Consider the following 144,179-nt stretch of genomic DNA (forward strand, 5'->3'; position numbering starts at 1 on the left):
CTCACTTTACATTATTCTGTAGCTAGTAACATCATGAGATGCTTTTAAAAGTCAGAAATATTGTACTATTTAGAAATACTCTGAATAGGAAAGAAATTAGCTGTAAATTTTATTCTCAAAATTGATCAATAAAGAGGAAAATACTAGTTAAGCAGACAAAAATGTACCAAAAACAGGGTATTGCTCATATATACAGAAGATATGAACAGTATGTCATCCATTCACAAATGAGTCAAAGGCATTAGGACCTTAACACTTGGTACCACTTGAAGTTGTGAACTACTCTCCTACAGTGGTTGGTTTTCATCTCGTCCAAGGATTGTTACAGTTGCTGAACTAGATGAAGTAGGGTGGCTGAGGCTGTCTGCAGACTTAGGTGTAGTTTTATAGTCACTGCTGGCTTTATCTGTTGCCTGAGACTTCTGCTTGCAGGCTGTACATCTAGTCGCCACTCAAGGCTGTGATAACTGGGAAGGCTGGGTGCCAATTCACCCAGAATAGTCCTGATCTCTTTTCTGTTGTCCAGGTAAAGCTGAAGCAATAATTTGTTCAGTTCTTCAGAGAATCCCAGAACAAAAACAGAGTCTTGGAAACCCACTTCAGAAATCATGAGCTTGGAGCTCTCAGTGAGCAGGTAGGTCAACCCTTCCACACCATGCTGGACAGTGTTACTGCTCATGTTGAGCTTCCTGGCGGCACCCTCATAGACCTTGGGGATGGTCCCTTGCCTCAGGAACTCCACCCTGATCCACCCAAACTCCACCACCACTTTGGCAGGAAGGCCAGGTGCTCCTTATGCTCTTCCGACAAGTCCAGCAGCATATTTGCTGGGCACCCTTTTCCACCCAGCAGCACCCTGGTCTTCCTGTTTAAGACATCTTTGGACATACAGATGTCTTTAATTTTTTAAAAAAATATTTTTAGTTATAGTTGGACACAATACTTTTATTTTATTTATTTATTTTTATATGGTACTGAGAATCAAACCCAGCACCTTGCACATGGTAGGCAAGCACTCCACCGCTGAGCTCCAGCCCTAGCCCCAGATGTTTTTAATTTTATGTGCTCAAATTATTAATCTTTTCTCATGTGATCATATGTTTTTATGTGTGCATTCTTAGGAAATATTTTATAAGATCAAGTTTTAAAAGCTACCCACAATATTTTCCACTAATCATTTTAAAATTTCCTTTTAAAATATTAACATGGTTAATATATCTAGAGTTGACAATACATATGGAATGATGTGGGAATGCAAGTGTGTATTTTATTTGTGGAATGTCAGTTCTCCAGTCCCTTTTGTTAAGTAATTCTCTTTTTTCCTACTTCTCTATGATGCCATCTCCATCATGAATCCAAGTTGTCCATGTGGACAGTTCTGTTTCTGGGATTCTTAAGAATGTGTTGATAAACTTGTGTTTTTATTGTATTGATACATGATTCTTGCTACATCGGTTGAGAATGTTTCCTTCCACTACAGAGTAAAAAGAAAAAATATAATCATAAGACATCCACTTGTATAGAAGGGTAATAATAGTAATCTGTGTGATATAGCTTTCCTTGGGAAGAATATATTTTGGACATAATTTTTTTTTAATGAAAGAGTATCAGAACACTGCTTATAGAACCCACTCAACACTAAGTAGCCACGAAGCAGAGACCTGTCCCCTACCAATGGACAGCTCTCTTTCTTTCATGACATCTATTCTTACCATATGAAAAGTCTTCCATGTAAAATAATTGCCACTTACTCAGTATTGTAGAGAGAGTTGTGAGAGACTCTGTGTCTAATAGAAGAAAAAATAGGCCTTAATCTTATTATGTGGGATTAGGCCCCAATTTCCTTAATAAGACTCTTACTGTACAGGAATTAAAACCAAGAATCAGTAAAAGGGATGGAATCAAACTAAAAAGTTTCTTTTCAGTAAAAGAAACAATCTGTGAGGTGAACAGAGAGCCTACATCCTGGGAGCAAATCTTTACACCTCACATATCAGATAGTGCACAAATCTCTAGGGTACATAAAGAACTCAAAAAGCTAAACACCAAAAAAACAAATAACCCAATCAACAAATGGGCTAAGGACCTGAACAGACACTTCTCAGAAGAGGATATACAATCAATCAATAAATATAAGAAAAATGCTCATCATCTCTAGCAATCAGAGAAATGCAAATCAAAACCACTCTAAGTTATCATCTCACTCCAGTCAGAATGGCAGCTATTATGAAGACAAACAACAGTAAGTGTTTGTGAGGATGTGGGGGAAAAGGTACACTCATAACTTGCTGGTGGGACTGGAAATTGGTGCAGCCAATATAGAAAACAGTATGGAGGTATGGAACCACCATTTGACCCAGCTATTCCTGTCCTCGGACTATATCCAAAGGACTTAAAAACAGCATACTACAGGGACACAACTACATCAATGTTTATAGCAGCACAATTCACAATAGCTAAAGGAGGGAAATGCAGGGATGTGGGGATAAGAAATATAGTAGAATGAAATAGATGTGAGTCAACCTAGATGTCCTTCAGTGGATGAATGGATAAAAAAACGTGGCATATATACACAATGGAATTTTACTCAGTATTAAAAAAGAACAAACCATGGCATTTGCATGTAAATGGATGGCACTGGAGAAGATAATACTAAGTGAAGTTAGTCAATCCCCCAGAAACAAATACTGAATGTTTCCTCTGATAAAATAAGGTTGACTCATGGTGGGGTTGGGAGGGAGAGCATGGGGGAAACAGGGTAAAGGGGTGAGAGAGAAAGGGAGGGGGCAGGGGATTAGCAAGGATGGTGAAATGTGATGTATGAAGACTTGAATTGGGTGTCAACATACTTTATATACAAAAAGAAATACAAAAATTGTGGTATATATGTGTATTAAGAATTGTAATTCTACAAAAAAAATATAGCATTACCTTAGGTAGAGGGAAGTGAAAGGAGGGGAAGGCAGGGGATATGGGGATAAGAAAGATAGTAGAATGAAACAGACATTATTACTTTATATATATGTGACTGTATGACCAATGTGAATCTACAATATGTACACTTAGAAAAAGAGAAATTGTATCCCATCTACGTATGATATATCAAAAGTATAAAAGTGCATTCTACTGTCATGTATAACTAATTAAAACAAATTAAAAATTAAAAAAGAGAGAATTGTGGCTTTGACCAATAGCGTTGCCCCTGCATCTCCCAAAAGAGCAAGAGTGCATGGCTCTCAGAAAACTCCCTCTGCTGAGAAGCCTTGCTTCCCTTCAGTCTGGTCCTCACAACTAACCTCTTACACTGTTACCAAGAAAGCCTAATGTGTGCATGGGAGTGGGTATGTCATGAGGAATAGAACATTCCAACATTTAGATTGTATATTGCTTCCACTCTGCATTCTTCTTGCTCACTACCCTAGTGTGTAATTTTGCAATGAATTTCCTTTCATTTTACTGAACATTTTTAAATTCTTCAAAGACTCTGTGATTCTAGAATGCTGTGTTGTTTTGTGAGCCTCTGTGTTTTCATGCAAAATGGAATGTCTAATTGATAGGAGGTTGCTGTTACATCAAAGTAAAGTTTTGCACTTAATGTAATTTCTACATCTGCACCAGCATTTTACTATTTTAATCAGAACAACTTTATAATGACAATAGCTTAATTTATAATATAATAGCTTAATAGTTAATTGATAGGCCAGAACCACTCCAGGTTCCTCTTTAGATTTCATGGTGTTTTAGCCTCCAAAATACTTTTTTTTTGGCAGGGAGGATGTACTGGGGATTGAATTTAGGGGCACTCTACCATGGAGCCACACATCCCCAGCCCTATTTTGTATTTTATTTCAGAGACACAGTCTCACTGAATTGCTTAGTGCCTGTTTTTGCTGAGGCTAGCTTTGAACTCATGATCCTCCTGTCTCTGCCTCCTGAGCTGCTGTCATTACATGTGTGTGCCACTGCACCTGGATACCGTAAAAATACTTTAAACAATGACCTAGACAAAGTCTTATGTTGACAAATGTAGTATATGCCTTTATGTATTTATGTTCTTTTGCACATCCCCTAATAAAATTTTATAATTTGTCTACAGAAGTCTTAAGTCTATTATTTGATTATTTAGGCAATTTCAGTCTCTGATACTATTGTAAATAGTATATCCTGTTCAATCACGATTTCTAATCATTTGCCACTGGAATATAAAACTTTAATTTTGCTTTTATATCTCAAGCTTTTATTCAGGAACCTTGACAATTTCTATTTAAAAAATAAACAATATATTAAAAAAATCGTCATCATTTGAAAATAATGCAAGTTTAAGCTTTCTATATTTTAGTATTCCATTCTTCTACTTTCTTTTATTCTCATTATATTTTACTCATGAGGATCTCCAATACAAATTTGATTAAACATGGTGATACTGGGTATGATTATTCTGATTTTAAATAAACATTTCTAGGGAGGAGAGATGCTAGCAAGAAGTCTGACTAGAAGTCCTACCATCCTTTCTCCCATAAAGACAACTCCCAAAATAAGCAATGCATTTTGGTGAGGGTAAGTGAAGAGAGCCCCAGAGCACATCTAAGGATCACCAGAAGCCAGATAGAGCATGGGATCCTGGGATGTTCACACAGAGTATAGGACACACTTAGTTTCTGACACGCCATCAACAGCCAGGAGCAGCTCAGAACAAGGGAGCTTCCTCCCTGTGTGGACTAATCAAGCAAGAGGACCCCAGCAGCTCCCACCCAAACCTTGGACACCTTCCATACTCACTACTAGGACTCTTGTATTCTCATGCCACTCAGCTCTCCTGAAGGGACTGCCTGGAGTCCACACATCTGAGCTCCCAGAAGAGAAGGTGGTGACGGTGTACCCCACTCCTGTGGCCAGCACAGCTATTAGACCATGACACCTGGGGACTGGAAATACTGCTGGATTGTGTCTTGCTCAGGTGACAAACAGCCATGGCACCCCACCTTCCCTGAGACTTAGCACTGCTAAACCACCCACACTTGGTGGCCTGCCACTCCTGAGCTCAGCCCCTGTCATAGCCTACCCCATGGGGCCAGCCTGCAGTGAAGCCACACATCAGTGCTCCCAGACTCTGGTGCATCCTGCCCCTAAGGGCCTGGACTGGGACTGTAGGCTGCCTCCTGGAAGAGGCATCTGAGTGCCCACAGCAGTCATAACCTACATCTGACTGAAGTTTCACATCACTTCTTGGTACCTAGCAGAGCAGCCAGACTTGCAAGGACTGAGATGAATGTAGTGTCGTGGGTTCAGAAAACAGCACTGGCTGAGCTGCATCCTCACCTACAGGTCAGAAAACCCTACAACCCTGGGTAAGACCAAGGACCCTGCAATGCTGGAACTGTGTGATCTTCCTAGACCTTCCACTCCTAGAACTGGATAGGCCTCTGTGGGGGGCTGTTGCATTTTCCTTCCCTGATTGGTTGCAGCTCTGTCAGTCACTTGCAGTGATCTGGCCACATTCAAAGTGGCCCTACATGGCTGCCCTGATCCTGGAAGTAGCAGAATGTGTCTTCATGCTTAGGCATGCCTTCCTATAACCCAGGGGTCAAATTACCTTACTTGTCCTTGTAACCCTGCCCCTCTTGACCTTATTTGGATGAAATTTTCTAAAGAATGAGGGTCTCCCTGGTAAAAGTCGACTCTTGGACATGCTCACTCTCACCAGCCCCTTGTGACATTCCTTGCTCTCCCATTTGGAGAGCTTGAGGCAGAGGAGCTGTCCTGGGTGTTTTATTTGGTATCCTAGGAAATTCACTGGAGTAACCTTTAGTTTGGATGCCTGTGCTGCTGGGGGCGGCAGGCCTCCCAAGATTCTGCAGTCCTGGAACTGGATAAAAATCCTAGACCCTACAATGGAGTGATCTCCCAGAACCCTGCAGTTCTGGAACTGGGTGAGTTTTCTGGACCCACCCCCATTCCTGGAACTGGGTGACCCCCAAGCTGCTGAGCTGCTGAGCCACTCTGCTCCCTAGAGAGGAGTCATTATATATTTTTGTTTCCCTTCCCTTCAAAGTGCAGCACTGTGGGAGTCCATCCTTGAACTGACTGAGTTTACTCCCTGGCTAGGTGTGAGGTGCTCAGACACTTTTAATGTGGCAGAGCTCTCCCCACCCTTTTTGGGTTTGAGAGCTTTTCCGTGTGATGTGGAGGCATGTCTCACCACTGCCTCAAAGACCCAATCATCGCACCTGACCTTGCCACATTGCCCCCCGCTTGACCTTCATTGGATAAAATTTTCCCCAGAATTTTTTGTTCCCCAATAAAAGCCCTATCCCTAGTGTTCTCTCTCTCTCTCTCTCTCTCTCTCTCTCTCTCTCTCTCTCTCTCTCACTCTGTCTCTCCTCTTCAGTTAAACCTCACTGCCTCCCTGGGGGGCTTGAGGCTGAGGGTTCAAGAAGCCATCCCAGAGCTGGTTTAAAGGTAAAATGGTGTCTGTATCTTTAATTTAAACTCCCTGAGGATTTTCCCACGTGACCAAACTGTTCACACCATCTGCACTGGCCCTGGACTAAATAGCACCACAAACTCTTCTTGCAATCATAGAATGAGAAAGGGCCGACTCTTATGTAGATCAACTAGGAGTTCCTTTGAGTTTGTTGAGATGAAAAGTGCTTAGAACAGTAACTCACCTAATAAATTCTCAGTACACTTCACCATCACCTGGTTAAGATCAACATTTCTTATTGTGTACTATATATCCTTAGATAGTGGAACTGTGTGCCTTGCCAGTGGTCTGATGGCTTTCCAATGGCCCTGTTCATAGCCCATGGTCCTCATCCCTGCCACCTGCTCCTTCTCCCACATCCTTGGGCAGTGGTTTGCAGACAGGTGCACACCAGGATCATTTGCAGGTCATCATCTCATCTGACCTCCTTCTTCACCTGAGGCTGCTGGCCTCTCTTTCCTGGTTCCCAGGCACTGCTCATGTGATTTGCTGTCCTGGGCCCTTCTCCACATTGATAGAAGGGAGCTGAGCCATTGTGGTTGGATGGTAAACACCAGAACATATTTACAGTCCTGCAGAACTTCTAGCACCATGAAGAGTGCAGGCTCTGCAGCCAGGTGCCTGGGTGCTGGCTCAGCTCCTGCTTAGTTCTTCCCTGGACAAGTCCATTGCACTAGCCCTACCTGCCTTCCTCTGTGAAGACTGACTCCTATGTGGAGATATGTTGGCATGTGGTCTTAATGATCTACTAAGGAAGAGGCTTAGAATTACTTGGTATGTAATAAGCAGTCAAAATTAAAAATTTTAACTTATCTTTTCTTAATATTCCTCATTAGAAGCTCTAGATCTTGGGATAGTAAAATTAATGGAAGCTAGCTGGGTTCAAATTCTGACTGAAGGACTCATTGGGAGCACAATTTGGAGCACATTATTAAACTAAGATCAGCCTGTTAGGCTATAGGATTAATACTACCTACTTCTTAACACACAGTTATTTCAGAAGTAAATAAAATAAATGGAATTAAGCACTTTGTATAATGCCTAGCATGTAATAAATAGGAATTACTAAACTTCAGTGCAGTGGTTTTTAGACTTTATGATTACTGATACCAGATTTAAGATCAAAGATATCATATAGGACCCTCTTTTTATATGTCAATTGGAATTTAGCTCTACTAGTATCTAGAATTGCAGTAGCAAGAAGTAGTTTTTGAAATCAGTGTGTATGAACTCTTACAACAAAAATATACTAGAAAAAAATTGAGTGAAATATAGTTTTAAAAAAGTATATTCACATATGTATATTCACTAAAGGCAGACCACAGTCAAAAGAGTTAGAAAATTCCTTATGAATTTCAAAAGTCTAGTTTGACCCCTGTTGAGCAGTTAGTCAAGAAAGAACTTTCACTATGTTAACACACCCCTCAGTGGCTTTGTTTCATGGAAGAATTTCCAGTCTGTTATTTTAGTGCTGTGCTATTATGCATTAGATGAACTAGTTTTCCTGGTTGGTTTTCTATTTGGAACATTCAATTGATAATCAACCCAGATTTGTATACAAGATTTGGGACTTTTAAACTCATTATGATGCTTTTTTGTATATACACAGCAAAGAGGCTATTTTCCAAATGATGTTATTTTGCCAACATCATGAATGAGATGCTGCCAATATGACTGGTTTGTTAAGAAGGTCCTCTTTTTTTTAGTTTCAGGATTTCCTCTTCTAGGTCACAATTTGCTAAGTGTTTTTTTTTTTTTTAAACATGTATGGTGTTTAATTTTATTGAATATTCTTTAACACATCCACAATACCAGTATCTTGATGTGATGCTTCCTCTTTATCAGTGTTGTCCAATAGACCTTTCTGCCATGACAGAAATGTACAGTATCTGCACTGCACTGTCAGGTATAATAGCCACCAGCCCATGAGCCCATGTGGTTACTGAGTTCTTGAAATAAGTGGTGGGACTGAGATAGTGAAATTTGATTTTGTAGAATTTTAATTAATTTAAATAGTCATACAAGGGCTTTGGTTCCTGTATTGAATGACTAATATGTAGGTTAGCAGAAGACCTTTTAATTGGTGTTCATTATAATTTTCTTTTCCTGATCTTTTTCGTTGCCTGCCTTCCTTTCTTTGTTCCTTCCTTCCTTCCATTCCTTTTTCCTCCCTCTCTCCCTCACTTTTCCCTTTTCTCCTTTCTCTCCTTCCCCCATTCCTTCCTTCCTTCCTTCCTTCCTTCCTTCCTTCCTTCCTTCCTTCCTTCCTTCCTTCCTTCCTTCTTTCCTTCCTTCTCTCTAGCACTGGAGCTCAATCCCAGGGCCTCAGCATGCAAGGAAAGTGCTTTACCACTGAAACACATCCCAGCCTTCAGGAGAGTTTTCAATTAAAGTCTCCTGAAAGAAAACTGGGTGTACAAATATAATAATTACAATTTTAGAAATGGGAGGTCCATCCATGCTTTTAATTCCAGTGGCTTGGGAGTGTGAGGCAGGAGGATCATTAGCTCAAAGCCAGTCTCAATAAATTAGTGAGATCCTGTCTCAAAAAATAAGATCTCTGAATGTGACTCAGCGGTTAAGCTCCCCAGGGTTCACTCTGCAGTTCCAAGGGGAAGATAAGAATTTTACAAATGGGAAATAATGTTTTTGAAATAGACAAGTTACATATTTTAGCTTCAATTTAAAAGTTTAGTCCTATTCTCAGACTTTATTTACAGGACATTCTGCTATTTTTTTTACTTGAAAACATGGTACTTAAACAAATCTGACTTTTTCAAATGTGAAAATAGAATCCACTGAGAGTTAGCTGCCAATTCCTGATAGTATTTAGTTGTAAGTTCCACAAATACAGAAAGGTTTTTTGTTTGTTTTTAGTACTGGAAATTGAACGCAGAGCCTTGCACATGTTAGGCAAGCACTTAACTGAGCTTTGTTCCAGCCCAGAAAGTGTTTTTAAAGATTGTCTTGTCTCTGTTATCTAGCATGGTGATGGTGTATAGTAAATTGTCATTCAATGTTTGTTTAATTATTGTCATTAAATATCAACAACCTAAAGCTTTAAACTACACAACAGTCCTTAAATCCTACAATCCAATAGTGACATCAGTTCATGTTAGTAGCAAGATGGAGATGGGAACCAGGGCCACAGTGCAGTGATCCCTGGCTGGTAGCTGAAACCTCAGGATGCAAGCTGCATCAGCACAGGGCACTGCCATGTATGGACACATATTTGGAAACAGCCCACTAGAATCAAGGTCTATTTACCCTACAGTCTTAGGTTCAGAGTTAGAAAGGACTTTCCACATGATTTAAACCAACATTCTTTCCCCAGAAGGATTTGTCTTTACAGTGTATTAAACATGGTTGCTATGGTCTGAATACGTTCTTCCCAAATGTATATGTTGTGACAATCACTATTGTGACAGCAGCAAAAGGGAAAATGAGACTTACTATGCTCTCAAAATCAACTTAAATAAATTATGTCTCAATTCTAATGACATATACGTTTTCACTGGTTGATAGTACAGGTAGAAAAAGTATGTAATGTGATTTATAAGTCAAAACGTGTGATTAGGTCATGGAGCTCTATATTTTTTAACAGAATGAATGCCCTTATATAAGAGGCTTCACACATCATTCACATCCCTTTCCCCCCTTCTGCTTTCTGTCAACTGATGATGCAGCAATACACGCCACCTTGGACAATGTGAATATACTTAGTGTTACTTAACTGTACACTTCAAAATGGTCTAAATGGCAAATTGTAAGTGTATTTTACAATAAAAACATCAAAAGATGCATTTTCTATTGTTCAGTGTTTCCTGCTATTATTTAGTAATCACATTCATCAAGAGTACTAAGCAGCCAGGCACAGTGGCTCATGCCTGTAATCCCACTGGGAGGCTGAGGCAGGAGAATTGCAAGTTCAAAGCCAGCCTCAGCAAAAGCAAAAGCAAGGTGCTAAGAAATTCAGTGAGACCCTACTCTAAATAAAAAACAAAATAGGGTTGTGGATGTGGCTCTCTGGTACCCCCCCCCCAAAAAAAGCACTAATCAAAATTTCACAACCCTCTATCTGAGATTCAATTCTGCTTGCTGCATCTCTGAAAACTAAAAGCATGTCACTTAGCTAAGCCTCAGTTTCCTCATCTGTAACACAGGAATTATAAAATGCTTACTTACCCATTAGAAGTTGCTGTGAAATTTCAACTTGGTAAACTCTAAATACACAAAGCTCAATAAATGTTAACTCTGATTTTATTTTTAAGTTTTCAAACCAATATGATTCTTGTAGTTTGTATAAAGAAGGCTAAAAACTGGCTTTAGCATTAAAAAGTCCATTTGTTCATTTTTCCTTAGTCCTTAATGTTATGGAGAACTATAATAAGATTACATGCCCTAAAACACATTTTATATTATAGTCAAGTGGTGAGCCCATGTGTTGACCACTGAGTCAATAGTTAATAATCTTTTTTTTTTCAGAGTATTGCAACACTTTATTAGAATATTGGCTTTCAATTAGTAGCTGAAATAACAATCACATGAAGCCAGATTAGGTGGACTGCAGAATACTCATACTCGATTTATTGACATTACTTAGCAATTTATTGGACAGAGGTCAAACTCTTTGTTTTTTATTAAGCACATTCCACAGTACAAAGCTGTCATGAATAATATCTGTACAATTTGTTTCAATAGCTGTTCAGACACAAATTTATTTCCAACAGATAATTGGCAAACAAGTTAATAATCTTAAAGTATCATACTCCAAGAGGCAAAAATTTCAGAGAATCCACAATAACTTATTGTACTTGAAATAATTTACATATAATAATGTGTGTATAAACCTATACATATAATTTTTATCAAGTATAATATGATCATACAAAAACATTGACTCACAATATAGTTCACACATACCAAGAATGCTATTTTATTTTTGTCCCCTTTACATCATATTTTAGGCATATGATGAAACCCAGAAAATAACAGGAATGGACTAGTTTATAAAAACTGGGTATTTTATAAGTGAAACACATTCAGTCATCTACATCTCTGAAATTACAAACAATGTGACTTACTATACTCTCAAAATAAACTTAAATAAATTATTGCTCAATTCTAATGACATATACATTTTCACTAGTTGATAGTCCAGGTAGAAAAAGTATGTAAAGTGATTTATAAGTCAAAACATTTCATACAAAAGGATTTTGGGGGGTGGGTACTGGAAATTGAACTAAGGGACACTCAATCATTGAGCCACATCCCCACTCTTTTTATGAACTTTATTTAAAGACAGGATTGCTAAGAGTTTTGCCATTGTTAAGGCTGACTTTCTACTTGAGATCCCACCTGTCTCAGCCTCCCAAGCTACTGGGATTGCAGGCATACATCCAAAGGAATGGTTTTAACCAAACCCTCATAATGTCAGAAGAAAATGCATTGAAATTAAAAATATCTGAAGCACGCATTTTTTAAGACCATTATAAAAAATACAAAAAAGGTTAAAAATGTCATAAAATAAAAATTTATACAGATAAAGTTAAGGGGTTAAAAACTATCAAATGTATTAAAATCATGGCTTTCCAGCCATTCAATCTTTTCCTCTACAGCTTTTTCCATGGTCTCCTTATTTTCAGAGGAAAGTTTGCCTCCCAACTTTTCTTTATCTCCAATCTGATACTTTAGAGAGTAGGCATAGCTTTCCATGTCATTCCTAGTATCAAGGCACTCCTTGCATCTTTTGTCTTCCTCAGCAAACTTCTCAACATCATTAACCATCTTTTCAATTTCTTCAGGTGTCAGGCAATTTTGGTCATTGGTAATTGTAATCTTATTTTTGTTCTCTTTACCTTTGTCTTCAGCTGTCGCCCCCCAAAATAACATTCACATCTATCTCAAAAGTGACTTCAATCTGGGGGACCCCACAGGAGGAATTCCAGTGAGATCAAATGTACCCAGAAGGTGGTTGTCTTTTTTCAGGGGTCCTTTACCTTCATAGACCTTGATTGCAACAGTAGGTTGATTATCAGAAGCTGCAGAAAAGATCTGAGACTTCTTGGTGGGTACCACAGTGTTCTGAGCTGATTCTTGACTGTATCGAGGATCAGATGTTCTTCTTCAGGGGTGAAGGCCACATAATAAGGCCTGATGCACTTTCCCAGATCATTGGAGATGATCTCCACTGGCCATTCTTGAACGCCCTGAAGCAGGAGTAAGTGGTCCCCAGGCCGATGACGACCATGGTACCCATGTCCTTTTCTTGTCATCCTGCTCAGCCATGCTGCGCAGAGCAGCAGCAGAACCACAGCCACCAGAGAGAGCTTTATCTTGCCCTAGCTGTTGGCCACTTGCTCTCGTCAGCAGACAGCCAGAAGTCGCAGGCAATCTAGCAATAGGCTGAAGCTGACAGCAGTGAGGTTACAGGTCTCTTAAACTCAAGATGCCTCAACTCTGTTTGTCTGTGTTGTCTCTGCCAATGTCTCAAACTTTTTAGTATTGAAGTGCATTTTCTTTCTACGATTGTATTAATTACCATATGTAAAAATTGACAAGTAGAATTCTAGTAAACACAGATTCACAAGCTTTTAGGTCACTATGTAAATATTTAAAAAGTTAAGTGAATTGCCAATGATTCCACACATGCTATAAAAACACAAGTGGTCAAAGATGCACTAGAACATTATGTGGGAAAAACATATATTCATACCCAATCAAGATTTTTCAGGCACTTGCATTCAGAAGCATTTTATGAGTCAGCACCAGGTTTGCTCCAAAATAAAGCTCATTTTTTCCTACTGCCCCTCTTTGTTGAGAACAATATTATACATTAAAGATGCATTTACATGAATCATTTTATAGAGAATATTATTTTAAGTTTTAAATTATAGTACTTATTTTATGCAAAACTTCAAAAACACAGAATTTAAAGACAATACCAGTGAGGCACTATCATTCTATATGACTAAAACACTATCATTCTATATGACTAGCAAACACAATACAAGGCCAAAAGGCAAAATATAAACTTTGAAAATCCTATACAAAAGTGGTTCTGTTACAACATTCTTTCATAAATTAAACACAATAATAAAACGAAACAAGAAAAAGAAAAACTGAATTTTGACAACCTACACAAACTGTGGCATTTCAAATTCAAGGTCTTGTACCTCTTCCATTTGTTTTAGCCTGAGTCCCTGGCACATTGGATTCATGTCAGGCAGGCCAACCTCCTCACAGTTCTCTTTAGGCTCAGCAGCTGGTTTCAAAGCATAAGCTGATGTGCTGTCTGCCTCTGGAACAGATTTCTCCACATGACTCAGGGGAGTAAGAGCTGTGCTAGGAGGCACTGTTGCTGAAGGTGAAGCTGGTCTCTCCTCAGTCCCCCTGACTTTGCTGGTCAGGATAGGTGGTTTGTAAAATGTTGTCCCGAGATGGGGCTGCAGTATTCTGGGTGCTCTTGCAGGAGCAAGACGGTGAGAATGAGAAGACAGTCTCACTGGTGCCTCTCTTGCTGAACTGGCTGGTGTGTTGGGCTGTGTGGCACCGTTGGAATGATCACCACTATCATTGATGCTCATTGTCACTTTTTCCTGGAGTACACTTGGCACAATCACTGCACTCATGCCAGTTAAGTTCTTTAGTTCACATTGTTGTTCCTGAGTTTTTTCTGAAATCTGCTGATCAAAACCATTAATTTGGGAGCCAACAGTAGTAGAGGTATCTTTTATATTAAGTCCTTCAAAGGTAAGATTCTGGCAAAACTTGTCTGAATTGACATTTCCCACATTTCTGCTGTTTTTCTCATTAGGAGAGCTTGCAAGATGGAACCTATCTACAGGCAAACAGCAACATCTGATCTTGGTGCTTGGCATAGGCCTCTGTATATCATTTGTTGTCACATCAGATTTCAGACTAAGTGGTTTCGTGGTTTTACACATATTGTCCATCTTTTGTGATGATGATTCAAGTTCTTTGTGATCTGAAAAAGAAGAGATTTTTTTTTAACTTCATGAAGCTTGGTTAATAAGGAAGTGTGGTTATTATGAATGGGCATTCTCTCAAACAACAGAGACTTACATATTTTTTCAACAGTATTTTCTCAGTCATCTATGCAGAGGAATTAAAAATCCATACAATATTAAAGGCACATTTTTAATTAAAGCATTACTTTTTAAAATTTATCTTAATAGTATAAATAGTCACAAAGCACATAAAATTAAAAAAAAACCCTTCCTGTAGTAACTTGTTTTAATATACTACCCATGAATGAATATTTTCTGTGTTAAGACTTTCCTGATTTCAACAGGCAGACAATGGTGACTCTAGAACAGTAACACTATTCTGTACACCAACAAACTCCATGACCTGAATCCCAAGGACTTTGCCTGTCACTTAATCTGCTTTCCAGCTACATTCTGTCCATACTGAGGGCAACACACCAGAGAGGACTTGGATGCTTTCCCAGCTGATCCACTAATACATGGCAACATCCTCTACACAAAGGAAGGTTGAAGAGCTGTTAGAATTGCCATTGTGCTACTGGTTCTGGAGACTCCAGACTTACCTCCTTCTCTTTGTCCTCTAGTCTGGTCCCAAGGTCCCTGTTTTCTCACCTACAACCCTAGCATCTCCCACTCTGTCTTTGCTGCATGTGCCTTAGAAGCTCCTGTTACTAGAAAGGTGCAGCCCTCTGGCCATGATCCTCTTCTCCCTGCTGAGAAACATCAGACAATTGTGTGCCTTGCCACTGGTCTGATGGCTTTCCAACAGCCCTGTTCATAGCCCACAGTCCTCATCCCTGCCACCTGGTCCTTCTCCCACATCCTTGGGCAGTGGTTTGAAGACAGGTGCACAGCAGCATCACTTGATGATGATCGCAGGTCATCATCTCATCTGACCTCCTTCCTCACCTGAGGCTGCTGGCCTCTCTTCCCTGGTTCTCAGGCAGTGCTCATGTGATTTGCTGTCCTGGGCCCTTCTCCACATTGATAGAAGGGAGCTGAGCCATTGTGGTTGGATGGCAACCACCAAAACATATTTACAGTCCTGCAGAACTTCTAGCACCACTTCTAGCTGCCTGGGTGCTGTCTCAGCTCCTGCTCCAGTTCTGCCCTGGGCAAGCCTAATGCACTAGCCCTACCTGCCTTCTTCTGTCAAGACAAACTCCTATGTGGAGATATGTTGGCATGCGTTGTTAATGATCTTCTAAATAAAAGGTTCAGAATTACCTGGTATGTAATGAAAATTTCAAATATTTTAAAATTATTTATTGTTATTACTATACCTAGCTGGGAATCCAATTTCATTGGACAGCAAAACAAGGTTACATTTAGGAATGAGACAGGATGAGGTTCAAATCCTGAATCAACAATAATTTAAGGACATGACCCTTGGCATTATTTACCTTCCTGAGACTGTTAACTATGGCTTAAATGAGGCCAAGGTTCATAGCACAGAAGTGCTGATAAGATCAAATCAGATAAATGGAATCAGTGAGTCCAGTGTTTTTCTTTGCAGAGAGGAAATGGACTCTTTGTTTTCAGACTTTTTCAGGCTACACTTATTGATATTTCATTAATTTTATATATCAAATTTAACATTTATGACTATATATTGAAAAATTCAGATTAAGCTCTACTAGAGCAGTAAGGAATGGAAGGTTTTCAACCCCCTTACCAGAAATGATACACTGAAATAAAACGATTAAAAACAGTGAACAAAAAGACTGGAGCCAAGAAAATGGAAGACATGTGTGCTTAATGTGCTAAAGTTAGGCCACAGGTAAAGGGACATCAAAAAACTTTAGGAGTCTTTTTTTTTTTTTTTTGAGTTTCAGGAGTCCAGCTTTTTTCTGTTTTGACTTTAATTGATGACAAAGAAGTGAAGGTGAAAACAAATCTCAGAAAGAGAACAAAAATAATTTATGAATTTCAAGATATCTTTTTACAAGAGAGAAACAAAGCATGATATTCATTTAAATGACATTCACTAAACTTTCTCAATGGCTAGAAAAGTTAACTAATAAAACCTTGAAGTTTGAACTTACCTCAACTTAATACCCCTTGTTTTTTTTTTTAAAGGATGAGTATTGTAGATGGACACAATATTTTTATCTTTATTTATTTGTTTTATATGGTACTGAGGATCCAACTCATGGCCGCACACATGCCGAGGCAAGCGTTTTACCACTGAGCTACAAGCCCAGCCCTCACCTTGGTTTTTAATCACGACTTCTTGGCAAGGTTTGAAATATGCAAGGATATATGTTACATGACCACTCACCAATGAGACATGCATCCCATTTTTCCAATGCATTTTGCTTGCGTTCTGATTCCTCAAATGATGTAGCCAATTCATAATTTTTAATTTCAATATCTGCAGTGTGAATATCCTATTGAAACAAGAAAAGTTTTAAACTAAAAGCAAAACACATCTCAAAACAAACAGTTCAAAGACTATTAACTTGTTAACATAAACATCACAAATTTAATGCAATTCTGTAATGGTCAAAACTCACTTGCTTCATAGAAAAATATTGTGACTTTGTGGAATGTTCTGTTGATATTACGGGTTTGCAAGGAGGGCTTTTATCCACCCGAGGTGCAACAACGTCAGTACTAGATGAAACATTTTGTGGCTCTAGGGACCCATCAAAGATCATCTCTGCATTGGTAATGAGGAATTCTACCAACAGGGCCTGATTGGCATATGCAACAAGAGAGGAGGAGATGGTACCAGGAGTGGTTGTAGGCCTGGGCCTCATGACACAGGGTCCAAATACCACCCCCAAGTTTTTTGAGTTCATCAGGTTTTCTTCAGAATGGTCTGCAACCCTGAAAAGAAGAACACATAAAGTGTATGAGATTTGCCTAATAGATGTCTTTAATGTTAGTTTACTATGACTTGAGAAGGTTGGAGAAAACTCGGGCTATAGATGACTACAAAACGTTTGTCAAGGGTCAAGTTTGGTGGGTCCAGGGAAAGAATCCTTTGTTTCATTATGATACTTACCACACACCAAACTGAGTTTCAGAGTACTATATTAGGATAAAATGCATGTAAGTAGAAGGAACTACTGAACTCAGTAGCAGAAGGAAGAAAAACACCTCTAAAAATTGCTCCATCATTGTATGTGGGATATACTCCCCGTTCCAGTATAAGAACTGGAAACTGAAACAGCACTGTCAATTTCTCTCTCACTGCCCAGTTAGTTTTCTTTTTTAAAAAAATAATTTTTACCTAGAGATGGACACAATACCTTTATTTTATTTATTTATTTTTATGCAGTGCTGAGTATCAAACCCAGTGTCTCACATGTGCTAGGCAAGTGTTCTATCACTAGCCACACTCCCAGCTGCCCACAGCTAGTTTTCTAGCCTGGATGGTTCTCTCTCCTGAACACCTCTCTGTTCTATTGCCACTATCAATGTTCTGGTTTTACTTCAAACACTCTCAGCTTGATATTTCTATGACTATCCAAAGAAATCTGTCTCTGCCTGGTTTAGCTATCAGGATGATACTAGATTCATCTATGGGTAAAGAAGCTGTGATTCATATATATATATATATATATATATATATATATATATATATATATATATATACATATATATATAGTGAATGGGGTAGCTTTGCTATTTGTCTTTCAGAGGATTCACCACTGATGTATAGAAATGCATTTGATTTATGGGTATTAATTTTATATCCTGCTACTTTGCCAAATTCATTTATTATTTTAGAAGTTTTCTGGTGGAGTTTTTTGGATCCTCCAAGTATAAAATATGTCGTTGGCAAAAATGGTAATTTAAGTTCTTCTTTTCCTATTTGTATTCCCTTGAATTTCTTTCACCTAATTGCTCTGGCTAGAGTGGCAAGGATTATGTTGAACAATTTTTAGATGGAATGCTTCCAATTTTTCTTCATTTAGAATGATGTTAGCCTTAGGTTTAAAATAGAGAGCTTTTACTATGTTGAGGTATATTCCTACTACCCCTAGTTTTTCTAATAGTTTGAACATGAAAAGGTACTGTATTTTGTCAAATGCTTTCTCTGCATCAATTGATATAATCATAGGTTTCTTCTCTTTAGGTTTATTGATGTGATGAATTACATTTATTGATTTCTGTATGTTGAACCAACCTTGCATCCCTGGAATACACAACTTGATCATGGTGCATTGTTTTTTTTTTTTTTCATATGTTTTTGTATGTGATTTGCCAGAATTTTATTGAGAATTTTTGCATCTATGTTCATCGTGTAGTTATGGGTCTGAAATTTTCTTTCCTTGATGTGTCTCTGGCTGGTTTGGGTATCAGGATGATACTAGCTTCACAGAATGAGTTTGGAAGGGTTTCCTCCTTTTCTATTTCATGGAATAATTTGAAGCCCTTCAAGATATGAATAGTTAAAAAAACTGTGGTATATATACACAATGGACTATTACTCAGCATTACAAGGGAATAAAATAATGGCATTTATAGGTAAATGGATGGAGTTGGTGAATATCATGAAGTAAGCCAATCCCCCAAAATCAAAGGCCAAAATTCTCTCTGATAAATAAATGTTGATACATAATTGGGTTCCTGGGGATGGAGGAACATTGATTGGGCTCAGGAGAGGGAAGGAAGAGGAGGGGTATGGGGTAGGAAAGATGGTGGAATGAGACAAACATCATTACCCTAAGTACATGTATGACGGCACATGTGGTATGACTCTACATCATGTACAGAGAAATGAAAATTTGTGCTCCATTTGTGTACAATGGATTGAAAAGCATTCTGCTGTCATGTATAACTGATTTGAACTAATAAATTTTTTTAAATTTTTATTTTATTTATTTATTTGTATGTGGGACTGAGGTTCGAACCCAGGGCCTTGCACAATCTCTACTGCTGAGCCACAATTCCAGCCACAAAAAATAAATTTAAAAAAAATTAAAAAAGGAGATCTTAATTACCGTCAGAAAGGTCTAGCAGGCAAATCTGAATATGTGAAATTCCTGATTCCAAGTTCTTTAGTGGGCATAGAAACACCTTGGTCAACTAATCTGCCAGGTAGGTAAGATTTTTTATCAAGTCTCTAGGAAGGGTAGCACAGTTCCTGCTACTGCTTGCTATATTGTAGCCTAATGAAATCAAATTTTCTAAATGCAAAATGCTTTCTTGTGTCTCCATGTCATTTCTCTCTGCCTCATATGCTCTTCTGCACATTCAATACCAAATCACCACTCAGTTCTTAAAATCAGACACAAGGCCTTTTGCCTCTTCTGCTCTATTCCTGCCCCCAAAACTTCCTCTGCATGCCTACAAGCTGTGCACAGCTACTAGAAAAAGGATGATGGTGAACTGTGGTTATATACAGACCTGTACCCCAAGAGGATAAGCCCACAAATAGCAGAAACCCTATATTTCCACCCTAGTTTCCCCAGCCAGAGCCTGGCACACAGGAAGCATCTGAGGGAACCATGTTTGCTGCATGAACATGTATTCAATGTCTCCCTTTCCCAACACATAATAAAAACATCCTAAAAATCATTTTGAAAATCATAACAATATAAATGTACTGAATACTATTGCCCTGTTGAATTAAAAATGGCTAAGATGGTATAAAAATTCTTACCTCTTAAGATGGATGATAAGGTAATGTAGAGTGTTAAAATTGAACGGTGGCAATTTTCTTACAAGGTCCTTGGTTTTGAGAAAAATTTGGTTGATATCTGTACACATATTTGGAGATGTGTTGTCTTCAGAGTTGTCCCTTTTGGTGTCCTGTTCTTGGCTAATTTGTTGGATGACATTTGCAAGCTGCATAAATTCCTGGTACCATTGGAATAAAACCAATGGTTCTGGTAGCTAAAGAACCAAAATTATATTAAAAATACCTTTGGGCTGAGGTTGTGGCTCAGAGGTAGAGTGTTTGCCTAGCACATGCAGGGGCCTGGGTTTGATCCTCAGCACTACATAAAAAATAATAAATAAAATAAAGGTATTGCATCCCGCTACAACCAAAAAAATAAATATTTTGAAAAAATCTTCTGCCTGTTTTCTTTGTTAAATTCAACTATAAGTGAGACTCAAATAATTTAGCATGTCCCCTTTAGATTAACAAAATTTTCTAAAGTCAATCTGTATTTATTGATATCATTTTCAGTATTGGGGATTGAACCTAGGACCTCAAGCATGCTATGCAAGCACTCTAGTCCTGAGCTTCATCCCTGCCCATAAAATATAATATATATGTTTGGTAGAGAAGTGACTTAGAAAGCAAATCAAAATCTTGACTATAAATTATATTTATGTTAATAACAAATTAATGGATAATGAGTGAAATTCTAAACTTTAAATGAAGTTTAAGCTTTAAGCTTCATTATGGGATTTTAAAACTCTTCTATTCACATCTGCCCCCCAAATATATAATCTTCAGCTGTTTTACTGGAACAAACATAGAATAGTGAACAGAATCTATAAAATGAATCAGAAAACCATGGATTTTATGAGTAAGGGGTAAAAATATCAAAGTGCTAAAGGGCACAGATTTTACTTAGGCAAGAATGAAGATCAGCACAAGATAATAGACCCACAAAAACATACTGTCAACATCTCATGAAACTTTCAAACAGGCTGATTTGTCATGAATAGGTCAAAAGAAGTTCTTACAACAAATATCCACTGCCAAAATGAATTTTAATGTTTCTACTGACCTACAATAAAAAATTCAGTGAATCGTTGGCTACCTGATGTCCTATAATATCTGTGGGAAGTTAAGGTGTTGCCCTGTGATCAGTTTCTATCTTCAACCACTCTGGGATCTGAAGCAAGTCACATCACCTGTTGGAGCTTTAGGTCAATGAGTCAGATAAAGGCTACTGTCTAACACTATTGCAAGAATTGAGCACACTTTGCCAAATGAAAGTCTTAGACATATAAAATTCCTCAACAGAATGCAAGTTTATTGTATTGGACCCAATTCATCTCCTTTCCCTGACTGACTAAACAAGGTTAAGGATGACACATTATGAGACTTCCAGTCATTCAAAGGTATCAACCTCCATTTCTCAGTTGAGGAATCTGTAGAATGTGATTAAAGGGTTATCAATGCTTTCCTGGGCTAACATTGTAGACCCAGCAATTTATACTTAATTTCTTTCCCTCCTGCAATTCCACTAAAATACAGTAGGCTCATAAGGACTAGGAAAATAGAGAAAACAAAAAGCAACAATTCACAAGTAGAAGAGCAGATGAATAAGTCCTGATGCAGCATTTCCAAGAGAACTGACTCTTTGTCACTCAACATGATTTTCAGAATCCTAAAGGGATGTGGACAATCACTACCAGGTCCTCTGATCTTGGCTTAGGTTGCAGGTGGGCCAGCTGAGAAAGCTTAGCTCTCTATAGAATCCTGTCTCCACTCCATGTACTAGGGCAATCTCCTTTCTAAAACTCTGGAAAATTTTTCTCTGGGCAATGGGATACAGAGGCTCTCTGAATCGAGGCAATGCCAAACATAAGGAACAGAGAGGTAACTGTTTTCAAACGGGGATATGTTGGCTATATGCACACTGAAAGCCCAGATCCTACAGTCTTAGTAACCCTGGCTTCCACAGTATTGGTACTGCATCTCTAGGCAAGGAAAAAACCCTTTCCTGGGGGACTGGGGTTGTGCCTCATGGTAGGGCACTCATCTGGCATGTGTGAGGCACTAGGTTGGATCCTCAGCACCACATAAAAATAAATAAATTAATTAAAAGTATTGTGTTCATCTACAATTAGAAAAAATGAGTTCCCAGGAGGATCACACCAGTGCCAGAACAGGGAACTAGAGACATGTAGTTAGGCATATACCAAACAGTCCACCTAGACCACTTTATAGTAAAGTTCAAAGTTTTTAAAAAGCCTTGATGTGTTCAAGTGCTTCCAAAGTGATTTCAAGTCCAAACTCATGTAACTAGACACCAGGAAAGACAAAAATCAAAATGGGTGGAAAAAGAACAAAATGAAGTGCCAGCATCTAAAATGATGCTGTCAATATGCTGGCAACTAGTCAGATATGGTGAAAGAGTACTGGAAATGCAACTGATCTAAATTGAGATGTGTTCTAAATGAAAAATAGATACCAGATTTCAAAGAAAAAGAGCTGCAATACAAATACATAAATAAACAAAATACCTCATAATTTGAAAAACTAGATATTCAAAATGTTAAATGATATGTTAAAATTCACTTCACTTTATTTTTAATTTTTATGTTGCTATAGAAAATTTAATGTTATATATGAGGGTCACATTGTATTTCTACAGAGGTTAGAGGCCAAATAGAGAAAAGAACCCTTAATGAGAAAAATCTATGAACATCCACAATAAAAGAGCATCATATAATCATTTAAAAAATGTGATCAAAAGAATAGAAAATCAGACTTCTTGAATATTAAAACATGATCTCACAAATGGAGTAATTTACTTATTCAAGAAGAAAAAGACAAGGAAATGTCTTAGAAAGTTTTTGAAGAAAAAAAGAACAATAAAGAAAAGGTAAGGGAACTGGAGAACAAGTATACTTGCCAAGCAAGTGCAAGACCCTGAATTTTTAATCCCCACGAGTACAAATAACAAATTTATAAATATTTATATGTGTGTTTGTGTATGGTACACACACACATCTCCAAAGAAGAGCTTCAAGTACAAGGGTGGGAGAATGGCAATAAAAATCAAGAAAAGTTCCAAGAACTAAAGTGCTCACAACTGACGGAGCTCATGGAGTGGCCAGAATACTGGATGGAAATATATCCACATCAAAGTACATCATTATAAAATCTTAGAATAATGAGGGGGGTGATGACATAGTCTATACCAATGAAAAATATTCAATATAAAATATTTTTGCTCTTTGCATTTGATGGTAGGTTTAGAATAAAACTTTAACCTTTTGTAAGTAAAATTTCAACACTTCACAGATATCGTGTGAAGAAAATTCGGACAGATCTACTAAATGCCTTCCACTTTCCAGAGCTCGACACAGGATTGCGATTTTTGCCTTGTTGCCACTGACTCTATAGATTCCCTTGAAGAGAAAAGAAAAACAGAATGCAATATTTCACTTTAGTACAAAGGGCTAAATGCAGACATCTAGACAGAGTTGATGTATCTACTTCAATTTTTATTAGTATTTAAAAAATACAAGTTGAAGTCAAATAAATTAACATTTTCCAAATAAATGTGAATAAATTTAGTTATTACAAATGGAGAGTGCTGATTTTCTTAAAATCTCTTTTTCATTAAATCAAATCACAAAGGCATTTATGTTTTTAGAGTTTTAAGAGTAAACAACATACTTGTAAACTCAAGGCAGTCCTTTCGATTTCTGAAGTACACATTTTGATTATGAAAGGAATGCCATCTGGCTCCTTTTTGGCAACACAGGACAATTCTGCTCCAAATAGGTGTATTTTCCCCCGAAGTTTACGATGTCCACAAACGATGGTTAAGTTTGCCATGCATTTTTTATGGCAGATAAGAAGACACTATAAGAAAATGATATTTGAAAACTGATTGACTCACCTTAAAATTATTCACAACTAAGCAAAATACAGGCCGACTAATAACGACAAAAATAAGTGAAAAAGTACTATTTGTGGTTTGTGAATTACATTTAACAGGAAAACAAATAAGAAAACTACAAAAATAAACTGTGGGACTTTATTAAACATGTACTGGCAAGCTAGGTGTGATGGCATATGCCCATGATTCCAGCTACTTGAGGGGTTGAAACAGGAATTTCACAAGTTAAAGGCCAGACCAATCTAGCAAGAGCCCATTTCAAAGCACAATTTTAAGAAAAAGTGTATGGGCTGGGGATGTGGCTCAAGTGGTAATGCACTCCCCTGGTGTGCGCAGGGTGCTGGGTTGGATCCTCAGCACTACAGAAAAATAAAATTTAAAAAAAGATATTGTGTCCACCGAAAACTGAAAAATAAATATTAAAAATCTCTCTCTCTCTCTCTCTCTCTCTCTCTCTCTCTCTCTGTGTGTGTGTGTGTGTCTCTCTCTCTCTCCCTCTCTCTTTCTCTTTTCTCTCTCTAAAAATATGGCATGTGCAAGACCCTAAATTTAGTTCCCAGGAGTACAAACAACAAATTTATATATATTTAAATGTGTGTTTGTGTGTGGACACACACATCTCTAAATAAGTAAAATCATAACAAAAAAGTATATAGCAAAAGAAAAAATTGTGATTCCAAAAAGATCTTACCTCTTGGCATTTAAGACCTTGAAATATGACAATGTGTTCACAGTATCTACATCTTGCTGGATATCTCCATTTTCTGAATTTATGGGTGGCAGCTGCTTTTGCCATTAATGATTGCTGAAATGTTCCAAGGGAGCTGGGTCCTTACAACAGAAATGTTAGTATGTAAGAAGGGTAAAATGACAAAAACATATACCACATGATATTGTACATGGAATAATTTTTAGACTTTGAGATTACTTATATATTACAAAAAGCTATTATTTTGAATTTCTAACATAAAAAAGCATCTCATTTTTTGATCTCTTATAAAACACACATTTTTTTTCTTTTTTTATTTACTTATGACAGTGGAATGTATTACAATTCATATTACACATGTAGAGCACAATAGTTCACATCTCTGGTCATATGCAAAGTATATTCATACCAATTCGTGTCTTCATACATGTATTTGGCATAATGATGACCTTCTCATTCCACCATCATTTCTAACCCCATGTTCTCTCCCTTCCCCTCGCATCCCTCTGTTTCAGAGTCCTCCCTTGTTCCCCCTCCCTACCCCACTATGAGTCAGCCTCCTTATATCAGAGAGAACATTTGGCATTTGTTTCTTTGGGCTTGCCTAGATTCACAGAGCATTATCTTCTCCCACACCATGCGTTTATCTGAAAATGCCATGATTTTATTCTCTTTTATTGCTGAGTACATAGGATTTTGGAAGAACCCTGCATGTTTTTATACAGAAATTAACAAGTTGATTCTAAAGTTTATATGAAAATGTTAAAGATATTGGAGAGCCAAAGAAATTTTAGAGAATCTAGACTGCTTGACTTTACAACTCACTGTAGAGCTACAGGATTCAAGCCAGTGTGCTTTTGGCCTAGGAAGAGACATGCAAATCAACAGAATAAAATAGAATCCAAAGTAGACTCTCTTGTATTTAGTGAAGCTATTTCTTTTTTCAAAATTCATTTAATTTTTTTAAATACATGACAACACTGGAATGCATTTCAATTCTTATTACACATACAGAGCACAATTTCTTTTATCTCTGGATATAAAGTATGTTCACTTCAGTTTATGCCAGTATATATGTTCTATTTTCTGCATTACAAATCTTTTTCTGTCACTTTTTCTGCTGTTTCTAATTATTCTTCTAATGATGCATTGTCTTCAATTGTTTGTGGTATTTTCTTCCCTTGTCTTTTCATGTTGCTGCTATTTCATTCCTGCTCTGTGGGACTGGTGTGTTATTCTTTTTACCCTATAGATTTGTAGTGCTCTTGTATATTCCAAGATCCCTTCTTTGTGGGGAGAGACAATGTTGACATTCCCAAAATAAACAATACATCACCTATGTGTAAATTACTGCTATTAAGACATTCATAGTTAGTTTCAATGTCTAGTAATTCTAGATTCAATTACAATTTAAAATATAATCAGTAGTTTCATAGAAGATGTACACTTTCTTCTGGTGGTGGACAGAGAACTAGAGGTCAGGTATCTGACTTTATGTTAAGGGCAAAAGATGTGAGGGCAATGGATTAATAAAACTTAGGAAATTTGGAGGAGAACTCTAATCAAGAGAGTTAGTAGCAGGGGAATAGACAGGAGGTAATTTAGGGGAGACAAGTATGTGGGAGGACAGTAGAATGCATAAAAACAAACACGTATATGTGTTTAGAAAATTACAAGAAGTAAAAATAGTAAAAATTAGGAGGTTGAAAGAGAAAGAGAGGGAGGAAGAAAAATAAAAAGAAGTAAAAAAGAGAAAAGAGAGAGAGAGAAGTAAAAAAAAGAGGGGTGGCTTATGCAATTCCTTTATATTATATTATTCTGGTGACTCAGTTCTATTTCATGCAAAGTTCTTGGTTATATGTTGGGGTTGTGAGGACCAGAGGAGGAGGGGTAGAGGAGAAAGAAAGAGGATAATATGGAAGAGAAGAAAACAAAAAACAAAACAAACAAACAAACAACAAAATACTCTCAGAGTTCCCTTTTCTTCTCTTTTAGTAGGTAGAGTTGTCTATTCCAAGCTTGGTTCTCTGCCCTCAGTGTGGTGTAGGTAACCAGTGTGAGAAGACTAAAGCTCTCCCTCTCTTGTCTGGGCTTCCCTAATCTTGGTCTCTCTGAGTTGCTCCTAGGTTTTAGCCCCCTCCCCTCTCTTGCTTATCAGGTCTCATCTGGGGGACCTCACGCCCTCCAACTTAGGATTGCACCAAGTGGGCAGTGTCCTGGTGGCACTGCACTCCTGTTCAACTGAGAGCTGATTTTGTGCTGATAGTTTCTATACCGAGTTATTACAGCTGGGGGAGTGGATTTGGAACCCAGGTACCTGTTCAGTCACAGATCCAGCTGGTAACCACACCCACCAAAGATGGTGAGAAAGGTCAAGTCAGTCCTTTTCCCAGTCGGGGTGTCTGGTGAGGTCGGGGGAGCTGGGATGTCCTTGTGCTGTGCCTAGAACGTGGTCTGGGGACCTGCGTGGGAGCAGAGCATCCCCTGGAGTTCTGCCACTCCACCGAGGTGCTTAGTTGGTGTCTCTGCTCCCCCACTTGAGAGTCGCGCCTGTGCTCAAACTGTGGGCTTTGGGACTGAAGCCTGGAGTCTCACCTGAACACAGAGGCTCTGAGTTCTGCTTGGTGTTCGCAGCTCTGGTGGATTCTGTGAAAATCCGCTGGATGGGGTCCTGTCACATGAACTGAGATGTTGTGTTCCCTCAAGGCAAGACCCCGAGCAGGAGAAGCCACCTGATAGCTTTCTCTGATTCAGGCACAGAGCAGCTTGAAGCAGGATCTCCTCTACTCTGCCACCTTGGATCCCAGTCAACCGATTTCTGTCAGAGATGCCAAAGTAATTCCGTGGTCTTTCAATAAATGGTGCTGAAATAACAGATATCCATAATGCGAGGGATGAACATCAAACCTTATTTCAGTCAACTCTAAAATGAACAGAAACCACACACCTAAACATACAACCTAACACTATCCGTCTTTGAATTCAGGGTTATGAAGGGCAGCTGTCTATTTTTATCAATAAAGGATGTTTTGGGAACACAGCCATGTTGATGTATTGTGTATAATTGCTTTTAAGGATTATTAAATATAATGGTAGTAGAGATAAATGACTGTTCAGGTGTTGATAATTTTTGAAACTGAGGTTGTATTCACAGAGTATATACTGTTTGGCCTACTTTGATGCCTGCTTGAAATTTCCCATTATGAAAACTTGTTTTTGTTTTTTTAGTCTACCTTCAGATCTACTCTGGGCTATCTCAAGATCATCCCCATAAGCTCCATCACTCTCCTTCCCATTTCTCTCCAGCAAGGCTCAACCAATCCTAAAGTCCCCTGAATGTCCTGTGGAAGCCAGCCATTCATTCTAACATGCTAAGCACAAATGTGACATCATGGTGGTACTCAATGAATATTAGAAAATATATATTATAAGTAAAATTATGGAAGGTTCTGTCTGCATACACCCTGAAGTTGAAACTGAACTTGCCCTTCCCTAACACTTGTATAAACATGTTAATTAGCTCCGACCTCTTCCTTTCAAAGGAAGACTATGGGGCTAGAGTGTAGTTCAGTGGTAGAGTGCTTGCCTAGCGTGCCTGAAGCCCTGGTTCAATATGTAACACCACAACAAATAAAATAAAAAGGAAGACTGTGACATTTGAAAACTTTCTCAGCAATACACTCTGAAACTTTCTTCAAGAAAAATAAAACTCTTATCAAGGGAGGCATTATTGCCGAAAATCTGCTCTATGAACAAGGTGGCTCAATTCCTTATCATGTAATCATAAAGACAATTAATAAAATATGCTCCCAACCTTTATCAATCCCCTGTATTCTTTACACATATGAATTATTTTTGTGTGTGCGTCTCATCACCATGATGAAAATGAATGGGAAATTTAAAAGAAACAGCAAACCAACTACTCTTCAAATCTTCAAAGCAGAGCTATTGTCTGTGACTTGTTGTCTCAGATCAAGTGGTTCTGGCTTGATTTGAGAACCTGCACATACTGGCAACCTACAGAGCTCTCTTTCAGATTTCTCAGTGTCTCTGAGCAAATGGCTGCACTGTCAAAGCAGTGAGATCCTGGTAGACATTAGAGATGACCAGCAATTCTGTGCAGGAAGACCCCCCCCCCCACTTTGTGCTTATTAAAATTACCCTTTACTTTCAAGCTCACACAAAAATACCACTTCATTCCCTCCATTGAAAATAATCATTCCTTTGGCTCTAGTTTTTGGTTATTGTATTCTGCCACTCATTAAATGGAAAGGTTCTACAGGGAGTCTGTCTAGCATAAAGTGAGATTCTGATTAATTTTCAGAATCTGAATAAATTAAAATACATAGGAATCCAAATCCTTCCAGAATCCCTTCTGGGAATCATCTTTGTTCAATGGTAGTACTAACTCCCTGGGACAAAGAGCAGTTGTAAATGCCCACATTCCTAGGTCAAGGGCTTTTACAGGTGGGAGGTGAAGGGGATGATAACTGAGAGGTTGTTCTATTTGGGGGAGGTGGAGTGGTCTGGTGTTACCCTACATTCACTGAATATAGTGATTCTTCAACTCAGCCAAGCTTCAATATCCTGCCAACTTGGGGGCTGAAACTTTTCTACCTGGGCCCATTGGGCTTTCTTCAAATTCAGTCTGCATGAGACCAGATCTATAGGTATTGTCAACCTAATGAGGCTTAAGTGTCACTATTCCTCACTTTCACAAGTCTTACAATAGGTTAGCATTTCTATGTAGGCATTTCTGGCAAACTGATTAAAGAACTCACTGCAGGGAAAAGGATCTAAATTTCAAAGACACACATGTATATATGTATAATGTGCTGTGATTTATTTACTCATCCTAAATACTCACCTCCACATCTAATTTTGAATTCTTTTCCATGAAGAGGGAGACCCCTACACCCAAACTCAATAAGGAGGTGAAGTGAACCCAAAGAGGAAAAGAACAAAACTGATTTAGAACAAAAAGCTGCCTGCTGTTTAGAAATGGCCTTGGAATATTCACAAAACACCTAACACTCCTCCCTTCCCCCAAAAGATCCAAAGGACTCAGTGTGGAACCCTCCCCATGGTCTCTAAGACAGGGACAGTAGTGAAAAAGTGAAATAAACCAGCACCTGTCTGACTCAAAGAAAAGGACAGTCCTGGTCCACTGGTTTCCTCAGAAGGGGGGCCACCTCTGGAACACCAGATTTTTATCACCGACAGGGTCTTGGGGAATCCTAGACACATACTCACAGGGACATACCCTCCTTGTAGCAGTTGGGATCTCCCAGCTTATCAATTCCAATTTAGACCCTAACTTTCTGTGCTGAGGTCATGGTTGAAAAAAGGTGAATGGAAACAGAAGGGACAGTAATAAGGGAAGGACAGAAAAGAGATAGGATAGAGATACAGTCAGAAAGAAAGGCAAAGAGGGTGTCCCTGCACCTTTAGGCCCCCTTCCCTGCTCAAAGTAGTCATCAACAAAGGCCTAGATGAGGTGAAGTGTGTAAAGAAAAAGTAAAAAGGGAACAGCACTTGTTAGTTTCTTTACCTAGGTACTCATCAGAATGAAATTTCAGGAAATGTACCCACACTTACAAAAAGATCCCAGTGGGAAAGACGATTGTGAAGACCCGAAAAGCAAGAAGGAAAAGTCAAGTTAACCCCTGAGTATCGCTGTGGTCCTCAGCTGCCTCAGCGTCGTTATCCTGCTCCAACTGCTAACTGATCACCAAGGACCACAGTGTTCCGGTTCCCATAGTGCCCACTCCTGACGTCTACCTCTCGTGGGCGCCCATCTCAATGTTCCATCCTCGCGGGAGACCCCGCCCCGCCTGCAGCTGCCTCCCCTCCAGGACCACCGCATGCCACTGTGGCCGCTCTGACCCTGGATGGCAATTGGTCAGCAGCCATCCCTGCAGTCCCCAGCCCAGTGCAGCGCCAGAGCGACCACCTCCATCCCACACTCATCCCCGTGCTTCCTCCAGTGTCCAGGACTCAGACCCCCGCCAAATGCTTGGCAAGAGAGGGCCAGAGCTCGCTGCCTCCATCCCCGACGCATTGCCCTTGGTTGCCCTATCAAGCCACCTCCACGAAAACCCTGGCCACAGAAGCCCCTCCCCGCCATGCACTGCCAAGTCCCCCAGAAACCAGGCACTGTGCAGCGCTCATGGGGGTGTAACCAGGGTCAGCAGCAGATGAGGGCGGTTGATGATCACAGGCTGTCAGCTGTGAAGCACTCTGATTCAGGCCCCGCCCCGCCCGCAGCTGCCACACCTCCCGGACCACCGCGCCACGCCAGAGTGACCACCTCCATCCCACACTCATCCCCGTGATTCCTCCAGTGTCCAGGACTCAGACTCCAGCCAAATGCATGGCAAGAGAGGGCCAGAGCTCCCTGCCTCCATCCCCCACGCATTGCCCTTGGTTGCCCTATCAAGCCACCTCCACGAAAACCCTGGCCACAGAAGCCCCTCCCCGCCATGGACTGCCAAGTCCCCCCATACCAGGCACTGTGCAGCGCTCATGTGGGTGGAACCAGGGCCAGCAGCAGATGAGGGCGGTTGTGGATCACTGGCTGTCAGCTGTGAAGCACTCTGATTCAGGCCCCGCCCCGTCCGCAGCTGCCACACCTCCCGGACCACCGCGCTATGCTGTGGCTGCTCTGACCCTGGATGGCAATTGGTCAGCAGCCATCTCTGCAGTCCCCAGCCCAGTGCAGCGCCAGAGCGACCACCTCCATCCCACACTCATCCCCCTGCTTCCTCCAGTGTCCAGGACTCAGACTCCCGCTAAATGCATGGCAAGAGAGGGCCAGAGCTCGCTGCCTCCATCCCCCACGCATTGCCCTTGGTTGCCCTATCAAGCCACCTCCAAAAAAACCCTGGCCACAGAAGCGGCTCCCCACCATGCACTGCCAAGTCCCCCAGAGACCAGGCACTGTGCAGCGCACATGAGGGTGGAACCAGGACCAGCAGCAGATGAGGGCGGTTGATGATCACAGGCTGTCAGCTGTGAAGCACTCTGATTCAGGCCCCGCCCCGCCCGCAGCTGCCACACCTCCCGGACCACCTCGCCACGCCAGAGCGACCACCTCCATCCCACAGTCATCCCCGTGCTTCCTCCAGTGTCCAGGACTCAGACTCCCGCCAAATGCTTGGCAAGAGAGGGCCAGAGCTCGCTGCCTCCATCCCCCACTCATTGCCCTTCGTTGCCCTATCAAGCCACGTCCAGGAAAACCCTGGCCACAGAAGCCCCTCCCCGCCATGCACTGCCAAGTCCCCCAGAAACCAGGCACTGTGCAGCGCTCATGGGGGTGGAACCAGGGCCAGCAGCAGATGAAGGCAGATGTGGATCACTGGCTGTCAGCTGTGAAGCACTCTGATTCAGGCCCCGCCCCGTCCGCAGCTGCCACACCTCCCAAACCACCATGCGACCCTGTTGCTGTTCTGACCCTGGATGGCAATTGGTCAGCAGCCATCTCTGCAGTCCCCAGCCCAGTGCAGCACCAGAGCGACCACCGCCATCCATCACTCATCCCCATGCTTCCACCAGGGTCCAGGACTCAGACTCCCGCCAAATGCATGGCAAGAGAGGGCCAGAGCTCGCTGCCTCCATCACCCACGCATTGCCCTTGGTTGCCCTATCAAGCCACGTCCAGGAAAACCCTGGCCACAGAAGCCCCTCCCCGCCATGCACTGCCAAGTCCCCCAGAGACCAGGCACTGTGCAGCGCTCATGGGGGTGGAACCAGGGCCAGCAGCAGATGAGGGCAGTTGTGGATCACAGGCTGTCAGCTGTGAAGCACTCTGATTCAGGCCCCGCCCAGCCCGCAGCTGCCACACCTCCTGGACCAAGGCGAGATGCTGTGGCTCCTCTGACCCTGGATGGCAATTGGTCTGCAGCCATCCCTGCAGTCCCCAGCCCAGTGCAGCACCAGAGCGACCACCTCCATCCCACACTCATCCCCGTGCTTTCTCCAGTGTCCAGGGCTCAGACTCCTGCCAAATGCATGGCAAGAGAGGGCCAGAGCTCCCTGCCTCCATCACCCACGCATTGCCCTTGGTTGCCCTATCAAGCCACGTCCAGGAAAACCCTGGCCACAGAAGCCCCTCCCCGCCATGCACTGCCAAGTCCCCCAGAAACCAGGCACTGTGCAGCGCTCATGGGGGTGGAACCAGGGCCAGCAGCAGATGAGGGCGGTTGTGGATCACTGGCTGTCAGCTGTGAAGCACTCTGATTCAGGCCCCGCCCCGTCCGCAGCTGCCACACCTCCCGGACCACCGCGCAACTCCAGAGCGACCACCTCCATCCCACACTCATCCCCGTGCTTCCTCCAGTGTCCAGGACTCAGACTCCCGCCAAATGCTTGGCAAGAGAGGGCCAGAGCTCGCTGCCCCCATCCCCCACGCACTGCCCTTGGTTGCCCTATCAAGCCACCTCCACGAAAATCCTGGCCACAGAAGCCCCTCCCCGCCATGCACTGCCAAGTCCCCCAGAAACCAGGCACTGTGCAGCGCTCATGGGGGTGTAACCAGGGCCAGAAGCAGATGAGGGCGGTTGTGGATCACTGGCTGTCAGCTGTGAAGCACTCTGATTCAGGCCCCGCCCCGTCCGCAGCTGCCACACCACCTGGACCACCGTGCTATGCTGTGGCCACTCTGACCCTGGATGGCAATTGGTCAGCAGCCATCTCTGCAGTCCCCAGCCCAGTGCAGCATCAGAGCGACCACCTCCATCCCACACTGATCCTTGTGCTTCCTCCAGTGTCCAGGACTCAGACTCCCGCCAAATGCATGGCAAGAGAGGGCCAGAGCTCCCTGACTCCATCCCTCACGCATTGCCCTTGGTTGCCCTATGAAGCCACCTCCAAGAAAACCCTGGCCACAGAAGCCCCTCCCCGCCATGCACTGCCAATTCCCCCAGAAACCAGGCACTCTGCAGTGCTCATGGGGGTGGAACCAGGGCCAGCAGCAGATGAGGGCGGTTTTGGATCACAGGCTGTCAGCTGTGAAGCACTGTGATTCAGGCCCCGCCCCGTCCGCAGCTGCCACACCTCCCAGACCACCACGCGACCCTGTTGCTGCTGTGACCCTGGATGGCAATTGGTCAGCAGCCATCTCTGCAGTCCCCGGCCCAGTGCAGCACCAGAGCGACCACCGCCATCCGTCACTCAGCCCCATGCTTCCTCCAGGGTCCAGGACTCAGACTCCCGCCAAATGCATGGCAAGAGAGGGCCAGAGCTCGCTGCCTCCATCACCCACGCATTGCCCTTGGTTGCCCTATCAAGCCACGTCCAGGAAAACCCTGGCCACAGAAGCCCCTCCCCGCCATGCACTGCCAAGTCCCCCAGAGACCAGGCACTGTGCAGCGCTCATGGGGGTGGAACCAGGGCCAGCAGCAGATGAGGGCAGTTGTGGATCACAGGCTGTCAGCTGTGAAGCACTCTGATTCAGGCCCCGCCCAGCCCGCAGCTGCCACACCTCCTGGACCAAGGCGAGATGCTGTGGCTCCTCTGACCCTGGATGGCAATTGGTCTGCAGCCATCCCTGCAGTCCCCAGCCCAGTGCAGCACCAGAGCGACCACCTCCATCCCACACTCATCCCCGTGCTTTCTCCAGTGTCCAGGGCTCAGACTCCTGCCAAATGCATGGCAAGAGAGGGCCAGAGCTCCCTGCCTCCATCACCCACGCATTGCCCTTGGTTGCCCTATCAAGCCACGTCCAGGAAAACCCTGGCCACAGAAGCCCCTCCCCGCCATGCACTGCCAAGTCCCCCAGAAACCAGGCACTGTGCAGCGCTCATGGGGGTGGAACCAGGGCCAGCAGCAGATGAGGGCGGTTGTGGATCACTGGCTGTCAGCTGTGAAGCACTCTGATTCAGGCCCCGCCCCGTCCGCAGCTGCCACACCTCCCGGACCACCGCGCAACTCCAGAGCGACCACCTCCATCCCACACTCATCCCCGTGCTTCCTCCAGTGTCCAGGACTCAGACTCCCGCCAAATGCTTGGCAAGAGAGGGCCAGAGCTCGCTGCCCCCATCCCCCACGCACTGCCCTTGGTTGCCCTATCAAGCCACCTCCACGAAAATCCTGGCCACAGAAGCCCCTCCCCGCCATGCACTGCCAAGTCCCCCAGAAACCAGGCACTGTGCAGCGCTCATGGGGGTGTAACCAGGGCCAGAAGCAGATGAGGGCGGTTGTGGATCACTGGCTGTCAGCTGTGAAGCACTCTGATTCAGGCCCCGCCCCGTCCGCAGCTGCCACACCACCTGGACCACCGTGCTATGCTGTGGCCACTCTGACCCTGGATGGCAATTGGTCAGCAGCCATCTCTGCAGTCCCCAGCCCAGTGCAGCATCAGAGCGACCACCTCCATCCCACACTGATCCTTGTGCTTCCTCCAGTGTCCAGGACTCAGACTCCCGCCAAATGCATGGCAAGAGAGGGCCAGAGCTCCCTGACTCCATCCCTCACGCATTGCCCTTGGTTGCCCTATGAAGCCACCTCCAAGAAAACCCTGGCCACAGAAGCCCCTCCCCGCCATGCACTGCCAATTCCCCCAGAAACCAGGCACTCTGCAGTGCTCATGGGGGTGGAACCAGGGCCAGCAGCAGATGAGGGCGGTTTTGGATCACAGGCTGTCAGCTGTGAAGCACTGTGATTCAGGCCCCGCCCCGTCCGCAGCTGCCACACCTCCCAGACCACCACGCGACCCTGTTGCTGCTGTGACCCTGGATGGCAATTGGTCAGCAGCCATCTCTGCAGTCCCCGGCCCAGTGCAGCACCAGAGCGACCACCGCCATCCGTCACTCAGCCCCATGCTTCCTCCAGGGTCCAGGACTCAGACTCCCGCCAAATGCATGGCAAGAGAGGGCCAGAGCTCGCTGCCTCCATCCCCCACACATTGCCCTTGATTGCCCTATCAAGCCACCTTTAAGAAAACCCTGGCCACAGAAGCCCCTCCCCGCCATGCACTGCCAAGTCCCCCAGAGACCAGGCACTGTGCAGTGCTCATGGGGGTGAAACCAGGGCCAGAAGCAGATGAGGGCAGTTGTGGATCACAGGCTGTCAGCTGTGAAGCACTCTGATTCAGGCCCCGCCCCCCCCCCCCCGCAGCTGCCACACCTCCTGGACCAAGGCGTGATGCTGTGGCTGCTCTGACCCTGGATGGCAATTGGTCAGCAGCCATCCCTGCAGTCCCCACCCCAGTGCAGCGCCAGAGCGAACACCTCCATCCCACACTCATCCCCGTGCTTTCTCCAGTGTGCAGGACTCAGACTCCTGCCAAATGCATGGCAAGAGATGGCCAGAGCTCCCTGCCTCCATCACCCACGCATTGCCCTTGGTTGCCCTATCAAGCCACCTCCAAGAAAACCCTGGCCACAGAAGCCCCTCCCCGCCATGCACAGCCAAGTCCCCCTGAGACCAGGCACTGTGCAGTGCTCATGGGGGTGGAACCAGTGCCAGCAGCAGATGAGGGTTGTTGTGGATCACAGGCTGTCAGCTGTGAAGCACTCTGATTCAGACCCCGCCCAGCCCGCAGCTGCTACCCCTCCCAGACCACTGGGTGATGCTGTGGCCGCTCTGACCCTGGATGGCAATTGGTCAGCAGCCATCTCTGCAGTCCCCAGCCCAGTGCAGCGTCAGAGCGAACACCTCCATCCCACACTCATCCCTGTGCTTCCTCCAGTTTCCAGGACTCAGACTCCTGCCGAATGCATGGCAAGAGAGGGCCAGAGCTCGCTGCCTCCATCCCCCACTCACTGCCCTTGGTTGCCCTATCAAGCCACCTCCAAGAAAACCCTGGCCACAGAAGCCCCTCCCCGCCATGCACTGCCAAGTCCCCCAGAGACCAGGAACTGTGCAGCGCTCATGGGGGTGGAACCAGGGCCAGTGGCAGATGAGGGTGGTTGTGGATCATGGGCTGTCAGCTCTGAATTTCCTCTCAGTTTTGCTGAGAGGAAGCTCCAGAGGCGCAACAGCTGTGAAACCAAGTCCAGTACCAGCAGCTCCCAGAAGACCACACCAGATGCATGGGAAAGCTGCCCAGCCCCTCTGACACTGTGGAAGAAGAAAGAGCAGAGCCCAGGTAGGCACAGCTGGGATCCTGCCAGCCTCCTGGCATCTGAGCTGGTGCAGCTGCACATGACGCTGGAGGAGAAGCACAGGGCCATAGAGACCCAGAAGAAGAGGATGGAGGCACTGTCTGCATGGCAGCGCCTGAAGCTGGGCAAGGCCGCCTTCCTGCATGTGAAGAGGGGGAAGGCTGATGGCGCCCCACACCCACTGACGCTCAAGCATTTTGCAAAGGAGTATGCTCAGCACAATGGCAGGGACTCTTGTCCTGCTTCTTTCCAACCCAATTGACTGTGCAATCTTAGGTAAAAGGCAACTTCTTTGCTATTTTCCTAACCTCCTAAGTCAGTTTGCCTTGGGGCTCAATTCTTGAGCTCCCTGTGTAGATCTTTCCCTGAGGCATTGTTCAGTCTCCTGACCTTGGAAGCCATGTCTAAAACAATAACTCCACCTCTAGGTTCTTTTTCTAGCCCTGTTTTTCCTTTCAGTGTTTCTTTTATGGAGCATTTTACATCCTCGGATCATGACAGAAAATCTTCAATAGGAAATATCACAATCGCCTTATTTTGTAGATGAGGAAACTGAGGCACAGAGAGTAAGAAAGCTGAGTGTGAAGTCAAGTGAGAGCCCCAGGCTGTATTCTTAACTAATGTACCAATCCACCCAATATGGCCAGTGAATGTCTTAGGAGAGGCAGTGATTCATTCTTTTTAGTTGCTGGGAAGTGATTTTTCTCTCCTCTGCACCACCACCCATTTGTTGGCTTTGTCCATTCAGGAAATAATTAATCAACGTTCATGTGTGTTTTGTGGAGCTTGCATTTGGACTGCACTTTTTAGTTTCCAGGATGAACTTTTTTTTTTTCAGGGAAATTATTATAATTATTTATTTTATTTTATTTTATTTTATTATTATTAATCTCCTTTTTAGCTTCTCATTTTTTTAAATTTATTTTTATTGACTTTTTAAAAAATAAATGACAGTGGAATGCATTACAATTCTTATTATACATATACAGCATAATTTTTCATATCTCTGGTTGTATATAAAGCATGTTGACACCAATTCATGTCTTCATACATGTACTTTGGGTAATGATGTCCATCACATTCCCCATCCTTGTTAATCCCTTGCCCCTTCCCTTTCCCTCCCACCCCTCTGCCCTATCTAGAATTCATCTCTTCCCAGTAAAAACTGATCTTACTGCATTTTTCCAACAGATCCTAAGCTAGGTAGGGCAGGAATTGTGAGTTTTTCTGTCATTTCCATTCTAGGAGGTGTCAGAACCAGCTTGGTATTCCTTAACCCTATCAGGAGCTGCAGGTATCTAAGGAGAGGCCTGGGCACTCTGCTTCCCTAGGAAGGCCTCACACTTCTCCGCTTCTCATTGTGGTCCACCCCTCTGTACTATAAACCCTCACCAAAGACCCTCAGATCACCTCTTGTTTTGCATTCTCCATGCCAGCCCCAGGACAACCAGAACTTTGGAAGGTCCCATTCCAGCTCATGGGCAGATCTCTTCCTGAGAAGTTGTCTCCATCAACCTCTCTCACTCTGATATGTGTCCTCTCTGCCTCCAAGAAACAGAATATAACAGCAAATGATGCACACACTCACCACTGACAGGCAGAGTTGGGGCTAGAGGCTGGGTCGATTGAGAGTCCTTGGGGGCGTTTCCAGGAAGGTCTCCTGGAGCAACGTCCCTGAGCTGTGCCAATGGCAGATGTTACTTTACCATGCAAGACATGGCTTGCAGCCTTCTTGCTTAGGTAGCTGGATTATTCTTCCATTTTTATTTTTAGAGCCAGAGTAGAGATGATCAATGTAATTTCAATGCTCTGATCATAAACCTCCATGTTAATATTTCCCCTTTAAATTGAGTATTTATGAGTCCTTTAAGAACCACCTGGATATTCTACCTTGAGGTCCCAAAGTCATTTAGCTATAAATTATTGAACATTCTCTTAGACCTTTTTCCTTGGTCTGGACTTGATTATTTCTAATGATCATAAATGCCGCTCTAACATTCCAGACATGCACTGTTAAAGTCATGCCATCAGCCAGAATTGAAGCAGGGTACCCAGTCACCCATGTGTCCCCAGCCCAGTGCTGAGAGGTGTAATGACCTTCACACCTTTTATTATACAGGAGAGAGGGTGAGGAGGATGCTGTGTGAGGGGTCGGACCTCATTGGGTATCTCTGTCTTACCTTCTGGAAACATGTGCTGGCCTCTCACCGAACTCCGTGAGCAGTGCCTGGTGATAACTCTGAAGCCAGTTCCTTATAAACATATTTAAAAGTGGTATGTAGCATGGTCCCAAAAGCAATGTGGGCTCCTCCTTACCTTCAGAGGTCAGGACAGTTGAGTTTTGCCAGGCTGCCATGCAGCCGTCTCTACAACCTGGTGCGGCTCAGACTCACTCCTGTGCTGGAGCCAGGCCCAGGCTCTCATCCCTACTACTCCTGACACCTCCTGACAGGCCTGTCTTCACACAGCTCTTCTGGCAGACTGAGCAGCTGCAGATACTGGCGCTGAGTCCATCAGAAGGTGCAGGCTGCCAAAGCACAGTTACAGGGAGGCGAGAGGCAGGGCAACCTCTGACTGGGCTCTGACCTTTTCTGTTCTGAGCTCTATTCCAGAGCCAGTGACCTGACAGAGCAGTGGCCCAGGCAACCATCTTCTCCTCATGTGATCTCACAAACCAGAGATGCTTTTACTCCCTTAAAAACTCCTGATGTATTTCTGAGCTTAATTTGCAAACATTTGTGTCTGGGGCTACGGGGGGCCCCCTGACCCAGCACTTGCAGCTCTTCACCTGGGTACCTGTCCAGTGCTGTCTAGTCAAGCTGCAGCTCTTGAAGGTTGTTTCCCACTCCCTGGATTATGCCTCCTCCATCCTAAGAAACTCAAATAAATCATCAGCCAGGAGGAGATGGGAAGTCCATAACAAGAAAGCAGAAAAGAGTGAAAGGAAGTCTTTAACCTCACCCTGCCTCCAGAAAAGGAGGAGGAATTGGAAGATTTGAGCTGCTAGTTAGATTTAGAAACTTTTGCCCTTCTGTTTCTTTCCAAATAAAGTGTGATAATCTCCAAAAGAACTTTTATTGAAGTCATAATAACTAGGCTTTCTATAACTATGTCATGAATTAATGAAAGATTAAATTTTCAATTTGCTTTTAAATCATCATTAGGTTTATTAATATTAACATTACTCTGCTCATGAATACCTTTTAGATGGTTTGCTGTGACACTGTGAACTAAGGGGAAAAATGTTATTTGCTAATTACTTTAGGTGACAATTCAATAGATCCTCACTTTTTGTTTAAAAACAGATAAAATAAAACGAAGAAGATGTTCATGGGACTGCACCAGCATTTTGGAAACCTGAAGACAGAGATGAGTGTAACTGGCCCCATGGAACAACTCATGAGAAGTCTGTGGGTTCCATAGTAACCATCAATCCTGCTCTCTAGAAAAGCTGTGCCACCAACAGACATGGCACAAGGAACCAGAGAATGAGAAGCAAAGTTTCCTGAACAGCTCTCTGGGAGGAAACGCACAGATCACCCTTTGCTTTTATTTAAAAAAAAATTTTTTTGGAGTAAGGGTACCAGGGATTAAACTCAGGGTCACTCAACCACTGAGCCACATCCTACCCTTTTTTGTATTTTATTTAGAGACAGGCTCTCAGTGAGTTGCTTAGCATCTCACTTTTGCTGAGGCTGGCTTTGAACTTAGGATCCTTCTGCCTCAACTCCTGAGCTGATGGGATTACAGGAATACGTCACCATGCCCATAATCACTCATTGCTTTTAACCTTCTCTCAAGCCATCCAATGATTAACAAACATTTTTCTGCAGCAAAGAGTTCCCAGGCGGTGCAAAGCTGGCACATCAAAGGACCAGGGGTTCCAGTCTGCTCACCATCACTACTTATCACAACCTACCTAATCACCAGCTTGAAATCCTGGGTCCCACCAGACACCACTGAGCAGCTTCCCCTCTTGGTCTCCACACACCACAGTCAGCACATTTGCTTCCAAATGCCTCACCTTTTTCCAAAGCCACCAAGAAGGGCATCCAACTGCCTTGCGACTGCCAGCCTGTCGTCTTGCTCATCTGTCCTCTACTCTCTGCCCTGTACTCTTTGTACAAAGGAGATCTGTTTGTGCTCTTCACTTGCTTGAAACTAACTTTAAATCAGAGCTCAGACACCTGCAGCCTGAGAGCATCCTGTCCCACAGGGAGTCCCAGACCTGCACTGAGAACCCCTTGGTGAGCCTTCAGATATGTCCTTGCCTAAACTCATTCTAAGGCCAATAAATGTGGATGTCTGGGGGTGAGATCCAGGCACTAAGAACTTCCCAGGTGACATAACAGTCGGCCCTTTCTCATTCTATGATTGCAAGAAGAGTTTGTGGTGCCGTGCATGGCAGAGCATGGTATCTGGGGTGTTTAGTGAGTTATTCAATGAAGCACTCTGAACATAATACTGGGAAGCCTGAGATGTTCTTCCTTAGGCAGTGGGGGTAATGAGAGCTGCCACATGTCGTGACCCCTTGCCCGCAAGGAAGAGGCAACTCAGGAATCTTCTTTCAGCAGTTTATTCAGGCCTTGATTAAAGTATCTTCTAGTGACCCCCCTACTCCCGAGCGTCCAAGCACAGCCTAATAAAGCCTCCCACGTACCAATCTTAAGCCGCCACGTGGATCTTTCTCATAGGGTGGCAAGGGATAGCGTGCCAACTCTCCATAAAAGGAGTTGTTTACTACAGGCCACAGTGGAAGCCGGCGCCATCTTCTAATGGCGGCCACAATCTACAACAATGGCTTACCACAGTTCCCCCTTCTATTTTATAAAACAATGCAGGCGAAAGTAGAGGTCCTATCCCACTGTGCAGAAGCGGCTGCAATGTATGGTTCAGTCCTAAGGAGGCGCCTTCCCCAGACCTGACCCCATATCAGCCGACGCCTTTTTTCGTAGGGCGGGGGTGTGGACGTCAAACCCGCATGCAATAGGACATGCTTTCCTTGAGGTCCGTTGAGGGATCACTCAAGTGCAGTGCTTTGCCTCGCATCCTGCATCGTGACGACGGCAAGAAGTAGGGCAACACAGGTAGCCTGGTAACAATAACAAATTTTTAGTTGGCAACACAATCCCTAAGCCCCAGAGGAAAGTAAAGAGTCTGTAGCCAAGAAGAAAGACCAGTCCTAAAACCCATCTGCGTGCAATGGTAACAAGACCTGCAGAGTGCAAGGGCTATTCAGTACTGGGGGAGAATAAGAAAGAGGACATGCCAATCCCAGTGCAATGTGAAATTAACTTGGGGTGCAATGGCCATGCCCAGAAAATCACTGTTTAAGATGTGCAAGCCAGATTTGCGGAGACATGCCATTTTCCAAGGCCGCAAGAGCCTGTACAATCATAGCCTTCTCCTGTGTATGGCGAGTTTTAAGGCGACAGAGAAGCCCCAAACAAAGTATAATACCGAAGCAACACATTGCCCCAAAAATGCCCACTCCCACCCACTCCTTAAAGAAGGAAAAGGCAGAAGATAGCCAACTGGTGAATTGACCCAAAGTCACTGGTTCGACACCGGTACTATTCAAAACAGCAATTTGAGTTAGTTGAGATTGGAGTAGGTTTTCTGCTTCCATGAACCAGGTTCCGGATAAATATTTCCCGATGATGTGGGAGGCATTCCTGGAATCATTAAATCTGACAGAGGTTATACATAAATGTGCACGTTGATCAACACAACCTAAATATACTAGATCAGACAATTCCTCAACTTGAGCTTGAAGCAGATCTATCCTTTGATTAGCAGCCAGAATCCCAGATAAAATGTGTTGATTAATTCTACTTTGAGATTTAAGTATGGTGGATGTTTGTTGAATAACCTCATTAATAGTGGCAGCAGTTTGTACTTGGCTGGCCATGGCTACTCCAGCTGTAACTGCTGCAGCAGCAGATACCGCCACAGCTGTCACTATAGCTGCCGTAATACCAAAATCTCTACGGGCTCTAATCAGTTCAACAATAGGAAAAGATTCCGGATCCGCAGTAACTGGGATCGGGACAAAGGTTGGAATTTTTATAATCACTGCCACAGTCCAAGAGCCATTCCAACACTCAGTTAAATAACAGGTAACATTAGAACAATTAAGCATCCCCTGTGATGTATCATTAGCCAAAAGAAACAGGAACAGAGATTGGAGACAGACTGCTGCAGAGGATAACGTAGCATTACTTAATTGTGAGTTATGTGAAATATTTCCAAGTCTCCTACCTTGATCCGAGTCTTGGATACTACCAGAAACATTAAACAACCAGCTTTTGACTCCTCGTAATTGAGCCAAAGTGGAGATATCAGCTGTGGCTCCCTTTTCATTGGAAATTAACCATTGAAACCAAGACCAACTGTTCCTATAGAGGAATTACAGTTGGAAGAATTATATAAGTATCTTTTATGAGAGGGGGAAAGAGAGAAATCCTTAGAGACCTGATGTTTCTCCCAAGAGTGATCTTGACAAGGCGTGAATGTTGGGGGGGTATCCTGTTTGTTGATTAGCAAACTTGCCTTGTCCCAAAAGCATATCCTTATCCTAGGCAGGGCGTCCCGCTGCATGATTTTGAGCAGCTTGCTCTACTGCACCCTCTAGCATAAATGCTTTCCAATCCAAATATTTCCCTGGGGAGACACAAGCGCGGACTAGACTAGCCCAATCTGAAGGAGTCATACAAAATCTAGCAAGTCCCTCCACCTGAGTAAGGGTGAAAGCGGCATCCACGCCATAAGTGCGGACAGATTCCGCCAAGGTTTTAATTATCTTAAAGTCTAAAGGCTCATGATATCTTCCCCTGTTATTGTCCTGAAATACAGGGTATGCAAGTCCCATATCTGTATTAACTGTCCTCCAAATAGCGCATGAAAACATCTCCCGGAATTTTGGCTCCCCCCCACATACGGGGGTGGGGCAACCGGCACCATATCTTCTTTGAGATATTCTACCTCCTCCTCCTCAGAGTGTTGTTGACCGATATTGGATCCCGTCCCCTTTTTACAGTAGGCCTGCGTGCCCTGTATCCCTTTTTTCCTTTTCTTCACTTTTATCTTGCGTAGTTGTTGTAGCAATATATCAAGGTCCTCAGAACTCTCTGAGCCGCTTGTGTTCTCAGGCGTTTTTAATTCAGCCAAGTCTGGGTAGAGCCTTCTCCTATCTTTAGTTTCAGGCTCTTTTGCCTTCTCACTACTCTTACTCCCAATGCTCTCTGCCACTTCACTATGTGATCCTTCAGACTTTTCCTCATGTAGTTGCTCAAGAACAGCTTGACCCTCACTCACAGCTTCCTGGCATTTACTATCTACTATACATCCTCTAAGTAACTTCCAAAGTGGTACAACACCACCCTCTAAGGTGCCTTGTTCACGAGCGAAATTTAGATCTTTCCCTAATTTGTCCCAGCTAGGTATAGTAAGGCTGCCCGAAAACGCAAACCACGGTGCAGCAATATCTGTCTTCTGTAAAAATCTCTGTAAAGTACTACGTTTCACTTCTAGGCCCTTGGAACGTAACAGGCCATCTAGGGCCAGGAGAAGCGGACTTGAAGATGCGGCATCCATGACACAACAAAAGACACACAAAAAACAAAAGTGAAAGTACACAGTGCAGCTGCAATAAAATGTAACGCTCTCTCTTGCTTTACAGAGGAGCTGCCCCGCTTTGATCGCGGATCCCACTTACCTGGGACTAATCCCCGCTTTGATCGCGGATCCCACTTACCTGGGACTAACCGGTGCACCACACCTGACTACTGAAAGTTCTGGTTCCCGGGTCTCGGCACCACTTGTCGCGACCCCTTGCCCGCAAGGAAGACGCAACTCAGGAATCTTCTTTCAGCAGTTTATTCAGGCCTTGATTAAAGTATCTTCTAGTGACCCCCCTACTCCCGAGCGCCCAAGCACAGCCTAATAAAGCCTCCCACGTACCAATCTTAAGCCGCCACGTGGATCTTTCTCATAGGGTGGCAAGGGATAGCGTGCCAACTCTCCATAAAAGGAGTTGTTTACTACAGGCCACAGTGGAAGCCGGCGCCATCTTCTAATGGCTGCCACAATCTACAACAATGGCTTACCACAGCCACAGTCGCCTCTGATGTAGAAAGCAGAACACACTCCTCTTGCCCTATGCAGGAAAAGTCAACTCATTCGTTCGTGTACATATGTGAGGTTGAGAACACATGCTGGGCATAGGCAGGTGTCTGTGTGTTTAGGGAGCTGGAATCACACCGATGCATTCTGGTAGATCTATCCCTCTAGGTAGACCTCCAAGACCCCAGCATCTGCCCTCTGAATAACCATCAACCCAAAGAGGAATTTTGAAAGCAATACACACACACACACACACACACACACACGCACACACACAGAGAGAGAGAGAGAGAGAGAGAGAGAGAGAGAGAGAGAGAACCAACCGACCGACCAACAAAAAAAACAGGTGTAATTCAGAGCAGATGATTCCTCCCTCTGATCTTTCAGTTTCTCATCTGTAGAATTAGAGGCTGAACCAGGATTTCTAAGGTTCTCTCTAACCCCACCCTTCCATGATTAACTTTGGTGATATGGGTATCTAACCCCTTCCTAGTACCCCATTTTCTTATTCTACTCCAGGTCCCACTAACAGAATGACAGCTAAGACATCAAACTCCACTGTATTATTTGAAGAAGGTAGAATAAATCATCCTTTTTCCAGAACACTCTTTTCATCTGTTCTTGGATGCTAAAAACTTCATAGCTATTTTATCTTAAGAATTCTCATCTGTAAAATGAGGGATTGGACCAGCCCTTCTAAGACTAATTCCCACCTATGTAGGCTCTCTAACTTTTATCTAAGCAATAATTTTGGTTATTCAATATCTCCTTACACTGTGTTTCTACAGAGCATGTGCTGTTATATAAACTTATTTTATGAATCTGATATACATTTGCTTCCCTAAGTCAAGGAAGACTTCCTTAGGGCTCAGACTTCATGCAGAGACGGCAGGCTGCCCATCCCTATACCTCTTCATCTTCCATGGTAGCTGCAGCCTGAAACTCAGGTGGCCAGATATTCCCCCATCCCCAGACTCCCTGGTTTTCAGGTTGCCCTGTACCTATGACCTGACCTACAGAAAGTAAGACCCCCATGTGCCCTTTGCAGGCTAAATCCCTGCTCCCTATCTCTTATTTTCCTATGTCTATGAGCTGAAAAACTGACCCAGAAGCCCAGCTTTGATCACAGCCTATTGCATTGAGCAGAGATATTTGCAAACCTGAAACCTGACAATGTGTGCGACAATTATCTTATTGGAGCCAATGCATTCTGTGGTCTCCTTACTACAGCATCTTAGTTTTAACTAAAACAGAAAGCAGAGTGGTACACATATGACAGTGTCTTAAAGGTCATTATGTTATAAATAGGTAGAGAGAGGAATAAAATTCTTGCATTGCAAGAGAGGCACAGTGTTGGAAAAGCCATCTGCCTCCATATCCTTAATATCAAAGGACAGACTGTTTTCTTCAAAGACCTATTAAGACGTTTCAGTCAAACACCCACGCACACCTTTGGTCAAGATCAACTGAAGGATGCCATGTTCTTTTCCCACCAACCAACATTTTGCATGGCTTAAAGAAAGCCACCAGAGAAATCAACATGAAGTTCCAGACATCAAGAAGCAAAGGATAAAGAAGACTTAAGAACTATGTCTAGGAAGGAATCCTGAATGTGGCTATTGGAACATGCCACTGATAGGAAGTAAAGAAACCAAAAGCCTGCCAAGTTGTTATGTAGGAATTTACTGTTCAAGACCACACCAGGTCTAGAAGAGCCAATGACTCTTCTGTTCTTAAAATGACTTCAAATCTAATCTCATGATCAAGAAGAAAGTCAACTATGAAGATCCAATGGGTGGATGGTGGTCTCACATGATGGTGCACTTGCTAATGTCCACTTGGCGAAAGCTGTCGACAGACAATAAAGGGACAATAAGGAAGACCCAGGGAGTGAGTACACAGAGTATGGCACCAGGGTCAAGGATTCTTCCCAGTAACTAGGATCAGGGTTTCCACTGGAAACCTCCTGTGTTAGTCAGATTCTTGTTGCTGTGATCAAAAAAATACCTAACAAGAACAACCGGAGGATAGATTTATTTTAGTGCTGAGTCCATTACTTTGGGTCTGAAGTTAGGCAGAACATCACGGTGAAAGGGCATGGTAGATGAAAGCTCCTTAGCTGCTTATGGCAACAAGCTAGAAGGGGGGCGGGCTGGAAAGGCTGAGGAAAGAGGTAGTCCTCATGGCCACACCCTCAGTGACCTACTCCCTCCAGCCATGCCCCACCTGCCTATAGTCACCACCTAGTAGTCCATTCAACTATCAATGGATTAATCCAGCAAATGGATTAATCCACTGATGAAGTCTCAGCCCTAATTATTGCCTCAAATCTCCAACTCTGAACCTTGATGCACTGGGGAATCACTCTTTCAACACATGAGCTTTTGGGGGGACATTCCAGATCCAAACCATAACAACAGATCTCCATGATTCCCACCCAGCAGAACCCTATCATTTCAGTGAAACACTGCTATCGCTCCTTCACTTTTCAGAATGGAAGCTGTTTTGTGAATCTGGGAGTTCTGCTCCATCTCTGTACACTGTGCAAGGATGTGTTGGAGCAATGGGTGAGGGACGGTGATGGGGAAGGGTAAAGACCACTTATTTTATTTTTTAGACCTCTGGACCATGAACATATTCAGCTAGACTCACAAAAGGAGAACTGAGCAAGATTCCCAGATCCTGAACTCTGATCTGGATATGATCACCAACAGGATTTGGGTTGATTTCCTTGGGGCAGGGTAGAGGATGTCATAAGAGGAGTATGGACAGTCATTGGGTGTCCAGAGGAGCTGATAGTGGAGGTGTAGACTGCCAGATGACCACCAATAATGCCTTTGCTCTTTGTAGTAATAAAAGAGAAGCCTGGCTCATCAGTGGCCAGTCCACATCATTTCCCAGCCTTCCTTGAAGATGCCCCCCTCCCACTCTATGAGGTAAGCAGAAAATGGATGCCATCAAAATCAAGCAGGAGGCTGGGGGTAGGGGACAGCCTCCTCCTGTCTCTTTTATTCCCTGAGGGTCACAGATGGCCAGTTGGATGTGGTTCAGCTTAGACTCCACAGAAAACATGCTAGGCTTAGGGAATGGCAGAGCCTCCCACCAATCCCAAACTCAGGATGCTGAGGAAGAGAGAAAGAGACTTTCATTCTTTGGATGCATTTTTTGGATCTCTGTTAAAGCAATTTAGCATACCATCCCGAGGGGGCTTCACCAGCCAATCTAGCCCACTGTGCTTCAAGGTATGAGGGGACCCAGACACTGCAGCCTTGACTTGGGTTTTCTGCCCCTGTTTGGGCTCTCTAGCATAAATTGCCTTTTCTTTCCATGAGCTTTGCTCCTCTTCTTTCTGTGTGTTGCTTGTTCATCTTGGAAGTTCATTTAAATTCACTGAATCTTGATTTCCTAACCTGTTGTATGTGAGCTCATATTGTAGATAGGGTTGTACAAAGATCTGTAAAAGAACTCATTTAACTGAACACTTACAATATACTTCGTGCTTTATAAAGGCTCTTGCTTATTAGATGCAAACAATACATCCCCATGGGGTTGATCTTACAAGCAAGCCCCTGGCTTTCACATGAGGAAACTGTGGCAAAATCGAAGTTAAATAACTTGCCGGAAAAGGTACACGACAGGAGAGTGCTTTGCTTAAGCAGGGATGAGATGTGATGGATGTGCACGCATCTTAAAAGCCCTGGCACTGCGGGTCAGTGTGACCTCTAGGCCTGCAACTGTGGAAGGGCTCTGAAGCAGGTACATTCTGAACAAGGCTGTCCACAGAAGCACAGGGTCTGGGGAACTCTACTACCATAGCAACTATTCCTGGTCCTCTTTGGTCATCTTTGATCAACCCACAACCCACAACTAAGTGGGAAGAAGTCCTTTGCTGATATCAAGTCCCTTGATAGTGTGATGAACTCACACTATCACACTCACATATAACCATACAGCTGTGATTGCTGCTTGGCACTGTGCCCACATGCCAGTCCCTGGCAAGAGCATTGTTCACCAGTTACTCTGCATTTAGGCCTAAAGTGTCCCTAGGAGGCTTCAGTGCTATTCTGGACTCATTCCTCCTCTACCCTATCCTCAGTATCCTCACTGAAATGCAGCCTAAAATTGTGCTGGATCTTAACTTTGGTCCCTTGTGATCTCTTGTGACACCCTCCTAGGTCAACCACTTCCTCCCCAAAAGTTCAAAATGCCTCTGAAAATGACTCTTCCTGCTTCATCCAAGCAGGCACATGCCCTCCCGCTTCTCTCTTCTGGATCCTCCATAGCATCCCAGCGATAAGGCTCCCCATGCCTTAGTCATTCCCACCTCTCAGAATTCCCAAGGCAGAGGGAATCTGCCTTCTTTTGACTCCAGATCAAATTTGCAAAGGAAAAGTAGGTCTTGAACCCAGGATGCCACGTGGTTTTCTCACCAGCTCATCCTCTCTCTCTCTCTTCCTCACACTTCCGGCTTCTTGATTCCATGACTTCCTGCCACTGGCCTCCACCCCCGCCCCCCGCCCGAGGGAATGCCAGGTCCAGCCATGGGGACCTTTGGGGCCACTGTTGCTCAACCAGAGCAACACCTTAGGAGCAAAGGGATCTCTCAGCCAGTTAGGCTTTTGTTACCTTATCAGGACCCATTATTTGCCAGGAAAAAAAGAATACATACTCAGGGTTTCCCAGGAAAATGCTCCCATTGCCTGGGACCTTCCGATACAGCCTGCCACCCTCCATTCTCCTTTCCAGGATTCATGCATGGGGTCATCTCTAGGGAGCACCTCCCAGGCTCTGCTGGAGGCCTGTGATGCAAGCTCCTGATACCCCCAAGGCATGGTTCTTGTTGGGCATCCTACCTTCCACTCCCTAGAGCATGACTAGAGCATGAGACTGCCCCAGTCTCAAGGCCCCAACCCAGCACGCTCCTCTTAGGAGATGTTCCCCACAGATTGTTCCCACCCCTCATAGGCAGGGAGAGGAGGCCAGTCTTGAGGAGATTCATGACCAACGGAGACGGGGATTCTGGAGAACCAGACCTGACTATCCCCCATCCTCTCTGTGCTCAGGGATTCCCCTAGTCAGTAGCCCCTTCCTGGGTGGTTCTCAGACAGATGGTACTTTCTGACTCCTTCATGTTGGGGGAAGAGGAGCTCACACTATCACATTCACATATAACCACACAATCGCATGCATCCATCAAATCACACACATGCACCACTGCACACACCCCCACACAACCGGCAAGACCACTACCATCACACACAACCAATCATACACTCACATCCACATGCAATCACACACACTCAGACATACAACTGCATATTAAATCACATCTGCACTCACAAACAGACACAGTCACATACATAAACACAACCACACGCACAATTATACACTCACACCTCACATACTTAGGCACACAACCATACTCACAACCACTTTGCATCTCACATATATAATCACACAACCCCCTATACAACCACAAAGTCACACAGGCAACTATAATCCCACACAATCACACATGCAGTCACACACTGATATGAACTCCCACACAATCCCACAGGATGTAGATCACAGCACCGCACTGGAATGAGGACTTCTCACACTCCTCAGAGGTCTTCCTTTTCAGGAGGACCCCAGACCCACAAACAGGCCAGTGCTACAATCCCTCTTGATGGGAAATGACAATCACCAGCCTACAACTGAACTCCAGCAGAGACTGCAGAAACTTCGTATGTATCAAGAAGCATCTAATTGCACACCCCCCTCCGACTGTAGCTGGATTAATCTCTGCTTTTCCCCCCACCCCCATATCGTTTCTATAGAAACCTCCAGTCCCTGGGTTTGGCTGCTACTTCTGAGAGCTATGACCTTATGATGAAATGGCTAGATTAGGAGCTGTCTTCTATCCAGAACCTGAGCAGCATCATTCATGTTAGAAGCAATATAAGGATTGAACTGGTCCAGATGTTCTAAGGGCTGCCACACTCCAGCTACTTCCTCAACATCTGCTTCTCTCTTTCTCTTTCTTTCTCTCTTATACACACATACACACACACACACACACACACACACACACACACACACACACCCCTTTCAAAAGCATATACCTGGCCAGGAAATGCTTGCCAATTTCAGATATTTCAATATACAGAGCCAAAGCCAGGTGCATAGGTGGCCATGTGGAAAAGACAGCCCAGCAAAGAACTGAATGCTCCACCCTGGACCTGGGTCTGCCACTTCCCAGTGGGCCACTAGACCTTGGGCAAATTCATCTGCAAAATAATACTTTTATATTGGATGGATTTGGGAGGTTCTTTCTAGCATAACATTCTGTGTTTTTTTTTTTTTTCACTTTCCACAATGTTGTTGTTAGGAAACAGCCTGACATAAATTTCAACCTTTTCAGAAAATTCCAACCACAAGCCAAAAGTTACCATCTTGGCCCCTAAAGCCATAATTATGTCAAGGGAGGGAACTCCCTACAGCTCTCCTTAGGGGGAATTTGTCCCTGAAGGTGCTGCTGAAAAGTGCTGCGTCTGCATCCCCATCCTTTCTACCTACGTGACACTGAATTGGGAATCCACAAGGACACTCCTAATTTATGGGGATCTTCATGGGAAATGTGGCAAATGTGGGAAGGTTTCTTAAAGCTGCCTCTGGCTGGAGGAGGCAGGAAGGAAGGGAACAGTAAGGAGGTAAACTGAAGGATCATACATGCAAGGTGTGGCCAGAGGGTGAAAAGCCTCCCCACAGCTCTCTGGCTAGCACCTCTGGAAAGGACTGACTTAAGGGAGGTATTGACCCAAAGAGCTGCAATCATTTGGACCAGCTCATTAGGCCCTGGCGGAGACCAGGGGCTCCCAAAGAAGTGGGAAACCAGAAAGACAAATAAAGGTCAATGTACCATCCCCTCTTATTGCAATGGGATTTTTACCCACCTGGGGAATTTGACGCCCGAGAGAACGTATGGTTAATGGTCCTGCAGGTTGCAGAGCACCCGGGGGAAAAACAATTCAGCTTTGACTTGAGAGTTCAAAGCTCTCCACCTTAGCATCCTGCAGGCTTTCGAGGAGAAAGAACACTAATGAGGGTCCTGGTTGCGACACAGGGGGTCCAATGTGGGGGTCCAAGGAATATTACCCAGCAACCCCAGGGAGGTTCTGACACACAGAATGGGAAGGCCTAAGATAAGGCTGAGGATGGGATGCAAGGCAGCTCTGTTGGGGACTTTCTTTGGCTTCAGGCCCTTGCAAAAACCCTTTAAAAGTGTTTGCCTTGACTGATATTGAAGGCTGTTTGCTTTTGCTTCTATATGAACATGCTGTGAATTTCCTCTTCCCCCTGCCACATCCAGGGCTCAGCAATTACAGTATGTTCAGAAGCACAGGCAGATGGGGTGGCAGGATGGAGCTATGTTCCCCCTGTGTGCTCCATCTCCCTTTCCTACTGCCCAAACTCTGAAATTATCGATGAACATGTCAGAGAGAGCCATGATTCCTGTCCAGCACACCAAGGAGCCAAGAAAAAAAAAAAACCTGCTTTTCCTATAACCAACTCCTTAAGAGTTAGTGTTTAATGCCAGGTGCAGCAGCACATGCTTATAATTCCCAGTAACTCAGGAGGCTGAACCAGGAGGATCATAAGTTTGAGGCCAGCCTGGGCCACTTACGGAGACTCTGTCTCAATAAAAGCAAACATAAGACAAGACAAAAAAAATTGGGGATGTAGATTGGTGATAATGTGTCCCTAGGTCCAATCCCCAATTAAAAAAAAAACAACTTAAAGCTAATCCTGATCTGGCAAAAAGGGAATCTCCCCCAAGAAGGGTACACAGGTTTGCCACAATTAATTGTCTTTGCAACTGTAGAAGTCTTGAGTATGTCATACCCACAAAACAGTTGAGAATAACCCAATGGCTTCATCATGCATGACCATTCAGATGGATTGATGGGGTGGCCTGGAAACAGTGTTGAGAAGGATTCTGAAATTGCATTTGGATTTTGAGAGGAAAAGAGCCACAGTCCATTGCTGATATTCCATGGGTGGCTCTCAGGGGAACACACATGCCCTTTCTGAGTCAATACAACATAGAGATCCACACAGGTATGAATGGCAGATAAAATAATAGTCCCCAAAGATATTCATATCCTAACCCTTAAACCTTTTAATATGTCACTTTTCACAGCAAAAAAAAAATTCCATCACAGAGAATATGATGGGATGGTGGTAACAGAGACTGAAGTGATACACTTTGAAGATCGAGGAAGGGGCCATAAGCCAAGGAGTACAAGCAACCTCCAGAAGCCGGAGAAAACCATGCAGTGAATTCTCCCCACGAGCTCCTGGAAAGAATGGTCCCTGACAAACAAACACCCTGACTTCAGCCCAGTGAAATTGATTTGGGACTTCTGGCCTCCAGAGCTGTGAGAGAATAAATTTGTGCTGTTCTAATGACAGAGAAGAAATCTGTGTGAAGTCTGTAGTAATCTGTCACAGCAGCAATCGGAAATGAATGTGACATGTTACTTATTCTCTGTGTCTCTGGTTCCTTCATCAGGAAAAAAAAAATAGGAATAATGATATCTACCTCAGATGTCGCTGTCAGGACAATTAAATGTAATATAATATATGTAAATCACTTGGAATAGCATCTGGCTCCCAGGAACTCTCAATAAATATTCACTATGATTATTCTGATCCAACTGCTTTATTTTAATAGGGAAGAACATTAAAGTCCAGACAGGGAATATAATGTACTAGAGGTCACAATGACACGAGGAGGAAATGTGGTCATTCCTAATTCATTATTACTGAAGAGGAGCTCTCTTGTTGATGGAAGGGACAGGGGAGCTACAGAAGACTCTGGTATGGTCACAGGGGGAAGGGGACACAGAACTGAGGTGTGGTTGGAAGCCAATAGTGATTTTCTACCATCCCTGATCAAATCCACTTCTGAAGTCAACCCACCCAGAGGACCACCTTCCACAGACGAGGAGGTGAGACTCCTGCCCCTCCCTCCAGCCCAGCAATGAGCTCCGTCTCCTGGAGTCGGCTGCCAACAGTGAACTTGGCACATGGTTTGCCCACTGGGAGCCATTTGTTCTTGGTTCTCCCAATCCTCCACCCCCTCACTCCTACCTTGGTTCTTATGTTACCAGAATCTGGAAACTTTAAAAATCATCCTTTCAAACCCCACACTGATTTACCACCCTGCAAGTCCACTTGCTTTAGTTTCTTCTCTGCAACATGGCAGAGGCTCCCTGGGACCAACCCCACGGTGTCTTCACCAGCTATCGCCCCCTCCTTGGAGGCCACAGTCTATCACAATATCAGTATTTTGCTCTCTCTGGTTTCTCTCTGTATCTCCCTTTGTCACCTATACCTGGAGCACTCTAACTTGGGTTCACCTGCCTACCGGCTTCTCTGGACCTATACTGAGCAGCTGAACTTGAACTTTTCTGGGGACAACTGCAAGATGGAGCTTATCGGGATCATTTTAAACTCACGATCACCAATCTCCTCTGGACTTTCAGCCTTTGATAAGTCTCTGTTAGTGTGTTTCTTCCCACTCTTGGAGTAGACAACCCATACCTCGAAGAGGCAGGAGACACAAGGGTTAAGGGTATAGGTGAGCTATGTTCCTATTCAAGTCCTCGCTCTCCCACCCAACCAGCTGTGGGATCTTAATCAAGTATAACTAAGCTTGCCAGGCTTGGCCCCAATCATTTATTACATCATTTATTGATTGTATCACTTTGCTTTTTTAAAAATCATATCACCTTCTCATCACTTATTATATCACCTTTATCTTCTCTACAGAAATTCATCATAATCTGTATGACTTTGGATTCTACAGTGGAACACGAGCGTGTTTGCTGTTTATGATCTGTCCCCAGAGACAGCACATGCCTGAGACTTAAGTAGGTGCTCAACACACATTAGCAGAATGAACAAATGCTCATTAGTCTGAGCCTTATGGTTATAATTCCGGAGCATCATGAGAAGAATGATGTTTGACTTTCGTAGTTTCATCTGTTGTCAACCATAGAAAAATACAGCTCTGAGCAAAATACATTGTCCCACCTGAGAACCATCCTTGAGAAAACAAGTGAGCTCTAGTCTCTCAATTGTTAATTGGTTAATTCATTATTTCATATGTTCAACTCACAAAAAGAAGCAGGCTTGGGCGGCAAGAGAAACCTGCTTAGAGACCCTGCCACCTCCTTCCTGCCTCTCTTGTGATCAAAGGCCCAGGGGTGAAAGGAGTGATGTTTCCTCTGAAGATACAGCCATGTCACCATGCACAGTCTCAGGTACAAGCCTAGAGCACTGATAAAAAAAAAAAAAAAAAAAAAAAAAAGAGCCAAGACTGAAGTCAGAATCAATGATGAGGCTGCCTAAGTGGACTACAGGCTACAGACTGACCAAGGGGCTTGGGGGACCTCTGGAAGGCTGTGATGGCATCAGTCAAGCTGGCCTCCCATCTACCCAGATGGTTCATGCCAATTTCCCACCGTGTGCCACGGCTTGTATCCATGGTACAAGCAGGGTGTGAGTGACTGCTGAAGACCTGGAGACAGATCTATAAGGTGGGTGTCCCTAACCCCACTGCACCCAAGACCTCACAGAAGCCACAGGCAGGAGGTCCCCACTGAGGCCACAAAGCTGATGATCTGCAAAGCCCTGCCAGCCTCATCACCAAGCTATCACTCTTTCTGCAACATCATGTCACCTCCATTTGGGAGTTTCTGTGCTCTGAGTTGGGGTCTCAATGCTAAAAGACTCCAACAAGAGAAGAATGTCAGCATCTCTGAGAATGCCCGGGTTCCATCAAATTTCCCAGCCCAGAAAAATTCTGGATCAGTTCAGTTTTCGCCCCAAAACTGTTCTTTTCTCATTCTTTCCTGTCTCAGTAAAGGGCACCACCAGAACTCTGAAAATTATTCTCATTTAACACAGACATGTAGAACTGGACCTTGACATGTGACCTACTAAGAGGTCCCAAACTCACCCACTTCATTCCGATCCCACATCATCAGGTATAAATACTTTCCCCTGAGTGGCTGCAAAGGCTCCCTGTTTGCCCCCTTTAGATTGAATTATCCATACTGCAACTGCAAAAACCTTTTAAAAACATCAACCCAATCATGTTTCATGAGTAAAGCCCACCAGTGACTTCCCATACCTATCCAAGCTGATAAGTCGTCCCACTGCAGGTCGCAACTCCATCTCCTCCTCTCACTCCCACCTCCACTGGCCTCGGTTACCTCAGACTCAGCCTGTTCCCTTGCATTTCAGGTCAATTTCTCTGCTAATTCCTCCACCTGGAACTTCCTTCTCCGGCATCTTTGCATCATGCTGTTCCTTCTACTGAGACCTTATCTGGAGGTCTCAAAATAAGTTACCTCCTGAGACAGGCTGCTATCAGCTGAGTTGTGTCTCCCCAGAATTCAAATATAGAAGAAGCCCCAACCCTCAGGAACTCAGAATGTGACTATACTTGGACAGAAGTTCTTTAAAGAGGCAAGTAAGTTAAAATAAGGTCACTGGAGTGATAGATGGTTGGGGAGATATTGGTCAAAAAAGACACAAAACTTTGGGAAAAATAAATTTGAGAGATCCTGGGCTGGGATTGTGGATCAGTGGTAGAGTGCTTGCCTAGCACGCTTGAGGCACTGAGTTTGATCCTCAGCACCACATACATGTAAAATAAAGATATTGTGCCCACTTAAAACTAAAAAATAAATATTTAAAAAAACTTTGAGAGATCCTATTGTACAATGTAGTGACTGCAGATAATAATAATGTACCGTGTACTTGAATACTGCCAAGAGTAGATTTTAAATGTCCTCCCCACAATAAAATAAGTATGTGAGGTAATACGTCTATTAATTAACTTGATTTAGCCATTCCACAATATATGCCTATCTTAAAACATTGTGTTGACAACCAAAATATATACTACTCAATTAGGTTTTTAAAAAATTTAGATGAGGCCATACTTAGGGTGGTCCCCACCCCAAACTGATGCATGTTCTTATAGAAAGAGATTAGAATACAGGCATGCATAAAAGAAAGACCATATGAGGACACATTAACAAGATGGCCATCACAAAGTTTAGTGATTGAATGTACAGCTTAGGGACTATAGTTAATCAAATTGCATTGTATTAGAGATTTTTGCTAAATAAGTTGCTTTTAGCCAATCTTGTCACAAAAAGTAACTACACAGGATGATAGATATGTTCTGTTCGTTTGCTTCACTATAGTAACCATTTACCATCTATCTGTAGCTCTAGGTAATGTCTCCATGGTAGGAGTAGCATGCAAAGATCATGCACAATCCCATAACATGTTGCAAACCTCAAACAGAAGCACGATACATTTTTTTAAAATCTTTAAACAATTTTTATATTGAGTACCTTTCAATTCGTTGTCATTTTAAATAAAAAGAGTGTTACTAAATTATTAAAACAATATTACTGAAATTAAAACAAGCGAGTAGAGAGCCACCAGCCAGCCAAGGAAAGAGGTCTCAGAGGAAAACTTGATCTTGGTCTCCAATCCTCCAGAAGTGTGAGGCAATGGATTTTTGTGGTTTAAGGCTCCCAGTCTGCCGTAGTTTGTTACGACAGCCTGAGCAGACGTGTGTGCAAAGACCTTTGCTGGACACCCAGACTAAAGAAGACACCAGAACTTTCTATTGCATCCTCCACTGTCCTTCTGTGCAGAGACCTGCCCACTCTGATCCTCTCCCTAACTCATATTTCCTTACCAGCAGGGATCTGTTCTCAACTCCCTCTTGCACCTGAGCACAGAACACATGCGAGTTCCTTAATAAACATCCCTCAGATGAAGGAATAAATGACATTCTTCCCGGTATATTCTAAATAAAATTGGAGAAAGAAGGCAGAGAGGAAAGGAAAGGGGGCGTCACTGGCAGAACAAAAATAAGCTGGGTATCTTCCAAATCACTGGAGAATAAAAGAAACCAAAGTAGGAAAAAGAATTGAGGGAGGATTTTTTTTTAATGGAAAAACATGAAGTACAAAAACCTAAGAACCAAATTTAACAGTTTCAAAAAATATGCATAGGCTTAATAACTCATTACCATAAAAGCATCTCACATAGGGACACAAAACAAAATGTTACAATAAACTGCATAAAAGAGATACAAGTAAAATTATAATGATGTGAAAAGATTCACTGAGAGATTTGAGCAAAAAATCCATGAGGAAAATGAACACAAGCAAAATATCAGGGCTCATAGTGTGTGTGTGTGTGTGTGTGTGTGTGTGTGTGTATCTGTGTGTGTGTGTGTGTGTGTGTGTGTGTGTGTGTAAAGAGAGGGGGTGTCATTCACAGCTGATATGTAAGTCCAACAAACTCTCACATACTAATGTCAAAAAAAAGGAAAATGAATTTTTAAAATATTATAAATAGTTAACCTACACCAAATGACCAAAATGTTATTATCCTGAACTACAAAAACAGCATTTCTAATGTACATAAAACAGAAAGAGTAAAGCAAAATCACAGTGGAAAAACTGACACCTGTCAACTTTGATCAAATGAACAAAAATAAAGACAGAAAATATTTAAATAAGATTATTAATATTCTTTTGATTATTATATATTAATGATGTATTTTAAATAGATATTCTTTTAAATGCCCACATAGTCGTTACAAAAACTGATTACGTCTTATGACATAAAGGCACAAAAATTTGTTGATTTCCAAAATTAAGCATAATATAGTTTGTACACTGTATATAAAATTCAATAACATCAGATATTAACAACAAAATGCAAACAAACAGGCATTCCAATTGAGATTTAAGAAAATCATTATTGAGTAATCTTTGGGTAAAAGTATAACTCAAAATAGCAACCATAGATATTTCCACACTCCAGTAATGAAACTATTACCTATCAAAACTTTAAGGATTCAGTTACAGCTACTTTTAGAGAATGACTTACAGCTTTAAGTCTTGTATAATTAAGGAGAAACAATGAAATTAAAAGAATTTAGAGTCCAATCCTAATACATTCTATGAGATGACTAATTAAATCTCTGGCAACTCCAGTCAGAAGTGAGAAAGAACACAGGTACTCTGCGCTACAAAATAAAAAAAGTTTTTAACTGCTGATCCAGAAGAGCTATTTTTAAGTAATAAAAGGCTTTTTGCAGTTCTATGCCAATAAACTCAACAGAATCAGAATGCTTTTCTTGGAAAGTATAAATTGCCAAAATTAATTCAAGGACAAGAAGAAAATTTAAAAGTTACAATAATCGTGGAAAAAATTTAAAATGTATTGTTAAGATATACACATGTCAATAAATGGACATGCAAACATATATGTATATGTAAAAAGATTTTTTCCCAAGGAAATTTAACAGGTATAAGCCTTCAAAATTTCCCAGAATAGAACATACTAGGGAGAAGGTGGTAAGGGAGAGGAGAGTTGAAAAGAAAAACTTCAAATTCATTTTGCTAAGTTGGCATGACCTTGATCTCAAACTTTCACAGGCACCACTGAAGAACAAATGATAGAAAACAGTTTAACTCATGAAAATAGATGCTGACACTCTGCATAAAATAATAGAACTCAGCACTATTTCAAAAGAATGACAAACCTCTGGAAAAATTTGTTTCATAATCCAAGAATGAAGTATCTATCAATGTTAATATATCACAACATTAACAGGTCAGGGAAAAAAACCCTAGGTAATCATTTAAATACACAGTGCCCCAAGGAAAGCAGTAGACAAAATTCAGCAGCCCTACTTTATTTAAAAATAAATCTCAAGGACAAATCTTTATCATGATGAAAATACAATAAAAAACAACATCAGTTGCATGTTTACTACTTGAAAGGTTCTGCATTAAATGTCTCGTATGATCATGAATACTCAATTAAGATCAATTACAAACCAACAACCACGTTCAGGCAAAAACAAATCATAAAGAGAACCATTTCTACTCAAGTTAAAAGTGAAACACCGATACCAACTCTCCTCACCATCATTCAGACTTATTTTGGAGGGTAGCCATTGTAATTAAACAGGAAAAAGAAATACAAGGTACAAAGAGTTAAAAGAGACAAGATTATTATCATCACCAAATGATCAGTATATAGGTCTAGAAATTCATAGAACACCAGAACTAATGAGTTTTCAGTAAGGTTGACAATTATAGAAGTCACGTACAAATATTAATCTTTCTTTTTTTTTTCCTTTGCCATTCTGGGGCTTTATTCAAAGCCCCAGAATGGAACCCAGGGCTTTATGTAAGCTAGGCAAGCACTCTACCACTGAGCTACACCACCAGCCCTAAATATTAATCTTTTAATATCAGCAATAGTTGTGGGGAGAAGAGAAAGAGAAAGCAATGATCCCTTTTGTAATTGTGGAATATTATATATCCAGTGTTTTATTAAAAAATGTGAGAAACTCAAATTAATAAAATATATTTTACTAAAGGACATAAAATGTTTTATCTAGGAGAGGAAGTCTTGGTATTATAATCCAAACTACTCCAAAGATAATTTAGCATATAAAAATGCACCAAAGAAACTATCTCTGTTGCATTTTTATTTTGACAAAATAATTCTAAAGTTTACACAGAAGAATAAAAATAAAACGGCAAGAATAATTAGGCATTCTCCTATACTGCTCACGAACTGCATAAATGACTATAACCAATGTGGAAGGCAATTTGGCAGTTGAGATTAAAAGTCTTTAAAAATGCACACAGCCTTCGACTCAGCCATGACACTCCTAAGAAATTTATTCTAAGAAAATAATTAAGTGTGTGCAAATTTTTTTTGTCAAAGTTGTTTACTGCAGTATCATCTGTAATGGTGACAAATAGAGTACCATCTTCTATCACCAACAAGGCACTAATTGAATAAATGATGCTACAGTGAGAAGAAGCATCCCTTCAGGGCAGCAAAAAGAGATCTTGTGACTGACTGGCTGTTTGGTGAGATTAAAGGAGTACTAATCATTTCTTTAATATAATGGTATTGTGGAAATGGTTTCCTTAAGAGTCCTTTTCTTTTAGGAGACATAACCATAAATGCATAAATGGTCACGGATGCTAAAATGTGATATTGGTAATTTCCTTCTAAATAATCTGGGTCCCAGGGTTAGCAGATGAAAAATAGGATTAGCTCTGGGTTCACAATTTTTGGAGTTGAGTACATAAGGGCTCATTATGTATATAAATGACATATATACATTTCTCTCTCTCTCTCTCTCTCTCTCTCTCTCTCTCTCTCTCTCTCTCTCTCTCTCTGTTTTTACATGTTTGAAATACTTTATAGCAAGAAAAGAGCTCTTGTCTGATGTGGTAGGACCTGCCTGTGATCCCAGTGACACAGGAGGCTGAGGCAGGAGGATCACAAGTTGAAAGCCAGCCTCAGAAAAAGAAAAGTGCTAGGCAACTCCGTGAGACCCTGTCTCTAAATAAATTACAAAATAGTGCTGGGATGTGGGTTGGTGGTCAGGTGCCCCCAAGTTCAATCTCCAGTACCAACCCCTATAAAAAAAAGAGCTCTTAGTAATAATGTTCTGTATGAGTGTTCATTAAGATATTTATGATATATCAAGTGAAAAGAGTGAAATTTGAAATAATGCGTAGACTATTATTCTAAAAATTTATACAGGTACACAGAGATGCACATGTGTGCATGTAGATATACATACACACACACATATATACATAAAGACCCAATTCCAATCAGTGATTTTGAATGAGATTATGACTAGTTTCTCTTTTGAATTCACTATGTTTTCACTTATTTCTCCAACAGCAATGTCTCACTTGAGTCATAAAAAATTATTAAAGTAACTAAAAAAGTTTGGGGGGATTCATAGGAGCCATTTCTAGTAGGAACACAGAATAGTCAAACCATCTCATACCAATAAACCTAAACCTAAATATTTAAATCAAGCATCCAGGACATGACTTCTTCTGATCTGTCATTCTGATAAACACTTTGAAATACTTTCTCCTGAATCCTGCTTCCAAGAGAAGATGCAGATATCTGCATCTGAGAATTTCCCACTTGGACTCATTTAAATAAGAAAATGAACTTAGAAAATTCTGGATGAACTATCCTAGGGTCCTAAGGATCTGCATAAACATTTCACCCATGCAAATGGGATGTAGTTTCTTTGGTAGGAAACTGAAGTTAGTCCTGAATCCACAGAACTAATAAGAGAATTTTTTTTTTCTCTGCCTCTCCAGCATCACTTCTTTCCCAGTGACAGATACAGTTTTCCTTGGATGGGTTCCAATAACATCCAGTTGTCTGACTTAAGGAAAGGGCACGATGAATGGGAGTCAACTTGGAGGCTCAGAGTAAGAGCTGTGGGAGAGGAAGGAGCTGGGTGCAATGCTTAGGATGCAGGCAGGAGACCTAGCCTGACTCCACAGGTAGTCAAAGGGGGTAAGGGAGTTGCTATACAGAACAGCCAAACTGCAGGCACAGAACAGATACCCCAGGTCCCCTGATCTGTAGGGTGTGAGATGGGGGGGGGCACTAGAACACTGGGCCTCCCTTGCCTGAGGTATACCTCTGCTGTTGCTGCAGGGCCACGGCCAGTTCAAGCTCAGAATGCATTTCCTACATGAGTCCTCACCCTCACCTGTGTGTGAGATGCAGACAGCTTTTGCCACCAGTGCCATCCACCCTCTCATCCCCATCACTGTCACTGCAGCCATGAGCTTCCACAAAGGGCCAAAAAGCCACATCCCAGATATCCTCATCTGAGTCTGGAGCACATGCTATCATCAGAGGCAAAGCCCCCTGCTGGCAGGACCTCACAGGGCTTCACAAGCCTGTGAGGGACTGGAAGATGGACCCCAGTCCCCACAATGCCTTGTTCAAACTCAGCTCTCATTCCAATGTCTATTGTATCTAACAGAATTAATCCCCCAGCTAAAGGCCCCTGAGCTGTCAGTCACATTCACTTTTTAAAAGACATCAACAAACAAATACACCAGCCCCCTCCTTTTTAAGCTTTCCCAACTGCAAGGGAAGATCTGCCCCTCTCGGGGGGGATAGAGGGGAGGTGGGATATATCCCCCAGATGTGTGGCCTACAATAAACTGCAGGGAAGGAAGAGAACGTAGAGGCGCTGGGGAAAAAAAAAAAATCACACGACACCTCCCTGTCTCAGGATGAGGAATCTGTCCCCATCTGTCTGACACACCAAATGGGATGTGCAAATTTCATCCCAGCTCAGACTTGTAACAACGCGTCTGAAATTCCTCAGATCCAACCAAAGCTAGCAGGCAGCCGCCCTGACTGTGAACTTACCTGGCAAGAGTTACCTGGGAGGTGCATGGCCCTATTGGAGGGTGCTGTCAATTAAAGCTGAAATGCCATGACTGTTTTTCTGAGCTTTTGTCCCTTGTTGATTTCCTAGCAGTGAAATGCCACATGTGTTAGGGAAATGGCAGCACATCCAGCATGCAGCATGCTGAGCTGAGCAGCAGGCTGCAGGGCCGGCTGGGGAGGGCTCAGTCAAGAAAGCAGAGCAGTGAGGCCGTGGGAGGGCAGCATCTGCTCAGGACCTGGTAAGAAGTAGTAGAGGTAGGGCATCAGCCGGAGAGTGCACAAGGAGGGTCTGGATGGAACGCATCACCAAACTTCCTGGGGGTCAGTTTTCTCCCTTGAAGGATGGAGAGGATGATACCTTATCTTACGACTTCTGTGCATTGTAAATGGGATCGTGTCTGTGACAAAGTCATCACGGAAGTGTGACTCCACATTCATCGAGTCATTCAAAAATGCCATGTTTTCCAAAGGACATCCAGATTCCTCTAAGAGAGAATTTTGAAACCGTGAGCACAGAACCCAGAGCCACTTTTCAAAGAGGAAGTCTGACCTGAACCCATAAGAGAAGAGAAGAAAGTTCACCCAAAAGATGGAATACAATAGGAGTTCTCCACCAATGGTTCATTTTTCCTGCTTCTTTCTTGCTAAGAAAAGCCCACGTCATTCAGGGCATCACTGTGCCCAGCTAAATAAGGGTCGCCGGCACTTCTCTTCCCTCCTGCCTGTTGCCTGAAAGGTAGACATAAAGTCTGGAGTTAGGACAGCCACTTTGCAATCATGAGGAAATATACATAGGTAAGGAAAGCAAACCACTAAGTATGGTGGAAGAAGAGATGGGAGAAGTCTGGTACTCTGAGGCCATGCTGAGCTGCTGACCTGACTCTAGAAATGGTCTTACCTTTGCATTTCTGATTAGGTCAGAAAATCAACGTTGATTTTTTAAAACCATAATTGGCTAGTTTTTTTGCTACTCGAGGCTGAACATAATTCCAAACGATACCAATTACATAACCCACTCTTACTTAAGTAAGGGAGGTTACCTAGTACTTTATAAACAGTGACACAAAAAGTTCTTAACAAAATTTTAGCACACCAAATCTGAAAATAGATAAAAATGACATGACATTATGACCAAGCAGGGTTTCTCCCAGGAATGCAAGGTTAGTTTAGCCTACGAAGCCAGGCAACACTCGTCACATCCTAACAGACTTAAAAGGAGAAACCATGACACCTCCATAGATACCAATTAGAACACCTGACCCAATCCAACATCCATTCTCCACAAACAAGCCAAAAGAAAAAAGAAAAACTTTCTCAGCTTGCTAAAGGTCATCTCTGAAAAAACACAGAGCTAACACCACAGTGTGAAAGACTGACTGCTTTCCCCCAAAGATAGAAGGAAGGTTTCCACCACCTCCATTCAATATGATCCAGGAAGTTCTACCCAGGGAAATAAGGCAAGAAAACTCAATGAAAGGCTTATGAGCAAGAAAAGAAGAACTAAAACTAGCTTTACTTGACATGACATAATTGTCTTTGCAGAAACTCCTAAAGAGTCTATGAAAAAGCTCCTAAAATGAACAAAGGGAATTTTCAAGATGGCAGGTTATAAGGCTAAGATCTAACCATTAATCCTAACTTTGTACACTAGCAATGACAAAAAATCACAAGTTGAAATGCTCAGCTCTTTTTAAAAGGTGAGAATAAATGAATATGAAAAATACTCTCGAGGTGATGCTCCTTTCAAATGTTCCCCTCCAACAGTTCCTAACATCCACAACTTCTATATTGTTTTCCAACCCTTTTCCTTAACTCTCTTTCCTACAAACCACCCCTAGCATGAGCCCACTGCTTCAGAAGAACAGGTCCATTCCCTGTCCTGCGAAGCCTGATGTTCTACTCTGACGGTTTGCTTTAATTCGTCTACTGCTCTCCTGGCCAGTCCCTCCCCAGTGTTCAGACTATCCAAGTCTTGTCTACCCTTCAAGGTCACTGTCAATATCCAACACCTCTCAGGCTGCCAACTTGGATCATTCCAACTTCTGGCACAGTGCCTGGTATGCAGAAGGCACTCAACCAAGCCTCAGAGAATAAATGACATTGCAGTGCCCTGCCGTGTACCTGGACACACATGGGACAACTCACACCTATAGGACACAGGACACTCATCTGCCCCTCAATTCATGATGGCTGATAGATGTATCACAGCCTCAATCTCCAAACACTAAGGGCAGCACCTTATTCCAAAGGATAATAAATGAACATTCCTAGAACCACAGTCTTATACCAATTTTTAACTCTTGTACTGCTATCCATGCCATTTAGCTTGACACGGATCCACCTCTTGTTTAACTCAGACTGGATGTTCTCCAGGGGAAAGGGAGGCCCATGGTTCCTTCCATTCATTTACACAGTATTTTCCACAATGCCAAAATCCAGTGGGGAGACTATACATACTTTTGTTGGAGGATGGGCTAAAGAATCCCAATCTACCTGGAGCACATTTTTATCAGACCCATCCAATACCCAGAGGTCACTTCCAAAAAGAAGTCACAAGGCCCTTAAGCAAACCTTTTTGTGGCATCAACAACAACAACAAAAAAAAAAAACCAGAAAAGCTACCAAGACTGGATGGAGATTCAGTGGCTCCTAATTAAGACTGTGGATAGAGAAAACATCTCCCTCCTTCTCTTTAGAGAAGAATACGGCTCAGCACGCCTACCCAGCCCTCTGACTCACTGCAGCCCCCGGGTCTGAGGTTGCGGCCAGCCTCAGCTCAACCTTCATGGCTCTCAAAGTCATCAGGAGCTTCTTTTACAGGAAACGAAGGAGCCAGGTGTTTGCCCAGAGCAGCCCTGAGAGCGAGAGAGTGTGCTAATGAAAACTAAAAATACAGGTCATTACCCTGACCTGGTCTCTCTGTCTCTCTCTCTCTCTCTCTCTCTTTGTTCTGTGCTGTTCTTGGTCACGTTGACCTTATGGTTGTGAAGGAAAAAATAATAATAATAATAATGGGAGGACTGGAGACAGGGCCTGGCCAGGAAGTTGGGGAACCTGTCTTAAAAGCTCTAAAAACCATTGACCTTGAACACGCCAGCTGGCCTCTCTCTAAGCTTCAGCTGGAGGTGATAACAGAGATGATCATATGACTGACTTCACAGCATTCCACCCAGTCGCCTTCTCTTAGGGAGTTGGATTCACCTGGGCCAAAGGAGATGGCAGAGCTCCCTGTCTCAAAGGTATGAAGAGGTAAAGCCTCTGATTGCATCACGGATCCCAATTCCACAATAAGAACACCGAGAGCTACTACTTAGAGCACACGGGACCCTGCTGATTGCTTTACGTTTGTTGTTCAGTATCTCCATCCCATTCTAAGAAGGAGATCCTGGTCACCTCACACAGAGAGAAAGCAAAGTGAGGCAGAGGAGTTCAGCATTGTCTTTGCTCAAGGTTAAAGGGATCACCCACTCTTTCCACTGTTGGGGTGCTCCTGGGGTTGCCCTGGAGCTGAAGTCATGGCCTGGTAGAGATCAGCAGCCCCTCAATCCTCACCTAGCCCCTCTGCAAACGGTTTGCTAGTGGGAAATGTGCTCACAGCTCTACCAGAGGAATGTATCTGGCCGGGACCCTAAACTGCTCACCAGGGGTTAGGGTGGATAGCAAATGCAAGCCTTTGCCATTTAAGATCCTTTGCATGGGAGACACAGGGCTGTGTCTCTACCAAGGGAAAGCCAAACCACACCCCTGTAGAGTGGCCCCTACATTGAGCCCCAGTGTTCCTCATCCCCAAGCCACTAGGTGCTGGTGTCTACTGCCTGCCTTAGTCACCCAGCTCCACCTTGCTGCCCTGCCGGCCTCCTTGGAGGCCCCATTTCCTTTAATCTAATTCTTACGGGAAAAGAAATGCCACATTTATTAAAGTGCAGGCTTATCTATTTCATCCCAGATCTAAGCTGCGGTGATAAATCCCTAAGCTAAACACACACAAAGGGAAATACGAAGCTAGAATACAGATAAGATTGAAGAAGCCAAGGAGGGATAAACGTGGCTCTTCACCGGGCTGTGGCTGCCTCCCTCCCACTGTGTGGTCTGGATGCAGGAGAGACTGTTCCCACCTCCTTGCAGCTAGGCGGGTGGGGATAAGGAAAAGGGCCACATCAGCATACTTTCTAAGTAGTTCTGGCAAAACCTCCATACATATTCTATTTAGGAAAAACTGGCTTTGTGGCATCTTGCAAAACTTCTGAAGGATCTAAGTTGGTTGCCCTCTCTTCATGGAGCACAAAGGGATAGGTATGAGACTCTGAGGTCATGGAGTGAAGGCACAGAGACCCAAAGATGAAATGGTCATGGGCTTCGATGTCAAGGACCTCAATGCAGGACACAGGTGGGGACACTCCAACCCCAGATGCGTTGGGCTGCTGTTGGGTAACATTCTACAGCCTCTGTGTCAGAATCCAACAGCAGACAACATGACACTCTCAATACTCTCATCCATGTCTCCAGAGGCAACCAGTGGCCTTGTCCCTCCTGTGCATTCACAGTCCATTTAAGGACAAAACTACGGGGTGTTCACAGTGGGAAACACAGTGGTTCATTTCACCTGATGACGTTTTGCACCGTGGTCTCTGGTAGAAAACATTGCACAGTTCCCTTCTGTGCTACTCTGTGACACAGACTGCTAACTGTCCCCCATGAGCCTTTCTCCTCTCAACAAAGAGCTCTCCTGTTTTACCTGCTCACTTGGTTACCTAAAATAAAGACTATCTTGGCTAATGTAAAGTGAGAGTGGTATGGCAATTGCCCATAAAGAAATGGTACATGGTCTCGTCAGACCTTTCTCCCTTGCAGACAAAGTGGCAGGAACTTGAACAGTCATCTTGGGCCACGATGCTTAGGAAGCCAGAGACAGCAGAGAGAAGACAGCTGGTCCCTTACAAGTACAGCCACACCAGCTCTGGACTGGCTTCTTTCATAGCAGAGAAAGACAAAAACTACTCTTTATGTATCAACAGCCATTAGTTTAGAAACTCGGTCATTTGCAAGCATACATGATCATAATTGTTGTACCCTGTCTACTGTGTTAAATAAGAGCAAGCCATTCTGTCCAATTCTTATTTAAGAAATAGTTTTGAATGGCTGTCAAGGGCCAAGATCTATGAAAAACACACGGAGCATTGTGAATATGGTGAACAAAGTAGATACGGCCCTGTAATCAACACACTTACAGCTGAATGTGTCCTCATTGGAATGTTTAGAGAGATGAGTGGTGAGATATACCCAGGTCTGCACTCATGGTCTAGATAGCTGGGAAAAAAGTAAGTCTATATATGAACACATGGTGCAGTGTGGGTGTGAAGAAGAGAGACTAAGACAGAAAGAGACCAAGCAAGCAAGCAAGCAGATGCTTTGACTGCTCTGGCAACATCCCCTTGGAGAACCAGAGCCCTCAGCTCAACTCCGTGGCCAACACCCAGACCTCTCCTGAATTTCTTCTGGCTAAGAACTCTCAGTTACTCTTTCTACATCCTCACCCGGACCTGGCCAATCTCACCTATCTTCCCCTCATACCCTCCATATATTCCATCAACAAATGCTATCTTTTCTGCCTGCAAAGAAATCCTGAGTTCTTTGTTAGATAGTAGGATCACAACAATGACAAGAGTCATACACCTGGTGATTCTATCATGGCTACGTAAGAGAACATCCGTGAACTGAGAAAATACCTGCTGAGGAAGTTGAAGAATGAGAGTCATGACATAGGTAATTGGTTCTCACAAAGTTCTGGATAATGGTGATGGTGGTAATAGTGTTAGTGATGATGGTGGTGAGGGTGGTGGTGAAGTGATGATGATGTTGATGATAATGATAATGAGAAAGAAGAGGAGGAGGAGGAAGAGAGAGAGGTGCAAATACAATAGAATATTAACCACCAGCAATGACACAATGGGTGTTCACTGTATCATTCTTACAAATGACCCGTTGATTGGGAATGGGTCAAAATAAGGAATTAAAAATCAGATCAGATCAGCACATTAAATCCATGCTCCTCACTGGGATCTCCAAGACCCTGAATGAACGGCTGGCCCAGGCCGACCCTCTGATCTCATCATGACCGCCCACTCCTTCATTCACCACACAACGGTGTCACTTTTCCTATTTCTTGAACAAGCCAGCTTTGCTTCCACCTCAGGACTTTGGCACTCTCTATCTGTTCCCTCTTCCTGGAAAGATCTCCCTCCAGATCCGCATCCTCCTCATCACCAGTCAGACACAAGCTCAAGTTACCAGAGGCCACTCCTTCTCCCCAGTGTTCCTCTAACACGTCACACAGCTACCTGTTCCGTCTCCTCGGATACCCCAGAAGCCCGTGAGGGACAGGGATGGCTCTATTCATGACTGAAACTTGAATTCAAGTGGACCCTCCATGCTCCTCACATTGATATCAGCTTCATCCAATGGAAAAACAATCTGAATCGCAGACATGAGCCACATACAAACTTTTACATTTTTTAATGGTTGCATTAAAAATACAAAAAAAGGGGTAAAATCAATTTCAGTGATTAGCACTCAACAGCCACATGTGAACAGAGGACAACATATCAGACAGTATACTCCTCAAATAGTGTTCTCCTCGTGCCAGATACTTTCCCAACATACTTGATACTTCCATTTGTATCGCCTCCCACTTAGGTGACCCTCCTGTGCCTCAGTTTGCTCACAAGCCACGTACAATTGGGCTGACTACATCATTATCCCCAAAGTCTTCCAAGGCTATCATCTCTAGAACAAAATTGTTCTGTTTCCTTGGGGATGATTGAGAAGAGAAAAAAATCCCATTTCCCCTAAGAGGCTGAGGTCCACCAGATGTTTCCCAGAGTTCAGCTGCAGGGGTTATGGCCTCTCTGAGCCCAGCCATGAACGTAAAACTCCCAACCTCTGTCTGTACTGAGCTGGGAAGTTCTGGGTCTGCCTCAGGAAGGAAAAGAGAGACCCTGGGGCTTGGTAAGAAGCCTGGGCACTGGAAACCAGGGCCACCCAGCTCAGCAACCCACCTGGTGACCAACTCCACACCTGCTTTGCAGAAAGGGCTACTGAACAGATATGCAACCTTGACAGGTCTTCAGCATGCAGCTGTGTAACCTATCCCTTTGCTTTGGCTCCTGCATCCCTCCAAGTAAAGGACTGTGTTGTCATCCATGCGCTCTCTGCTCTGTTACTGAGAAGCTAGGATCTTCTGGCTGATGTTCTTGGTTCTAGGATCCCACGGTGATGAACAGTTGAGACCCCTTCCTACGTGGACCCTCCCTACACTGTGATAAAGGCAGAGACCAAAACCACCTGAGCCAACAAATCTCTGATGTCAGATGGGGTAAGAGAGCGGTGCAGGGGCTGGGGACAGAGGCAGGGTTACCAGAGGCCTCTCTGAATTTGGTGCCATTTCAGAACTGAATTTCATAGAGCAAGTATCTGATGCTAGAAAATTTAGGGGCACAGGAACTGAGAGGGGAAATACCTTGAGGGCAGAACACGAATGGCAAGAGGAGAGAGAGAGTTAAGAAGGTCAGTGTGTCTGGAGTGCAGGGAGAGAGGCAGAAGGTGGTGGGAGCACAGGTCAGAAGGGCCAGGGTGATGGGTGGGGCAGGGTGGTGGCAAGGCGTCCCTGTCACTGTTCAGCCATCATTCTTGGTCTCGGTGAAGCTTACAGAATCATGCTCCTTGGCTCCCTTAGTCCTCCATTCGAGCCTGTGGCTCTGACAGTAGGCAGGATGACCGATTACTCATTTATACAATGCACCGTGGTGTGTAGATGGGACATAAATATTTACTGCCTCCAGCTGATGTGACTCTCAGTGCTGGGGAATTGCATATCAACATCCTGGAAACTCAACATATGATCTCATGGCTACTGCTCAGGATGGGCACCCTATTCTCTCCAGATACCCAAGTCAGGCTCTTCAGGAGGTAGTCAAGCCAAGCAGACATGCTAGATGTCCCCTCCTCCCCATCTGTGAAGACCAAGCCCTACAGGAGGCCGCTGGGATCCTGAGCTCAGAAGACCTGCAATACCAGCTCTGGTGGTGCTCCCAAAGGTTCCGCTTGATCTTCTAATTCATTCTGATATTTGTACCTGTGCCTGTGACTCCTGAGGTGTCTCCATTCACATCTGAGCTCCTCTATCATATAAGCCCAAGTCCTCCACTCCCTTTGTCCCCACTTGCCATGAGAGGATGCCTCACTAGAGCCCACTGGTTCTGACCAGCCAGTCTCCATCTTCTGGGTGAACCCGAATTCCACAATCTTCAAGGGATGCTTTCCGTGTTTGGAAGGCTCCCTCCAGAGCTTTTAGTTCTCAAAGTTTGCTGAACATGAGAACAGGGTGGAAAGTTTTTAAAACACTATTAACGGTGATAATCAGGTCCTACTCCAGACCAATTTGATCAGAAGATTTGGGGTGGCAGTCAGGAACTAGAATTTCTAGAATTCCCCCTCACAATTCCAATGGGCAGCCAAGACTAAGAATCACTGTACTAGAAGGGTTCTCTTCAACTACATTGTGTGCACAAATCACCTGGGCATATTGTTAAAATTTGTTTATGCAGACTCCGATTTAGTAGGTCTGGAGTGGAGCTCAAGACTCTGTGAGTTTTCAAACGACTCCCATGAGAGAGTTGTTGTTGGCTCATGGGCAAAAGTTTGAGTAGCAAGGGCCTACAGACAGCCACGTTTGAGAAGTGGAGAATGGAGATAGGCTTCACCGGTTTTCTATGTCCAAGTAAGTGACCATTATGATGCTCCCTTTAAAGTTGGGGAAGGGTATCCTGGATGAATTGGACTCCTAGGTCAAGGAAGAGGATCTTTCTGCCAATGTAGATAATGAGTTTCCACAGCTAAGAAATATTCTGGGTACCAGGTACCTAGCAGAGCATCCAGTACATCCTAGGTACTCAATGCATAGTACTTGTGCTACTTAGGTTATCATTACTTTTGTTATTCCTGCAGGACTCTCATTCCACTTCTCAAAACCAAACAAACATGTGCTTTCAGTGTTCAAAACCCTGACCAAGTTGGCTCCCAAACCACATTCATTCCCAGAGGATGAGCCTCATGCAGGAGATAAGCACAAGAAACTAGAGTCCCACGGGCTATCATCCCAGACACAACTCTGTGGACCTTGTGTGATCTCAGAACACCAGTGCAAGATGTCTTTGTTTTCCTTATTCACTTGACTCCTTTGCCAGAAACTGTGGATAGACTTCCACATCCTGATCATGGCCAACAGTGAGTGTTTGCTATAGGCAGGGACCTATTTTAAAAGATCTGCTTGGTTTAACTCTTTCTACCCATAAAATGACTCTAGGAAGCAAGAGTCAGTGGTCTCAATGGCAGGCCAGGAAACCCAGAAGACCAGGATAGCATGCACAATGAAAGTACCAAAGCCCAAACCCAGCCCACGCTCTTACTAGCTTCTCAAACTCTGTCAGATGAGTTCACTAAGATGCAAACTCTCATTCAGCAGGTGAGGTAGAATCTCACCTCATTATGTATATGTACATTTTCAAGGAAGAATGTCTTTAGCTTTTTTCAGATGCTGAAAAGATTTAAGACTACCATCTTAAAGGCCCGAGGCTCTCCTGGGTGATGCTAATGCAGCCAGTCCACCAACACATTTTGAGCAGCAAAGCCAGTCATGTGCTCTGATGCCTCCTGGTATTTCTGGATCTTTCTTAATATCCCCCTAAGATCTCTTGCCACTTTACTACAGTTGGTGGTTGGTTGATTTGATGAGTGCAAAATCACAGTAAATTTCCACTTTGAACATGTATCCAAAGTTATGTTTAAAACTTGAGCTCAAATTTGCGATATTGTGTGGCAAAGGATAGCAGCTATTTGGGAAAGCATTGTGTCTGTTATAAGATATGGAAGATGTAACTTGTTGTGAAATTGCTTTTTACATTTCGGTTTCACCACTGAGAATGCTTTCTGGGCCAGGGAAACCATTCCCATCCTGAAAAGCAAAGTGGAAAGTCATAATTTGAGAAAAACAGGGAGGGATTTTTTTTTTTTTTTTAAACATAGAAGTGAATCATTGGACTGTAAGCTATTCTCTTTAGCTCACTAAAAGTGAGAGTGTGCATGTGGAAACCAGAAGAAATGACAAAACTTCCTGCCCAGAGAAGGGCATTTAAGGGCAAATCAAGAGTGTCCACTTAATCAGCCTGGATTCAGTGGTTGGGAACTGGCGCTTGTAAATGAGAAAGAGGAAAACTGAATGGAAGGGTTAGGATAAATAACCATGGGCGCTGTTGATGGATGCCAAAGTGACCTGAAGTTGCAGAATCTCAAACAAGGCCCTAGAAGAGATTGACTTCAAATGATGCATCTTTGGAAAAACAAAACAACCACCACCAAAAAGAACACCTTCCTCAAAGCTGGGGAGATGATCAAGGTTAGAATCCAGAGTGATCAACATCAACGACAGTAAGGATTGGTTAGAATGGCACCTTTAGGCAATTTCCCAAATCCACTGATTCTTAAACGTGGCTCACGTTCAGGAAAGCTTGAAACCTCACCCACTCCCATGATCAGACAACATCCTCACACCTATGAAATCATGATATTGGAGAGAAGGACACAGTCATCCCTAATGCTTCAAGCTCTGCAGGTGACTCTAATGTGAGCCAAATTGAGGATCACTGGCATTCAGAGTCTTCACTCAGGTTATGAAGGAATCCATCTGGATAAGGGATTTTTCACCCTGGCTGCAGGTTAGAATCACCTCGAGGAGATTTTCAAAAATACTGGTGTCAGCTCCACTGCCTGGGAATTCTGATTAATTTGAGGAGCTTGTATTTTTAAGGACTCTCTTGCTGTTTCTAACACACAACCAGATAGGTGACCACTGTTCCAGACGGGTTTTTTTTTTTTTGCCAAGACTCCTTTTCTATTGCTTCCATTTCAAGAATCTAGGCTATTAAGGCTGAAAATGCATCCTAGACTTTATGCAAAGGCGGATCACTCATCTTCACCTTTAAAATTGGGACTTCTAACTTTGGAGGGAGTCTGTGAATCCCCTTAAATCCTACACAACTACTGGATGAATATGTATTATTCATATGCATATGTATATTTTCAAGGGAGAATGTCCTTAGCTTTTATCAGAATGCTCAAAAGACTTAAGAATACTACCTTAAAGGCAAATATGACTTAATAAGTTTAAGAAGTTAAAGAATGAGTTTGATCTCATAAGTCCCTCTCTGACAAGTTTTGGACTTGGACACTCATATCGCCACCTAGTGGCTGTCTATCCTTATTGTAGGTTTAGTTCAGACCCCTTGAAAACCTCTACAGGTGGCAGGTGTAAAAGTTCCAGATCCAAGCACCCAAGTAAAAGTTGTGTCTGGGACTGGGATCAGTGACCTAGCACTGGTAATGTTCACAGTGAGATGTGACTTCTCAAGATGTACTTTTAAGGATATTTGCACTCAGAGATCTTTCATTCCTGTCCCCAGCTGGGTAAGGACATGGTGGTTTTTCCAATCCAGACTGTTCTTAGCTATTTGCTTTGGTTTAAACCCTGGTTTTCTTTCTTACTGATCATGTTGGCCTTGGGAAAGTTCCCTAACTTTGCCACTTCTCAGAATGAAGATGGTACAAGTACTTCTAAAATTGTTGTGACAAATAAATAAGAAAACAAATGGAAAATGCTCAGCATGACCCTGGCACTGGGCAAGAGCCCAGTACATATTTAGGTTATATTACTAATGTTTTTATAATTGTTTATACCTTGACTTTGCTCAAGTCACGAAAATTTCCTTGAGTTTCATTGATTGATCCACAAGACAAGGAAAAGAAGACCTACCCAGTTCCCTTCATAGCGTTACAATGATGATCAAGTAAAAAAGTAGAAAGTACAGTCTGTCCTCCATATCCACAGGTTCTGCGTCCAACTGCAACACTCTACGCAACAAGATTCTACCATTAATCAAAACTCTTTTTAAAAAACTGTATCTTTACTAAAACTGTCGTCATTCTCTAAACAACATGGTATTTCTATAGCATTTACATTATATTAGGTGTTATTGGTAATCGAATGATTTGAGGTACACAGGAGGACGGTATAAATTAGATATAATACTATGTCATTCATACTAAGAGACTTGAGTATGAAAATTTGGTGTCTTATTGGGTCCTGGAATCAATTTCCCACAGACACCAAAAGACAACTGTATTGCATTTTTCTCTGAGAGCTCTTTATCAAAGAAGTCTATAGCTCACAGGAAAGGATCACCCTAAAATACAGACGATATTATTCCTCTCAGGAAGAACTCTCTGAGATTCTAACAGTTGAGGAAGCTCTGCCTCTGGATGCAGACTTTCTTGTTACGTACCCAGGATCCCAGGCAGCACAAACCTCCCAGCCACTCCACCATGTCTGCTCCAATGTGTGTCCTCCCTCCACTCCACCATGTCTGCTCCAAGCCACCTTTCACTTAAGAGATTTATTCCAGCCTCTCAATAACTTGCAGATGCCCCAAGTCACCAGCCCTTGTTGGGTCCAGACACTGGCTGGCAGTGGTCTCTCTCATAACAAACCTTTCCCAGGAAGACAGTCCCCAATCTCTTTCACAAGGCTGTCTGTCCACTGGGGTATCCTTCATTGCGCAATCCCGCATGACCTGCTGCACCAGAACAGGAACATCACCAAAATTTCGCCACATTCTCAGCAAGGATTCAAGTAATCAGCTCTCACATACCTGGGGTCTGCTTGGCAGTATGCACAGGGGTGTAGTGGTTTTTGGAGGATGATCTGACCAGAGTGTTCTCTTTGGGAGAGGTATCGATAGCCAAGATAGTTTCTCTTTCACAGTGTGCTATGGGGATTGATCCCTGTTGTCTTAAGATGTCAGCCAGAGCCCTAAACAAGGAAGAGATCACACAATGAGATTCTCTGAGCAGGTGTGCACAACCCCAAAGGTCGCTGGCTTCCTTCCATAGGCCTTTTGATTCACGGACCTGTAGGAGGAACAGACAGAGATATGGCATTCAGTTCTCAATAGTCATAGCTTTATCTGGTGTTGGTCTCAGTGGGGACACAGGGCAGAGGTTGCCATGCCTGTGGGTACAGACACTAACAGGCTATGATTATAGTTTGTTTCTCTCTCTCTCTCTCTCTCTCTTTCATTCATTTCACATCTGTGAACTCAGACTTTTCAAAATCCTGGTTCCCCCGATACCCACCTACATCAGACACAGCAGTTGGTCGGCGGAAAGCCCTACAGGAAAGGGCTGACACCCCTGGCCTCAAATTCAGCAGCAGGTTACTAGTTATCGAGGGACCAACCTCCCCATCTAAAAAAACACACATACACCGAGTAGCCCGTACTAAATACTGGTGACCCAAATAAGTACAACACACAACCCCTGGAGTCAAAAAAAAAAAAAAAAAAAAAGGTGCAATTTAATAGCAAAGCCAGAATGCAAAGATAAAAAGGTAAATATCAGAATACATGATGGTGTAGACAGCAAAGGCAAATGGAGTTTAAGGAAGGGAGAAATTACAAACATAGGAAAAAAACATACAGGGAGAAAGAGACACATACACACAGACTCTGCCAGAGAGGGAGAGACCACCCTTCTGCAGAAGTCTCAGTAACCAGAGAAAGCAGGTTCTGTTTACACAACATCTGACATCAACAACCAAACATGCATTTATTGAGGACTCAGCATGCCCCAGTCGCTGCAGAGACAGAAGTAGATAGGACTCCATTATTGCCTTCTACAGAAATCCTTCTACAGGATTTAGGGGAAATTGCTCCCCCAACTGGGTGCCCAGACCACCCCAAGTTTCCCTTTGCACCTGAGTCCAGCTCCCACACTCTGCGCTCTCAGGGAGTGACAGCCACAGCCGTTGAAAGACACGTCTGGGAGTGAATTGTTTCCTTCCATTATGATGCCTGTGACATGCTGAACCTTCCTCAAAGAGCATCCAGGTGGCAATCTTATCATTTAGTGGCATTTATATAGCAATTTGGGATTTTCCAAATGCTTTCCCCTTGCTGGCTTTCTTTTCTCTCAGCCTGTCAAGGAAAGAGCAGACACATGCCACCACCCCCCATTCACTACTGTGGACCAAGTAGTCAGGGAGAACGCAGAATCTCACTGCTCTGGGAAAGGAAATCAAGCAAACCCAGGGTTCACACCTAGAGAGCTGACCTTCCGTGCCCAGGAATGAGAACAATTATTGCCCTGGACCGTCAAGAGGTTTGGGTTCCAATCCCAGCTCTGCCCCTGATCAGTCATGAACCTTGAGGCAAATACCAAACTGAATTTTAACTACTTTTTCCCTCTGGATTCTAAAATTTGACAACTTTATCTTTTTAAATCACACATCTATGCAAGAAGACTTGGTTCCTTCACTCTTCTAATTATTGAATTAATTATTCCTACCACCTTTTGGTCATTAAAAACATCAGTGAACTTTAAGTTATGATAGGCATACAGGCCAATGGAATAAAATTGAAAGGGTAAAAGTAAACTTATATATCTACGGTTGATTCATTTTCAGTTAGAGTGACAGGAGCATTCGGTGGAGAAAGAACAGCTTTTTTTTCAAAACATGGTCCTGGGACAAGTAGATTTCCACCCACAAAAGAATCAAGTTGACCATTATATCACACGATATGCAAAAGTCACTTGGAAATAGATCATACACCTAAATATTAGTCTTAAACTTATAAATTCTTAGAAAAAAATATAGGAGTATATCTTTGCCACTTCTCAAACTTGGCAATGACTTCTTAGATATGACACTGAAAGTACAAGCAGCCAAAGAATAAATAGATGAATTTAAAATATTTGTGCATCAGAGGAGACCATCAAGAAGATGAAAGGCAAATCATACAACAGGAGAAAGCATTTGCAAAACATATCTGATAAGAGACTTGTGTTCAGAATCCACAAAGAAATCTTACACTTAATGATTTTAAAAAAAAGACCCAAATACCTCAATTTTAAAATGGGCAAAGTATTTAAACAGGCATTTCTTCAAAGAAAGTAAATATAAGAAGTAACTCAGCATCATTGATCACTAGGGAAATGCAAATCAGAGTCGCACCGTGATACCCATTCAAATTCAACCAAGAAGCCCAGATAATGCAGTTGAAGGGTCTGCATAATTTTACATTTCCAGCAGCCGAGTATGAAGATTCCTATTGCTCTACATCCTGTCAACACTTGGCATTATCTGGCTTTTTTGCTCTACACTTTAAAATTGAAGCATGACTTTTACGGTAGGTAAATGATATCTCAATAAAGACACTTCCCCCGCAAAAGTCTTCTTCTTTTTCTGGCCTCCCGAGTTCTTAGAAAGACTCCTACTTCTCTGGTGCAATGAAGGAGAATGGAATCATGGGGTTGGACCCATTCCCTTTGGGCAGTCACGGTGAACCTGCACCAGTGGTTCTCAATCAGGGTGATTTTCCAACTCCTGCAGGGACATTCAGCCATGTCTGGAAACATTTTGGATAGTCATGACTGAGGAGGGAAGTGCTACTGGCTTCTGATGGGTGGAGGCCAGTGATGGCTGTTCAATATCCTGCAATGCACAGGTCAGGCCTCATGACAAAGAATTATCAAGTCTGAAATGTCCTTAGTGGTGAAGTTGAGAAACTCTGATTAACATCCACTCAGTACTCTGTGAGCTGGGTGTTTATCATTAATGCAATTCAGGTCCACAAACATCTACTGAGCAGCCCATAAAAAGAATGAACACCAGGGTGGGCTCCAGGGGACACAGAGTGTCAAGAGACACTAACCTAAGTGTCCTGAAGAAGGGCAGCCCTGTCTGTTTGGATCATCACTATCCCTCAAGTCTTGGTACCCACACAGCCATAACGTAAAGAAAGGAAGAAGGGGATCCCTATTCCCAGCCTTGAAGGGCTTTCTGCCCAGCATACTTTCATCCACAGGGACAATTTAAATGGCAGTTTCATAGGAGTGGCTCCAGGGCTCACTGGCCAAACAGGAACCACCAGAGAAGATATTTGTCAACCTGAGGTTCCTTTTCCCAACATGGGGAAATTCTGGGAAACCATCTGCAGGATATAGGCACCATTCAGGCCTCCAGTACTTTCCTGAAGACCAGCAGGCGAGGTGCATCCCAAGTGGATTTAGATCTGGTATGTTTAGCAGACAATGAGTCAAAACTCTGGGTTGTAGTTAGGCTGTTTCTAAATGTCTCTTGACCATACCACGGAAGCAAATAACTTGAGAGAAGACTTTGGATGCCCCTTGGGCTGAGGCTGAGCTGGGCAGCAGAGCCAAGGGTAGGTACTGGAAAAAAAAAAATGTGCTTCTTAAGGCGGCTAGGAAGGCTGTCTGAAGCCAGGGACCCTATCGTGTGTGGTTCCAAGGACTAGCATGGTGACCAAGGAAATGATCCTGGTTCCTTACCTACTGCTAAATAGTCCTCCAAGATCTGACCTTTCCCAGTGCCCTCCGGCAATTAGAAAGGCAGTCCTCATGCCCCTCTTGACAGCAGTTCCCAGTCCCATCCCCTGAGCTCAGTGACCTCCCTGCTTGCTCTGGTTCCTTGCCATCTTCCATCCAATTCTCTCCAGGGAACTCAATAAATATTCTTCTAATTCTGAAATGTGCGATCCCGGGTCTCACCTAATTAATTGGGATACGCCGGAGGAAATGGGTTAAGGCCTGAGCTACTTTCCTCACCAGAGGAAAGAAAAATTGGTCACGGAGGAACAAAGAAGCAGATTTTGTGAGTGGGCAAGCAGCTTTCTGGTGGGGGGCGGGGGGTGGGTAGGCAGTGACAGACAGACAGACAGAGACAGACAAAAAGACAGGAAAGGAAACAGGTGCGGGGAGAAACAAGGCACATGGGAGAGGGAGCCCAACAGATGGAGAGAGAAAGAGACAGTCAGAAACTTGCAGCAAGAAAAAGGGAGAGGAAGAGGAAAGAGACCAGAAACCTTAAGGTTAAGTCAGAGAGAGAGAGAGAGAAATGACCAGGTAGAAATATAACAGGAGAGAAAATAGAAAGCAGAAAATCAAAGGGAAAATCAGAGATGGAAAAACGATTCAAGAGAGAGACATTCAGAGTTGGAAGAGGAGGCTAGAGAGAGATGTTCGGAGGAAAAGAAATTCAGAGAGAGACATACACAGAGATGGCCATGGGAGGGAATGGGGACAAGGCTGTCAGCTATGTGCTCCAGCAAAGCAGCAAGCAGCGAGCCACCCCACCCCACCCAGGAACCGCCTGTTACCCTCCCATGATGATTACAGATGTGCCCAATTTAGCAATTTGAGCTAAGCCCCTCCCCTGTAGGCCACTTTTACTGCAACATCTAATTTATCAAACAAACGAATTCTTTTGCCTGAATCATCTGAATGCTTGCCTGGGTCTGCTGTTCCCTCCTGCATATGTCTTCCTTGGCTCTCTCTGATGTGTAGTGAGCCAGGGAGAGTAAATGAATTGGGCAGCAAACCTGACCAAGGGGGAAAAAAATAAAGTCATTCTGGTCGTTCAGGCCTGAGGATTTTCGTTTTTCTTCCTTTTTTCATTCGCAGTATTGTGCATTAATCATCTGGATCATGGAAAGACCATCTTACCTTTGAATAGCACTTAGCAATTTCTAAATGTGTCCACCTGCCTTGCCCCATGTGATTCCTTCTAACCCTGCGACCTTTGGAGCTATTATCATTCTCAATTTTTAACAAGGAACTGAGGTTCAGACTAATTTCAGAACTCAAACATGATGGAACAGAAATTTAAATACAGGGCTTCCGACTTGAGCCAGGCACCCTTGTGTGCATTTGGGACTGCCTCTTACATACATCTCACTTTCCCAAGAAGCCTCGGCTTTAATGATTTCTCCCTGTCTCTCCAGCTGGGCCTGATCATTTAGCAAATGCCAACTAATATTTGAGCATGGAGAAACAATTAACAGATGAGCGGTTCAAGGCAAGATCCGTTGTTTATTTGCTTAAAGCCTTGTGTAATGTTGTCCATGGTCCCAAAGAAAGGAAAACGTGTTTAGATTTCCTTAAGTGCCTAGTTGTCTCCTGTAAGGACCAAACTCTGTTGGCATTCTGACATGCTGTGCCCTGAACTCAAGACAGGAAATCTTGCTCAAAATGGCAAATGAATTTCTTTAACAGGAAAATCAACAAAACTTCGCTCATCACTTTCCTTCATAGTCTTTCCTGCTTGGGAAATTAAAGACTATTATTTACTGATGGATCACTATGTGCCAGCTACTGGACCAAAGTCTAACATGCACTATATCCTGTAATCCTCAGTACATTTTTATATGATAGATGCCATTTCCCCACTTCACTGATGGAAAAACTAAGACTCTGAGAGGTTTGATATCTTGCCCAAGGTAACATAGCTAGTAAAAGGTGTCACCAGATTTCAAATATAGATAGCTAAAGTCCAGGGACTATTTACCAGTAGATTACGCATCCATCTATCCACCCATCCACCTACTTACCTATTCATCCACCCATCTATCCACCCATCCATCTACTTACCTATCCATCCACCCATCTATCCATCCATCTACCTACTTACCTATACATCCACCCATACATCTTCTTACTTATCCATCCACCCACCCACCCATGCATCCATTCATCTATCCAACCATTCATCCATCTATCCATTTACAAATTCATCCACCCACACATCCATACATCCATTTATTCATCCACCCATCCATCCTCCAATCCACTCACCCACCCACCCACTTATCCATCCATCTATCTACTCATTCATCCATCCAGCCACCCACCCATCTGCCCACCCACCTATCCATCCTCTATCCTTTCATCCATCCACCCATCTTCCCACCCACCTATTTACCCATCCATCCATCCATCCATCCATCCTTCCATTCACTTAATCACCTTTGTTTTTTCAACTCCTGTGTTCCTGTAACAGTCTCTGAACAAGATTTTAGAGAGTGTTCAATCTTTAGTGGAAAAATCTACCCAGATCTAAGAACTCAGCCACAGCTCAACTGTTCCGTTCTATTCATCTTTGTGAGTCACTAACATCAACAGATTTGAAACGTTTTACACTATTTTAGCAGTCAACCTTTTTGTCAAATGATATTCTGAATAGAACACCAATAGAGTTCACTAGACCCTTGCTCTGCATGAGGCCTGAATGAGGAGCTAGAACCATGATCTTCCCACCTCTCCCCCTCCACCCCATAGTTCCTGGCCTTCGTGGAATTTCCAGATTTGAAAAGAAATGGGACCAAGGAGCACCAAATTAAAAACTTGGAATTTTTTTGTCCCAGTCTTGACTCACCGTGTAGCTAGGAAAAATTTAGGTCTCCAAAGAACAAATGAGGATCCTGGAGCCCCTGAGTTCACCTGGTCAGTCTTTTTTTGCTTCAATTAGAATGCTGTCCTTGAGGACCCCATGAATACTGCTGCTCACTCAAGTGGAGCACATGGAAACCAGACTTTGGCTTCTGCCATGTTCCTGGATTTCTGAGCTATATTAATGCTGCAGAAGGGAGAAAAATAAGCTCAGCTATTGTTCGGTAACTTGTTCTGTGCCAAGAGCAAGGCAAACTGGATACTTTAGACCCCTAATCATACCCTTCCTCTTTTTCAGGGGAAGAAGGAAGAAATTTATGTTGCTGGATAGGTACAATAAAAAGCCAAACAGATGAACTATTACATGAATAAGTTATTCTGGCTTATGTTCCTACTCCTAAGGACTAATGAGAACTCTCTTGGCTTTGAAGAATTTTCTAAAAACATTCGTGTCTAATTAAGTAGTGTATACTGAATATAATTAATTCTTTTTTTAAGAATAAAGAGTTCTTCATGAGAGGACCATCAGTCTAATTTTTTGCACCCTTTACAGAGAACAGCTAAATAAAATGTAGACCGACTAGGAAATTGAACTATTAATTTAATAGCTGCAGGACAGATCATGGAAGTTGATTCTGGATTTTTTTTTTCTTGAGTAAATCTCTGATAGGGGCTTCTTTTGTATTTTTCTTAGAAGTAGAGCTTGAACATTTTATTCCAGTTTAAAAAAAAAAAGAATTCTAGTTATTTGAATCCTAGATAATTGAGTTCTTACTTGACATTGAAGTTGAGGAACAGCTGGGGTTTTCTTTGACCACATCTTCAAGATTATCTACTGGACAGTCAGAGTGCTTTTATTCTCTAAAATATGCACTCCTGACAATTGAAGTGAATATATTTTTAATAAACACGGACCAAGGAGAATGGCTTAATTTAGTTCCCCCTATTCCCAGTTCTCTCACAGTCCACTTGAAAAACACAGCTGCTGGCTTTGTGTGTGCACAAGACAGCTCTCCTCATACAGAGAGGCTCAGAATGGATGTGGAGATCTCATTTGTTGTGTTAACAATGTCTATGCATCTGCACTGAGCTGTTCTGCAGGTCTGAGTTGTCCCCAGCACAATCGGAATTCATCACAGCCAATAAACATCACAGGACTCAGGGAGGGAAGCCACGGCCTGCTCATTTTGCTTTTTCAAGCAAGCAGGACTATTTGCTCCATCCCAGTGACTGTCTATCCTGGGGCTGTAGAGAGATGACCAGCCAGGAGCTCAGTAGAGAATCCACATGAATCCCCTGTGACTGCCGTTCCTTCCAAGTAGCATTCCTGACTTCAGGAATCAGATGAAAGTGTACCCAGAACCACAATTTTTTAGAAATATTTGGATTGTTTGAGAATGAATCAAACCTCTGAATGTGTCGACGGTAGCCTACCATTTAAAAGTGAGCAAATAAAAAAAAAAATGCTACCAAGATTTGTTAGTGGAGCCACATGACTGGGCAGGTGATGGATGAGTTAATAAATGCACCTGCATGTGAGGTACAAATGGGTCGCTGCTGCTACTTTTGTATTATTGGTTCTGTCTTTAGTTTTGTTTTGTTTTGTTTGGCTAAGTGCACAGACCTTAAATCTACAGAGAAGTAAAACACGAGGCAGAAAAACCTGAAGTCTAAGCACTGGGATTCTGGAGGCTGCAGTGCCAAAGTTGGAACACGGGCCACTTAATACATTAGTGACCATTAGCTACCGAAGGGCCCCATGACTCTGTTTCCTCATTGAAAAAAAAAATTAAGGCAAAAATAATAAGGAAAAAAATAATGTCATAGGGTTATCATGAAGACTAAATGAGTTAATATTTGTAAAGCACTTAGAACAGAGCCTGGCATCGAGGAAGCACTATATAAATATTTGACTAATAAATAAATCCCAATACAACCTCTCAATGTCTACACAGCCTCGGCCTTTGGGACCACAAACAAAGCACAGGAGGAAGAGAGAAGTCTTGGGGACCAACTTGATGATGCCAAGTTGGCAAAAGTCTTGAGCCATGTGGCACAAGTCTGTGGCCATGGTCATCTTGGAAGGGACCACCCACAGCCCACATGTTCCACTCAGGCGAAGGATGTGACTCCATATGGTCACACACCAGTTTTCGCCGTACCCTGAACTTGGACTTGGACTGCCAGGAGTAAAAAGAGTGTCTCTGTGGGTCTTTCACCTAGGGCATCATGGATGGTGCTTCCAAGAGTATGCAAGGAAGCATCAAGATGAAGATCTACTGAAAAGCAAATAAAATAACATATTGTCAGTGAAACAAATCAGGATTCTGCTACAATGCAGGAGAGCAACCACGTCAAACCTCTTTGGTAAAGGATTCAGTTATTTATTTTTTCCTTCATTCCCTTTTCTAGCTTTTCTTCTTTCTTTCTTTCCTTCTTTCCTCCCCCCACCACTCTCCTTTTCTTTCTTCCTTCTTTAATATAAGTATAAGCATTACTGTCATTTCCATGGTCTCCAAAGTTCACGTTTACACCACCCCATCAGAAGGGTGTGGCATAAAAAAATAGCCACCCCAAATTCTAGCCACTTTAATTCATTTAGTCACTTCACTCATATTTATTACACCAGGCACTGATCTGGACACTAGAACACAGGTGTGAACTAAATAGGCCGATGCTCTTCTCCTCTAGTCCTAGTGGTGGGAGAGAGGGATCCCTGCCACCGAGAAGAGTTGTTTCCACCGGGGGGGAGACCAAGCAGTTTCCCAGAAGAAATTTCCAGATCATTTAATTTGAGTTTCCGAGGCCCACATCTTCTGGGCAACCCAATTTCTAGGTGAATGGCCTCTGCATAGATAGGAAGACTTCAAATCATGTCTCCTGAAGACAGACACAAACATAGGAACATTGATTTAAAAGAAGGGAATGCTGAAGGGGCGTTGACTGCGATTGTCAAGATGGTCTGCTGGCTTGCAGAAGAGAAGATACATCCCTCTGGATGATTCTGTTGAGTGGATCCTATGCCAAAGGAGTCAGTTTGGGCACCTGGTAAAAATCAACTAGAATTGCTTCCAATAATAGACAAGACCCTCTCTCTGGGGTAGGGGCATGGACGTTGCTGTACGCAAGAGGAAGGGTGCCCAGAGGAAGATGCACTGAAAGGCCTCACAATTCTCTTTCCATAGAGATTCTAAGAGTTTAGCATGTTAGAACCAGACACCCTCATGAGGCCATTTGCAGATAATATTCTTAACCCACTGGAGCGTGCAAGGAAAGTGTATTTTCTCCCACACTTGGGCTGTTGCCCCTGTAAGTGCAGAGGTGGACTCTCTTCCAGGATCTCTAGGGGGTGCAAAGATCAGAATGGACCAGAGAAGAACACACAGCCACATCTCATGGCCTCTACGTCAGACCCAAAGGTCCTGGGCGATTCACCAAGCTCATGAGGAGAAAAAGTGACACATTTGAGATCAGACGGCTTCCTATCTCAGCTTACAGGAAGTGGACTATGGCAGGAGAAGATGAATGGCAACCTACAAAAATGAGATATTGCTAAATGTCTCTGGAGATGACCCTCAAAGGCACAGAAGCAGATGAAGGGAGAGAAAGGGGTAAGGGCACTAGCTAAGTGCCACTGGCCCCAACACTAGGGTTGGGGGCAGTGACTTAATTCAGGCTGCTGAGGCTATTGAGGAAGTACCAAAAAAAGGAAAAAAAAAAAAAAATCTTCTCATCTTCTTATCACCCAGAAGCCAGGCAAGTTGTCCCAAGTCTGACTCTAGACCTCTGTCTTCTCAGGCACAGCTGACCATTCTTGCGGTCAAATGAAGAGACCCCTGAGGCTGTGGCAGTGATTCACAACATTAATTCTCAAAACCTAAAGAGAGGGTTGTTGGATTCTCAAACAACAGGGATATAAAACAAGAAAAGAAACAAGAAGAGGGGAAAATTAGAGGGAGCCCCCAGAGGGAATTCAAAAGGGAACTTAAAGCAGCCTTATAGTCAAGCATCACCAATTCTATAGAAATGGGGGTAGGCTAATCCCAGCCAATGAAACAGGCATCGAAATCATAAACCATTGAAAGGAAATGCATTTTCATTGTTCTTTGAGCCGTTGCAGGATTTCACAGACTAAAACAAAATAAAATAAAAGCAGATCTTTGGAGGAAGGGCTACTTCATTGAATAGATAGGAATGCACTGTCATCAGCATGCCAACTGTCTACCTAGTCTGCTTGGAAACAATCTGTCCCTCTCCATGGTGTATGTCCCCTGCACATTTTTTTTGCAGTCTTGTCTCAGCTATTAATCTGTTCATCACTGTTTCTCATCAGAGTGAGAAAAGACAAGAGCCACTTCGTCCAGGTTCAATTTGGATAAATTCTGAATTTGTAACATCTGAATGGATGCAGTTTAATGAAGTTACATCTGGAAAAGTTTAAGAAGGAGAGCCGAAGGGAGACGGAGGAAAAGAAGTCAGAAGTGAACAGGAATCAAAAGAAGGACAGATGGAGAAGAAGCAGCAGTGGATGCAACACTGGAAGTAACAAGGAGAAACATTTTAATGATGTGACTTAAAAGAGAGAGAGGCGACAGATCCTTTGCTCAAAGACCCAACATTCTTCTTTGCAAATGCTGTGGTTGGGGAAGGAGGTACTGGTATGGAGGTGGGGCAGAAGCTGGTGGTGGCTTAAAGGAGCACAGAAAAGCTGGGTTACTTCCCAATGTGTAGACACTTTTCCAAACCTGTGGGATTTTATTCTTGGAAAACTTCAGCTACCTTTCTCGGGATGCCGTAAAAAAGGTCAGAGAAAGCCAACTCTTAGTCCAGAGGGGAAGCGGGAATCCACATTCTTCCCCTTGTTCTGGAATAGGATCAGGGTCTCAGGGAGGCAAGTTAACATGAGCCTCTCTCATGTTCCAACCAAGCTGCCCCAAAATCCCAGACTGACAGCACCCAGCATGATCTAGGACTGGGGCAGAAAACAATTCTCATGACAATTCCTTTCTCAGCTTCTTTGAGGTTTAGGCCCTAACCTGTCCGACCCCCTAGCCAGATTCTCAGGACCTCAAAAAGAAGAGGATGCCTGGGTTCTGGTACAAGCTGTCAGATGTCACTGAAAATTAACAGCCCAGTCCGGCATTCAAATTCCTCCTCACTGGAGCAGCGAGGGGAGGAAGTGCCTGGGTACCAAACATACTTCCCAGAAGAGGACAGCTGGCCGAGGGACAAGGAATATGTCCAGAGGACAGGTGTCCTAAGTAATGAGACTTTAATGCCGAAGCTAATGGGAACACTATATGAGACTAAATGCCAACAAAGCAAGGAATAATGAGTATTTGTGAAGCCTGAAAGCAACAACTCAACTCCTCTCCCAAATATCAGGGCACAGAGCCAAGGCTCTGGCCAACCAGAGCCTCTCTGGAACTCCAGCTCCTGTGGGTCTGGAGATTGGGGACAGGGGCACAGGGCAAAGAGGATCCAAGGCTGCGCTGTTCCTCTGGTTAGAAACAGGCATGAGGCAGTAAGCAGGAGAGGAGCCTGAGCCTGCTGCTCAGGAACCCTGGGCTCCTGGGACAGGAAGGCTAGCAAAACGGGTCCCAGCAGAGGTGAGCCCTCTGCTCAGGTGCCTCTGGGGTTGAGATGCAATGTGGGCCCAGCTCTGGCCACTGCCCTATGATAACTGGAGTGGACTTTGACTACTGGAGAGAAAACACAGGGCCATTCTAGTACGTCCAGATTCCTTCTTTGTCTCCAGTCCATTAGGAAACAGGACTTGAGAACAAAATACACAGAGACACAGGGCAAGAGTGAGTCACTAGAAGTAGGCTGGCTTAAATGCTACATCTTCTATGTACAGCATGAGATGCTATTAATGGGGCGGGAAGGGGAGAGATTGTGATAAATGGACTTGTTTGTGAGCTGTATGCCTTAGTAATTAAAACTGGGAATGGCCTGAGGTCCATCCTCTCTCCCCAAATAGCATCTTTTCTCCCTTCCCTGAACACCACTCACTATTCTCAGGAGCTAGAACTCACGCGGAATTGCCCAGGGTTTCTTTCAACAGCATAAAGGGGTTTTTGCTCCCCCACCCAATTAACATCAAGGTTTATTTGGGGGTTTTTTATGTATCTGGGTACGGCTTCACCATTCTGAGTCAATATAATCCATCCTTGAAAGAAGAGCCTGAGCACTCCCCTGGGCACCCTGGTGCCCTGTAAGCAGTATGTAGATATCACTAACCCTGTCTGCAGTATGCTGGAAGGGAGGTCATTGATGCTTTTGTCCTTTACTGTGACAACCTATCCCCCAGGGCACAGACAGATGGGACTTTACTTTCTTAAGTAATCTGGGCATCACTAACCCCTTTCCATCCAGGAAGATGAGAGCCAGCTGCCCGTCAGATGACAAAGGAAGACGGATATAGGAAAGGTACTCTGTGATCTAGGCAAGTTACTAAGCCTCTCTGAGTCCCTTTACTCACCTATGAAATGGGTCTCTCTACTCAGAGGGGTGGTGGAAGAATGAAGTGAGACTGTATAGGTTGAGTATGGGACAGGGTGCCTGGTACAGAGTGAGTCCTTAAGAACGGCTCTCAGAAGTGTTCCCACTTCCTAGATACCTCATCTGACTGAGACCTCAAGTCCTTCAGTTTTGGGGGGTGGCAGAGACGATGGGGTTGTGTAAGCTCCTTGGAGACTGAACTCCCACATTCCAGACACTCAAGCATAGTTGAGGGGGGCTTTCCAGATTCACAGCAAGACTGACTCTCTCCAGAGCATCCAAAAGAGACATCTAGGGAGTGCGGGGGGGTGCAGTGGGACCATAGGAGTAATGCAAGTACCCTCGCCATCCCCTAACCCCAGAGATGAGGGGATACCAGCAACTCACAGAGGTGGCAAAGGCTGCAAAGATGGTCCCCCCACCTGCAAATGCTAAATCCAGTGATCCCTTGTCACCTGCCCTGTACTCAGCCTACCTCTTCTAGCTCCATTTCTGGGATCAATCCCATTCTATGGATGTACATTTGGAGGTTGTGGGAAGAGGAAGGTATGATCAATGCACTTTAGGAATCTATCAGCAATGCTCGCTGACAGCCTCATCTCCCTGGGTTTCAATCCTTTCCATTTTGTCTGTGGTTGTCTGGTCCAAGCAGTGACCCCCACCTAAATGCAGAATTACAGAGGCGATGGCTCTGGGATGGAGAGAGGGAGGGCTACAGCGAACAGGGGCTCTGACTCCATGCCTGCTCTCTGCATGCATCCCAATGAATCTGGGTCCCTTTACCCTCAGAATTAAAGTAAGAAGCTAAATTGAGCCATCTGCCTATATCTTATGCAGAAATGTGGGACAGTCTTTTTTTTTTTTCACTCTTTCTGGGCAGTTATTTGAAATGTTTGATGCATATCCACATCTTTCCTTTTGTCCTCTCTTCCCAACTACCCCACTGCTTGTCCAACACATTGATATAACATGAAGCAGTTTTCTAACAGGGCAATAATTATCTTTCCGCATTGCGAGCAGCCCCTTCAATGTGGTCACTGGGATGTTGGGCCCTCCCGTGTGGGAGGCTGCCTTTCATTACGCTCCGAATGCCTCTTCTGGGCTCCTGTCTTCAGTCCCAGCTGAGACAGTGCCTCAGAGAACAGGTCTCATTACCAGAGGCACTCTTGATTTTCTGATCACCTCTTTCATTCATCAACCTCAGCCCATGACTTATTACTGCTTACGAGAATCGAATCTACCCCCAGGAGGATAAAAAATATGCTACAATTACAGAAAGTCAAAATGACACACTGTGGACTCTCCAAGTACTTCCAAGGGAGGTTCTGTAGAACCATTTTCAGGAGAAGAATCAGCGTGTGGTCTCCCAAGGTGATTTCTTGGAAAGACAACACATTAGGATATGGACATCCTAGTTCTTTTTTTTTTATTGGTTATTCAAAACATTACAAAACTCTTGACATATCATATTTCAGACATCCTAGTTCTTTCAAAGGAAGATTTGGGCACATCACAGGCCAAATCCCCAAACTAAATACCACCAAGATTCATTTCATGTAATGATGGGGCCCAAATGGCTAGGTTCTTTAGTGTGGGTTTCTTAGTCCAAGGCTCAGAAGGGAACCGGAATTGTGCTCACAGAGCTACTTATGCATATAGGGAACCATTCTGGAGGATGACCCTGAAGTCTCACTTATACACACACACATACACACACACACACACAAGCTGCCATAGGACAGTGAGAAATCCCTTACCATTGATAAAGTTGAACCTCATTGATCTGTAGGTCTCAACATTTCTACTTCTCTCTCAGAGATAGCAGAAGCATCCACAGCTTGCATTTTAAAATATAGATTTGTACCCACAGTGTTACTGAGTAACTCCCTGCCCTGGTCCACCCACCCCTACCCACCCTTGGCTGGTGCTGTATTTTCCTTCTTCAATGGTCTGCATTACTCAGATCTTATTAAAGGCTTATGCTTAGATCAGGTTATTGCCCTTTGGAAAAGAATGGAAAGAAACTGCCAACAACCAGGGAGGATCAGTGGAAATCATTTTAGTGGATGGAACACTGTACTAGGCAGAGCTAAAGACATGGGAGTGGGGAATGGGGGGACGGAGAAGGTTGTCACCCACATCTTCAAGTATCCTAAAGTAATTTGGTGATGACTAAGAATCATGTACAAAGTAAAGCAAAATAGATTTTCACTGGAGAACCTCAGGTTGAGCATGGGCCTCAGACAGGAGCTCTGGCTTTGAGTCCAAGATCACTTATTCACTGGCTGGGGAACCTTCTTTAGTGTGAGGTTTCTTAGTCCAGAGCTCAGAAGGGAGCAATCAGCATCAGGAATTGTGCTCCTGTGGCTCACAGAGCTATTTATGCATATAGGGAACCATTCTGCAGGATGACCCTGAAGTCTCACTTAGAGAGACACACACACACACACACACACACACTGCCATAGGATGGCGAGAAGGCTAAGACCTTCAGTCCAAGGCATTACTTGGCATTGGAACCTAGACTCTCTGGTTTTCACTTGCCTAACTTATAAAATTAGCAAGTTAATTTAAATGAATTGCCTGCAATAATTATTCCACAATTCTGTAATGAATGACAGAATTATAGAAGGTCCTACCCTGCTTTCCCATAAGATGTTGATTTTGCTTCTAGAACTTAAAAAAAAAAAAAGGAATAGAGAAAGTTAACAACCTGTCCTGGATAAGATTTGCTGGTAAAACCTCCTATTTATCTCTTTCTCTATCTACAGTATCTGCAAAGAAAAACACTAGCAATGTGAGGTCATAAACGTGACTCAGGAAAAAAAAATAATGGGTTGGATTTCCTCAAGGTAGAGAAAAGAGAAAAGAAAATCAAAAACAGAATGTATGTACAAAATGAACATAACCTAGGCCCTCCTAGATGCCATCAGAGCCCCCCGCTCCGCCACCAATCTGAGACACCTATACATTCATAAGTTCAAGCCATAATTTTGTGGTTCTGCAGGATATATATAGAAAGGAATCTAACTGAAATTGTAAAGCAAAATTCACTGGAGTCCATGATCATTTCAAACATAGATTATGCAGGATTTTGACTGGGTGAAGGATGGCAGGGAAGAAGAGAGGTTGGTGGTCCCCCAAACCCCAGCATGGGGTGCTAGTTCGAACATGTGGGAGGGGTTTCTCCCTGGCTCTAGAAAGAAACCAAGAAGTTAAGTTCTGAATGCAATCCTGCCAGCCTTGGGGAAATCATGCAGTAGAACTCGAAGGATGAAGCTTCTTTGGGTATAGTTTCCTTTTATTCCAGATCCGTAGGCATGTCTGTCTGAGGCTAGTGAATTAACCTCTTTCAGTCAGCTCACTTTTGCAGCCGTCTTAACCACTGCTTCCTGCACAATTGATTTGAATCAACTGCACAGTCACTGCAATGTCTCATTAAAATTGGTTGAAAACAATGAATTCGAATTTTCTTTTTTTTTTTTTGCTACCTGTGTCTTTGCAGACTAGAACTGTGGGTAAGCTCTTGGTATCTTAGCAGCAGATTCCCCGAAATGAATGTGCATCTGAGTCTTGGGTAGGGTTGGAGGAGGGTGAAAAGGGACAGATATGGAGGCCTTCTCGGCTTGGGACAGGGTGAGAAATTAATATGAAGACAGTGGGCAAGGTGACAAGTGAGGACTGTCAAAGTCTGGATGTTTTTGAACAGTGTGTGCATGGTATGTGTTACATGTTACAGTTTGAAACTCATCTTGCCTGTGCCAGGTGAGCAGAGCTCATTTGTTGAACTAATGCATCCATGTCCGTGTATATGCAAGAATCAGGACAAAATCAAGCCCGTGGGTAAGTCTGGGCAATGCCGCTTGGTTCCATTAGTGTTGGCCATCAACTGCTCCCTCAATGGCTTTCCTCTCTCTGCTATCTTTGCATCTTTCTGTCTTCCTGCAATCCTTCCCCTAATCCCTCCTCTCTAAGCCTTCTCAAATCCTTCCACAATTTCCCAGCTTTCCCTACATGCATTTAAAAAAAAAAAACTCAAGAAAAACACACAAGGCTAAGACCTTCAGTCCAAGGCAATACACTTTTTTTTTATCCTTTCCTTCCAATTACTATATTTGAAGTAAAACAAAAACAAAAACAAAAAAAAAACAAACTGACTGTTTAGATCAATTCACTATAGGGAGCCCACAGTACCTCCAAAAATCAAGTGTTGGCGTGGATTTGACAATTCATCGCCCAAGCACCCAGGAAGAGTTTCCTCACAAATCAGCCAGCACTATGATACTGTTTCTGCAGTTATGTGACCTACAAGGGAAAACAGCTCCTTGGGGTTTGTATTTAATTTCTGGAGGGAGAAAGAGTAAAACAAAGTATTCCCTTGACTTCCTCTAGAAATAAGCAGGGAAATCAAAGATGAAGGACTCTGTTGACGAGTGGACTCCTAATACTTTCACTGTTTCCTGATGATATCCACTGCAGCTTGTCTCCCCACCGCCCTAAGCATCCCTCCCCTGCCCACTTCCCTTCCTCTCTTCCATCCCTGTGCGGCAGTGGGAGGGCCCTGAACATCTCTGACTTTACCAACTGCATCTACAGCATCCTAATAGCTTCCTTGCCCATCTGTTAATTAGCCATCTTAAAAAAAAAAGAAGCCACACAGTCCCTCCCTCAGAATGGTCCTCATCTCCAAGACACTAATGAATCTACTTGGGGTGAGGAGGAAGGAACAAGTTTGGATGAGAGACAAGTAACAAGGAACAGAATGTCAAAAGGGGGCCAGCCTTCTTAGACCATGTCCTGGGCAGAGCCTGTGCCCCTGGAGAATACTGGCAGCCCCCTCTGAGCAGACTGACCCCCACCCTAACCCCTCCCCGAAATCAGTGGGTACCTGCTGTCCATCAGCTCCAGCCCTAGCCTGGGAAGTTTTTTAAAAGGGGAAGGTAGGAGTAGAGATCCTGGAGGAAAACAGAGCTCCAATTGGGAAAGGTAGGCAGTCTACATCCAGAGCTGGGCTCTGTCTCTGGTTCCCATTCAGTCCCTTTCTCTGCCCCAGGGTCCAGCTAGCTGGATCTGATTTGGTACTCATCTGTTAGAATCACTGGTAGTTTCCCCTGCAGACACTGACTTCTCATGCAGAAATATGATTGCAAGGTAATCACTTCTGGAAAAGACAAAATCTGTTCTTCCCTGCAGGGGCCACAGAGATATAAGAAAGTCCTGCTCTAAGGAATACATGTGCCAAGGAGCACCCAGAACACCTAGGCTGAGGCAGATGCTGATCTCTTCTCTCACCCCCTCTAAACTCCCAGCAAAAATCCCTTTCAATGAGGCTGTTCTCATTGAAACTCCCTCATTTAGACTTAGATTTGCTTACCCATGTACCATCTTCAGGGAGGATCACACACCAGAATTACTCTTCTTTTCCTTGCAGTAAGAAAATGTCTTTGTAGAATTATTTCAAATATGCAATTGAACGTACATTCCACTTTTCCCCTGGGTCTCTGACATTGTACATCCCCCTCACCCCCCCCGCCAACATCTCATTTTCCTTGGGGAAAACTCATTATGGTGTCAGTATTTATCTCCTTTTCCTCTCTCGAACCATTTCCCTATCTCCATTCTCCAACAAGACAATCTCAACTCCCATGCCTGTTCACACACACACACACAAACACACACACCCTTGAATGGCAAGCAGTGACCTCTGTGATACAAGCAGAGTAAAAGGAACCCCACACTCTCACCCAGAGTAATGGAGCACTCACCCTGGCATGGCTGGAAGGAAGTGGTGGGGCTGGGATACTGCTGTGCCTGAGCTACCCAGAACTGAAAAATAAGTTTCTTTGGCCTGCCCAAGGTCACCCATGGAGTGTCCTAGATAGATCTCTTATGTCCTGTCCTCCTACTTGCCCACTGCCAACACATAAACAGACAGACATTGCCCCCCTACCCAGCAAGCACCGGTTTCCAAAGCACTAATGGGGTGGGACTGCAGCTGCTGGAATAATTGTTGTGAACTGAATAAAATCAGGAGTGAACTTGAGATGGAAACATTCCATATTTATGCAATGGTCTGGGAACTAAAATTTATGGCCCCTCCCATGGTTACCTCTCTTCCTCAACCCCAGAGAAGACCCGCCCCCAAGGGGTCCCAGTAATTACCCTAGTTTGAGATAAGAGATATCTGTATGGTGAGAAGAGGAGGAACATTAAGTGAGACAGTGACCTCTCCAGGATTGCATGCCAATGCCGGCATTCAAAGATGCTTCCTGCATCTGGGGACACCAACAGCATATCATCACAAGCTGTGATGAACAAACTGTATGAAGGGGCAGGGTCAGGGAAGGGGCCAGCTTTCTCTAAGAGTGCAGAGAACAATAACTCAAGGAAGAGAGGAAAACCAAAGAAAGGTTTGTGGCAATAAACCAGGAAGAGGCCAGAGCCAGGGCAGAGGGTCTGATGAGATGAGCACAGGAAGAAGAGAGAAGAGACAAGTTTCTGAGTCCTGAGGCAGAGGCGGATGGATGAGAAGAACCGACACATCTGCTTCGGGAAGGCACCCGCCTGTGGGCAATTCCTTCTTGGCTTTCCAAGCAGAGCCAAGAGAGAGAATTCTTTACCAGATGAAAGGCAAAGGAAGAAGTGTCTTGCCTTCATTTTGCTCACTATCCCAAGGATCCTCTGCATTTGAAAGTTGGGACTGACCACAGACCATTGCACAAATCTCCGTTTAGTGTCATGCAGTCTAGGCACAGAGAGGATGCTGAGTAAATTTGCACTACCTGAGAGATAAAGTGCGTGAGGAAGAAAGGGCAGGGGCAACCTGGGGGCGATGAAAGAGAGTTACAAACGTATGACCCTTCAGAGACCCCAACCCCCAATTCCAGTACTCAAGTTTCAAATACCCATATTTAGTGGATTTGACTCCATAAAACCTGCCAGGGAGTTATCATCTTTTCTCATACCCACAGTAATAATAACAAATAACAACAACAATAATAGATCAGCTCTTTAAGCATGACATAAAAAATTTCTATCTGCCTTCCTCTGTCTTCAGCAAAGTAAGGGTGATTAATGTCCACAATGATTAATGTCCACAGTGACATGTTCTTGGGTAATTACAGCTCTATATGCCATTTCTTTTGACACAGGTCTGATTTATTTTCCACCTCTTTGTTGTGCTTTTGCTTTAATAAAAGAAAAGAATGCTGAAAGAAATTGAGCCCTTAAAGCATTCATTGAATCCATCTGCCATTTAGTCAGTATTCAAACAATAAGTGAGCTTAAAACAGAGGGGAAAAAAATCAATCTTCCTATTTGAAATAAGATCTGTGCTCATAGGAATATCTTTGTGTGTATGTGGGGGGATATTTCTATTTAATTTAAAGATATATATTTAAAAACATTAATTACATAAAAAGTTTACCATTAGAATAATTAAAATTGTATGGGGATGCTAGAAGCTAAAGAATTAAAATATTCCTATGAGAAGGAAACCAAACAGTAGGCTAGAGCGCCCTCTTTCTTCTCTTTGAAGAAATTCACGAAAGCTCATCTCCCAGGAAGGAGAAGTCACGGAGCCAACAGCTTAGCAATGCCACTCATGCTCTCAGAAGCATTACAGTATATCAACTGTTCATTATTTATAAGTGATTTTACAGGTAGAAAACACAGAACTTTCAAAAATAGAAATACTCATAAAGCCATTTCAAACTGCTCCAGCCATTTTTTCTTTAAATCTTTTGTTTTGCAATAAAATTCTAACCCATTTTGTCCTTGGATGTGGATGAGGTAGAAGCCATAAGACCACTGTTAAAAATTAATATTATCTGGATTAATATGCATTGTTTATTAAAGATGAAATATTTCCAAACTCACTAAAACATTACCATAACCATTCAAGTACCCCCTCATAATATAACCAGTACATAAACTGTGAACAATTAGACTTCTTATTACTGTCAACTTCCTATCCATAATACACGTTTTACTGTCTTGCTCTTGTGGCATGTGAGATAATCAGAGCAGAGGCCTGTACCTCATCAATCTCTAGGAACAAAACAGCTGGATCACAAGCCACATCGCACACTAACACACAGTCAGGCCTCTGCTGTGCAGTTTCCTCATTCCCAGATCCAACCAACCAAATATGGAAAAAATTTTTTTAAATTCCATCTCTATTGAACATCTATAAACTTTTTCCTTTTCATTATCCCCACACATTACAGCACAATGATTATTTGCATAGGAATTACAATGTAGCATGTATTAAAAGTACTTAAGAGGTAAAGCACATAGGAAGATATGTGTAGGTTAAATGCAAATCCTGTGTCATTTTATATGAGGAACTTGAACAAATTTTGATATTCATAATGGAGGGGAGGGACTCTTGAATATCAAGGGATGACTGTATTAGCATACTTTTCCTGTTCTTGTGGCTTGTGAAAGGGGTGAACTTATAATCATCAAAGTTATAAGTAGATTATAATTACTAATGTCCAAGACATCACCTTTTTATTTTCTTTATCAGTTGTAGGATTGTTGGCTATCTTGTACTGTTGAAGATCTATTATTTCTTTCATTTCATAGTTATCACCTTTTCTTTTGCATACAATCACTGCCAAATCAAATAAGAAGATGTGCCTGTGAAAGAAAAAGAGAGATTGACTGATGGATGTTTAATAGTTTAGAAGCACATGTATGAACTTTTTCCTGGTAAAATGTAAGTATACCAACCAACCATTTTTCCTTTGGATTAGACAGCAAGGTGTTTCACATTGAAAAAAAGGAGAGATGTGACTTACTAAAAATGTCATGTACCCAGGCACTATCCTTTACCACATGAATGCCCTACATGCATCTCAGTTCCTTCATTAAAAAAAAAATGAGCAAAATGATAATAAGAGAAATATACAGATTGCAGAGTTATTGAAAGGACCCATTGAGATTAGCCATAAAGCTTGTTCATGGGCAATTGCTTTTTTTGATTATTTAACAGCTAAAAATTCCAGAAACTATTATTGAGAAGGGTATCAGTGAACTTATGCTAAGGTACTAGTAATCAGTCAGAATGCCCTGAGAAGAGTTCACCTCTCTCACAAGCAGGGCTCAATTCAAGTCTTCAGAACCCCTGCTGGGTGAATCATCATTTCACTGGGGAGCAAACAGATTTAGAGTTGCTAGATAATTTGCACCAGGAAGGTGCACAGCAAGATTCACATCCAGCTCTAATGTCAGAACCCAGGCTTTTACCCTTTACGTTGTTCTTCATGATTTAATGAACTTACTGAAGCACAAATAGATGGTGTATGAGCAAAATGCAAAATAGAGAAGTTATGGTTAAATTTCCATGTCAATTTCTCTTATTTCTTATTAAAAATGATGTAATGGGAGAGGGGAAACATTGTAATCCTATCACCCAATATCAGTATTTGTGTTTTTGTAAACTTTGGTGATTAACATGTATATTTGTTAACACAGTGATGATGACAATGATACTTTTACAAAGCTCTAATGCTGTGATTACTTTTAAAGTCTGTGGTTTAAAGGATGTGAGGCTCCTGAGAACTACCTGTAGAGCCCAGGTATCAAGGTGAAAGCAAGAGCTGATGCTGCCCCCTGCTGGCTGGCTTCATATTCTCCAAAGAGCCCAGAAAATAACCACAAAAGCATCATTGGGACACTCACATATACAATTAAGGACTCCATGCTTTAAATATATGACAAATTTCCCTCAAGAAAAACATAATTTCATGGTACTCTATCTTCCCTTAAGGCCATTTTCTGTTATTTTGAGTCATTTTTGAATGAATACCCTAAAGACCAATTATGTTTTTCTGGTAGTTACTTATGTTACTTCATCTTTATTCATCTCTATTATCATTTCTAGGCACTGATCTTTCATATTTTTAATTTTTTTCCTTAATAACTCAGACACATAACAGATTCTAGGACAAAAAGTATAATACCTATATAAAAAAAAATTTAGGAACCATGGGTTGATCTGTCCCTTTTTCTTCTATTCTTCTCCTCCTTCATCCTCGAAAATTTGTTTTAAGGATTTCTCCATCTTCTGATACTAATTACTGACTTTGAGAATAAGCATTGCTCTTCTCACCTTTCTTGCTTTGTATGCTTGTCCAGAGTGGTTATTCGAATTTCACCATCTCCCTGGGGTCTTCCAAAGAGCAAAACTGGCTGGTTCTAGAATATAAAATGTATATGTCTGAATTCTTCATAATCACACAAAAACAGAAACAAACATTAGCAAAGACATTTCCCCAAGAAAAATATCTTATTATGTTACAAATGTTATCAATTTACATATTTTAGCATACTTAAAAAGCTCAAGACTATAAGACACACTATTAAAAATAGTCTGTCCTTTATAATGGGGGAATATGTTAATTAATTTTACTTAAAAAGGAATAATCTTAAAGTAATCTTAAAAGTTAGATAGATATCAAAAGAGAAATAACTATAAGAACATAAATCACAAGAAAATTCTAGCAACTAATGCTTGCTAAGTATCTACTGTGTGCCAACCACTATAACACACATAGGGCAGCATGACCTAGACTCTGCCCTCAGGGACTGTACTCCCCAGTGGGGGCACAATATTCACAGATGCAAAGAGGATAAACGCACCACTTCCCTAAAGGAAGAGTACAAGGAAGGGATCTAACTTGGTCAAGAGAGTCAGGACTGACTTTCTTGAGCTAAGATTTCAAAGATGAAAAGTTTTGACTTAATGATTAAAAATAATGAGCTATTTCTCCAGAGGCAGGGTAAATTATTCTTTTAAAAAGTAATTATGAGTACTTACTGTACTTGCCAACTGAAAAAATAATTGACTGAATATTATCACTAACACCTGGAGATTCCATTGTAATAAAGAGCATAAGCGTATGATTAACAGTTACAAGGAAAGTAGAAAAATAAATATTCAGTATCAAAATCTCAATGATGTTTTTTGCAGAAATTGAAAATTCCATTCTAAAATCCATATGGAATCTTAAGTGACCCTGAAAAAGAATAAGGCTAGATATTTCACACTTCTGATTATAAAACTTTTTCCAAAGCTACAATAATCAAAACAATGTGGTACTAACAGAAAGACAGACGCATGGACCAACAGAATAGTAGAGAGCTCAGAAATAAACTTTCAGATAGCCAAAATTATTTTTGACAAGGGCACCAAAAATATTCATTGGTGAAAGGACAAATGGTAGTGGGAAAACTGGATATCAATATGCACATGCAAAATAGTATAGTTGAACCCATACTTTAAATCATATATAAAGATGAACTCAAAATGAATCAAAGACCCAAAGTAAGGGATAAAACTATAAAAAGTCTTCGAAAATTGAGAAAAAGCTTTATAACAGTAGATTTGGCAGTGATTTTTTTGGATATGATACCAAATGTAAACAACAAAAGACTGATAAATTGGATTTCATCAAAATTTAAAACTTTTTTGCATTAAGGATACTATAAACAAAATGAAAAGTCAACCCACAGAAGAAAGTATTTGTGAATTGTTTTTCAGATAAGAGATTGATGTGTGGATATACACAAAGAACACCTACAAACTCAATGACAAAACGAAGCAATCTAATGATCCAAGCATTTGAATGAACCTGCCTCCAAAGAAGATGGACAAATGACAAAAAAACACATGAAAAAAATGTTCTGCCTCATTAATCATTTGGAAAATGCAAAGTGGAACCACAATAAACTATCACTGCACACCCAATGGGATGTCTGTCATTTATGCACATATCACACATATACATACATGTGTGTAGATGTGTATGTGTGTGTGTGTGTTTATGTATGTGATTTTTTTAACCCCTCCTGCCCCCCCCCAAGAAAAACAAATACAAAATTAACAAATGCTGTCAAGGATGAGGAGAAACTCAAACCCTTGTGCATTGCTAGTAGAAATGTAAAATGGTGTAGATTCTGTGAAAAAATGCTATGAAAATTAAATATAAAATTACCATAGAATCGAGAAACTCTAATTCTGGGTATGCAAACAGAAGAAGTGACAGCAGGCATTGGAATAGATCCTGGTACACCCATGTACAGCAGTTTTATTCATGATAAATGAAAGGTGGAAGTGACCCAAATGTTCATCAATGAGACTCATAGATAAATAAAACATGGGGTATACACATCCTATATCATCAGCCTTAAAGGAACAAACTTTTTTTAAGAAGAAAATTTTGACACATGCTACAATATGGATAAACCCTAAAAACATTATGCTGAGGAAAATAAACCAACATCAAAGGACAAATATTATACAATTCCATTTATCTGAGGTACCCAAAGCAGTCAAACTTATAGAGACAGAAATTAGAGTACTGGTTGTGGGGGCTGGTGGGAGGGCGAACTGGGAGTTTGGGGTTAATGGTAGAGTGTTTCAATTTTGCAAGATGAAGAGAGTTCTGGAGATGGATGGTGGTGATGGTTGCCCAACATGATAAATGTATTTAATGCCAAAGAAGTGTATACTTAAATGGTTAAGATGGTAATTTAATGTTATATTTTATTATATTTTATATGCAGCTATCCAGGCAACATGCTGCAGAATTCCAAAGAGAACAGAATAATGGGAGAACAGGGAAAGGGATTTTTTTTTTTTTTTTTTTTTTTTTTTTTTAAGATTGGGCTTTCAAGGAATTTGATGGGGAGAGCCATGGTAGGCTCTGAGAAGATTATGATCAAAGGCAGAACCATGCAAATGCAGGGCAAACTGGAGATTCTAAGGTTAAACACAGCACAAGACCTATAATATGGGAAATATGTGGGCAATTATCTGAGTTTAGGAAAATAAGTTTAAGTCCAGATCAACTGAGGGCCTTAAATGTCTGCTAAGGAATGTTGATTGAACATTGAAAGCAACAGAAAATCTTTACAAGTTTGGCAAAGAGGGAGAACTGAGAAATCCACATTTTGGAACAGTAACTATGTAAAGACTCCTGGGATTGGGTAGGAGGTAAATGGTGTCCCCAAATGGGTAGATTCAAGATGTTTTGGAGAAGGAAGCAATAAAATTACTCTTCTAAAACTAGTATTTTATATCTATTCTCTATTTGCACTGTCCTCCAGGTTAATCCAGGCCTCCCTTCTCTTGGGAAACCACTTTTAACAGCTTGCTGACCGGGCTACCAGTACAAAGGGTCCTCTTGAAATGAAAATCACTACCAGACAGAAACCTAGCACCAGCTTCCCCTGGCTGTCATTGTGAAATCTCAACTCAGCCTTGGCCTAGGGCTGTGCTGTGCTGTTTCCAGCCCCCCTGGTCACCCCACAGAGGGCCACTCTTAATTTACTTTGGATTTCCAACCACCCCTACCCTTTATCACTTGCCCACCTCTGAGTATCTGAGTTGCTAAGGTTTCTGCCTAGGTAGATCTCCCCCCAGATCCTCCTGTGGCTGCTCATCATCTTTCAGGTCCCAGTTCAAGTGGCAGATGACTCCAAAGGATTAAGGAAGAACTCCCCTTAGTTCCCTCTGCTACAGCACCCAGCTCAAAACACGTCAGGCCATTTTTAAACCCTCTCTGACTGCTTCCTCAATCAGGATACCCCTTGTTCATGGTGATAGTCATGCCCTGAGCAAGGTAGAGTCTGGCACACAGTGGTCACCCAGAAAATATATGTAAAATGAGCAAGTGAGCTGCTATCAGCTGTGACTATGCGTGGGCATAAAGAGCAAAGAAAACAGTGGATTTCAATGCTTGGAATTCAGACTGCTGGAACAGAAAGTCCCCGGATAAAGAGGAGTAACAGGAGTAGCAGGTGACTCCAGATATCTATGAACTGCCAAACAGAGGAAGGGGGGGCGTGTGCAGGGAGCAGGACTCCAACAGCAGAAACTTCAAGGTAAATTATCTTTTCGTCTTCAACTGCAGCTCTTAAAAGTCCCCAAACTGGGGGGTGAGGGGAAGCTGGATGGAAGGATAATTACATACCAAATTTTCTATAGATAGCTGAAACTGTTTAATTACACGAAGGGTCTCATTATCTCTTTTTACTTCATTCACATATTGTGCCAAGTCCTAAAGAATGAAGACAAGAAGGCACACTAAGATTAGAGGAGAGATGCAAACCACTTTGAAAGAAAACACATCATTAATTCCATTAGGGGTAAATGTAACCACCATTACTCTGCAATGACAATAAAATGAAGACCCAATCAATCAAAGCTGCATCTCAAAGGCAATTGTGAAATGTCAGGACAACTGGAAGACTGAAGAGTTGTCATTTACCACGCCCCAGAGAAGAGTCAGGATGCTGCTGCCTTAAAAAATCCAAATAAACAAAATATGCTGCTATGCAGAGCAACCCAAAAGAAACTAGGTCAGAAGAATGTCAATTCCGAGCACTGTAATGCCTGACCTTGACAGAATTATATTTTTACTCAGGTTAGAACAAGGGCAACAGTGAAGGATTTGCAGGGAGAAAAAAAAAAAGTAACTAAAAGTTATACAGTGAACCTAAGGGAGACTATTTTCTGCAACCAGTTAATGTCTTGTTAGTTCCTGAGAGCATCCAGTCAAGCAGGCTGGCTCAATTTTAAAGAGTTAATAAAGAAGAAATAAAGGAGAGCTGAGGAACTAAACAGAACAACAACAACAAAAATGAAACAAAGTGAATAAAAAATACTAGCCATGTTTCTCCATGTGCCTTCACCTATTTTAAAATGGTTTTTCTTATATTTGAGGAAACATTAGCTAATCTCCCCATACTGTAACCAGCTATTTTTATTTCATGTGCTCCAGATTTTCCTGTTTTGTGAGCTCTTTCTCTTTTTTCTCTCCCCTCTTAAATTCATCTGCAACAGTAGGAACCAACCCTCAAAAAGCAGTTCCTGACTTTGTTCTCAACAGAAATCTGACTTTTCTTACGATGTAGGCATATACAGCTTCTTCAAAGATAGGAAACTTGGTAGAATCTTTTTTGTAATAATAATTGTGATATTTCCTGATAGTGGAACTAAAAGGAATGAAACATCAAAGCTGACACTGAAACTAGTACAGAGACACAGATGAGTAGCTATACATATTTCTGAGCAGTCCTGTCACATTCTCATTTTGTTTTTAAGAACAAATATTTGCTTGTTTTAAATGAGGGGCAGATATTATTTCCTTCAAAGACATTGATTCAGCATAATGTGGAAATTAGGATTTTATATAGTTCCAATACGTTAAAAAATCTGCTTTTATCTACCTGTATTTCTTAAATTTCAGACTTAATTGAAAACAAAAGCCCAAACTTGAAATTCACTTGTAAAGTTCACCGGCATCCAATAGAGTAAACCTGGTTGATCCTGTCATCTGAGGAAAATGAGCCACAATGGTGTTCCTGAAGCTCACAGTTGACCTGATGTTTACACAAGCCAACAGTTTTCTATTAGCAACCATAAAAGAACACGAAACAAAAACCATTATATCAAGGCACTCTGGCAGTTATGAAAGTTAGCAAACTTCAAAAGTTATTTTAATACATCTCTTGATGTTATACGTTCTTTCCTACATCAAATCCATGCAAGTCTATCTATTTTGGTAGACAAATAAATGCATATTATAATGTATTAGCATATCATATGTACATGTTAGTAGTCTTAATACTATTGTTTAAAAATTATAAACAAGTGACAGATACATTTGCTTTACCTTCATAGCATCAAGAGCCAGTTTCAGATTCGCTTTCTCAATGGGATCAGTGGTATGTTTGACAAGTTCCTATTTGGAAGAAATGGTTTAATACATCAAATCAAAAAGAAATTTTTTTAAAAAAATAAACCATTATTATCATTATTCTCTCCATAATGTGATACATTTTATGTAATGAGGCTTTATTTTCACAAAAAATTTCCAACTGCAAAAGACCGGGTAGACATCAAAAGAGCAGGAAACATGCTTGGATACATCTTCTTTTCAAAGACCAAACTGAATTCTATACCCTGCCACCAGATGCTGCTTCCCCAACATTATGCAAGAGTTCCTAATGGCTAATTTCATTGACACCTTTTTACTCACTATCATACATGGATTCTCCCTAGCTGCTGGTTTTGAGGACCACATCTCCCTTCATTTCACAGACATCAACATGTTCTGTTTATTGTTACTGCTGATACCATTTTCATAAATCCTCCATTTCTGCCAATTCCCCAGTCCTCAGTTTCTTTTTTTGTTAACTGTATCTTAGAAAGTTATTGCTCCCTGGATCTTTACCCAAGGTCCCCCTCATTCTTATTTTACACTATTATGGTTTGGATGTGAGGGGTCTCCCAAAAGTTCACACGTGGATAAAGCAAGAGTGTTCAGAGAGGAAATCTCTGGGTTATGAGCGCCTAACCCAATCACTGAATTAATCACCTGATGGGATTGAGTGGTAACTGAAGGCAGGTGGGGTGTGGCTGGAGGAGGTAGAGCACTGGGGGTGTGGCTCTGGGGCATATATTTGTATCTGGCAAGTGAAGTCTCTCTCTCTCTCTGTTTCCCGATCATCATATAAGTTGCTTCCCTCTCCCACACTCTTCCTCCATGATGTTCAGCCTCTCCTGGAGCCCCTAGGGAATGAAGTTGGCTATCTATGGATTTAGACTTCTGAAATCGTGAGTCCCCAAATAAACTTTCCTCCTCTACAGTTGTTCTGGTTCAGTGTTTTAGCCACAGCAGTGAAAAAGCTGACTATAACATACACAATCTACAATTCTATCTCAATCACAGTCAGACTGTCAACATCTCCTATTGAGGTTCACTCTCAAATACATACTCTCAACCCAGAACTCAAGCCTGAGTCCCAGACTCACATCCATCTAAACAGTTCTAACTGAACAGATTACAGGTACCTCAAATCCAACATGCCCTGCATGGAACCCACCCTTACCCAGAACCCTATTCTTGTTCCTGCGTTTGTTATTATTGAATAATGGCATCCTCATCCATGTAATCACATAGACCCAACCTAGAATGTGTCCCAGACTCCTTCTGTGCCTCTGTCCATGTCTTACTGATGTTAGCTTTGACCCTTCCCTGGAAACCATCCTCCCTGCCACTCCCCTGCCCTTTCTCAAATGGGTAAGTAGAATGGGGCTCTGACCTATCTACTGATTTGTAGTCTCTCCAAGGACCATCAATTCCCTCCCTTGGCCTCAGAGTTAGGACCCCAGGAGATCACATTTCCACCCTATTTAGCCTTCTATGATGCCCCACAAGTGCTTTGATTGTCACTCAGACCTCCAGTCAGACTCCATGGTCTCCATCCTGCACACCTCCTTCAACTTCTCTCCCTTCACTTCCAAACAACCCATATTCTATTCATACTCAATTAACTGTAATTCTCAAAATATGTTCTGATACTTAATCCCAAAAGAATTATTATTTTCTCTCTTTCAAAAGCTCTTCCTCTCTGATCCACCTGTCCAACTCTTACTCTTCCTTCAAGGCCCAACTCAACAATCACTCCTCTGGGAAGCTGGTCTCTACCGAGCTCCCTGGTCTTCTCAGGCATAATAATCTGTATGTCTATCATACTGTGTTCCTGGGCAGATCACATTTCATGCTTTCCTTCTAAAGGGTGAGCTTATCAGTGCATAGGACCTGTCATGTCATAAGTGCCTGATGCTGTGTCTGGCACAGGGAACCACACAAAAATCTTTTATTAATTCAATGCCAGTAGTGCTTCAGCTTATATACAGAGAATCTGCTCAGTATAAAAATGTGTCAAAATTCTATCCCTTTATTTCCATTTTTACTCTATTAAATAAAAATCTATATATTACACAAAACAAAACCTATCATAATTATTTTGGGGTGATACAAAGGATTGAACCCAAGGGCAGTAAAGCAGGGAACCACATCCCAAGCCCTTTTATACATTTACTTAGAAACAGGGTTTCTAAGCATCTTATGGCCTTTCTAAGTTGCTGAGGCTGGCTTTGAACTCATGATCCTTTTGTTTCAGTCTCCTGAGCCACTGGGATTACAGTCATGTGCCACCATGCCCAGCCAAACTTTTCATAATTTAAAAGTTGATCATGGAACTAAATATACACTTAAAAATTTAAATATAAAGCAAACGAAGAGAAACTAAGGAGAGAAGTTTACTGGATTTCAAAAAAGTATAATTTCATAGTTCTATAAGTCTGGGTAAAACCATATAAGGACCAAAATAGATAATGCTTTAAAATTGAACCTTCTAAATTCTTCAATCAATATTTGACTACACCAAAGTTACAAAATAAATTATCTTATTCTAGACAAGTTTTTAGTTCCATGATGCTTTGGAAACTGATTGCCTGAGTATTCCTTATTATTTTTTCATAAAATCCAATTTGAATAAGTTGCTTTGAGTTTAGGTCTCATAAATGTTTTAATGCATTTTTAAGGAATAATCAAGGTTTGAATTTTTCTGATTTCTCAGTAGAACAAAAATAGAGATGACTAATAATTTTGTGGCTACAGTTCAAGAAATTTAATATACAAGATGTACAAAGCACAGCAGACTCAAAATTATATTTCACATACAGGTAGTAGATCTTTTTAAAATGACATTTCACAAGCATCAGCAGAGTTGACAGACTAATACAGTAAGACATTTCTTTGGAGCAGAACTAATGAGTCTCCTGGTATAGCTATCAAATTAAATTTATAAGATTCTCCACCCTCATTAGAAGAGGAAACCATAAGCTTTGTGGAAAACCATGGGAAAAAAAACCGTGGAAACCATAAGCTTTGTGGGTTATAACAAGAATCACTTCAAAATAAATGTAGTCTTATTACAATTTAGTACAGTAGAAAACAATACAGAATGTGACACAAACCTTTTACACTTGCTACAATGCAAAGGGTCTAATATGATTAATCTCCCCAAATTCAGAAGCAGTGAAACACTAATAAATGATTACTGCTAACTACAGAGGGCATATCTTTGTTTTTGTTTTGCCTCATTTTTTTTTTGTTTTTGTTTTAGCCTGTCCTGTTTGATGGACACAGACTTTAACTTTGTGGCAAATACCAAATCATCTTTACTGAAAGGAGGAAAAAATGTCCAGCTAAAAGACAGTAGAATGTATCAAACATAACTTTCCTATGTTCATACATGAATATACAACCAGTGTAATTCCACATCATGTACAGCCACAAGAATGGGAAGATATATTCCATGATGCATATGTCAAAATACACTCTACCATCATGTATATATAAAAAGCATAAATAATTTTTAAAAATGTCCAATTATGGGCTGGGGATAGAGCTCAGTTGGTAGAGTGCTTGCCTCAAATGCACAAGGCCTGGGTTCAAACCCCAGCACCACCAAAAAAAAAAAAAAAAAATTGTCCAATTATTCTGAACATTTCCCACTTAGCCATACAATAATTTAAAACTTTAAGAAAAGAGTCAAAACACAGCTGATACTTTTTAAATATCTTTTGAATAAATGAGCAATAAGCAGTTTTCAGTTACATACCTGGAGAAGGTGGTGATACTTTAAAACACATTGCATAGGAACCACAAGCAAATCTCGAAGAGTAAATTTCCCATTATTTGCTCTTTTGGAACATTCCTAAGGAAACGTTTTTTAAAATTGCTGTTAGTTTTCTCAAGGGAAGTCTTAAACATTAAAAGTTGCAGAGTTTATAAGAAGGACCATTATACTCTAAATATTTTGCCTTTTTTAAAAATAATCCTTCTCTCTAAATACAAGTTAGCTTTTAAAAACAAACAGAACTTATAGTATTTCAAATCAAATATGACTCAAAGAGAACTATTTTATTAATGCATATTATTTTTTCTAGTGCAAAATCATATATCTCCAGGGTCTTCTTCAGTTTACCCTCATAGCTCTACCTTCTGCCAGTCTCCCCCAGTGGGCTTATGGACCAGACATCAAGAACAAGTCACTCATCATCCTCTTTAAGAACTATGCTTCTAGGTCTTTAGGAATAGTCCCAATCAAAATTGTGTTTTCTCTTTCCCTTCCTCCACCTTTCTCTATGTATGCCTGTAGGTCATTTAATTATATATATATATATATATATATATATATATATATATATATATATATATATTCTCCATAATTATATAAATTTATAAATACATTATATAGTTATATAAATTGTGTATATAAATTATATTTATATTTACATGTATTTCCCCAACATATACTTTCGACCTTTCATATGTCCTTTACATCTCTCAGAATCCAGTATTTGCTTAATAAACATTTATTGAACTGAATGAAAGAGAATATTTGAGAATAATTGGAAGATGTATTACCAGGAGCCTGAAAATTTGTGAATCTATAAGCCTATTAACTCAATGTTTTTAAAAGCCTCATATTTTATCTTCTTAATCTCACATTAGTATTTCTTTGAAGTTTATTTAAAAATAGCATTTACTCTCTTATTCCCTTTTGACAGTAATTCTGATGCGAAGAAAAATGCTTTGAATTTGAGATGGCAAAGCATGAATTTAAGCCAGGGCTTGGTAACTTTTGCTTGTGTGGCCTTGGACAAATTACTTTTCTGATTTTACCACTTATCACATACCTGTGGTGTCATTAAAAAAAAGTTACAAAAACATCATTAGTAGTGAACCACAACATAAATCCAAAATCCTCATGCGACTGCACAACCTATTTCAAAGACTTTTTCAGTACATGGAAGGAGTTATGTTAAGAAATACTTGCTTGCTGACATGTTCCCCGTTTGCCCACACTTAGCTTTCTTAGAACATTGGAAGGTATATTACCAGGAGTCATAGAGCAAACACCATTAATTCCAATAACTATTGTGGCTTACTGAGTGTGTTTGACTACAAATCTTAAGCAAAATAAACTGAAACAATTTCCCAACATGTTAGCTTGTGTTTTATCAATTATTGTAATTTACTGGAAGATGTTATGATTTGGATCTACGAGTGTCCTCCCAAAAAGATCATGAGTTAGGCAATGCAGTAATGTTCAGAGGTATTATGAGAGCTGTAACCTCATCATTGGATTAATCCATTGGGTTGAAATAATAATCTGAATGGACTACTGGGTAGTAACTGTAGGCAGCTGGGCAAGGCTGGAGGAGATAGGTCACTGGGGATATGCCCTTAGGACTATATCTTGTCCCTGGCTCCCATCTCTCTGCTTCCTGGCTGCCGTGAACTGAGCAACTCTCCTCCACCATGCTCTTCCAGCATGATGTCCTGCCTCACATCAAGTCTAGAGCAATGGCTCAACCAACCATGGACTGAGATATCTAAAATTATGAGTCCAAATAGACTTTTCTTCCTCCAACTAATTATAGGCAGGCATTTTGGTTATAGTGATATGAAACTGAGAAACACAGAATAATAACAATTTCAACTCATTTCTTACTTTCTTATAGAGAGTTCTGAATCATGGGTGTCAAACAGGAGAATAACTGTTTTTACAATAGGTAGGTTTTCTCTCCCCAACTACATTTTAAGCTGCTTGGAATGGATGCTGCAACTTACATGTCATATATTATGCCATTGGAACAGTGTTAGGAGCAGAAAGTTACACATTTAAAAGCCACTATGTTATGGAAGTTAGTTTAAAACTGTTAGGGGAAAATTAGTTCCTTTAAATTCTATGGCATAGGGCTGGGGATGTAGCTCAAGTGGTAGCGCACTCGCCTGGCATGCGCGAGGCACTGGGTTCGATCCTCAACACCACATAAAGATAAAATAAAAGATATTGTGTCCACCTAAAACTAAAAAAAATAAATATTAAAAAAATTTTATGGCATGGGTTCAAGAAGTAAAAATAACAATATTACTGGCATGAGCTACAACTAGGGGCTGGAGAATGAGGTATAAAATGCTTATTGATACTGAAAGTAAATAAAATGTAGAAATTTTCTTGAAAGCAAATAAAGGATAGAAATAGTATCTACTCACTTACACATCCTAAAGTTAATTTTAATTGGAAGGAAAATAAAAAAGAATTAGGTTCAGGCCTCATAGGGAAAGCTAAAGAGACTCCATCACCTTTTACCCCAAGTTATTTTGGTATCAAAGTAGAGAAGAAAAATACCAAAAAAAAAAAAAAAATCAATAAGAACAAAAATAACCACAAAGGACAGCTGACACCACCTGCCCCTGAGCATTTCACACTCGGTCTGAAGCCCACTTCTTCCCTAAGACTGATAGAGACTGCACCTAGAGACCCAGACTGTGGTCAGTGGGCAGGACATTGACACTGATTCTGAAAGAAGAAGAGCAGGCAATCCGACAAGACTGAGAAGATAATGGAAGTTTGATTGACAACCTGCTGACTCCTATCTTCAACCACAATTTTGTATCTTTATTTAAAATTTAAAAAAACTAATAGCTGCTCCGCTAGAAACTACTTATATCAGTTGTAAAGTTTTGTTTTATTATGATATTTTAATTCGCATCAAGCTGGCTTATCACTAATTTTATGAGTCTCTATTTTCTAAAGAGAAGCAAGTATCTTTCGCATTAACAGTCTTGCAAGAATACTGTTGAGTGGTGATTAACCTATCTCCATCCATAAAGGTCAACATCATCAAGGGACACTAAGAGGCAAAGAAAAAAAGATCTATGATATTGATTCAGGACAGTTACTTGGTGACCTGCTAATCTGTAAACTTCCTAAGCAATAGTTTCCTTTGTGGGAGTTGAGAATTATGAAATTTTGCTGGATCTACCAAAATAGTAAAAGGGTTCTGATTTGAAAATCGTCTGCCTTTTTCCCATTTGTCATTGGACCTCACTGACAAACTCAACTCAAAGGAGGAAAGGGGAGGTTGAAGAAGCAAACAAGCCACACGTGGACATTTAACAGTTGACCTCATTTCTTTACCCGAAATTTAAGAAAATCAAACACAAGGAGGATATATATTTAAGATGATAATTTATGTAACAATTATTTTTCAAAAGCTCTTTTAAAGTATAAACTCTTCTGGTGGAAAAATATATACATGATGTACAAAAACCATGACTTAACATAAATCAGCTCTTACTCTTTCTTTTGTAACCATGTGCTCTACTTCCCCCAATCACCTGGCCACATCTCAAACTTTCCTCACTCTTCTCATCAAGACACATAACTCCTCCAGAATGCCCTTATGGAATTTCAACTGCCAAAATCAACCCCACTCTTCAAGAAGCTAGCTCACACGCTGCCTCTGCAGATATACTTTCCACAATCTGTGGCCCCTGAAGTAATCTCATCTTACTCATAGAACCCTCCAAAGCAGAGCTTATCAGAGTCCTCTCAGCCTTATCATATTTATGTTTGTCTTCTGTCTTATAAACAATATCTATGCCCTTCTTAAACTCTGCTTTTAAATCCACATACATCATCTTATTCATCCTGTACCTCTTACTGACTAGGTGATGCTGGCAAATTACTCATCATCTCTCCAAACCTCAACTTTCTTATTAGGAAAATGAGAAACTTAATCGTACACATCTCACAAAGTCAGGGAGACCTAAGAAGATGTATATAAAACACAGAAACATAAAAGTTAGATTTTGCCCGTTATTATTACTACTACATTGTTATTTTATAAAGCGATCTAGTAAATATTTTATAAAATTGACATGAAATCATATTTAGAATACATGGAATAATGTAGTGTTGCATTGGTCAGGAAGAGGAATACATTGCTTTTAAGTTGATTTTAGTTTATGTCATGAAAAAAAGAAAAAATAGACACCTCTAATTTCAGTCTGACATCTTCTTTTGTTTTAGAAATATAATCTAAATTAGAGATGGCTGACTCCACTCCACTGCAGTACTGCCCATAAATAACCAATATGAAAAGGAAAAAGAGACAGGAAGAAATCTGTTAGACAAAAGCAAAAAATCAGGTGGAGGGGGGAAAGGGCATAACTTTTCATCTCTTTAAAATCACAGTTGAGGATAATCATAGCAACAGTAGAAATCCTTTTTAACACATAACACATATACAAAGAATGCAAGTCACTCATATTTACAGTAATAAAAAGACTCATTTTTAATTCCAAATTTGAATAAGATTAATTCCATGTACATTTTATATCAGGTAGATTTTATGATCTGGCTTAATGACAATTAATGTCATTTGAGTATATGTGTATATTTATACCTCAAAAAATTAAAAATTGTTAAGCTATTAGAGATAAACTTGGAATGTATACTCACTCTCAAAACCATTTTATTTTTTCCATTATAAGCTCACTGCAATCACTATGACTCCACTCATTAATAAACCTCCCACTCCTTACTACTTTTTAATTAAGGAACATACATCATATAAAAGTGGAAATGAGAGGCCTGAACTCATATGAGTTATAACTCATAACTGTTCAGAGTCTGAGCCTGTCCAGGAAGGCCATCTCTCTAATACAGATATTTTGTAAAGAAACTGTTTGGTTTGTTGTCTCTTTTAACCCTCTGCCAGAAAAAAAAAAAAACAAAAAAAAAACTACTAATAAATTGTTAGTATTTATCTAAATGTTGATGCAAAGCAATTCATTAGCCATTTCTTAGTACTAGAAACTGTATTGCTTAAATGAGAGAACATTTACATTTTAAGTAAAATTTCTTGATATTCCAATTCATATGAAACATTCAGGAGTTTTGATTTGTTTGTTTCAATTCAGAAAGAGAAACTAACTTTGACTCTGAAGCTAATTCTCCAAAATAGAAAATCATAAAATACTTGAGTTGGAAGAAGCATTAGGTTCCTGCTAATCTGCCCCTGATGCTCATGAATTGGGAAAAAGAGGCTCAAAGAGTTAAAATGACTTAGTGCAAGATTACATCATTCAGTCGAGACAAGGCCATCGGAAGAACCTCTGCCTTTTGATTTACCATGCAAAAGTTAACATACATAAAAAGCTCAAACTAATACTCTGAGATCAACCGTCCCGTATCCTAATACTACCTAGCTAGTACTGTAACAAACTATAATTAATAGCTATTAGCCATTTTCATATTAGTCTTCACCATAATTATAAACTGATACTGACAAGGGTTTTAAATTCAAGAGTTACCTTTCCTTGTAGTTAATGAAAACTTGATACAAATTCTGGTCATTTTTATTTACAATGGAATCATGAATTTCTTGCATTAAGTTCCGATGAACTTTCACAAGTTCCTTAGAAAAGAAAACAATGGGAAAGAAGACTAAGAGTCAGAACCAAAAATATACCCAAATATACTGGACCTGCCACTCAGGATATGCTGAATGTTCTCAATATATAAACCTGCTACCATTAGGGAAGAGAGGAAGACTTAGAAGGGAGGAAGGCAGGGTGGAGGAGGGAGAGCAGAAGGGGAAGAGGTAAAGGAAGAAGAGGGAGAAGAAAAGGGAAATGGGGAGGGAGAAAGGAAGAGAAGGAAAGAGAGACATGCATGGGAAATAGCAATTTCAGATCTGACTAGAAATGTCTGTGTCCTGTGAAGAAAGAAATGATCCCACTGGCTATTAAAGGATAATTTATTTCTTGTACAAAAATATGTACAGCTTTTTCATTTTTATAATTGCTGCAAATTTTTAAATAAAACTTCCCAAGTACTTAATGTTTTATTTATAGAATAAAGTAATGATTCATGTCCTTAGGACATAGAAATGTAGATTTGTACTCTGGTCAATTAGTGGTGTCCTGGTGATAAGTTAACAATAATCAGACTAAATTACTTGAAACCAGACAACTAATGGCATAAATAAGAAGCAAATGAATTGTATTAGACAATTTACTAAAGCAACTCAAAAGACAGAATTCTACATTTTTCCTGATAAGCAAGTAATTTTCAACTGCCAGTAAACACATGTCACAGACAGGAAATTTGAGTCAAGGTACCAATTCTCCCTTTATCTCTTCCTTTGGACCTTGAAGCACACAGAGATGCCACAGAATGCTCTTTCTGTAGTAGGGCAATAATTAAACCTGGATGTTGGCCTTATCATGTTGTTGAGGAGCACAGTAAGGCCTTAAGGATGAGGACTGTCAATGGGTTCTAAGAATGATCACACGTAAGTGGATTAGGATCCCTGTTTGCTAGTCTGTGCGGTTTATTTTATGCCAGATCTTTGTTTGATAAAACTGAAAGAAAATGCTCACAATGTTACAAGCCAATGAGGATGTGTTTATTTGGTCTTAATCAGGGATAAGGACAACATGCCAGAACTTATCACCCGGTGATCAGAAACACAGAACATAAGAGACTCAAAAGGGATTTTTTAATGTGATATGAGAAAGCCTATACATGGAAGCTCTTACGTGTGTGTGCGTGTGCACATGTACACCCATCTGTGTGTGTACATATGAACTAAAAAGCAAGTTCTAGAGGTCTAACATTCTGAATCTTGCCTGACAGAACTTCATTGGACGCAGCATTTCCTTTGATTCTACATTTCTGAGCAAATACCCTTTTAGGATTCTAAGATTATGGTAAGATGTCCTGAAACTTGAAATGCATGCATAAATGTGAAGAAAATATTTTCACATTTTATCATTAAAATAGTCCATTAAATTATAAGAAAGCTGTTTCAGATGTGAGAGTCACTGGAAGCATCAAAGTCCAGAGGCTAAGGAAGTAGAGGTAGAGAGTTAGGTAGAGGTAACTGACATCCTAGGAGCTAAAGGAGCACTAGAGCAGAGAGGAGTGCGCTGGACAGAACCCTAGAAGACACAGAGTAGTACTAAGGATCATTTAATTACCTCGGACTACCTCCTTGTGACAGAAAGAACACATGAATCTTATTTTTCCATTCGTGTTCCTACATGCATTTTGACTAAAGATATGATGTATCAGTTTTTCAAGAAAGTAAGGGCAGAAAAACTTGGGAAGCAAAAATAGGGTCAAAATTCTGAGAGAACACAGGAGAGTGTTATAATAGGAATCTGGAGCCTACTGAGAAAATGAGGATTTTACAGAAGTGCATCACAATTTTAGCTATCATATTTTTACTTACAGGAATGTTGATGAATACTGAATCAAATTCTGCTGCTGTAAGAAATCTCTTCAGTGGTGCCATGAAATACTACCAGGAGAGAAGAGGGAAGCAATAATTACGCTTAACTTGCCCAAATCAATATAACGAGTTTTTTATCAACAAACAAAAATAATTGAATTCATTTGTTAATCAGCATTATTATATACCCAAAAAGTAGAAACTATTCTCTTAAAGGTTTTTATGCTTGAACTAAGATATAAAGACCTAGATACAAGCTATAATATTTGAAATACATAATAAAAGGTTTAGACAGTAAGTGCTCTGAGAAGAAAGAACACATTGGCCAAGTTGGTAAACGATGACATTGAAGATACATTTGAGGACTTATATAAAACATCCCCAAAATACACTTTGTAAAAGATTATAGATATTTGAGATCAATAATCTGTTTATGCAATTTGTACATCATTTTCCCCCCAATATGTGAGAATTTTAGTTCCCGGTCTGCCATACCTTTTTCATCCCTGGCAATCTCAGAATCTGTGCAGATGATCCTCCCAACAGCCGAGCCTCTAATCTTACTCACAACATAAGATTATTGGCCTCTAATAATCTTATGCTCCAGTCTAGCTCAGCTCCCAAATCTCATGGTCATACCTGAACACCGTGTTTTTATCAAATACCATACATGCTTTGTAGGTTAATTTCAGGAACTCACCTCTTGAATCCCTACCTCCTACTGTAACAAGAAATTGTTCAGCCCCACAGGGTCTGCTAATCCACTGGATGTCAATATCCCTCATGTCCCACTTTCCTCCCTACCCACTTTGCAATCCACAAACCATCATCGGAGTCATTTCTCTGCATACTTGCTTTCCATCTTTTCTTCCATTGTGCTTTTCTAGAAAACCGAACGCTGGCTTTTGTACCTATATCTAACAAATTAAGCATGAACTAGAGTGATAGTCTAATTTTAAATATGACCATGAAATTCTATGGTTCCTATAATGCTACACAGTCCTGTTGAAAAACCCTGGTCGATTTAATCTCTCACTGTCCTCAAAAACTCTTCCATACCTTTATCTTTTCCTAAACCTAAACCTTTCTTCCTGGTTCTCATTTTCCTAACCTCTAAATTTGAGAGTCAGCAAGAGTGGCCTCAAACCTTCTCCCTTAGAGCATGCGTCCCATGGAGTAATCTCACTTAGCTCCATAGCCTTAAATTTCACTGTGTGATGATAAAGGCCCAATGTGTTCATCAGTTCAACATTTCCCATTACTGCCAGACTCATATATCTAACATGTTCCTCAATACACCCCCCCGGAAGTCCAAGAGGTATCACAAATTTAATATGTTCCACAGATTCACGATCCCCAGCCCTTCCTTTTCCATCTCAATAAGAATCTTCACCATTCATGCACTGACTCATGCCAAACCTAGTGGTCATCCTTGATCCCTGTCTTTCTTCACATCCTTTTGCCTAATCCATCACCCAATCCAGGAGGCTCTACTTTTAAAATACCTTCTGAATTTGAATATTGCTTGCCACTTCTATCAATACCACCATTTTCTGTCATCATGAAAATTACAACATGCATCTAATTTTTCCCTCACTTCCAGCCCTTGTTCACAAGAGCCAAAATGAGATGTTCAAGATTTTAACTGCTATTGTATCATATTTGCTTAAAATGTCCTAACTTTTGTCCCCATATAGGCTTGCTCTCTGAACCATGCACTCCCCTTTGCTCATTCTGTTCCAGCCCTGCTGGACTGCTGCTGTTCCCTGAAGTACAGTCTGAACACTCTCCCACCCGAGGGTCACTCTCTCCTAGAACTCTCGTCCCTGCATATGTGCATGCCTTGTGCCTTCAATGCACTGGCTATCAGTTTAAATACACTATCTCATCACAAAGGCCTTCCATTATCATTCTCTCTACCTTCCTTCTCCCCACATTCTCCCCTTTCCCCCAACTTGTTTCTCTTGAGAGAACTTAACATGCTTATGTGCTTTCATTCTAAACCATGAGACAGAAAGTGCCAGAGTCCTGTTAGGTTGACTGCAATAGCCTCAGATCCTAAAACAGTGCCTCTCAGATATAAAGAAATCAACAAATCTATGGAATGAATAATCTGCTTTGATATTTTTCCTTTTTCCTTTTTTAAAAGTGCTTTATTGAGACATAATTTACATATTATTCAATCCACCCACTTAAACGATACAGCCCAATAATGTTTATTAGTATGTTCACACAGTTGTGCAAACATGACCACAATCAATTGTGGAACACTTTTATCAGCCAAAAGAGAAATTCTGTATCCATTAATATCTTCTTCTCTACTTTGTCCTGTCTCTCACCACCTATACCTATTACCACCACCATGCAGCCCCAGACAATCACTTAACTACTTTCTTTCTCTGTTTTTGCCTATTCTGGACACAGTTTTTAAGACACTCCTCCTATCTAATTGTAATTCTACTTCCTTTGACCAACATCACCCTATCCCCCCCACCATCCCAGCCACCTAAGCCTCTGGACAATACTACTCTACTCCACTTCTTTGCATTCAGTGTTTCTAGATCCTACTGGGAGTGACTTCAGGTGATATTTGTCCTCCTGTTCCTGGCTTTAATGCAAAGTACAACTGAGAATTGGAAATGCACACTCACAGTCTCAGTGGAAACCGTGGGGCTCAGGTGGAAACTGTGTGAGGCAGCATTTCAGCATCGGTACCCGATGACTTACCTTTTCTATTGACTCCAAGGTTTCTGTATATTTTTCTTCTGTCTGCTTAATCTCTGCTAGGCAACAGCTTCGTATATCATTTTCTGGACATTTCTGCAGTTAAAATGATAAAAATAAAATTACTTAATCAAACACATGTATAAATCTATCTGGTAGCAGATACAAAGAGATCAAAATCATTGCATTTCCATCTAATAAAACACACAACTGAAAGACGTACTTAACTACATTCGCGACACATGTTTGGTGTGTTTAATTTTAAACAACGTAAATGAAAAAGTTCTAGGTGATTAAAAATAAGTCTCTGAATTTAGACATTCTCTTCAAATTAACACATCTCTTTCATTAAAAATGTTAATGAATCTGGAAACGGTATAACAGTTCCTTTAATACACAGCATATTTCACATGTGCTACAGAAATAAATATAAAAATACTTAAAAGATATTTAGTAAGTAAAACCTTCAAATATTTCTTCCAAGCATTAACATCTTGGTGCTTGGCTCTTTCACTAAGTGTTTAGGATTAAAGTTGGCAGAGCACAGTACTAAGATCAAAGATTTGGGGATAAGATGGAATTAGGTTCAAATATTGGTTTTATTGTTATTAGCTTTATAACTCTGAACAAGTTACAAATTTCTCTGTGGCTCTGTTTTCTCTTTTGTAAAATAGAGAAAATTACAGTATCAAACCCAGGGAGTTCTAATGAGATAAATGATGTGAAGCACTTGGAGCTTTGCCAGGCACTTAAGAAGGACCCTAAACATCTAAATTATTACTCCTGTTAACCCTGTCCCATATAAACCACACAGCACTGTCAGGTGAGGGAAAACTGTCCCCAGGGGTGTCACTGAAGAATCTGCTGGCACCAAAGCAGTTGATAACTACAGTAGGTACAGATGATACTGTGACCTAAAATTACTCTGGAAATGAACTAGAGGTGGCATCCACTCCTGCAATGGGTTAACACACACATTTTTATATTTCCCAAATATAGGCCTGGTGACTTGTCTCCACCCCCACAGAAACTCCCCAATGAGGCACTGGGCAGCCCACCAGCCCTGTGCGATAGGCCAGAGCAAAAACTGAGTGTTAATAAAAGCCTAAGTAACCGACTTGTTAAAATTTCAAACTATCGATAAGAAGATAACTCAAAGAAATTCTTACTTAAGTGTTCTATATAGAGTCAGGGAAGATAAAACTTTGAGGGTCCAGATACACTGGGCATGACAGTATCCATAACTAAGTTTACAAAGTAGTATAAGAAAGCTAGGACATTTATAATGAAACAAAAGGGGAAGATACCTCACCATACAACCCAACAAATGGGAAGAAATATCCTGTAACATATATTTTATCTTACATTAAATTTAAAGGAAAAAATTTACCTGCTTTGTAAGAGAAGATTTACTTTCATAACAGTATAATTTCATGATTCACTGAAATTACTTTCTATTGCGACTGTGCCATTATGTAGCTGACTGGCGTGTCATTTACCTCTCAGACTTGGCTTCTTTACTGGTAAAATGAAAGGATTAGACTAAAGATCTCCTACGGTTATTATGAGCAATAAAATGTCATGCTTATGGCTCCAAATGCAGGAATAAGTCACAGTTACATAGATAGGTTTTATAGTTACACAATCGCCTACTTATAAGGAAGTTAAAACAAAGAATCTTCAGAGGTTACATAATAATTACATTACTTAGTCTTTCAAGTAATCACTTTCCTAATAAAACACTCAAGAGTAATTTAAGAAACAAGTAAAAATCCTACAGGTTGATGGGCTTCCTCTGCTTTCATTAAGTCCTCATAGACTTCTCCACCTTCATCTTCCCCATAAACACAGTCCTAGAGATCTTCTTCATCTTCTACTCGGGTTTCACTAAAACAAAGGACACCATGTAAAGGTCATTTTCCATTATGCAGTAAATACAATAGCTAGAAATAGCCTACTGGGGTTTAGTAAAAAAAAAAAAAAAATAGATTAAAAGTTTTCTACTGGTTTTAGTATAAAATGCAGAGAGAAAAATGGAATCAGTGGAAAGACTCAAAAGGCTCACATTAGAGCTTGGTCCCTGCTAACAAGAATGATGACAACAGAATTCAACAGTGAGGGCGGCAGCAGCTGACATTTACTGGTTAGTAACTCTGTGTAAGCTCACAGGTGATCATTCTGCAGATCTTGTCTCACCCTATTCTTCCGGCATTAGCTGTCTTATTAGATATGCCTTATTATTTGATTCATTAAAGAGAAAGTTGCGAGACCAAAAAGTTATTTGAATTGCCAGAGATAACACAGCTAATTTATAGCAGAGGCCCCATGATTTGAAAGCAAGTCTGGCTTACTTTCTGTATTAACCACTCCATCGCACAGTGTCCCCACTTCTCATGTTTGGAGACCTCAGTTTCATTACCCATATTAAAGGGTATAAAGTGGAGAGGGCTGGAGAGTTAGGAGTATCTAATATGTTGAAAATGCTTTGTTAACAGCATTCATTTCTTCAAGGTTATTACCAATATCTAAGCCAGTGATTTTCAAACCAGCCCACTCAGAGAGTACCTCTCATCCCCCTTCACCCAGATTCTGCTTTAATCTATTCACATTTCTTTAAGTGGGGAAGGGCACAATCTTTAAAACCATCTAAGATCTGTTAAAAAAAAAAAACAAACTTAAAATCTGCTGGTCTTCTGGCAGTTAAAAATAATCCCCATTTTTCAAGCTTCCATGAACACTTACACAGTGATTGACAGGTCCATCTACCCCAAGCCCCTCAGATGAGACTGAACCCACTCCTCAGTCAAGGTGTTCCAGCCACTGCATGTTCCTCTACTACCTGGAAGTTTTTCCTTCCAGTTCAAGACTTCTGTAAATGCCTCTTCCAACTAATTCTCCGAAAGAATTGGGAAGAACCAATATAGAGATGTTGGAAGAAGCATTAATGAGAAAGAAATTCAAACTCCTTTAATACCACCAGCCCTGAGTACCTCTCCTGGGCTTGTGCAGAGATAACGTTAAAAAATGATATAACAAAAATAAAAACACTGTAACTATAAATGTCAGTCTACAACTTGGAACATTTTTCAATGGAAGTATAACCACAAAGTTGTTTATGTTTGTCATGAAGGATTATTTGAGGGTATTTGACAGGAATAAACTGTCAAACATGTAGAGAAAAGGAAGGTATATTAAGTGAGAGAGATTTGGTGGTAACAGAAGTTTCAGAGAATTCTGCTCTGAGAAAAATTCATTCCAGAGTCACTTGTCCACCCACCTACCTACCCATCCATCCATCCAACAGACATTTACTAAGAACTGCCTGAGTATCAGGCACTTTAGTGCTCAAAATGTACAGATCAAGAACCTGCCTGTTCCCTAGCATGGAGAATAGCACATAAATACACAATTCTGTGTGTGCAATGATAGAGACAAGTGTATAATACTGGAGCATACAAAGGAGTAAAAATAACTCTCATGAAAGAGATCAGAGGAAGGCTTCACAGAAGATATGACATCTGAGCTGCATCTTGAATATATTTATCAGTTCATTCAATAGACATTTTCTGTGAAAATATTGTGTTCCCAGACATATGGCTGCAGACCAGGGAGACCAAGTTTAGTTCTCACGGAACTTAAAACCCAGTGGGGTGACACATGCCCCCACTGAATAAAAAGAGGGGAAGAGCATTCCAGAAAAAAAGACACTAACAAGGGCGAAAGAAGAGTAATAAGCCTGACCATGCCTGGATTAGCACCCCATTCACTGTGTCCAGGCAAGCTGGGAAGACTACTGGAGGGACAGGAGAGCCAGGCACTCTGTGAATTCAACCTCACACTGCACATCTGGGAACCCACAGGGAGTTATTTAGATGAGGGTCTCCTGGAGGGACAAGAGACAGACAGGGAGATCAGTAAGGCAAGGTGCAACCTACTGTGAGAGAGTCTTAACTATGGTAGGGCAGGTGAGAGGGACACAGAGACAGGAGACAGTAAAACAGATTCCGTGACCCCTGAGAATTTCAGAGGGGAAAGGAGTGAAGGATGCCACTCAGCTTCTGCTTTGGAAATCTGAGGAAATGGCAGGCCAGGCTGGGGCAGTTCCACTATTTCTACAACAGCGGCTATCCTGACAGGTACTCTGGCCAGGGAACAGTGCGGGCAGTTAAGTGGGTTTGAGCATTTTCTGTACACAACAAAGGACAGGAAGGGCAGGTGAGAGCACAAGGGAGCGAAGATAAGAAACAATGAAAGCACGGGTTCTGCATGGCGGGTTCTGTTCAGAAGGAAAATGAACTGTGAAATCTATTCTCTCACTCTCAGTCCCAGTGCTCCTGCTTTGCCTCCTAACACCAGCCCAAACACACTCAGTCTTGTGTGGAAACACCAGTGAGCAGAACAAGATGAGGGAAGGCTACAAAATTAATAGGTATCAGTGACGTTCAGTGGAGTTTTTAAAAGAACAACATCATCACACAGTGCCAGAAATAATGCATTCTTCCAAATGCTTTAAAGAATCTGATTCTAGGACCCAGACTCTTATAGGGACCTAATGAAGATAGCATCTATCACACTTCATGTCAGATTTCTTGGAAGTTTTAAGGAAAGATAAGAAAGTATGCTTACTAGCTAAAGTATGCAACTTCAAGGCCACTCTGAATGTCACCTACTCAAGGAAGAGCTGCAGGCCACAATTCGTCTGGTTCCAGGCAGCTCTTGCCTCTTCTGCTCTCCTGCTAAAAGCTTTAGAGGGTCCTGTCAGGAAGCACCCATGAGTCAGTGCAATGACTAAGAAACCTCCAGGCCCGAAGAACGGCCTGGTTTTTAAATCCAAGGTCTGCTATTTGCTAGTGCTATTACCTTCAGCAAGTTACTTGGCTTTTCAAATTTTGGTTTTCTCATTTGAAAACTGTGGTAACAGTAGAAACCTAAAAACATGATGGTGCATACAAACCAGCTAGCACACACAAGGATACTTGGCTAACTTTTATTACAAAAGTTAGACAGCCCAGGCCTGAACCACAAAGCCTGGTAAACAGTAGATGCTGAATGCAGTTCTGGCTTATTCATTCATTTATGGAAGACCTGTTATAAACCGGACACTGCTCTAAGTTCCAAGAAAATAGCCACAGAGTGAAATCTCTGATCTCAGACAGTTAACCTTCTAATGAGGACAGACAATAAATGAAACCAGCCAACATTGTGTCAAGTAGTTGCAAGTGCTACGAAAATGTAGAGCAAGGTGAGGGAGTGGTGGCGATTTTACACAGGGTCATCAGTAAAGGTCTCCATGTAGAGGGATGTCTGAGCAAAGACATGAGTAGTGAGGGACCTGTCATACGGTCAGAAAAAAAAATGGCAAGCATAAACCTCCTAAGCTAGAACACGCTCGGTGTGTTGGATGCATGAATGGATGAATTTCCACAGATCTATCAATCTCTCTTGTAGCATAGTCTATTTCTTTAAATTCTTTGCAAGTAGGCCTGATGTACATCATCAGTTCTTTGTGGAGTGAGGATCATGTTGTGTATTTATTTGTAATCTGCCCAAGTCACTCAAACAGGAGAAGAAAATCAGCTGCAAGAACATTCTTCCTCTCTGGACTACTAAAGAACAGAGCCTGAGAAGAGTCTCTGTGCAGAACCAACGCCACCTGCTGAACCATCCCTGAACAACCCGGGCTCCCACCTGGGCTGTCCTTGCCTTGCACTCACAAGGCACATACTATCTGTCCTACAACTTTAGTCATCGATTCTATTTATTTTTAATCGTTGCCAACTGTCTAATTTCAGTTTTATCTACGACTCTACTATGCCTCTGAGAAACTTCCAAATTTTTTCTTCATTGCAATATGTTTCTTTACTTTACTACTTTTTAGATATGGGAACTAAAAACCAGTCGGAGTATGTTACTTATAAAGCTTTCCACCACCAGTTTAAGGTCATTTCTTACATGGCTTCATCATTAAGTCACCTTTGCCCTTCAGAGAGCTTACTTAACATTCACAGTTAAGACTCATGCTGGACCAAAACATGGTCATGGTTTTATTTTGCTGAAAATGTTCAACATACTCTATTAAATCAGGAAGGCCTTTGTAGATGTCTTCATCATTAACGCTTTCTTCTGTTGGGAAGGGCCTAGGAAGGGGGAGAAACACAGTTGAATGAGCAACCCCAAGGTGAGCATTTACTTCTCACTAAATATTAAAGTGTATCTGCTACAAATTGTCAGATGGGTCATCCTGCCCCATGTCTCCCAAGGTCTAGAGCTTCGGCCAAAGTGCCTGCTGAGTGCTGTGCCTGGGGTGTCCCAGGATGGTTGCAACACCTGTGACCCCAAATCATCTGCAGACATTACAGCCGACTTCCACAGACACATGTGCAATTGGGGGCCTACTGAAATGCTGGTCTAATCCCCCACCCACCACATCCCTGCAGGGCACCCTACAGCATCCACAGAGTTCTCACTCACAGGTTAAACACCCTCTCTTTTCAGCTATAAGATCTGACCTGACAAATAATATTGTAACACCATCCTTCCAAGGACCCAGTTCACTAGGATAGATGAAAATGATCACAAGACAAAAGCATTATTCCCTTCATCTCTAATTCCTGGCTTTGACATGTTTTTCTACTCTGATTTAAAGGTATTTAAGTTATATTTTTTAAATTTTCATTTCTTTGGACAAATAAGTCAATCAGATTTATCAGAGGGAATAGAATGTTTGTCTCCTGATCAGTAAAATCATACTTTATCTCCTATTCCTAACATTTGGCTTCCCTGTTTGCCTCATCATACTATGTATTTGTTATAATAAAAATATAGTGCCCTACTTTTATGCCTAACAAAGCCACAGTAATTATACTCCAGGACTGAAAAGTTTATTTTTTCTTACAAGACAGCTAGCACATTATGTGTTTCATAAAAGCAAGAGAAGTCATCAAAATAATAAATGTTTTAAATAATTACTAGTTATTTTGAAAAGCAGATATTCACATGAGATTCTGGATAAATACTTAAGATATTTAAGGAAACTGTTTCTCAAACAAATCAATGTGCAAGAAACAGCAAAGTTTCAAAATCATTATTTTTATAAATTCAGGCACATTTAATTATGCTTTTAGGGCAATACAAGTCCATTACAGAAAATATAGATAAGCAAAATTAAAAATACTTCTGACATATACCCTTCCAGAATAAAAAATACAAACATAAATAAAAATGGGATATTTTTAAAAATCCACTTTCATATAACAACATAAAATGAATGTCAATATAGGAAGATAATCATGTACTGAAGAGCAAATTAGGAGGAGCCAAAGAACTATCCAGCTTACAGATCACTTCTGAACAAAATCTAGGCCCATTTCTGAGAAAGAGTCTGTAAAGTGCTCTCCCCGGGGCCACTGTGCTTGATATCTAGGGACTGGGCTGCCTGGCCAGTGCTGAGCACTCCTGTAGGGTATGCTCTCTCCCTTAGCATACGAAGATGAGCTGGACATCAAAAAATGGAAGCAACAGGGGCAGAAATACAGACTCAGAGTCCCATGTTGAATGCAGACTGAAATAAGGAGCCCTGAGGAAATAAGGTACAAAACAAAATCCATTCCGTCTCCATGCAGCCTGGCTGTGTTGCTACTGAAACTGCTTTTCTTCATTCCCTAATGTCACTTCTACTAGGTCTTAACTGACTGATGTGATTTAAGAATGTAGTATTAGAAACAGAAAAATTCCCAAGCAACACATCTCTGTGTTTCTATGTTCACCAACTGCAAGATGCTCTACTGCAAGGAGATGGCATAATTTATTTAACCAACTTCTAAGTTTTTAATGAATTACCAAACCTTCAATACACATCCTTGCATACATATCATTATATACTTTTCTGATTAATCCTTAAACACTTAAAAGTTGTGAGTTATCATTATGGTCTGCTTTACAGGAAAAAAATGTATTACCATATATTTATATATTTTACTTACTTAAGCTTTGTATTTGTCCATGTATAGAAATGTTGAAGGAGGTTTAAAAGAACATGAACCATACCAGAGACAGTCACCACAGTGAACTGAGAACAACATTTAGTGTGTCTTATTCAACCCTACAAACAAGTTCTTACTTCCTCAAAAAAATTTCAAATGTGCATTTGGCCCCTGTAAAGGTGCTTTGCAAACTTTTCATACATAATCATGACAATGAACAGCATGTGACATATGAATCACAAAGAAACTAAACACATACCTGAATCCTGTGGCCAATGCTGTGGGTGTTCGAGAAAGTCGTGATAAAGTTTCTATAACCTGAGAAAAAAGGAAAATGTTAAATGAACCTATATTTCTGCATATATAAGATAACCCATAGTTTTCCAATCTTTTACAATGCTAAAAGAAATTTAAACTTGCAGAGGCCAAAAAGTACTGAATGGGAAGAGTCATGATTGGGAAGTATAAGCACCTGGATTATATGTACACAGCATAATTTTGAATTCCACCTTTATGTGTATGTACAAAGTATTAATCAAAAATAAATAAACAAGTGAAAGTAAGATCAGTAGAGGAGATGCAGGAGAATTGGGGTAGGGACAAGGGAAAGGAAAGGCAGGGGAATGTTGGTTTTAATGGAGAAAATCAAATTCCATGCATGTATGATTTCATGAAAATGAACCCAATTGCTATGTATAACTATAGTTCCCTGATTTTTTTAAAAAAAAATCCTGGATTATACTTTGTTCCTTTTTATTGACTTTACAAGTTAAAGCAGATTACTAACCCATCTGAGTTCCCATTTCCTTGTCAGTAAAACAAAGAAATAGACTGGGTGACTCCAAATGTCTGATAACTCTGCTTCTCCAAACCCTAAGGGATCACATAAAGCTGTGTTCTCCAACATGATAACCACTAACTAGTCACATGAGGTTAATGAATTAACTTAGTTAAAGTTTTTAAAAATTCAATTCCTTGTTTTTGATAGTCATATTTTAAAGTGCGCAGCAGCCACAGAGGCTGCTGTACTGGACTCATACTTATTTCCCATCATCACAGAAAAGCGGTTCAAAGGGTGGACACCTGAGTCAGACCTGTGAGTTCAGACCCTCCAGTGCCCACTTATTAGCAGATAGCTTTGGACAAATCATCAACTTCTCTAGGCTTTCAAATCTTCATCTCTATAATGCCTCTAATAATAATTAATGATCATTAGACTTTTTGAGGATTAAATAACACATGCAGAATATTTAAATAGCAGCAATTCTTTATAATCACCAACTTTATGAAAATTGCCTTATTCTGTTTTCAGAGAAAAAAAATTGTTCTAAATTACCCCTGATTATCTATTTCAAAGATTACTTATGAAGATCTTCAGTATCTAAACCTAAGTGTGCCCTGCTACAGTTTCAGCATTAGTGGTCAGTAATTTTACCCTCCTTTCAATCTTTTATAACTAAGATCATCTATCATCTTATTCAAAACACTCAGGAAGCCAATGACCTAAAATGTATTTCTCTCATAGTCTTCTTTTTCTGATAATAGATAAAATTTATCCTGATTCTCAAAATTAAACAAAATAAAACTTACAGTGGTTATACCACATGGCCCATTCAGTATGGAGAAGGGGTGGTAAAAGAAAAAACAAACTGTCCAAGTTGAAGTAATCAAATTTCTCACTTCAACAGCAAAATGTAAGTCTGCAGTCCTCTGCAGAAACCTTTTAAGGGTATTGGTGACACAAGAACTCACCTCCAACCTGCATCAGGAGGCAGTAGGTTGTGGTAGTTAGAAATGCATGGCTCTGGAGTAAGAACACCTGGAGCCCTGTTTACCAATTTTCACCTAAGCTCAACTTTACTCTGTAAAATTCAAATAATAACTATTAACTACCTCATGGAGTGACTGAAAGAATCAAATTAGATAATACTCATCAAATGCTTCTCTCAATAAATGTGAACTTTTATTATTACATAAAATAAAATTATTGTACAGAAATTAAATCTATTTACATGGTGACTATAGATAATAACAACATATTTTAAAAAAAGGGAAGAAATTTTAAATGTTCACATCATGAAAAAATAAAAACTATGTGAGGTGATATAGCCCTAATTCAGCCATTCCACTATGCATACACATTTCAAAACATGTGGTACAGGACAAATACATATAATTTTATCAGTATAAATTTAAAAAAAAAATTTTAAGTTCATTAATAAAAGACAAAAGGGAGCATAACTCTTTAGGATGGTTCTTACAGGTTAAATGGAACAAGGGGCATGGTGACAAGATGAGCATGTAACAGTGTAACCATAACCTCCTGCTACGACTTGAGAGGTAGGGGAGAAAAAGAAAAGGGAAAAAGAAAATTTAATTGAAAGACTCCAATTTTTTCTGGTTAACTGTGTATCAAGGCAAGATGATCACTTAGCTAAAACCTGATATTGATTAGTTCCCAATAAAAGTAAAAAAAAAAAAAATTCAAGTAGTCAGTAAACTCAGAAGCTCACAAATGAATAAATGCTAATAACTTTATCAAAGTGAACCGATTCAAATAATTATTTGCTAAAATTCCAAAATTATGCAATTATTGAGTGAAAAGTTTAGCTTTTGGAAAGTTCTGAAATGATATGTGGAATAGTATTTAGATCCCTGAATTAACTATATTACTGAATTTAAGCATGTGCTTTTAGTCTACTGTAGAAATGTCAAAGTTATGGGGTAAAATCTGCCTCTAATTCCATTACACACTTTGGTCTAGCACTGTCACTACTAAATAACAACAAAATCCCAGGAATAGCAGTACTATTGCTATGCATTTTATTATTTATTTTAATAGCAATTTATTTTATATGTAATGTAATATGTTCCTTTGTGTTCTATAATAATGATATGTTTACAAAATAAGAATGCATTTCCTGCCTTTTTTCCACCAACAAGATGAACTACAACCTGTCCCTTCATACATCTCACCCTGGAAAAAAGATAACTTGAATTTTATATTAATGTCCACCAGAGGGAGCCAAAAGACAGTCTATTAGGTTAGCCCCGTCTTGAACATGTTCTAAGCAAAAACTTTTCTGAAAATTAACAAGCTCAAACCAACTCCCATTATTTATTTAACAAGGACTATTTGTCACCATTCAGTAATAGAAAACTATCAAAGACACATTAGGGGGTAGGGGCTGGAAGGATGGTATGCAGTGCATCTTCAAGTGAGTCTGGAGAACCACCAGTCAGTTCTATTGTCTATCCTTTCACACATAAAGTCCATCCATTAACTCTAAGTTTAGCCAAAGCAAACAAGGACTGTTTAGTTAGTACTGTGTTTTTAGAACAATGAGTACTCTATAAAGGCAGAGTGCGTCTGGATTTGGAATAGACACATATACAAATTAATGCCAGATTCTTAAAACTTCTCTGTGGAGACTGACCTGCCATTTCAAATATCCATTCAAAAATGTTTTCAAGAGAAAACATCCCCAAGTAGACTAAAAAGACCATTTTCATTCCAATGTGCTAATTTCTAAATTATTTATCTCAAAATAATAGAAAACTAAATAGAAACTTCCTTTCCCTGAAAGGAAGGTAAGTTAGTAAGAATGTTTGCAAGTTAAGACTAACAATCAATTATACTAAATCCACATCATGGATTTTCTTTCTTTACCTATGTCCAATCCTTGGTGGGCAAGAAGAGTGGCATTTATAAGGAAATGAAGATCATCTGGGCATAACGTCAATAACAGCCATTGCGGGAGAAAGGTGGAGGGGGTGGCTTCTTGTGTTGGATTTAAAAGTGTGTGTTGGGGGGTGAAATTCTAGAAGCAGTAAAGGGTCTTTGAGAAAGTTTAGCAACAGATCACAGGGTCTCACTTGGATTTTGGAAAGATCACTCAGCAGAGTGAAGGACAGACTGGGAAAGAAGGACAGAGGCAGAAGAAGGACAGGAGACACCTAGGGCATTTCCTTAACTGTCCACAGGAGAAATAAGAAGGATGAACCAAGATGACAGTAGTAGAGACAGACAAGAGGTGGAGATGCGAGACGTCCTCAGGAAGGGTGGCTGGAGCCCCGCAAAGGCTGAAGAAGGAAGCAGAGCCCTCAGCCACCTTAGCAAACTGTTGAAGCCCTGGGAGAGGTAGACCCACGGGGTTTCCCATCCTCTCCTCTTCCCTGTGGGAGGCTGACAGGTACATCCTGAGCTCAGCAAGGCTCTCGGCTCCTCCAGGAAGCCTTCTCTCATCTTCTTCCAGCCCCAGCCTGGGTCTTTGATGTCTCCATAGGACCCTGGATATAATCACCTTATTTAAAGTAATAGTTGACTTTTTAAAAATATTTGAAAAGAACACATGCTTATTTTGTCAAATTGAAATAATGTTATATATAAATATAATGTTTTATATAAAAGTTTCCCTCCCTCCCCACTTGAAGAAAACTACAGCTAAGAATCTGTGTGACTTGTAGAGAATTTTGGTCTTTTCCTTTTCTCTTTTATTATTCTTTTAAGTAATGGATTCTTGTTGTACAGATTTTTCTACTGCAGGCTTTTGTCACTAAAAATAAATCACAATCATGTCAGTATGTATAGATCTACTTTATTCATTTTAATGCTGTGTAACACTCCTGTGTAAGCAAATAATGATTTTGCCATTCTCCTGCCAATGAGCTTTTTCAACATGTTGCTACAAAACCTGCAATTACCATCCCTGCCAAATATCTTTTCAGCTGTGGGCAGGCATTGCTATAGGAAAGATTCTTAAATAGGAAGACGGGGACAAAAGGCATGAGTAGGGCTCTCCGTGATGTTTTCTTGAACTTAGATACTCCTGAAGAGCATGCAAGAACATAACAAGGCATTCCGGTCATCCCTTTATTTGTATGTCTTTCCAACAATGAAAACTATCTTTCAGGTAGAGGAATGAAACTGCTTCTCCCCTGCTGTGTTGCCATCACCTAGTTCACAGCCAGGCTCAGAACAACAACTTCACACAAAAATACGTTGCTTAAAAAAAAAAAAAAATGAATGAATAACACTTGCCTTGCAAAGGAGTCGTGAGACTAAGGGACAATATGTCAAGATGTGTAAAGGGCTTTAGGCTGGCACAAGTGGGAAATGAATGAAGAATTAATGAATCACTGAAGAAGAAACCCACCAGGAAAATTAAATATAGGAACGAGTGGCCTATCTCCTCAAGCCTAGGGCCAACACACACGCTAGTGCCCACTTCAAACTTTTTCTCTCTGATGATGACTTTTATTTTGTTTGAGCTCTATTTTTACCATCCTGTTAGTTTTAAAACTACTAAATAAAACAATGTGCTGAAGAGGCTGCCCATTTTTACCTATTCTCTTTATGAGACTTCTGATGAATTCCCACTCTGCCTAGTGAGCTCCTTAGTGCCACTGATATTGTGACTTCTATCTTAAGCCATCTACATAGCAGCTGTAGGTGATGGCTACATGTAGGGGCCTGCCTGAAGGAGACCACCCTCAGAAAGTTACCAGAAGGATCCCTGGGGGATCCACCAACATGCAGATCTACCAAAAAAAAGTTAACACACATGGATGTGCCTCCTTGAGCTTTCCATGCTGAAGCTTTACCTCTAAACCTACATCCTGATCCAAAGGGAAGGCTGAACAGGAGCTGGCTCCCTGGGCTTTCCTGAGGAATCATCTTCATGGGGAGCTGGGCTCTGAAAGGGCAATCAGATGATTGCAGCCTGGAGCCCCAAGTGCAAAGCAAGCCTCCTGGTCCCAGGAGGGGTCCACAGCATCACAGCTCCACAGTATAAAGTGCCATCTGGCAGCTGAGGCTCCAGTCCTGCATGCAGCACCATAGGTTTCTGCAGGCTCAGAGCAAATGCCCCGGGGAGTGGAGAAAAACCTAGCACCCAGAAGAGGTATCTCGAAGTGTGGGCCTGAGGGTGCTGGGCTGAGAAATTCCAAGAGAAGTCGAGTCCTGAAGACCAGGCTAGCTGCAACCCAGAGGCAGCCCAGAGACCTTGTGTTACCCAGGAACCCCAGACGCCAGATTCTCTGACAAATGGGGCCTAATCCTAAACCCGACCAGATGGTGAGTTTCAGATTAACAATATATTTCACCTAAGTCTCCCAGGAAATGAAAAGAACTCATTATCTTAATTTTCTTTGCCATTCTAATTTCACACAGTAAATTAGCCCCATTAGGATACAATGCAGCTTAGTGTTGCTTCTAACCACACATCTCCAGGACTTCCTAAATCAGCTGGCTATTGCTTGGAACCATAGGATGCTGTTGGAAAATGTCCCCGGCACCTCGTCTGTGAGCAAAGCACAGCAGTCCAGGCAAATAAAAAGAACAAAGCTGCATTTCTGTATCAAGATGATAAATCAGAGGCAATGAATTTCCATTGTTCACAAGAGTAGGGTATCCCTATAGTTTAAATGGATCTAAACTACAGTCTGTGCTGAATGTAATGATCATAAACATAAAGATTATTCCATTTTTTTTTATTTTCAAAATTAAAACTACAGAGAACACAAACCCCCTTTAGGAAAGGCACGTGCTCTGGTTAGGTATGCAGGTGTGGGGTTAGGTTTTCCTGGGTTCACATCCCTGCTCAGCCTCTTACAGATTGGATAAGCATGAAATGCATTATGTCTTAGTTCCCTCACCTGTGAAATTACGCAACAATATCACACAACCTATCAATATTAACGATATAACAATGTCAAAAAGCTAACAAACAAGTTTACTGTGAAGGTTAATCTATGCCTACAACCCATAAAAGAACATCCTGTACTTCTACCATTGTTTCCTAAGTAAATAACAGCCATCATGGTTGTTGTTATTGGCATCATCAGTAAAATTTGGTCTTTACAAAGCACTTCAGATAAGAAAATGGGAGGCCCACCTCACAGAGACTTGAAAGAGCTCTAAGAGTAGAGAACATAGGGGTGGGCTCAGAGAAACTTTGACACCCATCCTCCCATCCTCTCCATTATCCCCATACTTCACTGCCCCAAATAAACATAAAAATTGATTTCACTAGAGTATATTTGTCATTTAATTGCAATGTCAATGTTTAATTGCAATGTTCAAGGACACAGCCCCAGTGACCTAATTTCTTCCCCCTAGGTCCCACCACCTTCCAATAGCACTAAAGGCTACAGACCAATCCTTTACCACATGGGCCGTTGGAGGGACATTCTAGAGTCAAACTATAGCACCAGACAACTCCTTTAGTAAATCCCATATGCCCCCACACACCAACTCTACCCTGTACAGAAATCTAGAGCCACCAAAATTTATTCAGTGGTTCTTAATGATTTTGAATTCCAGGACCTCTGGAAGCCATTCTCATTCAATATCCCCTTCTGCCTACTAAAACAAACAAACAAACAAAAAAAAAAAAAACACAAGTTCTCCAAAACCAACAAGCTCACCTGAAGTCAGAATAGGCAGTAGCAGAGTTAATGCCAGCTCTTCACCATGCTCCACATCTCCTGCATTTATGCAGTAAACATCTACAGAACACATCACTAGGCACTAGATATACCAGATCAAGATGCTGCAAGCTGAGAGCAGCCAAGAGAAGATGCCATATTCCCTGCTCTCAAAAAGCCCCCAGTCCATTAGGAAAGCACACAGGATAGACAGATGCAAGTGAACTCAGATAGTGTGACAAGGTACATGGCAGCCCACAGGCGATACTAAGGTCAGCTGGTTTCTTGGACAGAGGAAGCTAGGGAAGTCCTAAAATTCCTTGAGAAGAGGTGATCCGGGGATGCACAGAAGGGCAGCTGGGATTTTTCCAGACACTTTTTTGTCACAAATTAACAGAGGCTTTGTGGGTAAAAATTAGCCCCTCTCCCCAATCATCAAAGCATATCCAGGGAGGACATGCATTCTAAAAAGAGTCACTGGCACCTTATTCTCTGGGAAGCTTTTTGTAGTTGCCAATTCCTAAATTATATATTTCTTATTTGGTTAAGAGTGGATTTGTCTATACTGGGAAGTTGAAGTCAGTGTGGTGTACGGTCGGGTGCGGGCAGCTCCCTGCACCAGCCTGGGTGCTGAGGTCTTGGGTTGCTCACTGCCACCGATGCACCAGGCCTGCCAGTGCATGTATCTGGCACTGGGTGGTGCCCAGAAGCTGGCTGGGTTGGGGCTGCCTGCCTGCCTGATGGGCAACAGGAGCTCATTCTGTGCACGCCCTCTCCATTGGTCAGTGGCTTGGAGTTGCTCATGACTCTGGAGTTGGTGAGTGTGGCTGGATGGGACAGCAGAGAGTGGTGGCTGTGCTTGCTGCAGGTCATTTCTCAGTTCTCAACTTGAGGTGCCTGTGCCCACCCAGGCAGAAACAAGCTTTGCCAGCTTGACGGGCAGCTCCCTACTGCCAGAGCTGAAGGCCGATGACTGATCCCAGGTGGATCTCAGGTTATTCTAGTTTCTGATGAGGAGTTTTGCTTTTTAAGAATTCCACTTAAGCCGTAGAGCCATGCTTTGGTGAATAAGGAACCCCAGACCAGGGTGATTCCCCATGTGGGCACTGGGTTGGGCCTCTGTTCAGATCATTAGGCAGCAGTGTGGCAGGGCGTGTGGGCAGACCTCTATCCGGATCTCTGGCCAACCTTGTGCCTAACGGAAGAAAGAGGAGGCCCAAATCTCCATCATGTCGGATTAGGCCCCAACTTCCTTTATAAGACTCCTATAATGTAAGAATTAAAACCAAGAATCAATAAATGGGATCAATAAAGCTTCTTCTCAGCAAAAGGAATAATCAGTAAGGTGAATAGAGAACCTACAGAATGGAAGCAAATCTTTACCACAAGCATATCAGATAGAGCACTAATCTCTAGGATATATAAAACACTCAAAAACCTTAACGCAAAAAAAAAAAAAAAAACAATCAATAAATGGGCCAAGGAACTGATCAGACACTTCTCAGAAGAGGATACACAATCAATCAACAAACATGAAAAAATGTTCAAATCTCTACCAGTTAGAGAAATGCAAATCAAAACTACTCTAAGATTTCATCTCATTCAGTCAGAATGGCAGCAATCAAGAATACAGACAACAATAAGCGTTGGCGAGAATGTAGGAGAAAAGGCACACTCATACATTGCTGGTGGGACTGAAGCCAATCTGGAAAGTAGTATGGAGATTGCTTGTAAAACTGGGAATGGAACCATCATTTGACCCAGCTATCCCACTCCTTGGTTTATAACCCAAAGGACTTAAAAACAGCATACTACAGGGACAAAGCCATATCAATGTTTATAGCAGCACAATTCACAATAGCTCAATTATGTTTCCAACTCAGATGCCCTTCAGTAGATGAATGGATAGGGAAACTTTGGTATATATACACAATGGAATACTATTCAGCACTAAAAGAGAATAAAATCATGGCATTTGCAGGTAAGTGGATGGAGTTGGAAAATATAATGCTAAGTGAAGTTAGCCAATCCCAAAAAACCAAAGGCCAAATGTTTTCTTTGATATGAGGATGCTGACTCATCATGGAGATGGAGGGAGAGCATGGGAGGAATGGAGGAACTTTATATGTAGCAAAAGCAAGGGAGGGAAAGGGAGGGGGCAAGGGGGTAGGAATGATGGTGGAATGAGTTAGACATCATTACCCTAAGTACATGTATGAAGACATAAATGGTGTGAAAATACTTTGTGTACAATCAGTGACTTGAAAAATTGTGCTCTATATGTGTAATATGAAATAAATTACATTCTGCCACCGTGCACAACAAATTAGAATAAATAATAATAATAAAGAATTCCAGTTAATGGGGCCAGGTACAGTGGTGCACACCTATAACCCCAGCAACTCAGGAGGCCAAAGAAGGAAGATCACAAGTTCAGGGACAGCCTCAGCAACTTAGTGAGACCCTGTCTGAAAAAATAAAAAGGCCAGGGGTGCACATTAGTGGTGGAGCTCTTTTGCCCAATACCTGGTATCAGAAAATGATTCCCTGTTAACAGAGGCACCTAGACTTGGAAATGAGGTCACAGGACACAGGGTGAAGAGGGCCAGCTCAGCCCATCAAGAGGATGCATGGCACCAGACCTTGAGGGATGACGTCAGACAATACATTCTCCAGGCAGCCAGAGGCACAGAGAAACAGTGGGGCTGGAGTGCTGAGAGCAAACCCATGGTAAGAAGCCGTTTTAGAGACAATCTTGGAATGTGAACAGGCTGGTCACTCGGTGGTATTAAGAATTTGCTGTGATGACAATGGTATTAAGATGAATTCTGACATATATGGAAGAAATGACATGGTATCAGGGATTTGCCTTAAAGCCCTAATAAAAGGGGGGGCATGACAAAAAAAAGAGTGGATTTGCACTTGTCACATGAGACATTTTCACAGCACGGCAGTCCAGCAGCCTCTGCCATCTTGACCTCAGTATTCTGCCTCTGAGGAGCCCAGAGAGGGCATCTTCCCTTTGACCTTGCTTCTCCTCCCTATTCCCAATGACCCCACAATCCCACTTCCTTCCTTCCCATAGCTAGACACTGGGAAAACTGTCTAGAATCATGCTCTAGATCTAAACCCTATCAATCTATCCTTTTAAGCCTCTCTGGATCCAACTCCTTCCCTCTTCCTGTGCCTCTGTCTTGATCCAGACCATGTTTTTTTGGCTCAAGTATTAGAATAGCTGCTAATTTATCTTCAGACCCCCAATTTCATTCCCTTCAAACTCATCCTGCATCTGGCTACCAGAAGGAGCACAGGAATTCTAAGCTGTCGACCTAATCACACCACCATTACCACCAACCCCACCTTAAAATTCTTAAATGGTAGCCCTCATACAAAGAGCTCCAATTGCTTAAAAGCACACTCAAGGGTCTTCACATTCTGCTTCCAGCCTCACTCTACCTACCCCGCCACACCTGCCATGCCAGCCATCCCCAACCACGCTGCCCACTGTGCTCCAGGCAGGTTCCTCCACGGTGCACATAAACTACTGCATAAAATTCACATTAATATAATTTACAGAAGTAGATACAAAATTAAAACAAAAGACCAAATAGGGGAAAGAAAAAAAAAAAAGTAAACTAGGACCAATAGTGCTAATTTTTCTCACACCAAATGAATGATTTTGAGAAACTTTTCTTCCAATATTTCAGCCATGCCCCTGGTCCAAATACCAAAGCAGTTGAATTGTGGAATTCATCGGAGAGAGGTAGCTGTCTGGAAGCACAATTTCAATTAAGAAATAAGCACTTGGGCTGGGGATGTGGCTCAGTGGTGGAATGCCTGCCTTGCAGGTGTGAAGCACTGGATTCAAGCCTCAGCACCACATAAAAAATAAATTAATAAACAAAGATATTGTGTGTCCATCTATGACCAAAAAAAAATATTTAGGAAAAAAAAAAAAGAAATAAGCACTGCCCCTCCTAAATTTAAGCTGGTCTGTTTGAATGTGTTGATAAAGTCAGGAAATAATAAGGAATTCAATTGTTTGTTCACAACTGTAAAAGAAACACTTTAGTTTCAAAAATCTAATTGTATTTGCAAATTATCCCTTGCTTTTAAGCACGAAGTAGACATATAGGCTACAATGATTATGCAGCACTTTTAACTCGTTCAATGCCAAGAACAGAAATTTAACTGCAGACTCTAAGTGAACAAGGGTTCTTCACTGAACCATTTGAGTGACTCTAGCAGAGCAGCCCTATAATGAGCAGTCATCAGAAGCTCACCAGGAAGCCACTGTGGCTGTCATTTGACTCCAATTGGAAGAGCGTGTCTTGTGTTCATGTCAGGCCATGATCTTATGTGATTGAAATGGATCGGGAGGGTTCTACATGACTTATGGGACTTGGAAAACTCAATTAATGTTCAAAGATGGGCAAAGTCAACACATTTTCCTAACTCAGCTCCCTTTTGAAATCCTACAACTCACTGGCAAACGTGTCTGCTTTCTGAACTACGCTAGAATGAATGATAGGCTCTCACAGTAAAGAAGCATCTGTCACTGGTGAGAGCCTGAAGATGCTCCATCTTCAGTCCCAGCCTCAGGAACGCTCACAGAAAATAAAGAGCAAATCCTCTACATGTGATTCTCATATCTCATACCACCTAGCATAAATTACAACTTTGCCTACAGGAGTAGAATAAAATGACATTCCTTAAAATCTCTCTTCCACATGTTCTTTTTTTCATATGTAATTGTCTCTTTGGTCCTTTCTTGAAAAACAGGAATTTAGCTTGGAATAAAATTGCCATTATTCACCCTGAAAAAAAAAAAATCTCTCTTCTGGCTGGTTTTATAATACTGGTCATTTCATAATCTGCTTGAGAACACTGATTTTCATATGCATATGAACAATTAAAATGCAGGTAAATTAATTATCATGTTAGAAAAGTAGTTTCTAGATCGGAGCTAGTCAATAGAAATACATAAGCCACGCATATAACTCGAAAATTCTAAAAAGCCTTGTTTGAAAAAAAAATTAAAGGTGAAATTAATTTTCATATTATTTTATGTAATTCAACACATCTACATATCATTCCAACATGTAATCAATATGAAAGCCAAAACATTTTAGATTAGGTTGTTTTTTTATATCTGTGAACATGTCTCTTCATTTATCTAGGTCTTCTTTAGTGAATTTTTAATAATATTTTATACATTTTTCAGTATAGAGATCATGCACATGAAGTATTATGTTTAGTATTATATTAGTATTATATTTGGTTATATCCTGTTATAAATGTGATTCATTTTAAATTTTGTTTTCTCCTTGTTAATAGTTTACAAAGATATGTTTGATTTTGTATATTGAGCATATATCCAATGACCTTTTTAAATTTACTCAATAAGTAAATTTATTTAACAAGTTTGTCAAATGTTATAAATTTTTACATCAGTTTTTTATAGTTAATTTACATGCATGATTTTGTAGATTAAGTTACAAAGCATCTCAATTCAGACTAGCTGAATTTTGAGTGCTCAGAGCCGTGTGTAGTTAATGAATGGCCAATAGACAGCACAGGTCTGCACAAAACCCTCCAGAGAAATCAGAGCATGGTGGGAAAGCAAGCAGATCCACAGTGAGGAAAGGCCTGGGCCAATCCTTCATTCTTCAAAAGCAGGGGCAGCTTCAGAGTGGTGTGACATCCCAAAGATCCCACAACTTGACATGGTCAAATCAGAGCAGACACTGACACTTCTAGATGCCCACCATCCTCCTCAGTGAAACCAGAGGAAGGCTCAACAGGTACTGAAAAGAAGGAGGGCTTCACATTTCTCACCATCTGTGAATGTCCCTTGATAACTCCTATGGAGCCAGCAATCACCCAGGCAGACATGCCAGCTCAGCCCTGCAGACACTCATTGGACAAACTGGACAAGACCTTGGCCCCCCAGTATGCTCACAGTCGAGCTGGGAGACAAGAGGATAATCACAAAAACACATGTGCACAATTACTGATGATATGAGTTAAGGAGAAATGGCACAGAGCCCTGTAGGAGAGCATAAGAGGGGACACGTCTTCACCCAAGATTCTAGGAAAGCTTCTCTGAGGAGGGAACACAGAAGTTGAGATCTGATTGCTAATGGGTGATCAGGTCTTCCCTTCCAGTGTTTTTCACACAAAAAAAGAAACATTATATTATTCAGTGCCTGGTAACACTTCTGAATCCTTCCACTTGTTTCTAAGCATTCACCCCTTCTTGTTCTTTCTTCCAAACAGTGAAGGTCATTTAGTTCCAGAGATAATGATCTCACCAATGTTTGAGTCAGTCTGCATGGAATGGACTCCCAGATCCCTGCCTCCCACTCAGGGCTTCCCCTTTGGCTTGGCTCCATTTTTCAAACTTGACAAGCCAAAGTAACAATTTCCCAGGTACTAGCAAAGCAAGTTAGGTTCAGATTGCATTTTAAAGTTAGAATTTAATTTGCTAGGCCCACAAGTTAGGCAAGTTTTTAAGGAAGCAGGAACATATTTCAGTTTGTTTTCTAGGAAAACTGTACTGCCAGTTCAACAGATTAAATTAAAGGGAGACAGACGGTGGAGACCTGAAGAACAAATATTGCAATAATTTAGCTTGGGGGAAATACTCACCAGGCCTTATCTTCAGGAAATACACTATATGATGGAGCCTTGACAATGGAATTTTAAAGCTTCCTTGGTAATTCTAATAAGCAGCTAGTGTTGAAAAATTATAGGCTTGAATAGAGTAGCACTATGAGTTCCTGAAGTCAAACAGAATCAGGTTGTTTTTTTTTCCCTTCCATTCTTCAATTTAGCAATTAATTATTGAGTGCCTTTGATTGTCACGCAGTAGGTTAAGTGGTCATTTTTATTTAAACACAAAACCTATATTTTCATTTTAAAATGAGAACCCTCTAAGGGTCAGAGAGATGAAATGATTTCTAGGAACATGACAATCAAATGACCTAACCCAGACATGAGCCCAAGTCCTAACATCCCCATCTGCTAAGAGCAAGTGCTGCTGCCAGTGTCTTTACACTGTACTATGTCACTTAACAACAGGGCTGCATCCTGAAAAATGCATTGTCAGGCGATTTTGCCATTGTGCAAACATCCTAGAGTGCATTTGTACAAACACAAGATATATGCAAAAAGACTCTACTATTTACTAAAGCAGGACCACCCATTATGTAGTAGTGCAAATGCTTAAAACATCTTTATGAATTAAGTTTGGTCTGTAGCATTTGAGTAAAAATTCATGTATAAAAATATGTCAAAAATTCCTAAGATCATCAGTTAATTCAAATTTCCATATCTTACTTACAAGGGCAAAGCATTTAGCTAGGGGAAACAATTTATATGTAAAATATCGTAGTAGCAAATTGAAAATAAGAGAAGCAGTGAACACGACAGGACCCCGTGAAAAGAGAACAGTGCCCAAAGCCTAGAGCCCAGCAGTGAGTGCTGCTTCCTCTGGTGCCTATTAAACAGATGGTCAGGAAATGTATTATTCTGTATCTTGAATGGTTTTTTCTCTGTTGAGCAGTATAAATGATTACATGGATTTAAAATTAACCTTATCCAAACAAAAATGACAAGAGTAAATAATCAAACGCTGTTACATATCATACACAAGCATGTGCACACAGACATGCACATAACATCCACTTCTGTACTCAGCACTTTGCAGAAATTAGTAAATACTCTCAGACAATTTTATGCACACAATTATCCTCATTTTAAAGATAACCTTACTCTTCCTCAGTGTAGCTAAGAAATTTGCCATAGTCACAGGGCTTTAAGTACACAGAAAATCTGCACACAGGTAATCTGATCCAGATTATATAACTAAAACCATAAAAAAATCAAAATAGCCCATGATTAGTGCTATAAAAATCGAAGAGCCAGACATGTCAATGGGAGTTAAAAAGACAGGGTACCAGTCCTCTATCCCTCTGTGTTAGTCAGATTTCCATTGCTGTGACCAAAATACCTGACAAGTACAATTTAGAGGAGGTAAAGTTTATTTCAGGCTCTGGGTTTTAGAGGTTCAGCACATGGTCTGTCAACTCCATTGAGGTAAAGAAGGACATCATGGTAGAAGGGCATGGTGGAGAAAAGCTGATCAAGTAACAGCAACCAGGAAACAGAGGTGGGGAGGAGAGGGAGAGAGAAGGGAAGAGAGAGAGAAAAGGAAAGAGAAAAAAGGAGCCAGGAACAGATATAGTGCAAGACCACTCCTCCCAGTGACCACCTCCTCCAGCCATGCCCATGTGCTTACAGATCCCACTAAACAGTCCATCCAAATTATTAATCCATCACATGGATTAATCTACTGATGAGTGTATATAGCCCTCATCACTGCCTAAAAGCTCCACCTCTGAACCTTGCTGCAATGATGACCAATTTTTCAAAATATGAGCTTTTCAGAGATCCAAATAGCAATACCAGTAGGTATTTTATCTGTTTTTCATCTGTCCTAACTTCTCCCTTTCGAAATATTACATATGTTTATTTTCTGTCTTCCTGGACTAGACATTTAAGCTCCATGAGAACAGGGAGTCTGACAGCCTCATTCACAGTAGCATCCTGCAGTATCTGTAGCATCTAGAACAATGCATGGCACACAGATGCTGAATAGCTGTATCTGACAAGGAATTGACTGGTGGCATACACAATAGGAGCAAATACTTGGAGGTGAGGACTGTGGGTTTGGGACAGCGGAGTATGAAATTCGGTCCAAGAGGCAAGTTGGAAGCAGCCAGCTTTAAATGACAGATCAAAGACATCATTATTTATATTATGGGGAATCAAAACAGGTTTTTTGAACTAGAGAATTAACTGCCCCAAAGTAACATATCAAAAACAACTAATCTGATGGTTGCACAAGATAGTTTAGAGGAAGGCTTGAGCCTAGGAGGAAGCTGTTTTAACAAAGTTCAGCTCTGAATTGATCAGGGAGTGAACTTGGAAATGGTAAAGGAAATAGATGTTTGAGATTAATTCAATCTGTGCTCTCCTGGATGTACCTAAATCCCAGGAAGTAGGTCCAGCTTCAGCAAACTCTAGGAAATCTGATCTGACTCTTGATAATTATGGTGTAGAAGATGCTTTTTCGGAGAGAATTAAGTCCAAGCATTATTTAGAAATTTGATGCTCTTCCAGAGAGAAACAAAGATAGCTTTGCTGACAACTGGTTGAAATAGCTGACCCAGAACTTTCAAGAACTGCCAGAAATACTTGTGGCCAGGGCATCTTACATCTGGGCTAACCTGAACCTGAGTCAGGCTAGAGTGACAAATCTGGGGCTGGCCTGAGCCTACTCTCAACTGAGGATTCCGAAATTATCTGTGAATTATGTGTTGTGACACATATAGACCAGTACTAATAAAATAGGATTTTGATAGCAATTAGTGACTCAATTTTTTTCCCTTCATCTTGCTTTTCCATTTTTTTAGTCTTAGCTGAGGACCATGACAATCACAATCAGTTTTATACTCAACCTCAATATACTGTATTTAATCAGCTTTTTGAAATTAACTTGCATTTTGACTTAAGATAAAAAGCTGAAAATTAACTTTTATTATTTAATTCCCATTTTGATATCCCTCTTCTTTTCCATTCCAAGTCTTTGCAATTTTCCCTTTAGTGTTAACTTCTACCGAATTACATGCATAGCAATTTTCAAAACAGCAGGACAATAGCTGTTGCTTTAAAACTCTGTCACCTGTGGCCTTTAAATCCTAAGGAGGATTTCTACCTTAAGAGCTCTGGAAGACCTCTTTTTCTGGATCTCAGATATTTTGCAATGCAAGGAACACTATTTGGTCATTAGACCCTCTGAATACATGTGGCTAATCCCGGATAATCTAAATT

General features: G+C 41.6%; 1 protein-coding gene and 1 pseudogene across 1 annotated transcript; both read right to left on the minus strand.

Moving 5' to 3' along the window:
- Positions 1-12,040: 12,040 nt before the first annotated feature.
- On the minus strand, positions 12,041-12,734 carry LOC143404357 (endoplasmic reticulum chaperone BiP-like; annotated as a pseudogene).
- An 886-nt stretch (positions 12,735-13,620) lies between these two features.
- On the minus strand, positions 13,621-106,733 carry LOC143404358 (rho GTPase-activating protein 29-like). Its single transcript, XM_076862547.1, has 13 exons — positions 106,635-106,733; positions 104,870-104,938; positions 103,166-103,252; positions 99,301-99,386; positions 97,694-97,826; positions 76,088-76,346; positions 24,736-24,875; positions 23,819-24,007; positions 23,410-23,547; positions 20,111-20,343; positions 17,010-17,325; positions 16,775-16,883; positions 13,621-14,471 (listed from the first exon to the last, which is right to left on the minus strand). The coding sequence occupies exons 1-13, from the start codon at positions 106,731-106,733 to the stop codon at positions 13,621-13,623; spliced, it is 2,709 nt and encodes a 902-aa protein (XP_076718662.1).
- Between the last annotated feature and the right edge of the window lie 37,446 nt (positions 106,734-144,179).

This window comes from Callospermophilus lateralis, chromosome 7 (assembly GCF_048772815.1).
Source record: "Callospermophilus lateralis isolate mCalLat2 chromosome 7, mCalLat2.hap1, whole genome shotgun sequence".
In the NCBI taxonomy this organism is placed as follows: Eukaryota; Metazoa; Chordata; class Mammalia; order Rodentia; family Sciuridae; genus Callospermophilus; species Callospermophilus lateralis.

Coding starts and splice junctions, on each gene's coding strand:
- LOC143404358 (XM_076862547.1), bottom strand. CDS start 106,733: ATGATAGACATACAGATTATTATGCCTGAGAAGACCAGGGAGCTCGGT. Junction 97,827..99,300: donor AAGCATACAAAGCAAGAAAG/GTGAGAAGAGCA, acceptor TTTCTTTCACAG/GCACATCTTCTTATTTGATT. Junction 20,344..23,409: donor TGAAATTTTACTTACAAAAG/GTTAAAGTTTTA, acceptor TTGGTTCTTTAG/CTACCAGAACCATTGGTTTT.